General features: G+C 41.6%; 3 protein-coding genes across 3 annotated transcripts; 1 reads left to right on the top strand and 2 right to left on the bottom strand.

The window, feature by feature from the left end:
* Positions 1-6,592: 6,592 nt before the first annotated feature.
* On the bottom strand, positions 6,593-64,707 carry SYCP2 (synaptonemal complex protein 2). Its single transcript, XM_065415027.1, has 45 exons — positions 64,684-64,707; positions 62,589-62,729; positions 60,267-60,395; positions 59,111-59,215; positions 57,477-57,501; positions 54,898-54,983; positions 53,871-53,959; positions 52,635-52,669; positions 51,784-51,926; positions 51,653-51,705; positions 49,605-49,650; positions 49,272-49,367; positions 48,318-48,378; positions 47,069-47,217; positions 44,162-44,236; positions 42,778-42,933; positions 41,026-41,125; positions 39,545-39,720; positions 38,337-38,432; positions 38,144-38,222; positions 37,968-38,025; positions 37,560-37,696; positions 37,017-37,441; positions 36,238-36,362; positions 34,575-34,611; positions 29,088-29,161; positions 28,927-28,984; positions 28,047-28,102; positions 27,360-27,408; positions 26,829-27,003; positions 25,476-25,543; positions 23,881-24,063; positions 20,524-20,725; positions 19,343-19,596; positions 16,653-16,838; positions 15,906-15,996; positions 14,793-14,945; positions 13,237-13,317; positions 12,227-12,354; positions 10,207-10,301; positions 10,025-10,124; positions 8,935-8,993; positions 8,462-8,540; positions 7,032-7,088; positions 6,593-6,664 (listed from the first exon to the last, which is right to left on the bottom strand). Exons 1-45 carry the CDS (start codon positions 64,705-64,707, stop codon positions 6,593-6,595), a joined length of 4,866 nt encoding a protein of 1,621 aa, XP_065271099.1.
* A 13,532-nt stretch (positions 64,708-78,239) lies between these two features.
* On the bottom strand, positions 78,240-79,926 carry PPP1R3D (protein phosphatase 1 regulatory subunit 3D). Its single transcript, XM_065414893.1, has one exon. The coding sequence runs from the start codon at positions 79,694-79,696 to the stop codon at positions 78,776-78,778; it is 921 nt and encodes a 306-aa protein (XP_065270965.1). The 5' UTR covers positions 79,697-79,926; the 3' UTR covers positions 78,240-78,775.
* Positions 79,927-92,647: 12,721 nt separating this feature from the next.
* On the top strand, positions 92,648-96,463 carry FAM217B (family with sequence similarity 217 member B). Its single transcript, XM_065415030.1, has 4 exons — positions 92,648-92,742; positions 94,002-94,113; positions 94,219-94,304; positions 95,257-96,463. The coding sequence occupies exons 1-4, from the start codon at positions 92,648-92,650 to the stop codon at positions 96,461-96,463; spliced, it is 1,500 nt and encodes a 499-aa protein (XP_065271102.1).
* Positions 96,464-121,896: the final 25,433 nt, after the last annotated feature.

The following is a 121,896-nucleotide window of genomic DNA, read 5'->3' as shown; positions in this document are numbered from 1 at the left end:
GTTTTGCAGCATATCTTGGAAAAGGAGATGTTGTGCATGTACAGGCTTTACCATTCCAGGGCCTCTGACATAATGGACATGACGCACTGTCATTCAGTATTATGTTGACAAGACATTTTGAACTAATCACAATTAGTTTGTAAAACACTTACGTTCATGTTATACAAAATGATTTAATGTATTATAATTTCTCTTTTTTATATAATGTCTAACGAAAACACAGCTGCAACATTTTTGATTCCTGTTAATTTTGTTCTTTAATTAAATGACTACTTATTGCAGGAAATGAGCGCACTTCTTTTAAATTGCTTTTTTCCCTGGGTGGGATTGAAGGGGAGGGGATTTGTAATTATTATGGGCCAGATTTCCTGCACCACAAAAGTCAGCACACAGTCTGGGAGACCATTGATCAGTGGAATTTAGACAATGGGCTTCCCACCTTGTGGAGAAAAGATATTGGACCAGATGCTTACAACTGGAGTAATTCTACAACAGCTGAGGACCTGGCCCTTTGTAAGAAATGTAGTCCGTCACTGCAGTAAAAAATTACTAAGCTTTGGCAAATTTAAACATGACATAGGTAAACTGTTAAATACACTTAATTGACTATCAAACTATTGATAGTTGTATTCTTTTTCTAGTAAAATGTACGTGAGATTTGATAACTTCCTGATGAGGAAAAAAGATACTTCTACTAATAATTACTAAAAACAAACCTAACAGAAATGATTATGAAAAACTATAAGCAAGATAGGCCACAACGCTTAACAAAATCCAAAAACAATTAGAAGATTTGCCTAAGTAAGGAATACAGGATTTGGCTAAAAATCATAAATATGTAAGTGATAATGTTAACAGTAGGTAATATTGATGAAAATGTGAGTGATACTTGCATAAGATATTCTGTTTCTTTATATCAGAGGGGTAGCCGTGTTTGTTTTTCTGTTTCTTTAGTGACTGTAATAGAAGTGGCACATACGCATACAAGGCAAAATTTTGTCCATAGATGTTTCATGTTCTACCCTTTGTAAAAGTTTTAAAAAAGAGTAAAAAATTTTGGGTAGGACATGTCAACCTCAAGCCAGCAGAAAGGACCCCAATGAAGACATGAAAACAAATAAGCAAACAGATAAAAGGTAAAGGGAATTATGGATATAGACTCCTGATAAATGACTGCAGGATGGTGTGCAGAATTAATGCATCTAATGGATGGACTAATTGCTTTTGGTTCTCCAGTGATCAGCACTGGAGTGAAATGTCTCATTTAAATACAACGATCTATTGTACTCCCTCCACAGTAATAGGAGTTATGAATGTACAGGACATACTGATAATATACTTAGTTGCAGCCATTGCTAGAAGCCATTTGTGGATCTTTGCAGGGCATGTGTTCAAGGCAGGACTAAACACCTGCTGAACAGTTCAGCTTAATGTCTAGCTAGATTTAATTTTGTATAACCTCATAAATATTGGTCACATAGATCTAAGTCTAAGTCCCTGAGTAAACATCATGATTTAATCCAATGATTTGTCTCTTTAATTACCCGATTTTAGAACTTGGTAGCCTCATCATGGAAATCTATATCATCATGCTAACTGGTATTTTAACATTTTTATTAGAATAATCCAACCACAAGTTCTGATATTTGACGGTCATAATATAATGAATGAAAATTCAGGAGTAATACAGTGAAAGAGTGAAAACATTAACTAAAGAAACACCTCTCAGTAAGAAATACTTTTTCTAATTTGAGAGGGAAAATAGATGAGCCTTGCAGTATAAACAAGCATCATGGATTGTACACTTTTATTATTATTATTTGTATTATCATAATGCCTCATAGCCCTAGTCAGGGACCATGACTTCATCGTGTTAGGTGCTGTACAAACAGCACAAAAAGACAATCCCTACCCCTAAGCGCTTGCAATCTAGGTACCAGGTTTGGAGTTGAGCAAAACATTTTAGTTCAGCAGTGATTCACCTTCCCACTAAGCCCTCATTAATAAATACTATCTTGATAAGAAAATGGTTCTGAAAAATATAATATTATAAGCACAAAGGAATATTAACGATATATTAGTCAGGGCAGCTTTTTTAAAAAAATGCAACTACATGTGTATTATTTTTACAACATACAGATGCAAAGTAAAAAAAAGCTTTTGTATTTTATACAATCTTCAAAACCTTGCAAATTCATCAAAGAAAATATTCATTAGTTTCACGTATTCTTGAATAAGTCAATTATGCTGGTAAGAAATCTTTGACTCAGATCAGGAGGTCCACCTAGTGGAAATGACAAGCAATCACATATTAGATCTGAGAGAATTTACCAGTTGATTTATGACTTAATCATAACTTCTATAACCAATGGAGATATCAATCAAAATTTGTTAAGCTACACTGACACCCATGAACTAAGTTTCAAGATCAATCAGATAACGTCTTCTGCATTTTTTTCTTCTTTATTCTACTTAAAGAACTACTGGAAGGATGACATCACAAGAGCTAAGTGAAAGCTGAGTATCTAAAAGGGAAAGGAATTTTTAATTGGACTGTTTAAAGCTCTTTTTTATTAATTCCTAGTTAACTTTAATAACTAACTAATATTCTGGATAAAATAATCCTTTGTGAAATACTTGATATGCTCACCCCTTGACTTAATTCTTTAGCTCACAGTAAACTTCCCTGAGACATCCCCGAATTCCTCTAGCTAAAAGGGAGGACCATACTTGTCATTCCTGATATATTTATGTCAAAACAAAAGCAATTCCCTCCCTCAACTTTTTGGTCTTTTTATATACATACTAAAGACGCAAATACCAGCACAAGCCCATTTTTTAATAAATACTCGATTGGTCACCTTTTAAGGACTACTTTGGTCCCCCACAAGGATATATCAGACAAAACAATCTTCCTAAAAGCATTAAACCTGTGCATGTGGTGGGAAAGGCAGAATGATTAGGGACAAGTAAGGGGACAACAGAATTTTTCACTTCGAGGTCACTGGTGAAAATCGAGGCCTGGGTCTTCCATGACTAACAGTTATCGTCTGATCATTGTTTGGTGGCCCATGTGATGAAGAGACTGGGTGGCTTCAGTCCAGTTCCTTTTAGAGAGGTATCCATGTTAACGCCTCTACCACAGTCTAGAACCCTTTCTGACAGATTCAACAAAATAGCCCAGTACTGAATAGGCATGAGAACCAACCTGCCTTGGCCCTGCAGGTAAGAATTGAAATATATTGTGTTTGTTGGGGAGAGGAACAGAGTGTATGGGAAAACTTACATTGCCAGTGTCCATGATATACATGTTCTGTGGACAAATAAAACATTAAAAACAACAACCCCAAATTCTTGAATAGGTATTTCTAGGCATGGCTGATTGGGGGGCCAAACCACACTCTGAATATCAAGAAAACCAAGATGTATTTTAACACAGTGTAGTTTACTGTGCTCTTCACAACAATCATGTGATTTAACAATTTTGAGAGAGAGACACGGAGTCAGAAATACACACACAGTGAAATTGTATAAGTAAGACTTCACTCAACAAAGTAAAAAATAGATGAGTCAAATCCTTCATTCCATGTTGAAGTCAGAGATTTGCATGAATAAAGACTGCAGGATTTGAGAAAATCTACACAGACAGATGGAACACTTTACACAAATTTTGATGATGAACAATAAAACTATATTTTAAAAGTTAAATTATTTGATGAATAATTGCACAATGTTGCATGTAATCTAATAAAAACCAATGAACAGTCCGAATTGTTTCTGTTGGTCTGTAAAATCCCTACTCTAATCACATGCCTAGCATTTGGCACAGCATTTGGATCCTGGTGAGAGAATGCCCTGAGTCAAACCGCCACTATCCATTGTTAGCAGAGTGTAACACCACCACCAAGTATATTCAAAGCTCAAAGATTAAATATTACAAGTGAATAGCCATATCTTGTGAAGTGCTGAGCACTCAACTCTCATGAACTTCTGTGGGAGACAACAGCTCAGCACCTTAAAGCAGTCCTTCTCAAACTTGGGCCGCCGCTTGTTCAGGGAAAGCCCCTGGCGGGCCGGGCAGGTTTGTTTACCTGCCACGTCCGCAGGTCCGGCTGATTGCGGCTCCCACTGGCTGCGGTTCGCCGCTCCAGGCCAATGGGGGCTGCAGGAAGGGCGGCCAGCACGTCCCTTGGCCCACACCACTGCCTGGAGCGGCAATCGGCCGAACCTGCGGACGCAGCAGGTAAACAAACCGGCCTGGCCCGCCAGGGGCTTTCCCTGAACAAGCGGCGGCGGCCCAAGTTTGAGAACCACTGCCTTAAAGGATCAGACCTATAATCAATTTATTCATATATCTACTCAAAATAGAGAAGCAAACATAACACCAAGTAAATAATACAAAATTAGTTGCAGCAAGTGGAAGGCACAGCACCTTAATGAAACTGGTATTTATTAATGTGACCACCAATGCAAAATTAACTGAAACTGAGTGAGTTAACAAATATAAAGAATGGAATCAGTACCAATTTTGGAACAGAAAACAGCTTCACATAAGTGTAACCAAGCACCATAAATCAATAAACACAGTACATGCAGTGAAAGTTCAACAAAACCAGAGTAGAACAATAATACAGAGGTGCAGATTACAGGAAAGGTAATAGTTATTAGGGAATTGTCTGATTAGGATGATCTCAATAATTGTGAATTGGAATAAACAGACCAAATTCTTTGCTAGGGTAACTAAAATTTAGTCAATGGAGTTATGCTAGCAGAAGAAAAGGTTACTCACAGTGTGCAGTAACAGTAGTTCTTCAAAATGTGTCGTCTTATAGGTGCTCCACTGCAGGTGCACATGCGCTTTTGGTAAGATTTTAAGTAGTAGGGCTTGTTCAGTACACACATGAACCCTACACAACTCCATGTGCCACACCAAGGCTATATAGAGCTGCATGGGCAAACCACCCTCAGTTGCTTCTCTACTGCAAAGTTCCATAGCAGAAACTCCAAAGCAGAGGGGAAGGAGGGCGGGTAGTGGAGCATCGCTAGGGACACACATCTTGAAGAACTACAGTTACTGCACAGGGTGAGTAACCTCTCCCGGGTACTCCACTTCAGGTGACTACTGAGCAATACCCTCTAGTGCAGGAGTCCCCAACACGGTGCCCGCGGGTGCCATGGCGCCCACCGGGGCGTCTAAGTGCGCCCGCGTACTGGCCGGTGGACGAGCATCCGCCGAAATGCCGCCAACAAGCAGTGTCATCCAGAGGCGTCGCTGCCAAAATGCCGCTGATTTTCAGCGGCATTTTGGCGGCGACGCCTCTGGATGACACTGCTTGTCGGCGGCATTTCGGCGGCGATGCCTATTGACATTGCCGCTTGTCGGCGGCATTTCGGCAGATGCTCGTCCGCCGCCACGGTCCTCCGTGGCTCGTCGTCTGGCATCCACCAGACGAAAAAGGTTGGGGACCACTGCTCTAGTGGAATGGGACTAGACTTCTGAATAGTGTCCAAAAGGGAAGATAGTATAGTAGAGCCAATCACGGCATCTAAAGCCAAGTCTGAATTACTGCACAATGTTTAGAAAAAGTGCATATGGAGATACAAGTTGCAGCTCTACAGAGCTCAGTTATGAGGACATTCTTAAGAAAGGCTGCTGAAGCAGAAAGAGACTTAGTACTTTAGGAAGAGGTTGGAGATCATTAGAATGATAGCAAAAGATATCCATCCAGAGAGTTTTTGATTGGAAACTGGAGATTCCTTGGACCTGTCAGCAATAGACACAAACAACACGGGAGATTTTCTAAATGGCTTAGTCCTGTCCAGGTAAAAAGCTAATGTCCGCTTGACACTGAGTGTGTGCAATACTGTCTCATCTTTAGTCAGGTGTGGTTTAGGGGGGAAAAAAGGAAGATGTATAGTCTGGTTAATGTGATGTATTTCTGTACAAAGGGCAGGCCATCCTGGACGATCTGTTTTAGAGAGCTTTACCAACCACAGATTTACAGAGACTTTGAGTTCAAAATGGCCTAAAATATGCACCAGTTTGCTTAGGCCTTGTGATAATGCCACAAATTTGTAAATGTGAAAAAACACACAAAAGTATATTTTTTCTGAAATGTTTAATACACATTTTCAATATGGTTAAAACATATATATATTTTTACAAAACATTTTTAGTCAATGATAAATTCCAGCTGAAAGCTAATACCATAAGTAAATAGAATACAACTTTCAAAAATGCCATTTGATCTCCTTTTCATGTGCTAAAGAATGTATGGTCAAATTCTGTGTCTGGGTATGTATAACACAGCTCCTATTAATTGCTATAGAAGTCCTATGTACACATGCAAATCAAAAACATGACACTTACTTCAGTTTTAATTGCAAATTACTCCTTTTTTCCTATGTCAATAAATAAACCTTTTAAAATGACCCCTTGTTAATAAATATTCCTAATTTATTACGTGAAAATCTTTTTAAAATAGCACTTCTTTAAAAAGCTTTCAGTAAATATGCAATTGTCAAAACTTCCCATTAGTAAAAAGTAATCTTAATATAAACAAACATTTTCAAAATATATGAATTTACGATATTAGAATTTTCTGCCTTCTGACAGAAACAGTGTCTGCAATCCTCTGCGAACATTAAACAGCTCCTCTTCATGCTATGGTAGAACAGTATCACATTTATTATACACTTTAAAACAAACTTTTTAAAAGTATCACAGAATTCAGACAGATATTGCAACATTAGAATGTTCTTTTTTCCTTCTTGTGCTAATATTAACTCTATTAAAACCCAAATGAGGCACTACATAACTAAAAGAGTATATACATATATCACTTTTAATGTATTAAAAATTAAGCATTGTTTTAATGATACTATTTATTAGTATTTCAATTTTTGCTTCAAATTACAGTGTACTAGAAATTGCATCTTGAAAGGAACTTTTTAAAAAGTGAATGTGCAGATAATTATGTTCTTTTAGGAAAGCATACAAAAACAAATTGAGACAAAATAACATTATTTACCATTTCTTTAAGAAGCTTCTCTTGAAGCCCTTTCATGTCTTCTTTCATTAGATGCATCTATAAAAATTGACAACATATGTCATGTGTACACACGTTTTCTTTTCACAATTGACAATACATTTTAATGAAGACAATTATGCCCTCAAATTAAATGTAAAATCAGATTGTACTAATGCTCAGTCTTCCCATTGGTCAAAATAAGGCTGTCCAGAAAACTGGTGGGAAATATTAATCTTTTTAGGGCAGAAGCAACTAAGTACTATGGCATCTACTTCAAATTCTGACATTAGCATCAGTTTGGGTGCCACAAGTATGCAAACGACATGAAATTTTACATCTTCTCTATTGCACTCAGACAACTTTTCCCCTCAGATTGGCTGAGACAGGGGTTTAGGGATTGATCCTGCAAGGAGCAGGCATTTATGTAACAAAGCACTTAAGCAACTACTTAATTTTAAATACATATGTAGTTCCACTTCCTTCAATGGGATTACATACATGAGTAAAGATAAGCACATGCTTAAGTGTTTTCAAGATCAGGGCCCTAGATATGATTGAATCTCAAACAATTCTATCTACATATAGCAAAGATGTTGAATAAAGGGAAACATCTAGAGATCCCCCCTTGATTGAGGGAGCATAGCAGCCCTTTGTCAAAGGAGTTAACAACTTAAAGGTAATTCTGGATCGTCCAGATCTTTCATTATTTCGGAGACCTTGTGTGACCTTTGTAGCCACAAGTGACATTTTTTCATCTGTTTGTGAGTACCCATTTCTCTCCGATATGGACATTGTCATTTATAATTTTCAGATTATTGTAATGGTCTCTATATAGATTTCAAGATTAGCCCCACTCAGGAGATACACCTAGTGTACAATACAGTGTCCTGTTCACTGAGCAGTGTTGGTTACAAGGAACATATTACAACAGTACTCCAAAAGACTGCAATTACTTACTGCTCACTCTCTCCCTGTGAAATTCAAGATATTAATTATATTCCCCAAAGAACTACAAGTTTGGGTGTCTTAAAGGTAGCATTTAAGCTAGAGGTCCTTGATGTTTTTTATTTGTGAGGCAGGAAAAAACTTGAGGAAGAGAGAAAAACTGAGAGGACAGTTGCCAAACTGCTTGGTTCTTTCCTGCATAACTGAAACACTGGTAAGTAAAGAGGCAGAATATAATATAAACTATACTGCCTGGCCATGAAATTTGTGCCATGATTATCAAGTTAGGTGTTCATCTCTTCTAAAAGGGTAAAGTTAGGCGCTTAATGTTGCACAAGTTATGGTCAAATTAATGAAAAAAGTTATTAAAAAGTATCTAGAGGACATTAGTATAATGCTGGAGGTAAAGACTTGGCCTATAAAGAAGTCATCAGGTGACATAACGTAAGAAATAAAAAGAAAACTAAAGAGAACAAATGTCATACCTCAGAAGTAAAAATATTTTCCTCATAGTTAACACTGTGGGAGATGTGCTTTTCAAATGAAGTTTTAAGAATCTGAATCCTAACAACAACAAAAATGCAAATTAAAGATCCTTGACATATATGAAAATCCCACAAAGATCTTGAATAGGGCAATTCAACTTTTAGTCTAACATACTATTTAAAAACATTGATGACCATTATTATCCCTATTAGGGTAATACTGCACTAGACTCTGGCAGAAAATTATGTGAATAACAATATTATTTATTAATGTTTTCATATACAGTGCTTTTCATCCATAGATTTCAATATGTTTTACATATAAATGAGCAAGGATTATTATCCTCATTTTACAGATGAGGAAACGAAGGTGTAAAGCGTTAAGTTACTTGGCTCAAAGTCATATATTGAGTAAACTGCAGAGCCATGAATAGAATCCAGGTCTCATAATAACATTAACAAACCCCACTAACCTCCGCTGTTCATTTTTCTTGCATGCACTAAATGTAAGTGCATGTTTTTTCCAAAAGTTCTAAAAAGAAATATAATAATTAACTGAACCAGTAAGAAATTAATCCACAGAATGTAGGACTTTAAAAAAAAAAAAAAAGATTTCTTCCTGTTCCCAAATAACCTATAATGAGATTGAGAACAGAATGATTAGGCATTCTACAACAGCCCATATCCTCAGGTGTTTTAAAAAATTCAAGGCTCAGTGAGGCAGGATCAAACCGTAAAGCACTCACTTTTAACTCAACCATCAATTTCAGCCCATATTTCCCAAAATCTGTTGTGAATGGCTGTTTCCCCTACTGACAAATAGAAGGCCTGAGACACTTTGATCAGACATTCCAAAGAGGGTTCAATGTGGTTAAAATGAGACTAAATTTGTTCTAATGTGTGATTTAAGTTTGATTTTAAACTCTTTCCGGAGTAAAAACCTATTGTACTACTTCACTCTGTCTTCATCTTAATATTAATATTCTTAATGCTAATTTTACATTAGAGCTAGCAGCAGACTCACCAAGTCCAAGGTGAGCCATTTTGATACTAAATAAGTTTACATCTGAGTTAACTAAGGCCTATGGAGGCTAGGTGACTTATTTAGAATACACAGTCATTCAATTTCAAAGGCTGGATTTGTTTGCCTGAAACATCCTAACCACTTAGTAGTGTTGATCATGCTGGGAAAGGGTTAGCCTTACACAGTGAGGCAGGTGGCTTCTTTATGGAGGTGGGAGTGGTTCTCTCTAGAGAGTCAATCTGGAATGGGGACTGAGCAACTAAGTGCATAGCAGTAGCCAAGCTTAAAAAGGACTGAATAAACTATTTGTAATTTGACTGTTAATTTCTCTGAAAATAAAAATAAAGCCAAATGCCAGGAAGATGGTAAATTTTTTACTTTACACAAAATGTGTAGCTTTTTTTTAATAGCAAGTTATAAAACACATCTTCTCAGAGCCAGTAGTAATGGTCCACAGATAAATGCCAAATTAAAAAAGAGAGAAAAATCCAATATTTTTAGAAAACAGATTTTTTCCATTAAATAATTTAAATACAAACCAATAATTCTTTCTCCATATTTTTCAAAGATTGGGAATCTTTTTCAAAACTCTCAAGCTCCTCTACGATGGTGAAATGAAATTTGTCCAGCTGCTTGATCCTACCAAAACAGAAATAAACTAAAAATAAAAAAGCATTTATGTCATTCAAATAAGTTTTTGAATGAGTATTGTGCTACAGACCTGCATTCATGCAACTGACAACTCATTGTTGTCAAATGCTGCTGAGCGGTTTTCAAGGATTGCTTGGTAAAGTGGTCCATTCTTCTTGAGCGGCTCTAGAAACATATGCATTAGGATTACTTTCAGTTTAATTGACTAACTGAGAAGAGAAGGATAAAATACTGTATTATAAAACATAACCATAGTAATTACTTATATAAGATCATAGGTTACAGTGGACAAAAGTCAACATTAACCTTCATATCAGGGACATTCCTTTTGCTTTTCCTTGAAAATGCACCAAAATTTAGTTGAATTATAAAAGTCTCTGAAAAATCACTGTTTGCATATACTTATTAGAGGTTAGTTAGAGGCTGATAGCAAAATTCTACAAGCGTTCTGTCTTTACTGAGCATGCTCCACATCCAGAGAGGGATAGCTCAGTGGTTTGAGCATTGGCCTGCTAAACCCAGGGTTGTGAGTTCAATCCTTGAGGGGGCCACTTGGGGAATCTGGGGCAAAATCAGTACTTGGTCCTGCTAGTGAAGGCAGGGGGCTGGACTCGATGACCTTTCAAGGTCCCTTCCAGTTCTAGGAGATGGGATATCTCCATTAATTATTATTATTATTATTATTATAGCTCACTGAGCATGCTGTAGCCTAGACTGAGCAGGTCTTTTCTTCTGTTTGTTCATGTCAGGGGCTGCTGCATACCAGACTTGAGAGTAGGGAGACACTCTCTCTCTCCATGCTCCCCTGCAGTGCCCAAGTGAGTAGAAAAGGAGGAAGTAGCAGGACTTGAATGAAGAGAAGGCGCTACAGGGCAGGAGAAGGTTGGAATTGGAGAAGGAGGAACAAGGACAGGCTGGGAGGGGACAAGAGCAGAGAGGGACAGACACCTGGGACACAAGCTGGAGGAAGACATACTAGGGGACACAGGGACAAAAGGGTCTAACCACTGGAACATACCCCCCTCTAGAACCCGGAATGGAAGTCAGGATTCAGTCTGAACATTCCTCTGTTGTCAGCAAACATTGTGAAATTCACTGGCAAAGTGTCTCTCATTTCCCTCTAGTAAGTATCAACTACTCCATAACTCACAGAGGTTTTGCTGTGGATTTAAAGGTTCCAACTCTGTTGATGGACCCATATCTAGGGTAAATACAGTTCCGCATAATGGAATTTGTTTTTTCATTTTGTGTTTTTAAAAAGCTAGGAAATTACATTGGAAAAAAAAAACCTATGTAACTTGAACATTGTTTTATCAATGTCAAGTCATGCCAGAATTGAGATTTCCTGACGAACCTTAATTTGTCTGTCCTATGCATATATATTATGATATAGTCTTTATTACATGATCACATACAATTTTTTCCACAGGACCCATGCTTCATTCAATGCACAGGATGAACAGAACTCAGGCAGTGAAACAAGGTTTTTGAAATATATGAGGTTGTTGTCTATATGGACAACTGTCCATTAATCTCACTTCAGCATATTGGGGATAACAACATTACCTCAGCCAGGTGTATTGTGAAGATAAATGCATGAATGTTTCTGAAGCACTCAGATGCAACAGTGATGAGTGCCAAAAAAAAAAAAAAAACAGATCCAGAAGAAATTAATAATTCTGTATGCTGGGCAGGGTTTGAATGGTATGTAGTAAATGTAACATGGGGCCACCACCGAAGGATAAAAAGAAATATTGAAGAGTTGCCTCAATCCTTGAGCAGTGTCCATCCTGTGCACTGAATGAGGAAGAGGTCCTGAAGAATGATCATGTAATTAAAAGAATGTATCATAATGCATATGCAAAAAGGGTGCCATATAAAGGTTGCGCAGACAACCTTTATTCTGGAATTTACTAACTTCTCAGTCTTTGACATAACAACCTTAACATTCTTTTCATATTTATTCTTGTATGCAATAATATATAAGGTAGCTCTGTTAATGATGTTTCCAGTTAAGAGTATCATATATGAGAATGAATGAATGAATGAATGAAGTATATTTTTTCTATACACACACATATATGCCTTACCTGAATTTTCCTAGTAAATTCCTTATGGAGCTTCTGACCTATCCCTATACTTGAACAACCAGGGTCCCAGACCTCTCCATCCAAAACAGACAACTCATTTACAGACACAGTAGATATGCTCTCGGACACTGAAAATTTGTAAAAGATCATATGTAAAGTTAGCAAAGTAGGAACATATTAATGTATCATCTGTACAGTATAAGTTATTGCAGTTCTGATGGCTGGGTTTATAAATCCTAAGACTAGGGCTCATATCAACTTCAATTGCATCCAGTTTAATTTCAGAAACTAAACTCCTCACCTTCTATATATTTTATTAACCACTTTCATTTGTATATGTTTGATCTTTTTCTTTCTAATTTTTTTAAACGTTACATGTTTTGCATGAGACATTATTTACCAGAGATTTGAAATCTATAATTATTAAATATACTATTTAGAAATTTGGTGAAAAGCCCATTATCCACCCAGTCACTAAAACATCTCAAGATTTATCAAGTACACATGTATTACATACATACTCTCTCTCCCCCACCTCTTCAGTTTACAGGGGCAACACCACTCTAAATACATAAATAACATTATATCAAAACTTTAAAAAGTTGAGCATGAAAAAAGCAGGCCCATATTAGACCTTTTGAAAATCTGCCCAAAAACATTGCACACACAAATTTGGCATGTCATTGCATACTTAATGTTTGAAAATTAGGATCCAAATGGGTAGATCTCTCAGAAGGTAAAATGTTATGTCGAAAGGAGATAGCCTGCATAAGGACTTCAGGATATGACCCAACCATACCTTGAATTTGCATACCACCCTTCCTACTAAAGGATTTCAAAATGCTTTAAAAATTTAAACATATACCACTACAAACATAAAACAGACACTGTTATTTCCAGCAAAGAGATTGCAACGAATTCTTGAATGAAATGCAGCTACTATTATATCCCACACAACAATTTAACATATAGCAATTTAGTAAAGGAAGTGATGACAGAAGATTTCTTACCAGTTATTTCGTTTGTTGCAGCCCACTTCTTCCCATTTCTAGAAAAGGAATGAGTCCTTGCACACTGCATTATGGATTTCTCTAGCAGAAAGCAAGGACACAACAAATTCTATGAGCCAGCGGAGGTTTAAAAGTGCCCTCCCCAAGTCTAAGTCTTCTTTGCCTCCACTCTCATTGCAAGCATTGAATCCATGCTTCAGCTAATTCCCCTAATTTTGCATCTTCTTCTTCAGGTCTGATGAAAGATGGTAAGGAGGAAGAAAGAAGAAGAGACAAGAAAAAGCAAGAAAGGAGAACAAGCAGAAAAAGAGGGACAAAGGAGCTAGAGTGTCATCCAGCTCTAGTTCCCAGAATTCAGGACCTTCAGTTGTGTGTCTCTACAGTCCTTTGGGATGGGAGTGAGACCCCTTAGGAATGTGGTCTTCTACCAGAGTATCTTATGTCCATGGGCTTGACTCCTAGGTATTCTCAATGTTAACTCCTCCTCTTCTAGGAGCCCTAGGGGAAGCTCATGGTCAGCCCTCCTGTCCCAGGCCACCAGTTTCACTGTTGTACTACTGAGCATGATGGAGCCTTTTATCTTCTACTACTTGTTTTTCCTTCCAGTTAGTGCTCCTCTCCCTATCCCCAGCAAGTCTCATGCCAAAGAACTGGTTGAGGGAAGTACATAGAGTAGGGGGCACTCGTTTATCTGATATACCTGCAGTGACTCCGAATTATTTGCCTCTTTACTTCCTAATAGGTAGAGACATAACACAGTCTATGGAGAATGTGTTCCTGTTTCAGTAAGAGGAAGAAGTGATCTCAGACAACACCTTATCCAACTGGTAAACTACAACTCTACCCCGATATAACGCGACCCGATATAACACAAATTCAGATTTAACGCGGTAAAGCAGTGCTCGGGGGGGGGGCAGGGCTGCGCACTCTGGTGGATCAAAGCAAGTTCGATATAACGCAGTTTCACCTATAACGCGGTAAGATTTTTTGGCTCCCGAGGACAGTGTTATATCGGGGTAGAGGTGTATTACAAATTTAGGTAGGCAAAATATAAACATTCAGATTCCAATTTGGAGAGAATACTGGGATGCATCTCTTGTGAAACATGCAATTAGCTCTTTATTGACCATAAGTGATCAAACTTCTGTTTGTTTATTCATCTGAATGATAAAAAGTCGACTGCTGTGTTTCTTGAACATTTATGTTATTAGTTAAGGAAAGAAAATTTTCCACAGCATTCTGTATCAATGTCTCAGAGAAGAGCAGGTAATGCTCTTTTCTTAAATGTCTGCAATAAAAATGGAGCTTATTAAGATGTCCTAAAGTAGGGTGACCAGATAGCAAGTGTGAAAAATCAGGACTGGGGGTGTGTGTGGGGGGTAATAGGCGCCTATTTAAGAAAAAGCCCCAAATATCAGGACTGTCCGTATAAAATTGGGACATCTGGTCACCCTATCCTAAGGGTTTTAATTAGAATTGTAATATTATTGTTCATGGTTAATACTTTAAGCAGTTTTCTGGTTTACATTTATTGTATGACTATAGCTCCGGCTAACCTTTATACACAGTATCATCATCTGCTTTAAATAATTTTCTAGGGAGAAGCTTTGTTTTTCTCTCTTCTTCTTCCTTCCCCATTTCCACTTCATCAGAATCACTTTCTGCATCACTGTGGTACATTCGTTTGAGATTCACTTGAACTGTAGGCCCTTTAAAGTATGACAAACATATTTAATTTCAGAGCTATAGAGAAATCAATGAATGTTGCATTTGCAAGAGGACTTGTGCACAGCCCTGGATGTTTGGTGCATGTCAATATAAGGGGCTGTTGCCACAATCACCTTCAGTGTCTTTAGGCCATATACCATGCAAGGACTCCAATGAAGCAGAAAAGGATGGATGATACAGTTAGTGTGGGTCTGCTGACATAATATACTTGGAGAACATCTGTTAAAATAAGTATGCTTCCTTTCTCCACTGGGAATTGCTTCTGCAGATTCCTTACTCCTGACAGACTGATGGGTAGAAAAACCCTCTGGAGAAAGGTTGAGTACTTAATTAAATCAAGATGAAGGGACTATTCTCACAAAAAGCATTAAATCCGGCTCCTAAATTAAGTGTGGCAATGGGGTTCCAAGGGATACAATAGCCTCCATGGCAGAATTGTGGATCCATAGATATAACCACACACCTCTACCCAACCACATTCTCCAAATGGGCCAATTTAGTATCTTACCTGTAAATTTGTCTTCTCACATACCCAGTCCAGCAATCCTGGGAGTGCTAAAAAGTTCCACTTACCATTATTTTCATGAAGGCAGACCTCTAGAGGCTTTTTTGAGTTAAATTCTCAGTTTATATAGGCAGGGGGTGCCTAAACAGACTCCCAATTGATGCTTCTAAAGCTTAAGTGAAAAACATTCACATCTAACAGTAGCTTCCTATCAATAACAACAAAGATTAACACTAACTTTAGGAACAGAATAAACTGAGTATATATGAAAAGACAAATACACTGGTAAAAAATACTAAATAAAGTTTATAGGAGTTCCATTTCCACATGTAGGGCTTGAAGAATCAGGCCATATTTTTGTATCTAAGACAAGTTTTTCATTAACTATTTACAGATATCCAAAGAAAGTGCTTTTTCATAAGAGACACTTACATACCAGATTCATGTATGGTGCCACAGGGATCTTCACACCATGACTGTTCTCTGCTTCCACTGGAAGTGCATAATTGAGATGGAGGTACAGATTCCTAAAAAAAATAAAATGATATATTAACAACCTCCAGGACAGTGAACCCATTTAGATAGTCTTCATCATAAATGAACATTTACGTGTTTATTAAAAACTAGAAATATAAATATCAAAATACTAAGGTACAGTTACAACAAACAAATCAGTCTGCACATGCCAGTTTTGTCAAAGTACTTTGGTTCGGTGGCAAAAATTTTAATAATTATTAATTCTCCAGGACTTATATTAATAGCCTAAGTCTAAAAGTACAAGAAACTACCTAATTTTATTTTTTAAGTTTCTGCATGCAGAAGTGACAAGTCATTTTCTTCTTGAAATTTTTTTCCATTTAAAAAATATTCAGGGCAAAAGCAAAGATATGTTTTGTGTTGTTAAAATACAAATGATCAGTGCTATTGCTGGGATGAGAGATTATTTCCTTACCGTCATAACACAGGCAAAGTCTGAATTAAGATAGTTTCTAAACAATGACATCCCAGACAACACTGTTTTTATACTAAACTGAAATATGCAGGCAAGATTACAAGAAAACGTTTGAAAATGTTAAAAATGTAAAGCAATATACATACATTTTTCCCTAATGCCACCAATTGTAAAATAAACAAACATACAAAGCTGCAGCTTTTCAAATGGGATAGACGGTCTCTATCATACCTCTCCTTTATTTTGCATATTTTTAGTAAGATCTTTCAGTTCTGCGTTAATGGAGAGTTTGTCTGAAAGGTAATTTGTAACATTCACTGCCTCACTAATATCACATATTTCCACCTCAGGTTCAGTAACCTGTATGTCTTTTCCACTTGTGACAGCTTTGTCCATAGTTACTGGAGTCAGACTAGGCTACACAAAAGAAAATAATAAAACGTTATTGAAAATGGATATTCAAATGTATAATTTTATAGCCCTTGTGTACTCTGTAGCTGAGTACTGTGCATCGGTATGGACCAGAAGTAGCCATACTTGACTTGCTGATGTCCAACTAAACCCTGCAATGTGGTGCATCACTGGAACCCTCAAGTCGACCCCAACACCTTGGCTGCCAGTGCTGTTGCACATTGCTCCCCCACACATTTGCTGTGATGCCACAACCCTTTGGGAATTCCAGAGGATCATGGAAAATGAACATCTTCCTTCCACCAGGACCGTAACAATGTCCCTCACCGCTGCTTGAAGTCATGTAAGCCCTTTTGGACCCACACATTTAACCTTCAACAATGCAACTTCAACCCTGATGAAGCATGGAAAGCCGAATGGAGTTCACAAGAAGTCACAAACACCACATGAAAGACTCGATGCAGAAGATCCCTGGCTTCGATCTCCCATGAAGCTCATGGACAACCCTAAACCATATCCACACAAACCATGGCAGATGCGGATACTTGTTGCACAAATGGAAATTTAAAGACTCTCCAGTGTGTGACTGGTCACCCAGAACAGGCATCACAGCAATACACTCTGCTACTCCAGATGCAATTATCTGGCTTAACCATCTAAATGTAAAATTATAGTTGTTGCTCTACATTTACATCAGCCATATGGAGAAGATGATTTTATCAGTTTATAGGAAATCTAAACAGAAGTTTAAAAAATCTCAGCACATACCAGGATGCATAATTAAAATAAAAATGACTGTAAACATGTTCATAATCCTATGAAAGTGTAAGATAAAGATGAGCTAGTTGTCTTTACTTTTCTAATTAAGGGACAGATCATAACCTAAATGTCTACAAATGAAGAGGACAGAGATCCAAGAAGTCAGAGACTCAGACTTGAGATGGGGACATAGAAGAAGAAAGTGCCTACTCTATGATATTCCCATCTCCCCACCTTAACACTCCTCTGAGAGTGTACTCCAGGAACTGAAATCTTTCACAAGAGAGCACACTTTCCACAGAGTTCACCCCTTCAATCATGCAGGAATCCTCTGATTGAGTTAATGCCATAGTCTATTAATTTAAATGTGTTCTCCCTTCATGATCTGAAATCCCTAAAGCAGGACTTGGAGAAAGTGGCTAGAGTGGGGTACCCATGGGAACATGGAACTCTCAGCTTTGCTGCCATGAGGATGGGAGGACAGCCAAGGAGTGGGAGGCAGTTTGAAGGCATTTTAAGATTGTCCTGGCCTCCACTGATCAAACATCCACATGGAATGTAATGTATTTATGGATTAAGTGGGCCCAACCTACTGCCAAGTAAACAGGACTTCCAAAAGCTCCATGAGTGAAAACAGAGTTGTCATGCTCCCACATGAGTGTAACACACACTCGTGAGAATCTAGACTGAGCAATTTGGAATGTGTCTGTGGGTTAGGGAAAACCTCAAATTCATGTCCCCAGCTGGAGATAAAGAAAAGTATACATACAGGAGGATATTTTCATTGGCACCTCTTTACTGAAATGGACATGTACAACTGAATGATAACTCTGATTAATACAAATGTATATAAATACATTGTGGAAGATATTCAGTTTTATTTCTCTTGGGGAAATCAGTGTTTGTTTCTACTGACCAATGAATAAACAGATGTGAGGGAGAAGAAAGCATGGTCTGGTGGGTAAGGCACTGGCCTGGGTCTCAGGAGTTCTGAGTGCAGGTCCCAACTCTGCCACAGACTTCCTGCACGACCTTGAGCAACTCACTTAATTTCTCACTGCCTCAGTTCCTCATCTGTAAAATGGGAATAATTTCTTTTCTCCCATCCTTTGTCTTGTCTATTTAGATGGCAAGTTCTTTGAAGCAGGGACTACTTCTTACTATGTATACATAAAGCAGCTAAAAGAAGGGGGCCAGCCCCAATCTTGGTTGGGACCTCTTAGCAATACTATTTGTATTATTGTAAATTTCCTCCCATGATTATTACACTAGTATTCCTGATTAGAACAGCCTATTTCACTACTTGATTTTCTTGATTATGCATCTGTCCTAATCATGACACCAAGTAAAAAAGAGACAATACAACAAATCTTAAAGTTAAATACTTGAACTGCATAAATATAAAATAATATGAATTATATTTATCATATCTGTGCTTTAATGTTCCATCTTTTAAATCTCTTTTTGGATACTTCTGTTTTGAAAAAGAGCATGGAATTTTGCACTTACAAAAGCACCTGGTTGAATACAATGTAACCACCTTCTACAGGCCTGCTTTCTTGTTAGAATGGCATACTAATTCTATTCCTATTAAACAGAAGTAATTCTCATTCACTATAAATAGACTAAATCAGTTCCCCTGAAAACATCCAAATGAAGAAACTGTTCTGATTAATTAATGAATACTGTATACTTTACTTAAGATAATGCAGACATTGAAATAATTGTAAAGAGTAACTTTAAATTCTTACCAAAGAAAGTGGACTTAAAACTGGTGATAAACTTTCATTTCCAAATACCAACTTTTTGACATTTTCAGGGGATTGTTTTAGATGTATACTTTGCTTATTCTTTTTTGTTGTATAAAGCTTGTTAGCTGAAATTCCTTTCACAATGCTTAAGGACTCCCTCTTTTCTGGTGTTGAGTCCTGAAGATATGATGATGATGATCTTTTCAAGGAAACATGTTCCTGGGTAAATGCTTCCTCTGGTACTTTTTCAGCACCTTTTAAGTATAAACACTTAATTGAGGATATTACGCCTTAACACCTTTTTCTTTTATACCTCATATCACAAGTCTTCTCTGTGTACAGAATTCCCACTGATGTCATTGAGAGTTCCATGGAAGGATGGCCAGAAAGTCATATTGCTGGCTTTCAAGGGATTGTCTTGAATGTCTTTGAGAACCTGCAACTCCAGTTACCTTGAACAGGAGTTGTGGGTGCTCAACGGTCCAGATTTGACCTAAGAACTATAATACTTTTTAGAAAATACAGTCCATAGTGTTAGAAAAAAAGAATTGCAAACTGAATGGACTGGGATTTCCCCAGGAAAATCCTATCCTTTAATAAGGCATACCTTCATATTAAAAACTGCCTTTGAAACTGAATAAGCAGTCAAGTAAAATACATACTGGAACTTCGAGTGTTGACCATATAAAGAAAAAACATGTATTTGCCCATGACCATATAATATTTGGTTTTTGTAATAAAATGCTATACCTTTCATATGTCACAGATGGATATTTAGAAATATATTTTCATATCACAATTGAGTTACTTTCATGCAAGTGTTTTGTCCTTAAAGTCTACACAACAAGAAATAAATTGCTTTTACTTAGCATTGCTCATTATACTATATTTTAATAGAAAGTAAATTACCAACTGTTCTTTTCACTGATACATTGTATTTCTATTACACTCTGGTATGAAATATCAACCATAATATCTATAACAATGATGACAGTACACCTATGTATTTTCTGCATTTTAACATATAATGTTGTACATTAAATGGACGTAAAGAGAATATAGTACATATATTTTTAAAGCAATTATTTGAAATGAATTGATATTACAGAGAGACATTAATTAATTCATATCCAAAACTGGAGCTGACAACTTTAAAAATTAAAATACAAAATAATACACACATCTCATCGTCTCAACGGATGCTGGGCTTTCAGGTGAGGCTACTGGTGACATTTCTAATTTTCTTTGTTTTATAGGATCTTTTGATTTAGTAAATATTTGCTGTTGATTTCTTGATATTCCCTTTTTTGGCTCTGTAGAAACATTGTTCTGTAGTTCCTTGTGTTGACTCACAGCTTTGTTTTGGCCATTTTTGTGCTCTTGCTAGAGGTACACAAATCTACATAAGCATTACATTTAAACACACTAGAGATTACACATGTGTATATATAGATAAGTATACAGTACAATATATATACTTGTCCAGTCAGACACATGGTCCAATCTGGAGAGGTGCCGAGTTCCTCCTTTAGTTCTAAGGTATTTAGGTGCCTAAAGATGTAGATAAGCGCGTTTGAAAATCCCACTAGGTGCCTAGGTGTCTTCAACTCCCATGGACTTCACTGGGATTTGAGCATATTTGTCATGTTGCAGAAATTGTTTAATCCAGTATATAAATTTTACTTGATATAATATTAAAATTATATTTTAAAAAAAAAGAGCGAAACATCTCTTTCAGTTTGTCAGTACTTTATTAAAACACACCATTGCTTAATTGATCCCAAACTGATTTAGGCATTCAACAAATGTATTAATGTATGCTTCTTTTTAGGGCTGTCAAGAGATTAAAAAAATTAACTGTGATTAATCGCACTGTTAAACAATCATAGAATACGATTTATTTAAATATTTTTGAATGTCTTCTACATTTTCAAATATATTGATTTCAATTATAACACAGAATACAAAGTGTACAGTGATCACATTATATTTATTTTTTATTACAAATATTTGCTCTGTAAAAAAACAAAAGAAATAGTATTTTTCAATTCATCTAATACAAGTACTGTAGTGCAATCCCTTTATCATGAAAGTTGAACTTACAAATGTAGAATTATGTACAAAAAATCTGCATTCTAAAATAAAACAATGTAAAATGTTAGAGCCTGCAAGTCCACTCAGTCCTACTTCTTGTTTAGCCAATCGCTCAGACAAACAAGCTTGTTTACATTTGCAGGAGATAATGCTGCCCGCTTCTTGTTTACAATGTCGCCTGAAAGTGAGAACAGGCATTCGCATGACACTGTTGTAGCCGGTGTCACAAGATATTTACATGCCAGATGCGCTAAAGACTCATATGTCCCTTCATGCTTCAACCACCATTCCAGAGGCCATGCGTCAATGCCGATGACAGGTTCTGCTTAATAACAATCCAAAGCAGCAGATGCCAACAGCAGAAGATTGATTTTCTTTTTTGGTGATTCTGTAGTTTCCGCATCGAAATGTTGTTCTTTTAAGACTTCTGAAAGCATGCTCCACACCTCGCCCCTGTCAGATTTCGGAAGGCACTTCAGATTCTTAAACCTTGGGTCGAGTGCTGTAGCTATCTTTAGAAATCTCACATTGGTACCTTCTTTGAATTTTGTCAAATCTGCAGTGAAAGTGTTCTTAAAATGAACAATGTGTGCTGGGTCACCATCCGAGACTGCTATAACATGAAATATATGGCAGAATGCGGGTAAAACAGAGCAGGGGACATACAATTCTCGCTCAAGGAGTTCAGTCACAAATTTAATTAACACGTTATTTTTTTGTAACGAGCGTCATCAGCATGGAAGCATGTCCTCTGGAATGGTGGCTGTAGCATGAAAGAGCATACCAATGTTTAGCATATCTGGCATGTAAATACCTTGTAATGCCGGCAACAAAAGTGCCATGCAAATGCCTGTTCTCACTTTCTGGTGACATTGTAAATAAGAAGTGGGCAGCATTATCTCCTGTAAATGTAAACAAACTTGTTTGTCTCAGAGATTGGCTGAACAAGAAGTAGGACTGAGTGGACGGACTTGTAGGTGCTGAAGTTTTACATTGTTTTGTTTTTGAGTGCAGTTATGTAACAACAACAAAAATCTACATTTGTAATTTGCACTTTCAGACAAAGATTGCACTACAGTTCTTGTATGAGGGGAATTGAAAAATACTATTTCTTTTGTTTATCATTTTTACAGAGCAAATATTTGTAATAAAAAATAATATACACTTTGATTTCAATTACAACACAGAATATATATGAAAATGTAGAAAAACATCAAAAATATTTAATAAATTTCAATTGGTATTCTATTGTTCAACAGTGCAATTAAAACTGCGATTAATCGCGACTAATTTTTTTTTAGTTACTCGCCTGAGTTAACTGCGATTAATCGACAGCCCTACTTCAAATTTCAAAAAAGTGTATGTCATCTAAAAGAGCCTACTTAGGGACTTTAGGCTCCTATGCAGCTTAGGTGCTTTTAAAAGAAAATAAAAAACCCCACTAAAACATATGTTTTTGGAGTACAGAAGGTTCTGTATGTATAAATCTATGTACTACTTTAGAGTAGGGAAAAAAGAAATAGGGAGTAATTTCCAGAGGGTCTGAGCACCAACAATTTCAGTTGAAGTCAATGGAAAGTACAGGGGCTTCAGAAAATCAAGCTCAAGCATGGGCGGTGGGTGAACCCCTGCTTTGGAGAAGCTAGGCCCCCCCCCCCCGCACGCCAAAGCCCACCCCATAAAAGGAGAAGTCCTGACTGTGAGGCGCCCCTGTGACCGGAGGAGCCCCGTCCCACCCGTCCCAACCACATCGGGCTGAGCCGCAGCTGCGGCCCTCCCCACCCCGCCCGAGTGCAAGGCTGAGCCACCGGCCCCCCCACGCCTGATGGGCCCCCGGCCAGAGTCAGGCCAGCCCCAGTGCTGGGCCAAGCCGCCGGCCTCCCCCAGCGCCAGGCCAGCCCAAGCTGTCGGCCCCCCCAGCCCTGATGTCCCCGTCCCCCCGCCAAAGTCAGGCCGTCCCCAGTGCCGGGCCAAGCTGCCGTCCCCCCTGGCCTCTAAGTGCCTGCCAGGCTGAGCCGCTGTCCACCCCGCCGGTCGGGCCAGGCCGAGCTGCCGTCCCCCTTGCGCCAGCTCCTTAGCCCCCTGCCAAGCTGCTGGCCCCAGCACCCAGCCGAGCCTCCTTAGTCTGCTGGCTCTCCACGTCCCTCCTCACTGCCCCGGCCAGAGGGGGAGGGACGCAGTGAGCAGCAAGGACCTGGGGTGGTGGTGGTGATGGTGTGTGGAGTGGTGGAGGCGGTGGGGGTCTTAGGGAAGGGCTGAGGCCACTGCGGCCCAGGTGTCTGGCGGCAGGTCGGCAGCAGTGCCTATTATACCTGCTGCCCATGAGCTCAAGGTTCTCCAACTTGGGCACTCAAAATTTGAGGCACTTAAAATCAGTGGCCACTTTTGAAAATTAGGGCCCTAGTTTCATAAAGATGCTACAGAAGATCAATAATACTGTTTACCTGTACTCTGAATTTTTCTTTCCTACGTAAGCACTGTGAAGATTCCTGTTCACTCTCTGACTCTGAATTTGAGTAATCCTTATAACTTTTTTTGGCTAATGCTGCTCTTCGAGGCCATTTTGGTCTGGTTGTCTGTTTTATTCTCTCATCAGCTTTTGTATTTTGTTTTTTACTAACGGGTACCTTTGGAAGAAATAATGTTGATGTAAGCTGAAGAATCTAATGACAAGAACTATGGAAAAGAACGAATTGCACAGCACCATGTTGTATGTACCAGGAACTAGCTACAGTATTTTGAAAAAAGGAAGCACATATTAGCCTTAGAATTTTATGTTTATTGTACAGAACATAGGGGCAATAATACCTCTGATGTAGCTCCACTGACTTCAGGAGGGATGAATTTAGCAAGTAATCTTTAATGGTAGTTTAGCACTGGCCAAGACAAAACCTGAAAGGTTAACAAGCTAAAGAATAATTACTCATTGAAAAGGTTCCCTCTTCCCCATTCTCCTGAATAGAGAAGGATCAGAATATACTTATTGAACTGGACAACCTAGAAGTTCCATGGACTTCTAAATGGAACAGATGAAAATGTAAGTTGTGATAATTGAAGGGTAATGATCTAGTGCTAAGTGTTATACGCAAGTAAAAAGAAGAGCCAAGAGAAACAGAAGACTTCAGGATGGGGGTAGAGTGAATGTTTCTCCATCCTCCTTCTTAGTTATGACATGGAATATAGTTTCTATAGGCCTGATACTCCTGTCCTGATCTATATCAAAAGGACTGAAGCTTATGACTGAGATAAAATAGCCATAAAATACAAAATCTCCATTTAATTTTGTATTATTAAATGCATACACTGAGCTATCACATTATTTTCTATTTGTCACACTTTATATTAAGTGTGTGCTTATAAATAGTTTATAAAGCCTTAATAATTAATAGAGGTTTTAATAACCGGTTTAATCAATTGTTATAAAGTCTAGCAGGTCAATAGATTGCTTTGAACTATGGCTTACAAACATCTATAATGTTGTCCACTAATATGGTTATAACCATCTATACTCATGTCTGTAACATATTTATAACATCTTGTAATAATTTATTAATGATTTATAAACTATTTATAAATGTAACTTCAAGTATGACTTTTTCATTTTATAGCTTTTATACTTAGTTAGGTTTATCATTTTTCTAAATAATCTTACAAACAATTCAGAGGTATTATAATGCAGTGAATAATTCAGAGGCAAAAAGCTATTTTAACTAATCCAATCACTGAAAAAGTGAATAAATTAAATACATAATCAGTAACTAGTTATTACCAAAAAATTATACAACATCTTAGAAAACAAAATGCAAGCATCAAAATGCTATAATCATTCCAACTCTCAGCTAGTAGTATTAGGGAATAGGAATTGTAACTGGCTCTGTTGTATTATTAAAGCAGTCAGAACCATTTTAATTGGCTGTGAATTTGAAAGGATTTTGTTGAAAGTTAAGAGTGCATTAATACAAATATTTTAAAAAAATCCTATGGTCAATTAAAATAGATTAAAAATATCTATTAAAATTAAGTTGCAATTTTACTTTACCTTTTTATTTTTTGTTTTTTTCCCTTCAGATATATCCATCAGACATGCAGTGTCACAGAACGTATCTGCTGTTAAAATCAATAGCATTTAGAAAACTAGCCTAATATCCAAAAAATGTTGACCATCTACAATTTTAATTGTCAGAACAAGGTATCATGTATATACCCACAGATCTTTATCAATGCATTAAACTGCCTTCAGATTACTATTTGGACAGTAGTACAGTTTTGCTAAAAAGAATTCTTTTTGTCCTAAATAAACACTTTTTTACAAAATTCACCTTCACAAATACTGAGGATAAGTACATTTCAAAGTCCATAGCTTATGGAAGGTAGCAGAACAAAAACATACTGTAAACTGTGTGATAGATATGGCAATTTCCTGCCATATCTTCAGGAGATATTTAATTAAGTTTAAATATGTGTGAAGTCTATTGTATTTCATGCATTATTGTGGGCTAGGACTATATGTAACCTCTCAAGTTGGGAGAGATGACAGATGTGAGACTCGGAGGTTCAAAGGATTATCTTAAACAAGGTGCCAGACAAGAATGGACTTCTGGAACAAAAAATGTTAAGTGGTTTTTCCGGAGGAATTTAAGGGGAGGTGAATGCAAACTATCCACCTCCAGTTATGCAAAAAAAAAAAAAAAAAAAAAAAGCCTTTTGAAGCTACACCCTGAGGAGTGAGCCATCATCTGCTGATCACGTTACTTGAGGCCAAGGTCAAAAGCCAAAGCTGTAGAAAGGAATGACGGAACTATTCATTATTGTTCTGGTTCTGAATCAGAGACAAATTATGTACTTATAATCACAGGAAAACACAGTTGTGGATTTTAAGGACTGGCACCTACCAGAGCCCAAGGCTGGAGTTGGGTAATCTCTAGTAAGTTTTTTAGCATGCGTGTATTTCTTTTATTGTTTTTAAATATGTTTTCTCTGTAATGCTTTCACCTGAAGAATGAATGTGCTTGCTTATAAAGAGCTGTGTGGTAACTTATAACTACAGGCAAAATACTGGGCAGAGACTACAGAGAGAAAGCATAGTGCAGACGCTGGCCTTTCAGGTAGGCTGGACTCCTGGAATATCACAGTGTAGGCTGGGAACTGTGCAGTCGTTAAAGATCCCTTGGTCAGGAAGGAGAAACTGTCGGTCTCTGCCCAAGAGAGGTGGCGGCTGAGGAGCTGGGAACCTAGACTGGTTGCCCTCACGGGACCACAGGTGCAGTTACCATAAACTGAGACATACTGCACACAACATATATTATGCATAGCAAATATAATTAAATAATTTAAAAACTATTTACAGGTAAGTGAAACGCAGTCCCTAAACGTTCAACAATTAGTTTCTTACTTGCTTCTATACTTTTAGATTTCTTCAGATTTTTAGTTCTGCTGTAGTCTATTAGTTGGGGTTTAGGTTTTCTGTTAGACTCTCGTAGCCAACTGATATCTGTCTTGCTGTCATCACCTCTGTATTCTGTGTCAGTGTCACTAAAGAGATGCTTCTTATTTTTATTAGTTCTATTCTATAAAACAAACAAAAATGGTTAAAGGTCATTTATTTCTGTTTAGATTTATAATACAATTTTTACCTAAAAGTATGTGGTATTTCTAGAGATAAGAAGCATTTGAGCTACAAAAGTCAAATCTAAAGGCCTATCTTTACAAGAGTTTTCACAGTATTAAATTCAATAACTTCGGGCTGCTTTAAATTATGTCAAGGGGCAGTTCCACCTCCATTCAAGTAAAGGACCATGTGAGTGGAAAGATGGCTTACAGATTTTATAATTCTTTGTATCATTTTAAGGAAAAAGAATGGTTATTTTCCATACTGAAAATCTGGTCTTTTTAATATCAGTTTCCCTGAGTTTAAGAAACTTACTTTATTATCTACTTTTTTCTGGATGGTACTTTTGCTTTCATCAGGATTCCTTAAACAAAGATATTTACATTAATAAATACATCCATAGCTGAAGACATCAGCTGGGGTTATTGTCATCTTTCTGCTATTGGTATGTATGTGTGTGGGAGGGGAATTATGAGGCACATGCACTTGATCTCTTTTTGGCAAGTTTGGAGACCACAGTTCACTTTCAAATCTAACATGGCAGCCTCTTAGTTTCAGGCAAACAGGGACACACAACAACAACTAGACATACTGCAACCATTAGGTTGCGTCCCCAGAGTGCTCCATGAGGAAGCTCTCTTCATTAGTAAATATCACACATTAAACTAATCTGATGAAAATGAAAGGATTAGGGAGAAATTTGCCAAAGGAAAACAGTTAAAAAAAAACAACCAAAAACAAAATGCAGCTGAGGAAGCCATTGGAGCTGCCTTTACTTGCCGAAGAAAGGAAAATAAATGATGAAGTTATGCCAGCCCACTTTACAGGGAAAGTGAGACAAGAGTGTTTTTTTCCGGTTTATATCTATTAGAAGGACTTGCACCTGCTATCTTGATTGGCATAGGGGGACGTTGGAGAATGCAAACAAAACTATTCATTAATACCATCCTTAAGGAACAAATATTTTTTTTAGATTATTATAATACAATGTAACATTCTTACTTTTTTTCTGTCAGATTTGTACTAGCTTTCAGGTTAGTAACATGTAATTCTTGGACCTAAAACGTAAGTACAAATAAATGAGAAATAATTGCAAATGTATCTTCCATGATATATATAAAATACATTAGTTATTCATGCAAAGAGTAACACTAAGCCTTTTTTACTCCAAATACAAAATTTCTTGTTTGCAATAATTTACAATGGTCAATTTACACATTAAAGAATATTTCACATCTTCTCTTTGAATATTTTAATGCAAACTTCCCAGATTTCACATAAATAATGTTACTATTTTTATATGCATATTTTAAACTTTTTCTGAAGAGTTATAAATTGGCCCATATTCTCCAATTTGTACTTAGAGAAGTATGCAACTACATCATAGTTTCTGGTAAAGACAGAGCTGGTAGCAGAGTGGAAAAGCTAGAGGATGGATCTGCCAGATTTCATGGCACCGAGAGCTAGTTTCCATGAATTTCCACTCTTCTCCCTTTCAAAAGGCTTAGAGCATGTCTAAACCCATAAAATATATACAGAGGAGGAGGTGGTGCTCCCCCTTATAACTTTCAGCCCATTGTTTAAAAAGCATTCACCCGTGATGTGGGAGACCTAGGTTCAATTTCCTACATTTGCTTAATGTGAAGCAAAGACTTGAACCCATGTCTTCCACTTTCTATGTGAGTGCCCTAACCACTGTGCTATTAGGTATTCTGGGGTGAGTCTCTCTCAGGACTGGTCTACATTGCCCTACAATTGGGACTACAAGGATGTGAACAGCAGTGCACGCCACAGTGCTGCACTGTAACTCCCGTGTGTGAATGCTGCGGGCATGAACTAAAAGGTTCCTAGTTTGCATTAATGTAGACTACTGGAATCTTACTCCAAGCTTTATCGTAGGTTCATCAAATCCACTTAAGTTAAAATTGTAAACATCATCCCTGTCAAAACAGATACAAATAAAGCTTTAGTTAGTGAATCAAGGAATATTCTTAATATAATTGGATATTAAAACATTTTCAAACAAAATTACTAGATACTTACACAATATGTCCTGTAGTCATATTAAGCACAGCTCTAGTTTTTACATTTCTACAGCTTCTATTCTGAACTTTTTCCTATACATACAAGAAGAGTTACACAGGTCTAATATTCAAAACATGTTCATCTATAGTCATCAATACATCAGCAAGTTCTTTAACAGAAGCATGGGTGATAAATTAGTTGCTTTTGACTCTAAATCTCGCTTAACTTACAATATTCAAATATGGTATTAGGCGTCAAGGCTGCTGGAGGTGAAATATTTTGAGATGTAAAATCATCATCTGTGGCCCTTAAAAATCTCATGGTACTTATTCCAAAAATAACAGTGTTGGTTTCTGTACCAAGCACAAATTCCATTTGAGTAATGTGTTTTCCTAATTATTCTCATATATTTTGATCTGGATAAAGTATTCTTAAATGTATCTTTTAAATTGCTGTATAGTGTTGCTATGCATATCATGGAAGAATGAACTTCAGTCATAAATTAAATGATCCCCTTATATGCTATATGGTAAGGGCTTGTCTACATGAACATTTAGTTCACATCGAGAAGGGTGTGAATCTACCCCGCACTAGCCTGCTGCATACTAACTGTCCATGAAGACCCTACTGATGCACGCTAATCATTCCTTAGTGAGCTTTGATCACCCCCTTTTCAAAACAAGGTAGATCAAAGCACACTAAGGGAAAAAATGGTTGCTCACCTTCTCGTAACTGTTGTTCTTTGACATGTGTTGTTCATGTCCATTCCAATCAGGTGTGTGCCCACGCATGTGCCCGGGAGCCGGAAGATTTTCCCATAGCCACATCTGTTGGATTGGTCTGGTCTGGAGTCACGCCTTCATGGTGCTCAATATAGAGCCCTGTCGACCCGCCACCCCCTCAGTTCCTTCTTGTCGGCTACTCCAACCGAGGGGAAGGAGGATGGGTATTGGAAGAACAACAGTTATGAGAAGGTGAGTAACCGTTTTTCTTCTTCAAGTGCTTGTTCAAGTCAATTCCAATCAGGTGAATCACAAGCCCAAGTTTAGGTGGTGAGGTCGGAGTCTTCCACTGATTGAAGCACTGCTTGTCCGAAGGCCGCATCGTCTCTGGCCTGCTGGGTAATCACGTAGTGTGTGGCGAAAGTATGTATGGAGGACCACGTCGCCGCCCTGCAGATTTCCTGAGTGGGAACCTGAGTGAGGAACGCTGTTGATGAAGCCTGCGCCCTGGTGGAGTGCATAGTGATTGGAGGTGCAGGAACACCTGCCAGGTTGTAGCACTCATGAATACAGGATGCTATCCATGATGAGATGCGTTGTGACGACACAGGCTGACCTTTCATTCTGTCCGCCACTGACACGAATAACTGGACCGATTTTCTCAACGGTTTCGTTCTCTCGATGTAAAAAGCTAGTGCCCTGTGGACCTCCAGAGAGTAGAGCCTCTGGCTCCCTGCCACTGGAATGAGGCTTAGGGTAGAATGTTGGGAGAAAGATGTCCTGGTTGATGTGAAATGCGACATAACCTTCGGGAGGAAAGCCGGGTGGGGCCTGAGCTGAAGCTTGTCCTTATAGAACACGGTGTAGGGAGGCTCTGATGTTAGGGCCCTGAGCTCAGACACTCTCTTGGCCAAAGTTATTGTTACCAGGAACGCTACCTTGTACAAGAGGTAGAGCAGGAAGCATGTTGCTGATGGTTGAAAGGGAGGTCCCATGAGCCTAGAAAGGACCAGGTTGAGGTCCCAGGCAGGGACACACTGACGGACGTTAGGGTATAGCCTGTCGAGCCCTTTTAAGAACCAGCTGACCATAAGGTTAGCAGGTGTTATAAGAATACCTGCTGATGATGGCCTGCTGGTTCAAAATATAGACCTGAAGACCCCCTGTAGAGTAGACCTTTCTCCTGACAAGGTCGAGTTGCTTAGCCTCCCTGTTTTTAAGGGAGGGCTCCTAGAAACCCTGCCACTCACGCTGATTAGCAGCGTCCACAACAAGAGAGTCGGGAGGTGGGAGGAGGAAAAAGGTTTGTACCCCTTGGAGGGCACAAAAAAATGTCTCTCGTTGCGCTTGGCAGTGGGTGGCAAGGAAGCTGGGGTCTGCCACAAGGTCTTGGTGATATCCACAATAGTCTTAATAAGTGGTAGGGCAATACGAGAAGGACCTGAGGGGGCAAGGATATCCACCATGGGATCAGCCTCCTCGACCACCTCCTCAGCCTTAATGCCCAAATCTTAAGCAGCCCTTCGCAGCAACTGATGTAGCACCCTTTTGTCCTCAAGTGCTGGGGCTATGGCTATGCCTGCCAATGCCTCGTCTGCAGACGAGGAGAAGGAAGCCCCTATAAGCAGCGGATGCTCCCTGCCATCAGCTCCCAAAGGGTCCTGCGACTCTTGGGGGGTCTCGGGAGAACGTTGGTGCTGATGGAGCACCCGTTGGTGTCAGGGCTGTCAATGCCGAACTCGGTGTTGGAACGGGCACTGGAGACACTGATGGTACCGCCGGTGGAGCCAGTGCTGAACCAGCTGCTTGAGCCGACAAAGGTGGCCGGGCCGTTGTCTGTGCCGCTGTCGGTGCCGAGGTCATCATCAGTGCCGAAAATGCTGTCGGCACCGAGGTCGAAAGAGTCACCAGTGCCGGCGATAGTGCTGCAGCCAATGGCATTAGCGTCTGGATAGGCGCCGAGGCGAGCTGCGCAGTTGGCGTCAGGACGAATGTGGCTGAGGCCACCGAAGACGCTGCGGAGCAGTGCCCTTGGATCCCTCCCTGGCTTTGGTGAAAGGCCCATGGGGTCCAGAATGGCCACTGTGGTGGATTCTGCCACTGCAGTGGCCACACCTGGGGCTCTGGTCTATCTCACCTTGACCTCGATCGTCAGCTCCTACTCCTCCGAAAGCGGTAGGAGTCAGAGTCTGACTCCGAGGTCTCCGAGATTGAAGACCATGGAGGAGCTGAGCTTTGGTGCCTTGAGCATCAAGAGCTTGGGGAGCGACTAGGCTCTCTGTCCGAATGGACTGGGGCCGAAGGTCGTGGAGAGGGGGAATAACTGGACATCATTGCTGGCTTCCTTCTTGACTGCACTTGGGGGCAGGGTAGGATTGCCAGCGCCGGACGTTCCTCCCTCCTAGGGGGCAAGAACGGCGCCGTAAGGTGCAGCAGATCCTGAGCAGCTTCGAAAACTTCCGGCATTGAAGGAAGTGGCATCTGCTGGCCCATAGGGACCGGTGAACGTGGGGGCCCCGGTCTCAACTGCCTCGACAGGGATCTTGAGCTGTGGCCCGCCTGGGATTTCCCTTCCTTAGATTTAGCTGGAGGTGACCAACTTTTCGGCTTCTTTTTCTTCTGAGGTGTCAGCGAGTGAGACCAGTGCCTGCTCTCCGCTGGACCTCGGGAGGTGCCGTGTTGGTGCCGAGCATCCCGAGACGAGTCCTTTTTCTGCACCAAACTTGATGACGGCGCTGGGGCACTCATCGTCGACAAGGAAGAGTTAGGAGCCGAGCCCCCTGAGCCCGGATCCGAATGGGGGCTTAGAGCTGCCTCCATGAGGATCACTTTAAGTCGCTGTTCCCTTTCTTTAAGAATTCTAGGACGGAACTCACGGCAGATCTTACAGCGATCCTTTTGGTGATCCTCTCCTAGGCACCATAAACACGAGGAGTGTGGATCGCTCTTTAGCATGTGCTTCGTGCTGACCAGTTTTTTAAACCCCGGGAACCGTGGCATACCACGGTTCTGGGGAGTCGGAAGGGGGGTAGAGACCCCCAACAACTCTAATCAATAACTACTAAGATAAACTATATACAAACAACTGGAGTTGAACGCGCTTGCTAAAGCAAGGGCTACTGGAAGTTCCAGTCTACCATCACTGGCGGTAAGAAGGCACTGAGGGGGTGGAGGGTCAGCAGGGCTCTAAATTGAAGGTGCAACTCCAGGGGGTGCCCGGACCGACCTGAAGGATGGGGCTATGGGAAAAATCTTCTGGCTACCGTGCACGTGTATGCGCGCACACACCTGACTGGAATCGACATGAACAAGCACTTGAAGAACTTTTAGTGCACATCTGCAGGGACACAGACAATTAGTGTGCAGCAGACTACCGTGGGATAGATTCACACCTCAGTTTGCCACGAAATTAGTTTGTAAAATTTGTCATGAATTTTGAGAATTCTAGCTGATAGGTGTTATATAAGCATCAGTCACTATTATTATAGGTCAGGTGTGGGCAAACTTTTTGCCCCGAGGGCCACATCGGGATTGTGAAACGGTATGGGAGGGCAGAGTAGGGAAGGCTGTGCCCCCACAAACAGCCTGCCCCCCACCCCGATTGCCCCTCTCAGAACCCCTGACCCATCAACCCCCCCCTGCTCCTTGTCACCTGACCACCCCCTCCAGGGATCCCCGCCCCTAACTGCCCCCCGGAACCCTACTCGCTATCCAACCCCCTCTGCTCCCGGTCTCCTGACCACCCCCTCCTGGGACCCCCTGCCCCAACTGCCCCCCTGGGACCCTCCTCATTCACCTCCCCCTCCCAGCCCCTGTGGTCCTGCGAACATGAGCGGAGGACTCAGGAGGAGCAGGGGCAGCCACGCAGCTGGAGAGAAGCAGCTGTTTCCCCTTCAAAGCGCCGCTTCTCTCCGGCCGGCTGCGCAGCCACTCGGTGCTCCTCCCGAGTCCTCTGCCCGCGTTCCCACCACCCGCACCACCCGCCTGCTCCCCTGCCCCCGCAGTGCAGCCCCTCCCCCCTGCAGGGGGTGCGCCGGTGCTGAGCTGCCTGAGTGCCCGGCCCTGGGTCCCCCTATTGATGGGGGGCCCGTGCTAGGGCACCCTGTGTTCATTGGCAAATCTGCCCCTGAGCCGCGCCGCCCGGCCGGAGCCAGCCACGCTGCCGGCACAGCGAGCTGAGGCTGAGGGGGAGGGGAGACAGCAAGGAAGGGGCCGGGGCCAGCCAGGAGCTATGGGGCTGGCCAGGATGGCCCCGCAGGCCGGATGTGGCCCGTGGGCCGTAGTTTGCCCACCTCTGTTATAGGTGGTACTATTAAGGAATCATATTAAGCGTTATTGAATAGCTATAAAAACACACCAACACATGAACTGACACTTCTGTGAAGAAATAAGGTGGGTAGGTGCTGCAATGTACCAGTTTTGGATGTGATGTTAAAATTATGGTCCCATATGCCTGTCACTCTTGGATATACAGATGGAGATGCAAATTAAATAGTCCATTATCATTTTAAAAAATGACTGGGAATAAACCCTGTGACTTGGCAAACAGTGCTTTTTAAAGAAGAGAGATTTCATATTCAGGAATGCTAGTGAACTATTGCGGAGCATCTACCAATTGCCATATTTTTATATCATTTTATACCTCATTGCTTTCTAAAGTACATTGGGATATTTCAAGTATGAAAAGTGCTATGATGAACAAGATTTTGTCGTAGAGTCTAGTAGATTATATCAACTTTCAGATGAAATTTCTATGTAAAAAAAAAAAAAACAGTAAACATACCTTATTGACTTTGAAACCAGAGTTATTTAAACATGACCTAAAAAAAATTTATCAAATACCATCAAATGCATACCAAAAACGTACTTTACTAATATAAATGCATACCAAAAACGTACTTCACTAATATAAATGAAAACCATAACGAGATAAGAAAATATTTGCTTGTATAGTGTATCAGAGTTCTTCAATAACAGATTCTAAGATAACATGTGACTTTATATAGTAAAAATATGTCTTAAAATTCTAGTAACTTAGAACGTAGTCTACAAATAAACTGCACAATTATAAGCCAAATCCAGGCAACTTCAATTTTTTTCCCAATAGGCCCAAATTCTCATTACTGCACAAAGCTCAAAAGGTAAAATTATGAAAAGAGCCTAAGTGACTTAAGCCTAAGTCTCATTTTCAAAAGTGAATTAGACCATAAGGGTTAAAGTCCCATTGACTTTCAACGCTTTGGATGAAATTTTTAAACTAAGTGGTTTAGGAGCCTAAGAGTGAAATTTTCATGGAGCCTAAGTGTGAGATTTTTAAAGGTATTTCAGTGCCTAGATATACATAGGGTCCTAGAGGGATTTTCAGACACAGCTAGGTGCCAGACTCCCATTGATTTCAGTGTATTAGGCTCTTAAAAATTTTACCCCAAGTCACTGCTCTTTGTGTAGGTTTGCTGAACTAGAAACAAAGGGCCCAGTTCTCTGCAAGTGTAAACTGATACAGTAGTGGGGAGCTACACCCATTTACACTGGTGAAAAATGTGTCCCAGAATTCTTCATCCCCAGGCAGCAACATCTGCACCCCTAACATACTGGGATAGCTAGTGCTGAAAATCTGCGTAGTCACAGAACCAGTGACTATACATTCCAACCCCCAAAATTCCTTCCACTTTTGTTGGAGCCTCTAGCATTCTCCATTTCTGCATAGCAGAAGAGAACCAATTCCAGGGAGAGCAGGGCAGGAACTGCCTGCAAACAAATAGTACTTAGAATGAACTAAGTTACAAACCCATAACTGCCAAATATCATGAGTTATGATACAAGCATAACCTCAAGTTATTTTGTTTTACTGTTTTCATTTTTCGAAATAATTTTCATAACCAATTTTACAACATATATTGATGCATTTGTTCACAATTAGATAAATATAAAAATTATTTAAATTGTGATTTATGACCTGATTCTCAAAGGTGCTGAGCAACAATTGCTCCCACTAAGTCAATCGAAGATGCAGGGATTAAGCATCTCTAAAGATCACACCTTTATGTGATTAAGTTTACCTACAACCAAATTATTGTAGTCTTTAAAGGAACTCTGAGCATCAGAGTTCCTCTGCTAGTGCTCTAAAAATAGAAGTACAGGCAGCACTTTAAAGTTGTAGCTTAGGCTGGAGCTCAGACTCGGTCTATACAGCTATTTTTAGAGCCCTAAAGCGAGCCCAAGTCTATCAACCTGGGCTGGGAGACTCGCTTCAAAATCCTTACTCAAACTGGGAGTAGCAGCCTAGCTGAGCTTGTCCTCCACCTTCTCACACAGATTTATGATCTGGATAAACCCAACTAGGCTGCATAGGGGCTTTATGTGCTCTTTCTTCTTTGCAAGTGCACAAGGAAGTAAGTCACAATCAAGCTGTTCAAAGTATTATAAGAAAACAATTTATACCATACCTGTTATTAGCTAAAAATTCTCTTGCTTTTCTTGCATGTTCAATATCATCCTTTTGTTTATATCTGTCACTGATTTTACTTATTATTGATTCTATTGGTTCAGCCATTTCTTTAGATTTTGCTTTCTGTAACAACAGACTTTGTAAATAACCTGTTAATTTTGACAGTAAACTTTTTACAATAAAAGGGCAGAGCTGAAGTTTGGGTACAAAGACTCCATGTAGTTGGCACTCGACACCCATGGATCCCTCAGGATTCATCAGGCTTGAGGGCAGCTTTTCCACAGGAAGAAAATCACACCCCTCTACTTGAACAATGTAAGGAAGCCTTCACAGAAATTTCCCCACAAAATGACCACAGCTTTCGCTGCAAGTGGCAACAATCTGGACATTTTTATTAGTAAACCAGCTACATTTAATGGACAAAGTTTAAAATCCTGTCTCTGACCCAATATTTAAATAGGGTTGGGCTTGCACTGGGATGTTTCATCAGGGATCTTGATTTAAATTGTAACAGTCACAAGTGCCACCAGAACAAAGGACTGGTTCATATTTTTAAACAAAAGGAACCCCCTGAAATAAAAATAGATTAATATTTTAAATTTTCAGCACAAAACATATACAAATGAGTTACATTTGAAAATATGGTAGAACCCTTATTCATCTGCATTAGTGTAAACCAAACGATGAACAAATTTAGAAACAAGTAGAATTAAAAATATGCTATTGAGGCTATATTAAAATATTGAAAATATGGTAGAGAGAACACTGAAACTATACCATTCCCTTTATTGCCAAGTCGGAGGAACCAAGATGAGAGTCTATCACCGTCTCAGATGTTTTATGATTTGTAGTCCCTTTTCTAAAAGAAACATCAACTTCTTCCTTAGAATTTCTGGCCAACACTAATTTCGTTGAATATCCCAGAGATTTTTTAGTCATTTTAGTTGGATAAACTGAATTAAAAGATGTTTCGGGTGTGGTGGGAACTTCTTTTGCCTCTGTACTTAGTATTTTCTGTTCTAAATGGTTAGAACTGTTTAGCGTTTGTCCTCTGTGTCTTATGCAGTTTTCTTCTGGTTTTTCGGTTTCATTTTGTTGCTTCTTTGATATTTTTCTACTCTGAGCTTGTTGTTTTGGAGAAGTACTTTCAAAGATTGAATAGAAAGCTTTTTGTTTGGCAGCTCTTTCACTGAGACCAGGAACTAATGCAAACAAAAAATAAAATCTTTTAAAGATAAAAACTTGTAAAAAAAAGTTTGAATATAAAAAACTTAATTTGCCATTCATAAATACTTATTACTAACAGGGCATAAGCTTAACCTTGTTGGAATGTATGTCCTGATGATGTACTTCTCTTCTGCTTGTCACACTTTGTTATAAGCTTCTCAGGTACAGAGCATGCCTGTTTTTTCCAGATTTTATTTTCATCAGCAGAACTTTCCAAAAGACCAGGCAATCTACAAAAATAATCCTATTTTATTTACACTAAATTGCAGAAATTTGGTCATTATTGCTAAATGTAACAGGTTTACAAATAAAAACACTGCTGATTAATTAATGTTAATATCATAAAAATGTAGAGCTGGAAGAGATCTCTGGAGATCATTATCAAAATCTCAGAAACACTCTGGCAATACTTGCACATATAGCTTTCAAAAGTTGTTTTTTTTTGTTTTGTTTTTTTTAAGATAAAACAAATAGTTATTTAGGATTTTTTTTAATACTTACAAAGGTTTGTCATTTCTGCCTACTGGCTGAGAATCAGGAACAATATCTAATAGTTCATCTAAATGAAACATATATTAAATTTGATATTAAAAATTAATTTTCTCAGTTTCTTTTGTAAAAATATGAAAACAGAATGATTTAAAAATAGTATTGTCAAAATTTGCAGAAATACTTACGTAGTGTTTGTTTTTGGCTGGTCTCACTGTCTGCCTCATTTTGTATCATTTCCAAAACTTTTTCAGCTGACATATGCTGCTGAAAAATTACAAAGAATATATTGGCGTGGAGATATACATTGTTACATACAAAAATACATTTTATTTAGAATAGAAGTTTTTTTTAATGTTAGAAAATAATGACTCCCAAAACCTTTTCAGAGAGTTTTGCCTCATTTCTGATTCTTATTTTGCTGGTATTCTGCTGAGTCTCACAAAATACATTGTCTAGTACAGAGCCATCTCTACCCTAAAAAGCAGAAGTCAGTAATGTTAAGTAAGGAAGTAATTTTACTATTAAAGAATAAGTTTTGGAAAACTATTTTTCTGACTCTTACAAAATGTTTTTCAGACAGTGTGGTTCTACCCTGAAAAATTGTTTTGGAATCCCAAAATATCATTTTTACATATTCATTGTGTCTCAGGAATTTCTATATGACATTTGCTCAAATTGAAGTAAAAAGATATTTTTTCACCTCCAAGCCCCACAAACTCAACATGGTTCTGACAGTCAAACTGAGATATTTTCATCTCACACCAGTAAGAGAGATTCTTTAGGGCAAATTATACCCGCAGCTACACCAGTGCAAAACCAGTGTCTTCAGGTTAAATACTCAGTTACATCTGTGCAACCCCATTAATCTTTAGTTTGAGGGTCTGATCCAAAGCACAATGAAGTAAACAGGAGTGCCTCCATTGACTTCAATGGGCTTTGGGTCAGGCCATCAGTTTGCAGAAATGTCAATGATACCATATGTGGTGATCACTTCAAAGAAAGTCTGTTTTGCAATTTAAAAATTAATGCATGTAAATGTTTTCTGTATTAAATGTCAGTAATGTAAAACTATCCTATTAGTCCAAAAAGCTCATTAACCCTTGAACACTATAGCATATGGGGACTATTACGCTGAGTGAACTGGAGACTCCAATGGATAAAAAAATTGACAGATCGTGTATGAGGATGGGACAGGAAAAAGCAAGTTTGCCAGAGGGTGAGAGTAGGTATGGTCAGCCTTAAGGGATAAAATGCAGATCTTAGAATAATTTTACAGATGCAAGGTGGGTGAGGTATTACCTCACGCATCTTGTTTCTCTAATATCCTGGGACCAATACAGATAAAACTGCAAACATAATTGTATAGGTATCCTTGTTTGCCAGTAGGAGTACTGCTCAGTTTTAGCCAGCTGAAAGCTTGAATCTGAAACAAGGCAGGATTTAGAGGAAAAAAAGGATTTAGCGGAAAAAAATAATGGAGATCTACAAGACCACTTTTGTATCAGCAAAAAACCTGATGAGACTAATAAGTATTATGAAGAAAAGAAAAGATGAAAATGGATTATTCTTTTCTAAAAAAACCTTACTTTTTCTGCAGCAACATTACGCCTTTTAAGAGAGTCAGCTATAGAAGATATATGTGGTCCAGTATGCTCTAGATCTAAATTATTTATTCCACTCTCAGTTATTCTGGTAATGTTATTTTTTTCAGAAGAGCTCATCATTTGCAAAGGCAGTTTAAAGCGGGCCTTTCGGGGAGTTGCTGAAAACAAACCAGAGACTTGTTAATTTTACTTTTGTCCATTAAAATTATTGCAATCCCAGTGGCATCGCAACATTTAAAGGCTGTTTCTCATCACTATATTCATTTAATAAAGTTTTAAACAATTTTAGCCTAATTCTGATATCACACAAGTGAAAATCAAAAATACTGCCAGTGAAATTAAGGAAGCTACACTACTGGATAAGAAGATAGGGATTTTGTGTATTGAAAGAGGCATGAGTCCTGTGAAAAAGAGTATGTGATCATGAAATTAAAGTCTGTATCATAATGCTTATGCACAGATGAGTCAACCATAGGCATTTAATTCTGGCATTTCCTAACTTTTGAAAGCTTGGCTTTGCAACTTCATTATTCTTTTAACTTAGCTTTGTATGTTATACATAGTATGAGGATACTGTGCATTTGAGGGGATTCTGTGAGAAAGCTAAGTCAATGAATGTTCCTCAATCACCAGTTCCTCTCCTGTCACATTTGAGCTCTTACTGACCTTTCTCCTACGCAGCTTCTGTGTAAAGGGAAAGGAGCAAGTGATGGGAGACTGCTAGTGGGTTTGCCAGTGGGAAGATGGTAGATCCTGGAGGTGAGCCAGGAGTGACAAGGGAAAGGTTCTCCCCCACTTCCTCCTCAATCAGTGATTCTCTTCCGAAGAGAATATAAGCAGTTCTAGACCTGGTTTCTTCTGCCCAGAACTGCAGTGCTCCCGCACCTCATCAGTCAGCAAGATAGTCAGATTGTTCTTGAAGAGACACACAAAATGCTAGGGAAAAGGTGCTGCTGAATGACTCTCACAAAGCTGGTGATGTGCCTTGTCAAGAAGACAAGAGTAAAGTTTGGTTGATGGGTGTACAAATGTGATTCACTGTGATTGCTGTAGACATTGTACACATTGTGATTCCTGAGAATGCTGCCCAATATCTTTATGAAATACCACTTATTTATATTTGAGTTTCCTGAAAATTATACTTAATATGCCAATGAAGGTGGAAGAGTTCCTTACAATTTTCACTTCAGAATCTCTTCAGGTCTTTGAGTAGTATGGCATAGAAACTTAAGGATTAAGCATTTGCTGGGGAGATCCCATGAATAACATTTTAGCCTTGTTTCCATCTCCACAAACATATCATAGTTCATGCCTGATTGTGGTAACATAATGCAAGTTTTTCTATAGGAAGTGTTAACTACCACTACATAATGCCTCGGGTAAATAAATTACTTTAAATTACAAGTAAAGTACAAAAATTATTTTAAACATATTTTTAACATTAAAAATAAATATCAACTTACACGAATTGACAAATACCAATGGGCTCCTCAGAGGCAGTCTACCAGTACCTGGGACAATCACTGATGCTTCAGACACTTTCCTTTTAGTAGGTGTAGTAATCTTGAAATGCATAAAAAAAAAACCCAATTCATTTTAATACCACAGCTTAGGACACCGTGGGATTTTTTATATTTCTTGAAGTCAGTCAATATTTTAACTATCAGTACCTCAATTTTTGCACCCTGTGCTGATGGCAATGTTTAAAGTTTTACTTCTCAAATACTAGAGAATAATGTGACATAAAATAATGAGTTTTAATTAGCATGTAATTTGTAACTGAGATCAGGAGTTGGGATTTTATGAAGTAATTCAGCAAGGGACAAATCCTTTTCTCAATACATAGCACAAGTAACTGGATGATTACAAGGAGTTCCACTGGTGTCAGAATCCATCAAGTAGGCTATGATGCAGCAGTAGAGCCACTCAGTTGCTATATTTGTAACTTTAAGGCTGCAGAACCACTGTGTGGAATAATGACTAGTGGACCGATGTACTCACAGATTCACTGATTCTGTTCCTCCCATGGCCTAGCTTACAGTATCCCCTATGCACAGGAAGATCCACACAGAGTTGTGCTTTGCATACACAAGGGATGCAGATCCTCTTTACAGGCTTCTCACATGCTCACCTAGAGCTGGACTCTGTGTGTGGGTGTATGCATACACAAGTGTATGTGTGAGAGAGAGAGAAACCTGACTCTAGTGAGAAATGTTAATATTGAAGGTTATTAACAGGCCAGCAAGGGGTTAAAATATACTTAAACTTCCATCTACCACGGGATACGCAAATATGTTAAAAAAATTAAGAAAAAATTCTAAAGATTCTTCTCAGAGTTGCAAGGGACCTATTTAAAAATAACATTTTCTATTGTATTAATTTTTAAATCAAAAAGCTAAAAATTCAGAAAGATGGTTCACCTTCAATTATATAGCTTAGTGATAATTAGTATTAAGTTAAGTACCAATGTTGGCATGAGAACAAATGAACATAAACTGGCATCAACAAGTTGAGGCTTGAAATTAGATGAAGGTTTCTAACTATCAGAGGAGTGAAGTTCTGGAACAGCCTTCAAAGGGGAGCAGTGAGGGCAAAAAACCTAACTGGTTTCGAGACTCAGCTTGATAAATTTATGGAGGGGATGGAATGATGAGGATGCCTACAGTGGCACATAGCCATTTTGCAACTGCTAGCAGCAAATATCCCTAATGGCTGGAGATTGGACACTAGATGGGGAGGGCTCCGAGTTACTACACTGAATTCCTTCCCAGGTGTCCAGCTGGTGGGTCTTGCCAATATGCTCAGGGTCTAACTGATCACCATATTTAGGGTCGGGAAGGAATTTTCCTCCAGGTCAGATTGACAAAAACCCTGGGGTTTTATTTTGCCTTCCTCTATAGCATGGGCATGAGTCACTTGCTGGTTTAAAATAGAGTAAATGGTGGATTCTCTTTAACTTGAATCCTTTAAATCATGATTTGAGGTTTTCAGTAACTCACCCAGGGGTTATGAGTCTATTACAGGAGTGGATGGGTGAGGTTCTGTGACCTTCAAGGTGCAGGAGATCAGACTAGATTATCATTACAGTTGCTTCTAACCTTGACGTCTATGAACTGCAGTGTAACTACAATATATTAGTCATGGCTCTATAACTAAGAATTTAATTTAATTTTTATTTATGCTAAAACTCTTTCTGTTTTGATAAACATACTTACCTTAGATTGAATATTTTTGCAGTTCTCTTGGTTAGTTTTTTTATTCCGATTCCTTTGTTGTACAGGAAGTTGTTGTTTTACAGCCTTACTGGATTTCCCTTCCATTCCTGATTTTTCTTTCAAGCAAGGTGACAATTGACTTTCTGGTACAAGAACCTACTCAGTATTTTGGGAAAAATGACATCACATGTAATGTTTAATATTATTTTAAAATAAATAAAAAAGCACACAATTCCACAAAACCTTACTTAAATAGTAGCCCTGTTAACATCAGTTAAACTTTTCACATGCAGTATGACTAGACAAGTGGAAGAGTTTGCAAGAACAGGCCCTAATTAATACTGCGGGGTTAATCACTGTTTACAATCTTTTGTATGTGACTCTGGTCCACCACTGCAGCTTCTCTCACGACTGTATTCCTACATGCAAGGTGAGTAGGGGTTTATGTGGAATGTGGCACAAAAAAGTGAAGGGAAAAATACAGAATGAATTGAGACACTAAAAACTCTACTCCGATTGGTTTGCTTTCAAAGTTCCTGACTCAGAATGTTTTAATGACTTCCTCTACAGTTCCCCCCATCCTTACTACATCTGTATATTTTGGTCTTGTCTATACTACATTTTCCTCCTAAAATTTTCCAGTGTTGCTAACGTTGCAAACAATGCACTAGTGTATGTCAGTGGTACTCACCATATTTGCATAGGCCAGCTATAAAAGTGTTAGACAACCTAGTTGTTAAAATGCCAGCAGCTTCTTGGAGCCCCGTCTATAGCGTAACTCACACCATTGCTGCCACTGGTGGGAAATTTAAGGAGTGTGGAAGACTAGTGGCTCCAATTCTGGAAAACACTTAAACGTGTGCTTATGTCCATTCCTATTCAGGAAAACATCTAAGTGCTATCCTGAATATGGATAGTTTACTGAATCGTACTCATTGTTATCATAGCCACTCAGTGTGTTTTCTTTGCATAGCTTTTGTCTAAACAGCTTTATGATTTGCATGTTGCTGCAGCATTTTGAAAAAATAAATACAAGATTTCTATTTAAGAAAACAAAATAAAAAAAGTTTGTTATGTTAGTTGTTTATCTATTTTCCAACCATTTTTATCTGCCTTAAAAGCCCCTCTGTTCTTACGGTGATTTATAACAACCAAACTGGCTAATAATCAAGAGAATTGCTGGCTATTGGAGAACATCAACATAAGAGAAATACCATGTTAAATGTCTTTAGGTTGGATCATGATCACTATAACCAACAGAGAAATCCATCTAACAAAATGCACTATTTATGGCAGCTTCTCTCAACTGTGTAAGGCCCCTGAAAAGACACATGATTTGGGTCATGATTAAAATAAATTTCCCAACCAGAACTGTGTAACATACCTGTGATCCACTTTCATCAAAAATTATATGAACTGATGTTTTGGCAACTGATGTGGCTTGCTTCTTGGTAAATCCCTACAAAACACAAATAATTAATGTAAAATATACACTTGCTCTACCTTCTAATCTTTCTCATCTTTTTACATGAATCACAAATAAAACATTAAGTTCATAGGGTTATATAATCCTCAACTGAGGTTACTCCCACATACAGGAAAAGACTTCAACTTTGCACCAGATGAGTTTATTATGAATTCTTCCATCAGATGGAGCTTAGGGAAGAGCAGTTTGCTAATCCACACAAGTAATAGGGAGTTAAGTTCTTCAAACCAGCAAATCTTAGGATATCCAGAGGCACATGACCATCTATGTGGAGTCCCACAATGGCTTTGAGTCACAGAAACTTCTGGCTTCTTGGCAGCAAATTCTCCTGGTGTGGTTGTGCTGTCAGTGATTCCTCTGGAAGCCACTGGTACTAGAATTCCCCTTATGGGAGTTTCTGCATGATAGAGGCGGGTGAGGTTCATTAATGTCCTGCTAAAGAATGCACTATTATGTTCACAGAAAGCCCGCTTCTTTATGGGAGAGGTGATGTAGACAACATCTGTTGTACCATTCTTTCTCTTCCCCAACTCAAGGATCCCAAATCCTACAGAGGGACTTTTGCAAGGTTGAGAGAAAGCCACCAAAGCAGCACTGTTTCCTACTGAGTCTCCCCCCACCAGGATTTGACTGCTTTCATTCCCTCCATCTGCAGAGAAGGATGGGACAATATGGTCCAGGATTTGTATCGCAAGCATGTTGGTCCACATTCACTTGTAAGAAATGTGGTACACTGAAATACATGACAATGAAAAGAATGAGAATGAAGTTCAGAAGGAATCTCTGGAATCTTTAGAAAGGCCTTTTCTTATCCAAGAAAGAATAAAACAAAAATGGACAAAAAAATTTCACCACAGGGATTCCAAATTGTTGTTTGTATTTAAATAATCTGTATAGCCTATGAAGCCGATTAGGCAAGGTTAACATGTAACTGGGATCATAGGTGCCAACAGGGAAAAAATGGTAGGTGGCAGCCCCCCTATCAACTCCCCCCAGCGCCTCCCACGCGCCGGCGGGCCTCGTGGATCAGCACCTCCCCTTCCTTCCAGCACCTCCCGCCTGTTGCAATCAGCTGTTTAGCGGTGTGCAGGGAGGCTGGGAGGGAGGGGGGAGGAGCGGGGATGGGGCGTGCTCAGGGGAGGGGGCGTAACTGGTTGGGAAGAGGCGTGGTGGGGGTGGAGCGAGAGCAGGAAGTGGTGGAGCAGGGCCTTGGAGGAAGGGGTGGAGTGGGGACGGGGCCTGGGGCAGAGCCAGGGGTCGAGCACCCCCTGGCAGTTTGAAAAGTCGGCGCCCGTGATTGGGATGCTGTAAACATTAACAGCTTTGCTACTGCCTCATAAATGAGGTATTTCTGGAAATATTCCTTTCCACTGTTGCCCTGTGTGCATGAATTTAAAAAATCAATATTGAAAAATAAAGCTCCAGCTCTCACTGGCGCAAAAAGTGGTCGATTATGGTTTTTTAATCCTGATCAATGGAGATAACGAGCATTTTGTTCATTAATAAGAAGCTCAGTTCCTCATTCATTTTTTTTAGCCAGAAGTTTTGGCAGTTGGGGAGACTTTTAGAAGAGACCTACTTTAAAAATTTGCTTCCAGATGGAGTGCTTGTGTATTTGGTTTTAGTCTACAGCAAACTCTTATGGCCAAGCTGTAAATGCCTAGAAGTGGGGAAAGGACTGGCTGGCTAAGAGAAAATATCATAACATAGGATATCAGATCTAGTGCAGTAGTGACTAAAAGTAGCTAGCATCTCTTTGTTGTTTTATAGCCTACGTGAAATAAATTGAAGATCGTAGTGTAATTCCTAGTAGACAGGTGTCCACATAATAAAAAGATAATCATCATGATTTAGTAAAGATGGCATAGACTGAATGGCATGGAGAGTGAGCTAGACTTGCACCTCCAGATCAGACTGAGCTGAGGCATATTGTATACAGAGGTTTGTATTGCTTCTGTGTGACAGAGTGCTAGGTATGAAACCCAGAGTCAGCACTCCGTTCACAGCAGCTCCAATCAGGCAAAGCAGATTGGAGCTGACAAGGCAGACCTGTGCCTAATTTGTGGATGGGGCAGGGCAGAAAGCCTAATTAAGCCATTAGCCAGAGCCCACAAATAGACACAGAAAGGAAGTGAAAAGGGGAGAAAGCAAGTAGTGAAGGGAAGAGAGAGATTGCTCTCCCCCTGCTTGTAAAGGCACTAGGTATGGTGGGATTCAATTATAAATAAACTGCACAGGGTGTTGAACCAGCACAAGGGTCTCTATGTGATTTGTAGACAAGAGTCAGAAGGAGGCCCTGTTACATTCTGAATTAAACTAATTATTTGGTTTAACATTAATTCAGGCCCAGATTAATAGAATGGAAAAAGGTCCCTGTTGAAAAAGACACTACCTAGTTGCTAGTTTGCATGCACAATTACTAGGGTTGTGCTCATAACAGTGGTAAATACACAGTTAAGTGTCCATGTGAATGCATTCGCTGCCTTTGCATGCATCCAATAATTGCACATACATTTTTTCAGACACACAATACTATAAATCTTCATCTCAACCTCTAGCATCTCCAATTAAACTCCCATTATAGCCCATTAAATTCAATTGCAGTATATTTTAAAAGATGTTAACCCTTAACAGAAAAGCTTACAATGGAAATGCTGGAGCATCTATTGTGAAAATGTTAGCAAGCATCTCAATACAGAATAAGTATCAATAAAGAAACCATTTTAAAATAACAGATCCACAGTGGAATCTTTTTTTTCCAGCTGGACAGAAAATGCTGAAAGAGGAAGAAAATTTCAGTCTTACCTTACATTTATTTGCACCATAAACCTTTCTGGCCACTTCCATGATTTCCAAGACAGGATCAAAATATAGGAACATTTGCTCCCCTTCTTGATTACCCACAGTTACTGGATTTTTTAGAATTATTGTCAGTAACTTCTTTGACTCTTTTTCTGCATAAAGATGAAGCATTCATTAGGCTTCAAACACTTCTTGTTTAGCATTGAAAGAACATGAAACTCAGTTGAAATGTAGAGTTCTCAATTTGCCTACCTGCTGCTCTCTAATCAAAGCTAAACCGGATTATATTTAAATGAAACAATTCAACGTTCAACTGTATGAAAAATAGTTATTTTTCTAACAAAGTACTTTAACCTTCAAAAATGTATTTAAAAAGATATTTACTCTGTTTTCAGACTAATTAATAAGTACTGTAGAAAATACAGTTTAATTCTTTACATTTTTTATAATGTTCTGGAAAAAGGGCCAGATTATTCACTGCCTTGAAGTTCGTGTAGTTGGTAACACCTGTGTAAAATGACAAATGGGTGTAAAATACTGACAATGTTATACATGAGTAGAGAATTTCAATCTGATAACAAGTATCAGGGGGTAGCCGTGTTAGTCTGTATCTACAAAAACAACAAGGAGTCTGGTGGCACCTTAAAGACTAACAGATAACATTTTGCACCCGTTTTGTAAAGGTTTAAGTGACTACAAGGCACTCAAGAAATCAAGCCCAATTAATATTTATATTCACTTTCACAATAATTATAATAGCAGAACAAGTTAATTTTATTCTCCCAATAAAATCCTTGCAATACCATTATATTTTCCAAAATTTTGCAATAATTTCATAAATCAGGATTCAAAGAGTTTTATAATTTATAATGCATCACTCTTTCATGCTGTGGGCTTTTCCTTAATATATGTTTATAAGTAATTTTATAACATTTATAATTATAATTAATTATGCAAAGAAATCATAATTAGCCACTTGTGGACAGTCACCCAAAATATGTATGCAGCTGTGGTAACTGCACAAGCAAATTAAGCATGAATTTTGCAGAGCAACTGCGCAACTAACGACAAATCAGTATCCATATAAATGCATGGGTTTGAAGTTCTTGAAAGCAATGAGAATTTTGCTCATTTAAGAACTGAGTAAGGACTTTAGGATTTGATCCAGAGTAATTCAGAATACAAAATTAATTTATAGTTAGGCAGACAGAATAATTCAGGAGTAAAAGAATACATTCATGTGTGTCAATACCTTCAAGACTATACATTTCTACCTCTTCTTCAGGTATGCTGACTGTTTCCCATTGATGATCCTCAAACAAAAAACAAGATGTTTTGAAAATAAAAACTCATATTAAATGATAAATTAAATGTAAATGTGCATGATTACAATTATTCTTTAACTAACATCCTGGAACATCAAGACATTTGTGACAGTTTTTTTATTGAGATTTCAAATCCATCAATTCAGAACAAACTGGAATGGATGGAAAGAATGTATTCTGAACGAAGGAGTTGAAATGCAGAAACTAAAATTCTATAAAAAGAAAGATATTTCTCACATCTGAACGCTCAGACTCACCAGTACAAGAACTTATATCTGGCAACAGTGTGAGTGACATTTCCAAAGATGAAACCAGAACATTTGATGCAGACTCATTCAGCAATGAACAGCTGCAAATTAGATTCAGAAGGGAAATTCTTAGTTTTAACAGCCTTTAATTTTTACTATTCTGAAGTTGTACACATCTGATGTGTACAAAAATCTAAGGGATTTTGCAAGTGAAAGAATCCCAACTGAAGTTGAACTGATGTGTTATGGCTGAACGATCAGTAATGCCACTGCCTATCTGAATGAGGACCCACAAGAACAGATTTTCAAACAACTTAGGCATAGAACTGCACAGGAAATTGTGTGTATAAACATATTACAAAATGTGGGCCACAATTTCCAAGTATGTAAAAACCTTGTTGAATAATGCCGTAAATTGGTACTTGCCACTCATTTTCTGTTAATATTTATGTTTTAAGAATAAGCGAGATACCATCTATGTATTTCCACTTAGCACTTATTTTAAAATGAACTGTACTGGTTTGCAATTCACTCTCCAATTTCACAATAGTGCTGAGAACATCTCTTTTCAGGCTGATTGTTTTGTTTGGGAAAAAAAAATATTTTCCATATGGTCAGGGAAAGTTAGCTTACTTCATCATCTGCTGCAACATAGAAGGATATACTTCGGCTACCAACATTAAAATCAATCCAAAATTCTTCAAGATTTTCATCAAAAGGTATCTGTAGCTAAAATATATTTTAAAAATTAACTTAGGAGGAACAGGAGGTTCTCAGAATAATGTATTATAACACAAAAGTAGGTAATTTAAACAAACCTTAAATACATACAAGATGTCTGTATAGCACTTTAAAATAATCTTTGTTTTACTCTCTATGTATTCCCAATTGTTCTCTACTTACAGAACTATACATCAGTTGTATTAAGGGAAAATCTATACAATTCACAATGAAGTTGTAACTTACCTCATATTTATCAAGGATTGCTGACAAACAAGGATATGTAAAAACTCTATAAGAAAAATATCTAGTAAATCTTTTTGCAAAATTATTTAAATTACTTTATACCTAGACTAGAACAACATAAAAATAATGGATTAGTTCCCCTCCCCTCTTCCAAAAAATTCTACTTCCGAGAAAAAGAGTTGAAAACAATCAATGGGACAGTCCAGGAAGGTTGACTATTCAAAACTTGCACTCTAAAAAAATTAAAAATTACATTTATACATGTCACAGTCCCTGGATAGGCTGCTGCTGCTGAGAACCTCTCTTTCCCTGTCCCCCAAGTGCATCTCTTTTAAGTGATAGGCTAGTGCCTCCACTTCTCTTTGGGATGGGGCACCATGGCCCAACCACTCTCTGACAGTCTTTGGGTTACATCCTGCCTCTGTTTGCTAACCATGTTACTTAGCTGGCCCAATGGGCTTGGCATCTCGAAGGGTTTTCCTCTGGCAGCCTCTGGATAACAACACTATGTAGTGACACAGAAGCAGCTTCTCCAAAACAAAGTATGATTTATTTTGCCAAAAGGTACACAATGCTTAGAGAAGTGGATTAAAGTAACAAAGAGACCTATACACATATTGTCTTGTCCATGCTTGGCATTCCCCTTAAGCCCCTAGGTAGACATGACTTAGCTTCGGTGTCTCCTATTCTCATGAAGATCAAATTGTAGCCTGCTTTCTGTTTGGGGAGGGAGGGAGGTGGACTAGATGACCTCTTGAGGTCCCTTCCAGCTCTACATTTTTAAGATTCTATGACCCTGGCTCACAATCAGCCTCTGCCAGCCTGCAGCACAAACTTTCTGTTTCAACTTCATGGCATGCTGACCACGCCCCCGACCCTTGCAGTGGCACCTTTTCAACTGGTCAGGTCTTTTGATCTTCCAGGATCTTGGCCTTGACAAAACAGCCCAGTTGCCAGAGTCGGATCTGAAGATTCCCTCTTCACAGCTATAAATCTGGCTATTGCATTTGAGGAGCAGCTCCTCACTGAGGCCATTGTTTTATCTTTCATGCCTGGTTTCCTTAACAACTCCTTTCATCTAACTATGCATTCATGCAGGATAATATGACAAAGATACACTGAGCGGCATATGGTAGTTATAAAAATATAACTATTTTCCAGTTTTCCGCAATGCATCCTCACAATTTAAGCAAAAACAGAATTTGGCTGCAATAATTTTAAAATAAGAACTGAATAAACCCTTGACATGAGTGCTTATCACACAATCATTTAACTACCCTGCCAACTCATAAGACTAAAATGACATGTGGAGTACCCTCAACATTATATTATATATTTCTTCACTTCTGCTAGGTCTGACCTCTCCAGTAGGTATCATGCTGGACTAGTGCATTATCTCAGTCTAAAGATACCCTAAAAAAGGAATCACGGGATAAATACTCATAGCCAGATTCTCAGCTGATGTAAATTGGTGTAGGTCTATTGGAATCAGTGATAATCTGACCCATAGTACCTAAGAGAGCCACCTTCTTCCAGGACTAGAGAGTCTAAGGATCTTGCAGTAGAGACATGAAGAATGTGATTGCAGACAATGCATATATGACCTTGTTTCCATTCATCTTGCACCAAAGATAGAGAACTGAACACTTCTGTTTCTTATTTCTTAGTTATTTTTAAAAACTGTAATACTCTTTGTATGTATTTCTCGAAATAGTTATTCCCACAACCCTAACTTGAAGTTATCTTTTTATAAACACGCATTTGGGAATTTTATAAACCCAGCATCTAGTTATAAAAGATAACAGCAATGAGCATACATCAAACCCTTCAGCATTTCTCATTATATTTGCTATTTATTGATTCTAAAATGTTATAGTTGTGCATGGCACCTTGGCTGTTTTTGCAACAGAGCAGCATCATGTTCTTCTGCTAATATTATTGTAGCTCAGAATTCATTTAAAAAAAGGGGATTTTTTGTGACATTTTCTTTCTGAATAGCCATTCAATTCCAACCCGAAAACATCTTTCCTTTAGCAATACTCATTTACCTTCTTTTGTCTCCAAGCATTCCGTTCACCTGGTTAAGAAATTTTCTGCAGTCCTATTAAGAAGCAGAGCACCTTTAAGTAATGTAACATTTTCTCTCTCTGAAAATAATTAGTGTTTTTATATGACTTACTGTTTCAAACTCAGAGTCCTTAATTCCTTTAAATGCATTGGTCACAAACTCCATAGAAAACCACTGACGTGCCAGTTCTCCTCTTTGTTTTTCTGATGTCATTCTGCATAAAGCTTCAGTAATGGCTACTTGCAAGTCATAGTCTATAACATACATTTTACAGCAACAGTACAATTAAATAGAATGCCAAGCTTAAAAGTTTATATGTAGGAAACAGATACTAATATTGTTGAATACAAGGTCTTATATAAAAAAAACAAAGCTATTTCAACTTAAAAAGAAACTAAAAGTACATTTTAGATGTTCTTACATTGATATTAAATAAAATGCCACCATATAATGCAGTGATGTCCTACAAAAACGGCTATAAAGCTGCTAAAGAAACTACTATTCAAAAATAAGTATTACAGGCTAGATCCCCAGGTGCACCAGAACAGCACTCAACACACATGGAAGGTGAAAGGGTGATAGGTGGCTGTATACCAGCTTACTGTCTGCCAGAAGTCTGCTCTAACCTGTGTTGGCAGATAATGGTCCTCAAAGGTCCGCACTATTTCAATTCATTTTGGAACTTCTATGGTGGAGAAGGCCAGGAGGGACTGATAGACCTGGCTATGCATTATTTATATTATAAATAATACCTAAAATACTCCAAATGCTTTAAAATTTCTAAATGTATATTAATACTGCATGTGCCATTTTTAACTGCCGTTCTGAAAAATACATTTTTCAGATGACTGAATACTACTAGTCTTGTCTTTTTTTTATTGCCAGTCTTTTTAATGGGTATATAACATCAAAATAATTAAACAGTTTAATAATGAACCTCTTAAGTGAAGTTCTGTGCTTACCTCCAGCATCTAAAATTCTCTTTCCCATATCATTCCTGTGAAATAAATAATGTAGATGATTCAATTTGACCCAAATAAAATGGCAATGTAAAAGTACATAAGAAAAGCTTATACTGGCATCAGAGAGAATAACTTTCAAAATATGGAGTGAAATCCTGGTCCCACTGAACTCATTGATAGTTTTGCTATTGACTTCAATGGGGCCAATATAGCATCCATAAAACAGCAGTGTTTTTGGCTCCAGACAAATTAGTAATTTAAAATGTAGGAATTTACAGGCCAAATGTTTAGTAAGCATCCTTAATTGCATGTGAAAGACCTTTAGATGCATTTGTTTTGTTCTGAGTCTTTGGGGGTGGTAGTGAAGAATCGTAGAAATGAATTCTCCATGCCTCCTGCTTCCCGCTCCACATATGGTGTTACTCCCTGTTCTGGATTGCGTAGAAGATTTAGATTTGCAATCCAAACTTCTTCCTCTGCCACTCCACTGTGGCTCTGCAAAAAAACTTTAGAGCCACAGTAAATCCCCAACACCATGTCCACCAGAGGAAACCGGGAAAAGTCCCACATGCTTGAGATGTTTTTAAAAACCAGAAACCAGAAGAAAACCTGTTGTTGAGGGAAGAAATGAAGGGCCACTCATTTCAAATCCACCTAGGGCAAGTGTGTTGGGGGGTGCCAGCTGATCCTATATAGCAGTATCATCCCTCCCCATGGAGAGGGTCTACTCATATGAAAAAGGTGCTGGTAGCCTCCTTCTATCTTCCACATTCCACTCCTCTGAAATCACAATATTTTTTTCACAGACTCCATGGATCTTTCTTCATGGATGACAGTTCCATGTTTCTGACCTGTAAGCCTGGAGATTTCTCTTTTGGCTATGCAGACCTTTCAAGACATTTCCCTGGATGAACAATCTACCTCCAACCAGTGCATTCGTAAAGACTCCTCAGAAGCGATTCCCAAGAACCAATTATTTTAGGACAATCAGGTGAGGTGGACTCAGCTATGACTGAGAGAAGGGCAGATCTGAGCATCCAAGGAAGAATTACCTGAATGGACTAAAGTGCAGTCTCCATGTGCTATGTAGTGACGAACGCAATCATGGACTGAATAGAGCCTACATTTGTACAGTTATAAATGGATCCAATAAAATAGTCAGGTGTAAAAAGTTTTCTTCACAACTATGTAAACAATATATTCATGTAAAAAGTATATTAAAGATTAATTAATTACATGACAAGGAACATTTCCTTCGTGGAAATAATTTTTTTTCTGGCTTCTCGAGGCATGGTATCAAGCATTGAATTAAGTTTTCTTACAGCCTAAAGAGGGGAAAAAAGAATATGTTTACAAAGAAACACACTATTAAACTTTTTAAAAAAGTTTTAAAATTATTCTCTCATTACATTGTGGGCCTACAGTGATGTAGGTTCACAACATATTAAGTAGAAAAGAACATGTTTAAATAACGAAGATTGTGACACAAAGCAAAATAAAAGAGTGACAGGTGCCAATCTTAGTTACACTAGTGTAAATCCAAAGTAACACAATTGGACTTCAATTAATTACATTAACATGGACACTAATATAAGCACTTAAAAGGCCAACATCCTGATTTGTTGATGTAAATGAGGGTGCCTGCAATTCATTGCTGGAGCAAAAATTACCTGCAATTTTTATGGATGCAACAAATGTGGGCAATTTGTATCCATAAAAAAGGCTGGGCTTTTTGAAAATTTAGCCCTTAATGGAGAGTGTCTTTCTATAAAAGATAATGATTTTATAATAGTTTCATACCCAAGGAATGAAATCCTGGCCCTACTGAAGTCAATGGGAAAACTCCCATTGATTTCAACGGGGGCACGATTTCACCCAAGATATTTTATTGACATGAAAGCATACTATGTAAAATACTGTATACTACAGATACAATTTATTAACCATTTTACATTAACAGACTTTAAAGAGAGATATTTCTGGCAATTGCAATATAGCCTATTTTATATGCTTGTATATGATGCTTATCACTATAGTATTTGTATGACAAATAGCATATACTTTGTACTTTGTTGCCTAAAATGGAATTTCTAGTCTAGGCAAGTAAACTTTTGTACATTCTTAGAGAGATGGCAGGATCATTAAAGTTTCTACAACTATTTTGTTCTTCCCCTTTTCACATCTGTCTAGCTAAATTACTAAGGAAATTCACAACCTTCTGTTAAATGCCTACTAATAAAAATGTTGGTTAAATTTTTTTTACCTCTTGCTGAATATAAATATTGATTCTTACATCAGCAACAAGGGTACATATTCTCAGTATAAAGCTTTCTAATGTTTGTATTTTACCTAATCAATTAAGAAAAAAAGAGTTAAAAAGCAGTTTATCCATGATCTGAGAGGTTTTGCACACATTAGTTTTTCAACAGTATTCACAAGTCTAGCATTATTATATATCCAATAAAAATGTTTTTATTTACAAATGAAACAATCCATATTAATAATTCCTTTCCAAAGTCACACAAAATTGCTGATATTTAATGTACGGACATTATAAATTCCATATATTGCAGTTAAAATGCAAAAAGAACGGCTGCTTACCTTATACATGAGGTTCTTTGATGTCATCTGTGTGGATTCAACTCTAGATATGCATGTGCCCCACAAACATGAGCTCAGAACCTTTTAAATAGTAGTGGGCCAGGCCTGCACTGTGCATTTCCTCGACCCGTGGGCATAAATGGCAGTGTGACCACAAGCCAGAATATTTTAAATGCTGAATACAGTCCAGGGTCTTTGGAATAAGGGCCTTCACCATGTCAAGATTGTGTTTAGATGTCCAGATTAAATATCTTTTCCATTTACAGGAATACGTTTTCCTTGTGGAAAGCGTCCTACTTTGCAGTAGGATCTTTTGTACTGGAAGTGGCATAGGAGACTAAATAGACGTGGAGAATATAACTAGCATTGTCTCAGCCAACATGGAGATTAGTATCATTACATCCTGCCTGATCTTATACGTCACTCGGGGAATCAAGGGGATTGGAAAGGTATACATAAGACCTTGATCTCATGGTATGAGGAAGGTTCTTTTGTTCAAGGGCTCATGCTTGCCCTAGAACAAAAGGCTGGACATTCCACATTGTCATTGATATCAAACCGGATTATTGAATTGCCTCACTGGTGAAATATTGGCTTGATGATGGAGCTCTTCAGATATCCTTTGCAGTTGGTCATGGATTGTCTATTTAGAAAATCTCCTAGATTGTTGTTGACTCCTGGGAGATGAAGAGTTCCTGGGTTAATCCCATGTTGTTGACATCATATCCATAATCTGATAACCTGTTGATACAGAGGTGATGAGCAGCACCTCCTTGCTTGCTTACAGAGTACTCTACAGATGTGTTGTCTGTGAGAATCTGCATTGTGGAATTCCACAGGACAGGATAGAATGCCATGCAAGCTACTCTGATCACTCTTCACTTCAGAACATGTACATGAAGAGTCATATCCTTTTGAGAACAAGTTCCTTGTATTTAGAGGTGGCAAGATGCACGTCCCAACCTGTCTCCAATGCATCCATGATCAGTGTCTTTGTAGGAGAAAGACCCCTCTCTAAAATTTCTGGGGGTCAGAGAGGGGTCTTCAGTTTAGAGGTGACAGACTGCGTGATGAAACAACAATCTGCATGCACATTTGATGTCTCATAGGGCAATACTCCAACCTTAGCCAGGCTTGTAATAGATGATGGTAAAGCCTGGCAAGCAGCATCAAGTACAGGCTGACAGGTGACCTAAAGTCTGAGATAGTTCCGTACTATCATTGCTGGATTCAATTTGATACTGGGGTGATTATCGACTAAAGAGACAAATCTGTCTTCAGAAACATATGACTTTGCCATTTTTGGAGTTGCATAACAGCTCCTATGAATTCTATTGTCTGTGAGGGAATGAGAGATGATTTCTTATAGTTAGCTATGAGGCCCAGCTGAGTGAATGACTGAAGGACATCGTTCAAGGCTGCAGCACCTCCTAATGGGATCTGCCTTTGATCAGACAGGAGAAACTTAGAAAATCTGGGGGTGGAGGGTTGGGGTTGTTCTGTTTTTTTATCTGAATCAGAAAAACAAAGCAATAAAGGAGAAGTATTTAGGGAAATTTAACTGTAAGTAGATAACTACTGGTAGAAGAGAAATCTTCTAAAGGGTAGCAGGCACACGCCACTAGTTCCCTCTCGCTGCCATGGACGGTAAGAGGAAACAAAAACAGTTGCAGTCACTCTGCCCTCCATGATCTTGGGTGGGGAGGCACGAGGACATGCATGGCACTGGTGTGGCCCAATGGACACTTATTTGAAAGATGCTGACTTCGCCCACATAGTGAGAGATCCTCATGGACACATACTTGAAAAAGAATGTGCTTATTAGTTGCTACAGCAATTTAACAAATGTCACACTTGTTTGGCAAAACACAATTCTGTATGCACATGGTCCAGTCATGACCACATAGGAGAACTGCTTCAACATACTGTGGGAACACTTTCTGCTACCTTCACACTGGTATCTGCAAGTGAGGAGCTTTAATTTCTCAAGGACTTAAAAGCTCATTTGTTTGAGCTCTTGTGTTTCTAGGTGGCTCCACAAATGCTTGCTTGTTTGGGGGTTTCCATACTAGATCAAATATCCAAGACCTTCCAGAATACACATGGTTCCAAAGGTCATAGATTTTGACTAGATCAGATCCTTTGCCAGTAATATAAAGAAGCTATTTCAGTAGTGATCAATCAAAAAGTGGATATGATTAGCAAAATAACAGTAACTTAAATACTGATTTTTGTACATACCTTCACTGTTGGTATCATGTACAAGCTATAATAAAATGAGAATATGAATACATTTTAAACACTTTACATATTAACATGCAGAATAATTTACTGTGTGTCCATGTACCTAAAAATATTTGGTCAATGTTCAGATTTTACAGTTCTCTCCCACAACTAAAACATGTATACTATTTCAATACATCTGTCATAAGAACGACCATACTGGGTCAAAGATCCGTCTAGCCAGTATCCTGTCTTCTGACAGTGGCCAATTCCAGGTGCTTCATAGGGAATGAACAGAACAGGTAATCATGAAGTGATCCATCCCCTGTCGCCCATTCCCAGCTTCTGGCACACATTCCTGCCCATCCTGGCTAATAGCCAGAGGTGGACCTATCCTCCATAAATTTATCTACCGGTAGTTCTTTTTTGAACCCTGTTATAGTCTTGGCCTCCACAATATCCTCTGGCAGAGTTCCACAGGTTGACTGTGCATTGTGTGAATACTTTCTTTTGTTTGTTTTATATCTGCTGCCCATTAATTTCATTTGGTGACCCCTAGTTCTTGTGTTATGAGGAATAAATAACACTTCCTTATTTATTTTCTCCACACCAGTCATGATTTTATAGACCTCTATCATATCCCCCCTTAGTTGTCTCTTTTCCAAGCTGAAAAGTCCCAGTCTTATTAATCTCTCATATGGAAGCTGTCCCATACCCCTAATCATTTTTGTTGCCCTTTTCTGAACCTTTCCTACTGCTGATTTCTACCTACCCATCAAAGTGATCACTTCTGTAACTGCGTACCCTACCGCATGATTTCTGAACCTTTTCCAATTCCAATATAGAATATACGTGTCAATAATTAAACCCCTAATGGTGCAAACATTTATGCACACACTTAATTTTATGAACAGGAGTAGTGCCAATGACGGCATAAAGTTATATGGAGTGATGTTGTAGCTGTGTCAGTCCTTAGAGACAAGATGCGTAAGGTAATATCTTTTACTGAACCAACTTCTGTTGCCAAGAGACAAGCTTTTAAACTACAAAGAGCTTTTCTTTAGGTCTGGGAAAAGGTACTCAGTGTCACAGCTTGAATGTGCACTAATTACTTATGCTAAATGATCTGTTTGATCTTGTATTTAGCTGTGACATTCCGAGTACCTTTCCCTGACCCGAGGAAGAGCTCTGTATAGCTCAAAAGCTTGTCTCTCTCACCAACAGAAGTTGGTCCAATAAAAGATATTACCTCACCTACCTTGTCTCTCTGCATAAATTTAAGCATGTATGTAAACTGATTTGCATGATCAGGGCTTCGGAGGCTTAATAGACATGCACTGCTACTACCTTTTGGATAAAATAATAGGATAAATTGAGAAATTTTGTGCACTAAGCATTTGCATGGTCAGGTCTTTTATTAGTAGGCAGTATTTCCTATACATATGGAGTATTTAAGTCTGAATGCAAGTATAGTATTTTTTAACAAAATGAGCTGGTAATCTATTTTTGTCAAAAACCACATCAGTGCAACATTAGCTGAAAAAGAAAATTAAGTAGGAAAAGAATGTTTGAAAATAACTTTTGCTGTTAAATCACTGTTTTTACAAATACATGCTTAATATTTTATAAAATGGTTTATGAAATATTTTTACCATCAAAACATCGAAGAAATCTTCAACTAGACTTGTAAGTGCTTCATTTTTTTCATTTCTTCTAAATATCAGAATTTCTTTTGCCTTTTCAAACCAACTAACCATGTAAAGGGTAAAAACATTACTTTTATTATTAAACATGAAGCAAAAAAGCAACTTTTTGTATTATACATTTCCAGATTATTCTTTTCTATTATTTTTTAAAGTGTCCAGATTTCTTTGAGTAGATTACAACTGCAGCCTCCAATTTTGCACATATACTTAAGAAAATGCAGCTGATTTCTACCGATCAAAGTGATCACTTCTGTAACTACATATCCTACTGCATGATTTGTACTCACAATAACTATGTGCCCAGTTTTGTTACTGCTATTGTTTACACAAAAAAGTGGGAGAGGGTACAAGGCTGGCTGAAAATCTGCCTATAAATGTGAATAGAGTCATGCCATTATCACCCATCTTGTCATTTTTCTCTTTTTTCTGAAAGCAACTGAGAAACAAGCTAGCAGCAAACATTTTCTAAGTCTACCACCATTAATTCTATTCAGTGAAACAGATACTGAATGTAAGTTGGAAGTGGTCTATATAAGATCAGTATGAATATACAGGTTTGAGTCATGGATTGGTGCACACATTGTACAGGCTGATTTGGTAGTAATTAATTGAAATTGTATGTTAACCCCTTGAAGGTGCTAGATCTAAGGCTCCTATTGCTAGCTCTAATGCAAAATTTATTAACACATTGCACCAGGAAATTCCAGCTTTTGGCACTAACGCAGTATTTTATGAAAACCTAAAACAGAACTTCTTTTCTCTTCTCTCTCCTTTTTCAAAAATACAAAGGGTTCCTAATTTACCCAGGAACAAAGCTTACATGAAATATCTATCATCATTGTTATTACAATAATTACTAGAATATCTAAATTCATTACACCTTACATTATTTATGAAGACTTCACTGTGCTGTATCAACATCTCTTTACAAGATATAATTTATTGTATAATATTTAGAACTGATTAATCAGTTATTTTGTCTTCAATTATTTCTGAATTAACAAAATTTCTAACAATCTTGAAAAAAATGTTTGCTTATTAAACTACCCATAGCATTATATATGCTTTATAGTGCAATACATATGATTTTAGTTATACTTATCTTTTCAACAAGACCATATTTGATCATTGCTTGAAAACCATCTCCACCTGGTATGATGATATTTTTACCATATTTCTGAAGAGAATTTAGCAAAGTTGAAACATTCTTGACTTCTTGTTTGTCAAGTTCCTAAAATTGAAATACCAGTAGAAGCTTCAGTGTATAGTATAAAGCTATCTGTACTTCATTTAGCAAAATAAATGTTTTTGTGTTCTCATAAATTATTACATATGCTTGGATAATATTTCTCTTTCAAGCAGCTGGAGAGAAAGAGAAAAAAAATTGCTGTTAAATGTTGGACCAGTGCCCCAATGATTCAGTTGTAATCTATACCCTTTCATTACTACTCTTTACCACTGGAGGTCACTAGAGATATCTAATTTTAGTGTCAGAGAAAGTAAAACCAAATAAAATCTAAGGCTTTCATTCAAAACTACATATTTTCAAGCAGTATGTTGAGGTTTATTCTTGAAAAATTAGAGGTAACTAATTTTAATTTATGCATATATGAAAAAGTTTTTCTTCCTGGTGAGAGAATCACCTTACCTCAGGAACAAATGAACAATCTCAAGATGAACAAGTAAGCAAGTAAACCTTTCAAAAATAAAAATGCATTTGTTTAAAAAAGAAAAAAAAAACGGTCACAATAATTGTTAAAACACCTCAAGACAGTCTTCTAAATACCCTGTAACTCAATTAGAAAAAGTAAGATTATAATCACATTTCATTATGTTTACATTTGTATAATTAACATATATTAAAATGAAATGTGTTTTTTCAAAATTAGTATTTCTAACACAGGACTACTGAATAACTGTACATGGGGAGTATTGATATTAAAGTGATACATACAAGTAAGCACTGCAATGCCATTGTAAACTCCTCTGAATGTAACCTGATTTCTAGTCTTGAATGTAACACTAAAAGATATGACTGCTATGGAATTTATTTGGTGCTTTAGAATGGTCAAGTAAGAAGTAGGTCACCATTACAGAGGAAAAGTAATATAATGTAGTGTGATCGATTCAAATATCCAAAAGTATACTGTGGACATAAAGGAAGATCTTTTTAAAGAAAAAACGCTAGTAGCATGCACCAGACATTTTTTGCTAGGTTGCTGGCTATATACAAGCATAGCATTGCAGCTAAAAACTCTGCTATATTCTTGTAGCAATACAGATCGTATAGACAATATAATTGTGAAATTTCTTCTCAATGGCTCAGACAAACATAAAACGTTTGTATAAATTACCTGAAAGGTTAATTAGTAGCCTTAGAACCAGCAGACCTCTACTGTTGTAATTAATCAGAGTTAAATTGTGGCATTAAGCAAGCACATGTTGGGGACAATGTGGAATCATACTGCCCTTGAGGGAGGTCAGGGAAATGCAATACCTCCTGGAGCTCAGAGGAGGGCAGACACTGCATCATCCTTAAAGAAGGTGAACCATGTCTTCCTTTCTGCACCACACTCTGCCCCAACCTCCTCTCATATATCTCTGTAGACTAGTGGCTGGAGCCAACAGAAGCACTAGCCCAGTAAGAGTGCAAGAGTTCTCATTGTGCCTGGCCTCTATATAGGGATTATGATGGAGGAGAAACTCTCAACAACCTCTCTTTGCACATGCACACTGAGTTTTGGATGCAAAAGAAATGCAGGACTCAGCCTTAAGTGGGCAGAGATCACTTAAGTATAAGGGGTCAAATGTTTAAAAGAACTCACCAAACAACAGCTCCCATTTAGGCACCTAAATAACTGGACAGATTATTCAAAAATACTTCGCACCAAGCAGCTCCCATTGAATAAATTGAATAAGTATATTCTCAGTGGGAGCTTCTGGGTGTTGAGCTCTTCTGGAAGATGGGTCCTATCTATGAAAGCAGAGGACTTTTGAAAATCTGACCCATGGTTCTTTGTTGAAAGGAAGTGAAAAGGGAACAGAATGATCTCTGTGGGAACTTTGGTTGCGCAAGGAGCACAGGAAGGTGCCCTTAGATAAGTTGAGATGGTGGAAGAGTATTAAGAAAATTAGTACAGATAGAAAAGTGACACTTACCAGCCAAATGTGAAAAATGACAAAGCACCTAAGGTCAGTGTATTGAAATAACAGAAATTTGAACAGTAGATATTTAATAACGAATATTTCATTCTCTGAAGGAAATACTAATTTAAGAACACTATCAAACACTGAGTTTTGATTCTTTATTATTTTTCAGCTCTCCAGTGAATTGCTGATGTAATCCAGACCATCCCACAATGTTTTTTGCAATATTCCACAAGCAATAATAGCCTGAAACTTTTTGAAATAAAAAGCAAATTACCCGGCATATAAGTTTGTCAAATTTGTTGAAAAACTGTTTGCTGCACTTATGAGAAATGTTATCACATCCTTCTGTTTGCAGAAATTGTTCTAATAACTGGAAGTTATTTTTTCTTGTGGCATCATCTATGCATTTTTCCAACTGCTAAAGAAAACAAAAAAAATAACTACATTACTATATGTTGAGATTTTATATTACTTTAACAAGGTTTGATACAAATTTTTTTTAACACACTCCTCTTCAGGATCTTAGCTAATAGTGTGGTGCTTTTCCATATTAATATGATAATATTGAAAGTATGTGGAAAAGTGCATTATAAAACACTATCACTTTGCAAGATCAGATGTCTAAGTGACGAGAAAAAGACAACAGTTGATAGACACTGGTCATTGTTACTTCTTATTAGCCTGACATCAACTAAAATCAAGCAAAAACTATTATTATTATTTTTTAAATAAGCAATGGCCTGCTCCTTGTCCAATTGAAGTCAATAGCAAACTTCCACTGATTTCAATTGCAGCAAGACTGGGACCCACACTGTCCTACTTCCTTACAGTTATTCTTTGAAAATATAATCTAAAATTATAAGTGTTAAACACAATTAGCCTTAACTGTTAGTAACAGTCATGCAGTACAACGTTAGCACTTCAGCTTCTTGGACAGTGCTAAAAAGCTACCTCTCAGAATTATGCCATAGAACTAATGATGCAGTATCTTTAATATCAAATATAGGGCCCAATCCTGCTAACACCAGAACACATGAGCAATTTTACACTTGTGAGTAATCTCATTGAGTGCTACCATACCATTGTTTAAAAGAAAAGCTGAACATGTAAAGAAAAAAGCATTTTTCCTAGTATTCCAAAACTACATAGAATTCACTTCACTACTCATGAAAAGTTATTCATGTACTTAAGTGTCTGCAGGATCAGGTCTGTAGAATCAGTTGACTGTATAAATAAGACATTCTATCATTAATATTATTTACTTCATACCATCAAAATTCTATTTACTGTACAGCTATATATGACACGCCAAAACACATGATGGTTCTGAATTTAAAATAGTGATTTCACAAAAGAATTGTTTCAAGCTGAAAATAAAATTCCCCAAAAGTTTGCAAAATTAATACAACTTTTAAAAACATTGTATACAATGTTATTGTAACTGTGTTGATCCCAGGACATTAGAGAGACAAGGAGGGTGAGGTAATATCTTTTATTGAACCAACTTCTATTAGTGAGAGAGACAAGGTGGGTGCTTTTGAGCTACACAAAGCTCTTCCTCAGGAAACCTTGTCTCTCACCCACCTCATCTTTTTTTTAAACATTGACATTACAGCACCTTATTCATTTCAAAGTGTATACCTGTCCCTTAAAAAAAAAAAGGTTTGGAATAAATATATCTTATTTCTGTGGTATTTTCTTAATTTTCTAATTTACCTAATAATTAGAGCCCTGCAAATCCCTGGATATTTGCTTTACAGCCGCAGATATCCACATCCGCAGACCATTTTTGCAGATTGTGGATGGATGCAGATCCAAATTTTATATCTAAAGCCCTGCAAATCTGCAGATATCTGCTTTATATTGGTCGATCATTTTTCGTGGACCAGATGTGCATACAAATTTTGTATCCATGCAGGGCTATACTAATAATACAGGTTGGTATTCTTTGTCCCGTTCCTAGGGTCACTCAGAGATTGCGTTGTCTGTCTAGCATTTCATAGCTTTTTTATTAGGAAGATGAAAAGCTATCATTTGAAAAGGAACAAGAACGATATATAGTGATGCAAGCTTTCTTCAACATCTCAGATGTCTATGAATACCTGATTTTCTTACATTCTTCAATTTTCCAAACTGTTTTTTCTAATTTGTCACATTGTAAAATCCTTGGGGAAAGGAACTAGAGTTCTTGACCTAGTATTCCTATATTTTTCTACGTCAATAAGCACACAATGGTGCTCAATTGTTAAATAATATACTTAAATCTTTACTTATAACTAGGGACTAGAAAAGGTAGTAAATTAATTAATTTAAACCAACAACTAACTAATACACAGTAAACACAGTTTTCCTACCTTACAAATACATACCTGCACCTCACGTTTAGCTGGCATTTTGGCAACTTCACATAATCAGCTGTACAACAAAGGAACAAAATGTCATAGAAAAAATACAAATGACTAAAATGGATTTTCCAGTAGAGTTTACAATTGATTTGACAAGCATGGTTTAATTTTTAGTCAGTAAGAAAGTACATTAGAATTTCTAAAAATTTGAGTGGGGCACTACAAGAAGTATTATGTTTTGTTCAGAGACCAACCATGCACCCTAGATTATTTTTAGTATTCAAGCAATTCTTTGCTTTATCTTAATGAATTTTCAATTAGTTTCAACAGTTCCACTTTACTTTTAGAAATCTTACACTCAATAAGAGGTCTTTATTAGCATGCGATAATTCTGTGCTTGTGAAAAAGAGCCAATCTATTTGACAATGGGTATGGGTCGGTGAAGCCCAACAAAAAACCAAAGATCCACCCCCTTAGGTGGCAGAGGGGTCACTAGTCCAGATATCAGCAGCTATGAGGAGACAAAACATTAAAAAAAGGGGCAGGTTTGTAGGTGAGAGGATCAAAACAAGTGATCCAGAGGAGACACCAAGCAGAGAATTCCACAACAATGTGCTAGACTCCAAGGAATATTTTGGCAATTTAAGCCCTTCCTCTCTTTTTGTTCACCGAAACAGCAGACAGCACGAACACAATGTTCTCTGTACTGCCCTGCTAATATGCCTCAAACATGCCCTCTCCAAGGTGTCAAACGCCTTCTGCAGATGGGTTCTGCAACCACTGCTCTATGGTTTTGAAGCAATGGCACACCATTGCATTGAAATGATCCTGCTCAGTCAATCCTTCAACTCCCTGCTGAGATTGTCAAAAATGGTGGCAATTGGAGGGCCACAACACATTTATTTTGCATAGGAAGGACCTTCTGTGTTACCACCATAGTGAGCCTGAGGATCGAGATGTGCTAGAGGAAGGGTGGGAGAGTTCAAGCTCTCAGGGATTCATGACAGATATTTGATCCCTGCTGAGGCCTATGGACTCTAAAAGGCATCCCCCCCCCCGCATTGCTCTCCATGCGTACCTACTGAAAGGGCCCCCTGCCTCTAGTCACTGCGGGGCTACGTCTATTCCCTGGGACCACCTCCAGACCCAGTCAGCGAGGAGAGGGGCTTTGCCCGCCACCCCATTCACTGAGGCGAGAAATCCGATTCCTAGCCCCGTGGCCCACTCCTTAAGCGACCTTTCCCCGCAGACGCCTACAGTGACTGAAAATGTGCCCCTCCCCGTCACCTGGCCCATCCCCCGCGTCGGGGAGGCTCTAAAGGGACGGACGGTGGACGCAGCACTCACTCTACGTGTCCTCTTATGGACTCACACAAATGCATCACCAACACCTCGCCGCCACCAGAGCAAAAAGGGCGCCAGATCCTCTCAGCCAATCACCTTCTCGTACTAAGGGGAAGGGCTCCTAGCCAATCGCCGCCCGCGAGCGCAGCGCGCCGTCTTGGCAGCCAATCACCTTCTGAGCGCTGTGTTTGCGTTGTCGCGCTGCTCCATGTCCTCCGGTGTGCCGCGACTCCGCCTTTTAGCCAATCAGCTGCCGTCGAGGAGGCGGGTGTTCCTCGTTGACCGTTGGGGTGGAAACCCCCTCACACTACCCCGTGTTCCCATAACCGCAGCCTGTCCCTGCACAGGGTTCCCCCGAGATTCCAGTGCTGCCCCCCTTTGCACTGTTCATGCTCTCTGTATGTGTGTATATATATCTCCTCAATATATGTTTCACTCTATATGCATCCGAAGAAGTGGGCTGTAGCCCACAAAAGCTTATGCTCTAATAAATTTGTTAGTCTCTAAGGTGCCACAAGTACTCCTGTTCTTTTTGCCCCCCTTTGGTTCCTTCTGCCCTCGTAGAAGCCTGTCCATGAACCCCAGACTCTGCATGTCCTAAGCCCCCAACTGCCAGAAGCTGGGAGCAGTCTCTTGGTCCTTCCCTCTGAAGTATCTGGCACCCCCCTCTCTCAGAGACAGGATGCTGGGCTAGACGAGTGATTGGTCTGACCCAGTATGGCCATTCTTATGTTCTTAACCCTCCCCTCCTCACAAACCTCCCCCCCCCCATTACATCCCTCTTTGTGCCTCCTCCTCCCCTCACTCCTTTTGTGCCCCCATGACACCCCTTCTCATGTGATGCCCCACCATGAACCCCCTGTACCCCCTAAGATGCCATTCCCCCCTCCACGACACCCTTTCCTCATGTGACCCCCACTATGACTCCCCTTCCGTCACTTCCACATCACTGGTTTCTCCTCATCTCTGAATCTAAAGGGATTAATATTTGTTTTGCAGATGCTACTCCCCAAACTGCCAATCTATGCACCGATCTTGTTGCCCATCCCAAGACACTAGCAGGCACCTGTATGTAGAATACCAGCCTTCCCTCCCAGCATTTTGACACTGTCTGCCATTGCAGTGCACTCTTTACCTTACTGAAATATGTTTCTGCCTGATGTGAGTGAAAAGTCAGATTAAGGTGGTGTTCTGTGTAGCATGGATTAAGTGTGAGAATAAGTAGCATTTGTAGGCTATTTCAGCAGTACTCAAACTGGCTTGTAAGAAGCTGGCTGGTCTCATGGTGCTGACTCATTTCCCTTGTTTTCAGGTGTTAATTATCAATAAAGACTGCTAAAATATATTAAATATTTCCCTAGTGTTTTCTATATAAACAGCTGCTGTAATTGCTTCAGCAATGTTATGTGATTGTGAATGGGAAGAGAGGTGATCTGCATGATTGCAAAGGAGAGGGAAAGTGCTCCATGGGATGATTTTATTAATGTTGCAGGTCAGAAAGCAGTAAGACATACAAGAAATTTAAAAATAAAGCGATGACACACTTTTAGCCTTGTAGATTATATAAAAATTTGAAGGATGATGATAAGATCAAAAAAATTGTGAAAAAAGTTTGACTATTTGACAGTATAACAGAAAAGCCTTTGCAAAACAGATCCTTATGCAAGTCCCCAAAATAAAATTGAGTTCTGAGTATAATACTGTGGAAAAAAGGATTTGTAGATTTTGTTCTTCCTACTCTAGTACTTCATGATCTTAAATATTCTAACGAGGAGTCCGCTCTACTGATGTGGGAAAACCTTATGAAGAGTCAAAAGTGTTTATGCCAAAAAGCTCCAGTATCAGGTGTCATAAATGAGATCATAGGCAGAAGAGCTAATCAGGGAAGAAGCTGGTTCTAACATTAGACTTGTGTTGACAAGTTTAGCCTTGCCCTTTTTTGTCTTTGTTATTAACAAGTGAAGCTGGAAAGTATGTATAGTAAGATAAGAGACCTGAGACACTGATTATGCTCTAAAATAAGTATAGATATAACTGACTCTTTATAACTTATTACTAAAAGCTACCAATTTTATTTCTCTTGTAAAGAAAAAAAGACAAAAACAACAGGGGTTGGTAATATAAACGTAAAAGAATAACAGAAATATGTTTAAAACTATAAAACTACCACTGAAATAAAGCAGAAGGCTAGATTTTCACTTTATTGAAACATGAAGTCAGCGACTTAGAAAAACAGCTAATCTTAATGTTCTTGATACCTTTATAGCTCATTCACTGGAGCTACAAAACAATGAGGCAACATAAATAGCAGGGATCACTTTTCCAGTAGAAATAGAGCACTAATGGCTGCACAGGGATTACAATCAATTAGCATTTACAGTGACCTTTCAGAGCCAAAGTACAGAAGTAGATAGCTTCTCTTTGCTTAGACAGATATTGTCATTTTATCAGCAAAGCTGTGCTATTATTTTATCACTCCTTAACCGTATGATGAGCTAAGCAACAAAATTAATTAAACTTGTGACTGATTTTACCATTGCTTATTATTTCTGCAAAGTACTAGAATACATGTGAAAAGTGCTATATGAAATCTATGGACACATCTGTTGTCTGGAATCACTTCATGGACTTTAATGGCATTACTTTCGATTTACACTAGTGTAACAGTGCAGAAATTGGCATATGTATAAAAACTATGGGTGATATATGTCTGTGCAATCACCACATCCACTCCCATCTCATCCAATAGATTTGCAGTATACACATACTTTAAAGGAGACAAGAAGAGGGAAAGGGGTAAAGTCCATTCTGGTTTAATGTGAGCACTAAATAATGAGCTGTTCATAGGGCAGGAGCATAGGAAAAGGGGAAGAGGAGAGTCATACAGACAACATTATGACACTACGTATTTCTAAAAGCACCCTAATTTACATCCCCCCCACCTTCAATGCAAATTTTTATATTACAATTGCAAAGTGAAACTGACATTCTTAAGCAAACTAGAGTAATGTAAATACTATCATTTATTTAGTCTGTCATTTGCAATGTTTTCTTCTCCAAATACATTTGACAATGCAATGTCAGTTATTAATACTGATTAAAATGTATATTGATGATATACATCACAATTAATTACAGGTTGTTCTTTTGCATTACAAGAAGCCCTGCAGTTGATGCCTCAAATATTTAATTGTATCTACATACACGACATATCTGAAATAAGTGTTTGCTCAGTGTTGAGGGAAAGGCATTTCAGATAGAGGATAAATCTAAATTTGCATTTTGTAATTATTACAGTTTTAAAGTAATCACTGTGCATACTAAGAGTATCTTAACATACTCTAGGTGGATAGATATTGAAGAACCATGTGACAGAAAACAATGTGCTATGAGAAATATTGCAATAGTATAGATTGGGAAAAGTACAGAGGGAAGATTAGAAGGAAAGAGGAGACACAGGTGGGGGCAAAACTGCAAGGAGTTAGAACATGATCCAGTAAAAGCTAGGGAGACAATAAAGTTGGATGCTCATGGTTGGGGGGAAAGCGGCACGGAATATATTTTCAATATTACCAGGGTAAAGTTTTTAAGGGTCTCAGGCAAATTTGAACCCTCACCTGACCTTAAAAGATAAAAAAGCTAGTACACTAACCCTCCCAAAATATTTTTTTAAAATATAGTATAACTTCATAAAACTTATGCAATTTACATGGGCCAAATTCTGTTCTCATTAACGTCTGTTGCAAAACTCTCACTGGCTTCAGTGGGACAGGGATTTGGCTCACTACATCTTGTTTCTATTATTTTGCTGTTCTGCATTATCACAATGGGGGGTAGTTCTGTTTATTAGTGTAGAAACAAGATTCCTCCATCTGTATAAATTCTTATTCACAAACACTACATCAAATAATATTTAAGGCCTGGAATATAAACTAACATATCATGGAAATTGTTAACGGCAGAATATCCTCTGATAGCTAGGCACAAAGAGTACACCAAGAGATAAATATTACACAAAAAATAATTGACATGCCTCCCCTGTTGTGTATAGGTTTACGAGAATATTATTGTGCAATTCTCCCATAATATAGTGCAATTCTTCCTTAACTGAAATTAACGTAATTAGTATGTGTAATACAAACACAACTTGAGTAGATGTCTCGTAAGGTAAAGCAGTTTAAGAAACAATAGTGCCACATTGAAATAAAAAAAGATGTAGGCATATCCCAGATATTCCCTAGCATCTATTTATCTTTTTTCTCATTGGCACCAATTGCCAACATAAACAGGCTGTACAAGTGATGAAGAAGAGTGAGATCTTGTCTACTTCCATAGACATTAAGGGCACGTCTTCACTACCCGCCGGATCGGTGGGTAGCAATCGGTCTATCGGGGATCGACTTATCGCGTCTAGTGAAGACGCGATAAAATCGATCCCTGATGGCTCTGCCGTCGACTCCAGAAATCCACCGCGGCAAGAGGGGGTAGCGGAGTCGACGGCGGCGCGGCAGCGGTCGACTTGCCGCCGTCCTCACAGCCAGGTAAGTCGACCTAAAATACGCCACTTCAGCTACGCTATTCACATAGCTGAAGTTGCGTATCTTAGGTCGACCCCCCACTGTAGTGTAGACCTAGCCTAAGACTAGTCCTACAGCTGCTCTGTGTATGGAACTCTCAGTTGTTTTTTTGTGAGAAAGGGCTGACCTGTCTCAGGCACCCACCTCCAAGAGGGGTTCCTGGCTGTGAATCCCACGTGGAAATAGGTGCCTCCCTCCAGCTCACTTAGGACCCTAACTCCCTTTGAGAGGTGGGGCTTAGACACCAACCCTCTCCTACTGGCTAGCTTACGCAGCTCCTCACTCAGCTTGCCGGCTTCTCTGAATCTCCTGGTTAGGAGCCTAACTCCCCTCATGCATTGAAAAGAGATCCTGGAAATCTAACTCAGAGCTGAAGATTCAGCAGGATGCCTAAAATGAGACATTGCTATGTTGAGCCTAAGTCCCCTTTGTGGATCTTGCCCGCTGTGTCTGAAATTTCCATCTTTATTTGAATTGGTTGTATCTTATTTATTTTCTAAGTAACCTGAGTCTCTCACTCTTTTAATAACAACATAGTGCTAACTGCATATTGAGATTTCCAAACACTGTGTATTTGCATACAACAAAAAGTATCATTGACCAACAACAACATAAAACAGTGAAAAAGGAATGCTTTATAATCACAATTTTATAGTAAAATTATAAATTTCAAATTATTTATTTTAAACGGATAGAGCATTTTACATAATATGTGCTATACACAAAACATTATTACATATACCAAAGCAAAAGTATTTTTGTTTTAGTGCAGTGGTAAATTTGTGATCAATTTTATTCTGTACAGTATTATGAGACATTTTACTGATAATGACAATGCTTTTATTCTCTTCTCATTGACACATATTCCACATTTAGTTTAAAAAATGAATTTGAAACATCCTTGCAAGATGTAAACTAACAGACATTCAGTTACTATGTGAACATTTTAAATACACAGTAATTTGATTTTTTTTTTTTTTTTTTTTAAGTGCATTATGTGGCAATCTGTCTGTGAAGAATTCACTCTTACAAAATTTGTACTACGAGATGGGAACACCGAATTTGAAGATACCACATGTAGACAAGTTTAGTTGCCCCGTGAATTTACAAAAATGGTCACAAGTTTGCCTTCACAATGCAACAAGAGGTGCTATGTACCCATCACATACAGATCTTGGACTGGATAGCTCAAAACCAGCTGATGATCAGAATATGTGTAAGGAAAAATTATATAAGTAGGAGTATGTCATATATCATATGCAGTGATAGAAACTATTAGTAGTGTGTGAATATTTATCCACTTAGAAGCACCTCAAAGAAAAGCCACTTCATATATCAAATTAAAGCAAGACTGCTCTCAGTTCTACTTCATCCTGGGCCAACTCAACCCACATAGTCAGCAGTGTTATACAGATAATTTAATAAGAGTTACTTTTAGCTTTTATTTATCCAGCAGTGCAAGCTATGTAAACTAATAGGCAAAATTGGACTTGCATATTAGTGGGCAAATACTGAGGTTTTGCATGTGTAAATTCCTTCAATGCTGTGGAAGGGAGGAGACATAAAACTAACGTATGTTGAAAGCCCATACAACTTCCGTTCTACCCTCTCCTCCAGACATTGCAATATATATATATGACATAACCTTTAAACTGAGAGCCTCAATTTTGCATAATCTGGCAGCATTATTACTGTGCACTGCCTGCACTCACACTAAGGTTTTTTTAAACATTTGCTAACACTTAGCAGAATTTCTACCAGTGGAAGCCAGCAGTGTATTTCTACCATAAACCAATGGTAAACTTTGGGGTTTAGTAGCATCCATGATAAACTGGTGTTTAGTTCAATACTCAAAAAAGAAAGATTTCTAGTGATTTACCTAGAGGCAATTCAGTGCTTCTTACAAATGGAAGAAAAGCAGTTATGATCAGAAAAAATGACTACGTAAAAGTGGCACTTCCTTGCTCAACGTAAGTGCTTCTTGCGTGTATTCCATTTCATCTGCTTACTTTTCTGACAAAAAAATAAAGGCCCAGTTGAATAGTTCTTACCCACACTGGAAAACACTTACATGAGTAGTCCCAATTACTTGAATGAGACTACTCAAGTGAGAAAGTGTTTTGCATCGTAAGGGATACGCAGTTGGGCTGAAAGGGAGCAGATGTAATCTGGAGCCACTGAGAGACAATGTTTTAGGATTAGATTGTGCTCAGCCTTATGTGGATACCCCCAGAGCCTTCCACTCTTCCTGGCATCCCTGCACAAGGGCTATACACAATCCATCCTTATACTTGCAGAACACAAGAGCTGCCACAGATTGTGTTAATACCCCACTATTCTGACCTGTACCTGGAGGACAGGGATAGTGGGTGGGAAGCATGCCGTACCCTTTCAAAGTGCATACATTCGCAATCCCAGGAGCACTGTGCTTGCCTCTCAGATCCTGGCAGTGTGCCTTAAAGACACAATTTATATCTAACCTTGGAACCTCATTTTTGCAGATCATTTTCCCAAGTATTACTGCATTTCATTTTCTTCTAATACTGTACAGGACCTTTAAGGCTATAATAAAGACTAATATAGAAATTATGATTAAGGCTATGATTCTGTCATGGAGCTCACAGATTCTGTGACTTTCTAGGACCTCCATGGACTTCTTCTGGGGCAGAGATGGAGCAGCTGTCAGCTCTGGGGCTGCTGGAGCAGCAGTCACCGCAACAGTTGCCTATTGGCCAGCCCTGAGGTCACCGGAACAGCCGATCGGTGGACAGCCCCTGGACGCTGGAACAACGGCTGGGGTTGGGTCATCCCCCCTTGGACCAGAGCAGCAGCAGTCAGCCCCTGCCGAAGGAGCAGTGGCAGGGCTAGAGCAGCTGCAAGCCCCGGCAGCGCTCTATTTCCCCCTCTTCCCTCCACAGGGTATTTTGAGTAGAAGTCAGGGACAGGTTGTGGGCTTCCATGAATTTTTGTTTACTAAAAATACAAATGACAGAATCTTAACCTTAATTATGTTTTTTTACAATGGGAAGCTTGGTAGTTTAACTCAGCATCCTTGTAATTGGAAATAATTTACATACACAATTTGTAGAAAACATTGCAAGTAGCTTGAAGTCTTTTATAATAAAGATCTACACTCAGGGCTGGCCTGACTTTCAGAAGTGATGAGTAATTACAACTCCAGCTGAATTCAGTGGGAGGACAGATGCTTGGCACCTCTGATAGTCAGACAGACTCTCATTGTATAAAGTGCATATTGTACTGAATAATACAGTACATTAGCAGAAACATTGTCATATTACTCAAGTCTTAGATTTTTGTTTGTTTTTCTTTGTTTAAAAGAACAAAAGGCACATAAGCAGAGACTTCAGTAGTAGCATTTGCCAAAGCAAACTATCTGAGAAGCAAATTCAAATTATAGTATGAAATGCAATACAGGCAGCAAATTTTGGTGAATGATTGTTCTCAAAGAAATCCCTCTCTCTTCCCTACCAAAACAATTTGTAAGCATTCAATATGGAAATTTTAACTACCCTGTAAGCTCTCCTAAACACCACAATGTTAAATTCCATGAGGCTAACACTGATTTGAGAAGTGTGAATTTTGTTTTGAAATTCAGATTGATTTTACAGCTATGTACATAGGATTGTAGGTTGCAACACTCAAACATTTTGCAATTCAAAATATAAAGAACAATACAGTCAAATACATAGGTCCAATTTAATTTGCAATTGGTGGGTTCTATACTGCAAAGTGATAAACACAGTCAACTCCCATTAGCTTAAACTGGAGTTGAGTTTTCTCAGCACTTTGCAAAAGGTGCTCAACAACTTACAGGAGTGGTCTCCATGACTTTAGGCTTTGATTTTCTAAGGAACCTGGGCACCTGATTCCCTTACACTCCTTTGAAAATCCTAGTTTTAGTTGTTGAATGGTTTATTATGAGGACTGCCCCCCTGCTAATTCTAAATTATTTGACCAGTTTTAGCCTATCATGATGATTATGTTACCACTGTATATCAAGGTATAAGACATGTTATATGAAAATAAAGAATCCAGAAATGTACACCTGTTTATATAACAATATAGTTTCTGGGTTTGTGTCAAAAACAAAAGCTATGTTAGCCAAGCTTGAATTGTTTGTTATTACATTACATCTACAATGGAAATACTGACTTATGTACAGCTAGCTGTATATTATTAATAATAGATGGCTACTTTTACAAAATTCCTTAAACTTTTCTAGTTTTTTTTCCAGCTGCTATGCAAAAGCCTTTCCCCTTTCAGTTTTACATTTTATCCTGACAGTCTAGGCTTTCAATAGTGCCTACTAGCAGCTGTATAGGCTTTTAACTTTCAGTTCTTGTAAAAAATAGATTTGAGACTAAGCTTAGATATAATTTATTTTCCCCTGAGGGTTTCTCATGTTCCATCTCTAGCTTTATTTATTTTTTAACCAGCTGGACACATACCAGGCCCAACTATGTTTCAGTTCTTGACTCTGCAAAGGTTAACTGGCATATTTGGAGGCTCTGTCTTGTCAAATCTGAAATTTGGCCAGAAGACTGAGACAAATCTCCACTTTTACCAGCCACCAGGTAATCTCTAATGTCTACAAAGAGCAGCCAGGTCTTCAGTTTTGAAGGCTGTATTCAAAAGCCCTACATACATTAAACTAGGCAGTACTTAATAAAACTGCCTCATATAGAAGGTTGAATCAACCCTCTACTTCCAACTCTGTAGTTCCAGGTGGTCCAGAGCTTTCAACCCTTTAGCTTAAGCTTGTAGGCCATTCCTTCTAGCATGACAGCACACTGCATTACTAGAATATACCACTGAACCAGCCCTGGCAATTTTTTAAAAATAGAAAATGAAAGATAAAAGCTGGTGCAGTTCAAAAGACACTGAGCAGTGTGGATGTCTGATTGATTTTAAAAGTTTTGCATACTTTGCCATTGCAGAGCTAGGAAAATCAAAATGAGCAAAAGAGTTTAGGTTAGTTTTAAGTATCAGGGGGTAGCCGTGTTAGTCTGTATCTACAAAAACAACAAGGAGTTTTTGAAAGCCCTTGGCCTGTTAACACCCTGTCAAATAAAGAACAGCAACTGTGTGCAAACTTTTATCATTTTCAGCTGTTAGCTGTCAGCTGAGAAATTGTTGATTTAAAAAAAAAAAAAATTACATATATTAGGACAGCAGATTCCGAGGGATTCTCAATTACCGCAAGTCCCTTTCTACACAGATGTAGCAATGCAAAGGGGCCTTAAAGAGAGCAGAAAATCCCTCCTTCCTATAGGGCCTACTCGGTCAATGAAGAGTTGTCATAACAGCTCTACTCTGGCCCTCCTCCCAGACCTAGTAGGGGTAGTGCTGGGTGAGTAGCCAAAGTGCACTACGGCTGTTCTCTGCTTTTCAGGACCCATAGGAGCAGGGCCCCAGCAATACCGAAAATACAGGTAGTTCAAAGGTGGCCTAAAGGCACGTTTGCCACCTTATCTCATTTCTGCTATGGAGTAACTGAGAATCAGACACCTTAAGGCTATGCTACCGTATTATAAACTGGGGGAAACATTTCATTAAAGAAATATGCTTTAACATGTTTCCCCAATTGATCAGAATATAATTTCATGGAAGAAAAATTGTCTATTAGGTCTGACCTGTGCAGTAATACTAGATATATGATGGTTTCAAGCTTGTCAGCCAATTCAATATATTAACTTTAATAATCAATCAAGTCATTGAAATGATATACATTCTGTATGTGTTCTTATTATAGATTATAATGCAGTTATTATAGAGAGCACCTTCTATACAAGGATATCAAAACCATTATAAAAAGTGGGTATTATTCCCACTTTACATAAGAGAAACAGATCATGGAGAGGTTGAATGACTTGCCCAAAGTCATACAGAAAACTGTAGAAGAGTGGGGAACAGAACCCGGATTTTCAGATTGCCACTCTCTGGTCTTTCCATCAGTCAAATCTGCCTCCTAATGGTATTAATTGGGATAGTTCTCCCTATAGGATTTTTATATTTTAAGACGCATTGAATATTTGGCAACCAGCAGAGGAGAGTGGGAAATGTCCCTTGTCAATTTCAGCTGGTGGTTGACAGCTGAAACTTGAAAATGAGGAATTCTGAGAGTTACCTAGAGACTTTAGGTACCAGACAGTACATTTAAAAGAGCAGTTTTTAAGCTCTTTAGGTCAATACAGCAAGTTTTAGAGGCCATTGTCCACTTTGTTAAAATCAATGTTAGGACAGGATGTTAAAAGTGCTTAATTAAAAAAAAACAAAGCTGATTAAGGTTAGAATGACATTTCCAGTCCAATTATTTTATGTATGCACTTTTTAAAAAGTAATTGTTTCTTATTTCTTAAATGAACTTTTTAAAAAAAAAGCATTAACATTTTAAGTTGCACAGTAGTTGGATACCAATCACTTCTTAGGCGTTTAATGACATAAGGCTGCACTGGATAACACAGGTGTGTGTATATTTGTACTAGTATACACCTGGCTGTGTGTGTTGCTTATGGCCTTAATTTTCAGAAGTGATTAGTGATTTTGGTGCTTGAATTTTTCATATCCAACTTGAGACACCTTAAAGGGGCCCTGATTTTCAGAAAGTGCTGAGCACCTGCCTTCTGAAAATCAGTCCCCTTTAAGGTGCCTTTAGCTGAGCACTCCAAATTCAGGCACCCAAGATCACGAGTCACTTTTTAATATTTAGGCTGTATTAACAAGCTAACTGAGAAGTTTTTCACACATTTTCATAACTGTAGATGTCATCTATTTTCCAGACTGAACCCTGCATATATCACAAAAATTTTATAGGATCAAATCCTCGCCAACAAACAGGCAAAGCAACAGGCTAAGTACTGAGAAGGCCATTCTCTCCAAGTGGTTGCTGTGTTCCCACTCCCATAGAGGGGAGACTTCTGCCCGTGGATCCAAGCAGACATGGATTTACCAGCCATGCCACTGTCCCTCCCTGAAGACCCCACTTTTTACTAAAGAGGAGGGAGCCTCCTTCTTGTTCCACTGGTCAAAAAAGATCAGAACTAGCTAATTTTAGGATTCAAAATACTATGGTAACAGTTAGGGTATTGGAACGGAGGGCTAGGAATCACAACTCCTGAGCTCTGTTCCATGGTCCTGTAACTCATTCACTGTGTGGCCCTGGCACTCAACCTCTTGTGTCTGTTTCCATTTGTAAATAGGCACGATTACCTGTCTCACACACAGGGGCAGTGAGGCTTTTTTCATTAACATTTGTATTGGGCTTTGAGATCCTCTGGTGGAAGATGCAATTAAAAGTGCAAAACTGCTCTGGTTTTGTTTACTGAAAACAGTTATGCAAGAAAAGAACAAGTTTATATTTTAAAACTTTATCCAGAGAACTGCTTGAACCTCACCTTGAAAATATCAGGCCTTCCCCAAGGAGGCCAGCCTTATGGCTTAAGAAACACATCTTAGCAAGAATCACTCTGACTGTATCAATGGCAAGCACTGGAGATTAAAAATAATAAGAGAAAGAAAAAGAATCAGGTTAAAACCTTATTTATGGGGACCCCGTCAGGTAGTTTCAGATCAATAGTTAGATTTTGTTAAATAACAATAAAACCAAATATCAATAGAAATATTTTTATGTGTTTAAATAGGAATACAAATAATTTGGATATAAACATTGCCCTGCAGTGTTTGCACCCCAGTGTTTGCAGCACTGGAATTATGCCCAAGAACCAGTGTAATACTACAAACAAATCTATAACAAAAAAGTAAAGCGAACCTATTTTCCAGTTAGTTAAGTGCAAAAAATTAAACAGTATAAAATGGTGACAAATAAGTTGTAATTTTAAACTTTTTTGTTTATGTAAAGTATTATTAGTAACACATAATTTTCCCTTTGATACATTTAGCCTGACAGTGTCCCTTTGAGCCAGTTCTGCCCTGATTTCTGTCTATGAAATCTCTTTGAACCCCATGAAGTCTCCTGGGATGTAAATCCATGCAGATTTTGGCCCTTTATCCTTTCTCAAGCTCTTACAAAAAAGTTTTGTACAGATCACTTGTTACTCTCATTTTGAAACATCTTTGCCTCTTGAAGGATTTCTGTGGTGTCAGAGAAGCAGAGAGGAACACCAAGGAAGAAAAGGCCACTGCAGCCATTCCATAACCATATATCTTCTTCTTGCTCAGATGAAGTGGATCCAGCTCTCCTCACATTCCCTAGGCATCTTGAGAAGGTGACTCCTGCAGGTGAAGCTGTAGTTCTTACCTTGGTTGTTATCCCAGTACTCCTGCCCACTGACACAATATCTCACTGCAAACTGGACTACAGAGCACAGCTGGAGGAGGAAAGGAGGCATGGGGAGAAAGAAAGTGAAGACATCAGCTTGGCCCTTCCCATCCTCCTGAGGATTGCTGCTGTGCCAATGAGCACACACTTCATGCACGCTCTTCCACTGGTTGAAGGTGTAGCGCACAGACACCTGCTTCTCGAAGGCCACATTGAGAACTTGGATAGTGCCACTGAGCCCCAGGTCTGAGCTGGTCACACATTCTAGACACACCAGCTGCTGATGAAGGCGGGTGGAGAAGTCCACACAGTCCACAGGCTGCTGGAAGTCAGGCACTAAGCACTGCATGGTGATCTCCATATCCAGCTCGCTGCAGCAAAGGTCTGAGTTGATGGAAAGCCTGGAGAGGACATGCAAGGGGATGGATGGGTCCTCTCCAACCTGAAAGACTTTCACTTCAGCCAGCTCCAAGCCCAATGCATCAGCAAATCTCACCCGGTTTATACGGCTTCTCTTGCACATAGGAACACGGCATTGTGCTGCTGTATTCTTCAACCTCTCAGGGGAAGGGGGCAAAGACCTGGCTCGTCGGCGTATGATAGGCTGCAGGTGTGGGTCACAGCTGATAGTAGTGCTGCTCTGAAGATGACTTGGTTGTGGCTCCCTCTTGGGTGGGGTGCTCAGACTGGAGCTGCCACGCAATGGCTGGTGCTCCGGCCGCCACCGTCCTGGACCCAATGCTTCTTCAGCCCTTAGCATGTTCTGATACAGACCGGAGAGGTAACTGGGGCTCCTCCGAGGGACATGTACCTCCATTGTTTCCTGAAGGCAAGGTGACAAAGTTGATGCCGCAGCTACTGAAAACTGTCTCTTTTGTGACAGGGACGGGGCTCCGAGATGACAGCAGTCACGGGGCAGTGACTGAGTATTTGAGATGATTGCACTGGATGTTGTAACTAGCGTTGGCTGAAGTGGTACAGGCTGTTGCAATGGATGACAGGAATCTGGAAGCTATTGCACTAGCCTGAAGAGAATTTGAAGCTAATGCACTGGATGGAAGGATATACGTCGTCTCACTGAGTAGAGAATTCAAGGCTAAAAGGCTATTACGCTGAATGGTGGAGCACGAGCACTCAAAGACGTTGCACAGGCTTAGGTGGGATCAAGGCTGTCACACTGGATGCTGGTGGACTTGAGGCTATCATGAAAGCTGGAGACAGTTGTGTTGGACGCTGGCGGATTCAAGGCTGTTTCACCCGTTGAAGGCGGACTGCAAGCTGCTGTGGTGGGCACTATGGGGTTGGAGGTTGTTGCACAGACTCAAGAGGGATTGAAGGCTGTTATGGATCCAAGACGCTTGCCCTGTCTGGAGCAGGATTCGAGGCGGTCCCACTTGATGCTGAATGATTCAAGACTCCTGCACAGGCTGGAGGTCACTGGGCTGCAAGGGGGCAGAACAGAGGCTGTTGCACAGGCTGGAGGAGGTTGGAGGCTGTCAGGATGCCTGGTGGAGGAATCGATGCTGTGTCACTGGCGGGAGAAGGAGGAATCCAGGTCGGGGGGGGGGGGAGGGAAGAGGCAGCACTGCAGCCCACCTCTAACCCCGCCCCTCCCACTACTCTCCTACGGCGCCTGTCTGCTCTGGGGTGGTAGCCAAGACTCAGCCCCACCGCAGGCCGAGCGCTGGAAGCCGCCCAGCAGCCAGGTCCCAGGGCGCTCAGGGCTCCAGCTGCCCTGCGCATCAGCTGACAGATTGGTTTGCAACTGGGGCACGCAGGCCACACCCCCTCCGACGCTCTGGTGCAACGCCCCCGTCTCCCCCAGTATGGTAGCGCCTCCTGCCATGCGCCTTCCCTCAGTGACAAATCGTACAGCCCAGCCACCCGCCCCTAGGCACATGCGCATTAGCGGAAATGAAGCCGCTGCCGCTGAGGCGGCCCTGCTCGGTTTGCCCTTAGGTGTTGGCGGGATCTGCTTGCAAGAGCAGAAAGAAGCTGTGTGGGGAGGGGGATGCGGGACAAGGGGGGAGAGAAGGAGGCAAAAAGGCGGGAGAATAGTTGTAAGCAGTGCATTAATGTGTTTTTGTTTGCACTGTGGCGGTACCGGTAGGGTTACCATATTTCCACAATCAAAAAAGAGGACACTGGGGGGGGGGGGGGGGAGGAGCCCTGCTCTAGCCCCGCCCCATCCACTCCCTCCCACTTCCCACCCCCTGACTGCCCCCCTCAGACCCACAACCCCCCCCTGCTCCTTGTCCTCTGACTGGCCCCTCCTGGGACCCCTGCCACTAACTGCACCCTAGGACCCCACCCCCTATCTAAGCCTCCCTGCTTCTTGTTCCCTGACTGCCCTCTCCTGAGAACCCCCCACCCTAATTGCCCCCCTAGGACCCTACCTGTCCCCTGACTGCCCCGACCCTTATCCACACCCCCACCCCATATTCACACCCCCGCCCCCAGACAGACCCCCGGGACTCCCGACCCATCCAACCCCCTCTGCTCCCTGCCTGCCTCGACCCCTCTCCACACCCACACCCCATATCCACACCCCCACCCCCAGACAGACCCCAGGGACTCCCACGCCCTATCCAACCGCTCCCCACCCCCTGACAGGACCGCCAGAACTCCCAACCCATCCAACCCCCGCTGCTCCCTGCCTGCCTCGACCCCTCTCCACACTCCCTCCCCCAGACAGACTCCCGGGACTCCCATGCCCTATCCAACCGCTTCCTGCCCCCTGACAGGACCCCCAGAACTCCCGACCCATCCAACCCCCTCTGCTCCCTGCCTGCCTCAACCCCTCTCCACACCCCCGCCCCATATCCACACCCCCTCCCCCAGACAGACCCCAGGGACTCCCACGCCCTATCCAACCGCTCCCCACCCCCTGACAGGACCGCCAGAACTCCCAACCCATCCAACCCCCGCTGCTCCCTGCCTGCCTCGACCCCTCTCCACACCCCCTCCCCCAGACAGACTCCCAGGACTCCCACACCCTATCCAACCGCTCCCCGCCCCCTGACAGGACCCCCAGAACTCCCGACCCATCCAACCCCCTCTGCTCCCTGCCTGCCTCAACCCCTCTCCACACCCCCGCCCCATATCCACACCCCCTCCCCCAGACAGACCCCAGGGACTCCCACGCCCTATCCAACCGCTCCCCACCCCCTGACAGGACCGCCAGAACTCCCAACCCATCCAACCCCCGCTGCTCCCTGCCTGCCTCGACCCCTCTCCACACCCCCTCCCCCAGACAGACTCCCAGGACTCCCACACCCTATCCAACCGCTCCCCGCCCCCTGACAGGACCCCCAGAACTCCCGACCCATCCAACCCCCTCTGCTCCCTGCCTGCCTCGATCGCTCTCCACACCCTGCCCTGACAGCGCCCCCCCAGAACCCCTGACCCATCCAATCCCCCCTACTCTCTGTCCCTTGACTGCCCCCTCCAGAAACCCCCTGCCCCTTCTCCAGCCCCCTGGCCCCCTTACCCTGCCCCTCAGAACAGCATGTCAGGCTCCGCGTGGAGCCCAACACGTGGCTGCGCTCCCCAGCGCAACACACAACCCGGTCCCTGCCCCTGCACAGTGCTGCCGGAGCAGGGCGCTGGGAAGCAGGGGGGGAGGAGGAGGAGCTGCCGAGGCCCAATGCAAAGGGCCAGGCCGGCCAGCTATCTGAGAATGCAGGGAGGGAGGGGAGGGGAGGAGCTCTAGGGCAGCTGATCTGAAGCTGCGGGGGAAGGGCTCTGGCTGCCAGAGCCCCATGCGAGCGGCTGAATTTCCTGCAGCCCTGCCACGCTCTGCATGGGGGGAATCCCGGACATTTGTAGCTATTTACAAATTCCCCCCGACGCTATTTTTAACCCAAAAAGCCAGACATGTCCGGGAAAATCTAGACGAATGGTAACCCTACGTACTGGGTTTATAATGGTGCCACAGGAGCCGGGGCCACATTTGGGAAGGGCCCCCCTGGGCTTCCCCTCCCCGCTCCCACCTCTTCGTCCCCTTCCCCGGCTGCCCCTGGGCTCTCATCCCGGGGTCTGTCCCGTCCCCAGCGCGGCTCTGGCTCTAGGGGGGTTTCTGCTGCCCGGCTCCTGGGGGCCCCGCCCACTGCCCTGGTCTCGTCCCCTACCGCGGGCGGCTTGGCCGGGCTGATTGTGCTTCTCCCAGCAGGCTGCAGCCATCCCTCACTGGTGCTGTGTAATGACACAAACAGCTCCTGCTCCCAATTCCCTACTTTGGGTGCACTGAGCATGCTCACCCGAACTGAGCATGCCCAGTAACCTTCGCTGTTGTCACTGCCCTCTCTCTGCCTTTACTTCTATTTACGATTTGCTGCCTGCTCTTTGGAGGGGTTTAAAAGGATTAAGGGGGACAGATCGCAGCGGGGGGGGGGGGGGGCTGTCAGGGTCTGAGCAGGGGGCAGAAATTTACTGGCCTGGGGGCATCAAGCTACTGTAGGTAGCAGCAGAAGAGGGGCTGAAGGGGAAAAATCGGGTGGGGGGGGAGAGATGCTGCCAGACCCTGTGCGGGGACAAAACCCCCGTTTAGGGAGGGGGAGAGGGGGGAACAGTGACCCCGTGGGATGAGCCACCTGCTGTGCTCGCTAATCTAGGGCTGGGGGGGGGGGGGGCAGAGGCTGTTTTCGTTTTGCTCACAGGACCTGCATGTCAGCCCCGGAGCAGAGGGCGGGTTCCTGGGGCTGGGGTCTTAAAGGCACAGGCAGCCCAATTCCTAGACTGTCAAAGCTAGACACCGCAGCTCCTCTCTATCATATAGAAGTGTTGCAGGGCCAGGGCCAGGGCCGCCCTGGGGGGGGGGGGGGGGAGAGGGGCAAGTGGGGCAATTTGCCCCAGGCCCCCACAAGTATGTCGGAAGCTCCCCCAGCCTCCGTCTTCCCCCATCCCCTGCCCTGGCGCGCTGCAGCGCTGTGGCTCCAGCACTGTCCGGGGCCGCTCCTGGATGCGGTGCACTGAGGCTCTGGGAGAGGGGGTAAGCGGCATGGTAAGGGGTCGGGACTGGGCACCCCCTGACCCCATTCCCCACAGCCCTGACCCCCAGCTCCGAGCCCAGCCCCTCTGAGCCAGACACCTCCTGACTCCATCCCCCCCACCGCCCAGACCCCCAGCTCCGAGCCCAGCCCCTCTGATCCAGACCCCCCCCAACCCCATACCCCCCACAGCCCAGACCTCCAGCTCCGAGCCCAGCCCCTCTGAGCCGAGCACCCCCCCCGGCCCCATCCCCCCCACAGCCCAGACCCCCAGCTCCGAGCCCAGCCCCTCTGAGCTGGACCCCCCGACCCCATCCCCCCCACAGCCCTGACCCCCAGCTCTGAGCCCAGCCCCTCTGAGCCGAGCACCCCCCCCCCGGCCCCATCCCCCCACAGCCCAGACCCCCAGCTCTGAGCCCAGCCCCTCTGAGCTGGACCCCCCAACCCCATCCCCCCCACAGCCCTGACCCCCAGCTCTGAGCCCAGCCCCTCTGAGCCGAGCACCCCCCGACCCCATGCCCCCACAGCCCTGACCCCCAGCCCCAAGCCCAGCCCCTGTGAGCCAGACACCCCCCAACCCAGAGCCCAGCTCCCCACCCAGCCCTGGGCAACAGCAGCACCACCCCCAGGCAGCGACAGCCCATTGGCACCAACCATCACCATCACCGAGTGACAGCCCATTATGTAATTGCAAATGTATACATACCATTAAAGCATTTAATGTTTTTAAATAATGTATTTTGTGTATTTTCAAATTATTACAAATTAATTTTTGAATGTATTTCACTGGTTATTTTTTACATTTCCAAATACACGTTTGTACAAGAGTTGGGCGGGGCTTGACCCGCTCCGGGGTGGCCGGGAGCCACACCGACTCACTACCCTTGAGGCTGGGGCACTTGGTCCAGCAGCACGATCTTCCCTGGCAGCCCTTGCAGTCCTGAAAGGTACAGTAGGCCCGGCCCTGGCTCAGAGCGGGCACCAACGTTATCTGGGCTCAGGCCCTAGGTCAGGGCTGAGCAACAGTAAACACAGTATATATAAGCCCAGGCCCTAGGTCAGGGCGGGGCAACAACCATTGAGGCAAAGCTCAGGCCCTCAGGCAGGGCTGAGCACCAGTAATAGGCCTAAGCCTCAACAGGCCTGGGGAGGGGGAGACTGCCACCCACAGGTTGGGTGGCAGGGGGGACGCAGGCCCTCCCACTCCACTGCGTCCCAGCCCGGGGCCCTAGCAGCGGCAGAAGACCCGCTGCTTAGTCAGTGGGGATCCTGGCCGCAACACACTGACATCGGCTCTGGCAGTGCTGCAGCCAGACTGGGGTCGGCTACCCCCGGGCTACTTCCACACTCCCCCTCAGGGCCTACCTGGGTGCTGGCGTCGGCCTCGGGGGGATCCTGGACCATGGGTTCGTCCGGCCAGGGATCGTTTGGCAGGCCCGGCGGCTCCTCTGGGTAGCGGGTGCAGGGCAGGCCCGGCGGCTCCTGGTGGCCACTCCGGGCCGCGGAGGTTTCCCAGCCCCGAGCTAGGCTGGAGACGGCTGGTCTCTCCGGCTGCTGGGGGCTGATTGGGTTCTGAGGGCCCGGCTTTATACTTCCGGGTCGCCGCCTGACCCTCTGAGGGGCGGGCTCAGAACTCCCTAGCTCCGCCCACTCCGGCCTCCGGATGGGCTCTTCCGCTTCCGGGGCGGCAGGGAGCCACACCGACTCACTACAACGTTACTAGAGTATTGCAACTTGTTTTATGGAAGGGGCCCCCGAAATTGCTTTGCCCCAGGCCCCCTGAATCCTCTGGGCGGCCCTGTGCAGGGCTACGTTACTGCTCCAGCCAGGAGACTGAATGCTGTGAAATATTGTACAGATACCCCCTCCCCCTTCCCTCCCTCAAACTCTGCATCTCACATTTTGAATATGTAAAAGTGTCTTCTATCAGTTTCTATGTCTATATGAAATCACTGCAGCTCCTTTCTCTTATATAACGTGCTGAGTTGCTAACTCCCTCCCAGAGCCCACATGTCTGCACCCCCTCCTGTACCCCAATCCCCTGCCCCAGGTCAGAGCCTGCACCCCTCACTCAAACTCCCCATAGCCTGCAACCCTCTTGCACCCCAACTCCATCCCAGAGCCTGCACCCCAAAAAGGGCCAGATTAACCTTTTGTGGGCCTGGTGGGAGGGGGTCAAATCTCTAACAGCTAGAAGGTTAAATGCACACTGGGACTCAGAGAGGTGTGTGGGGAGGGAGCTGAATGCTAAACTGTCACATCTGCAGACTTAGAAGTCTTTATACTATTCTATAGTTTGTCAGCCTTCTAAAATAAATTAGGGCTGTCAAGCAATTAATTAAAAAGATTAAGCATGCGATTAAAAAATAATCGAATACCATTTAAATATTTTTGGATGTTTTCTACATTTTCAAATATATTGATTTCAATTACAACACAATACAAAGTGTACAGTGCTCACTTTATATTTATTTTTGATTACAAATATTTGCACTGGAAAACAAAATCTTTTTCAATTCACCTAATACAAGTACTGTAGTGCAATCTCTTCATCATGAAAGTTGAACTTACAAGTGTAGAATTATGTACAAAAAAGACTGCATTCAAAAATAAAATAATGTAAAATTTTAGAGCCTGCAAGTCCACTCAGTCCTACTTCTTGTTCAGCCAATCGCTCAGACAAACAAGTTTGTTTACATTTGCAGGAGATAATGCTGCCCGCTTCTTGTTTACAATGTCACCTGAAAGTGAGAACAGGCATTCTCATGACACTGTTGTAGCCGGCGTCACAAGATATTTACGTGCCAGATGCGCTAAGGAATCATATGTCCCTTCATGTTTGAACCACCATTCCAGCGGACATGCGTCCATGCTGATGATGGGTTTTTCTCGATAACAATCCAAAGTACCATGGGCCGATGCATGTTCATTTTCATTATCTGAGTCAGATGCCACCAGCAGAAGGTTGATTTTCTTTTTTGGTGGCTCAGGTTCTGTAGTTTCCACATCAGAGTGTTGCTCTGAAAGCATGCTCCACACCTCATCTCTCTCAGATTTTGGAAGGCACTTCAGATTCTTAAATCTTGGGTTGAGTGCTGTAGCTATCTTTAGAAATCTCACATTGGTACCTTCTTTGCATTTTGTGAAATCTGCAGTGAAAGTGTTCTGAAAATGAACAATGTGCTGGGTCATCATCCGAGACTGCTACAACATGAAATATACTGCAGAATGTGGGTAAAACAGAGCAGGGGACATACAATTCCCTCCCAAGAGTTCAGTCACAATTTAATTAACGCAGTATTTTTAAAAAAAAATTTTTTTTTTTAATGGTGATTAATTTTTTTGAGTTAATTGCGTGAGTTACCTGCGATTAATCAACAGCCCTAAAATAAACTGATGCAGTGTTAGTAATGAGGTGTATAATGCTCCAGTCAAAAGTGTGTGTCTGTGTGTAGGAGAGACCTTAATCTAAATATTACGTAAAGATATGAAATGTTCAATAAAAAGAAAAATAAACCTTTCATATCTATCCCTCAACACACCATGATAGAAAGGGCTAAGTAATAATGTCAGTGCAGTTAAGCAAGGTTAATTCTTTTCTGGTAATGCTCATACCTGATAGGGTTTGTATTTGTGGGAAAACTACAATGGGTGATCCCCGAAACTTAATTTGTTACAATGCAAATGCTCAGGGCGAGAGTAGGAGTGAGGGGGGTGAGGGCTCTGGCTGGGGCTGGGAATGGGAGGTTTGGGGTGCTGGAGGGGCTCAGGGCTCGGGCAGAGGATTGAGGGTGTGGTGGGGGGGTGAAAGCTCTGACTGGGGGTGTGGGCTCTGGGGTGGGGCAGGGCTGGGGATGAGTTTGGGGTGCAGGCAGGCTGCTCTGGGACAGGGGCCAGAGAGGAGGACTCCCCCCAGCCCTTTCCCTGCTGGCAGCAGCAAGCTCTGGGGGAGAAGTCCTCCTTTCCTGCCCCCCCAGCAGCACACTCATCCCCACCACTGTCACTGCATGTGCTCCTAGGCAGTGGCGTAGCCAGCTTCTCAGTGCAGGGGGAGCAACCATAACAGGTGCCCCCCCCTTGGCTCCTCCTCTGGCCACGCCCCTCCTTGGCTCCTCCTCCGACCGCTCCGCGCCCCCCCGGCTCCTCCGGCCACGCTGCGGCCATGCTGCGCCTCCCCTTGGAGGGCCTCGGTGGGGGGGGCGGGGGAAGGGATGGCGGGTGGGCGCTGCTCGCTTCTCCCTTGGGCTAGGGGGAGCGGAGCAGTGGGGTGGGCAGCAGCTGGCGGGCAGATCCCCTCTCCCCAGCAGCTTCCTGGTTCCCTCACCCGGGCAGCCCAGCATTTTTTTCAAAAGCGGCGCCTGCCGGGGAGAGGGGATCTGCCCACCAGCTGCGGAGCGCTCGGCCGCCGAGCCCTGAGCCGTTGCAGGAGGTGGCCACGCTGAGCATGGGGTGCGATGGCCGAGGAGTCCGGCCTCTTCGCTCCTTCGGCCGCGCCCGCCGCCCCCCCCAATGGCTCCTCCGGAGTCCAGCCGTGCTGCCCCCCCCTTGCCTGCAGGAGCCCAGTGGTGGCCCGGTAGGCGCCGCTTTTGAAAAATGTACTTGGGGGAAGCGGCTGCTTCCCCTGAACCCCCCTAGCTACGCTACTGCTCTTAGGGTCCCTCTCAGGTCCAGGAATCACCCTCGCCTCCCCCATGGTGGGTACCGGAGGGTGCTGCGTGTGCCTCCTCCCCTGCTGTTGCCCCTGACTGTAGCCTCACTGTGGGTGAGGGATGGGGCTGCCTCCTTGCCCAGCATGGGGCAGGAGCGGTGACTGTGGGCGAGGGGGGAGGGGGGCAGTGCTGCTGGAGGGTCCCATTGGAAAATGAAAGGGTCTGAGGGGGAAGGGCAGGCTCAGAGTCAGTCTGCCCTGGCAGTTGAGATGGGATGCGCTAGGATCCTGCGGCAGCAGTTGCTGCAGGGGAGAGACAGGGACTCTCTGCTCTTTTTTTTTTTTTTCCCTCCACCATTTTCTGCGCCCCCTCCCCCTCCTGGCTTTGTGTGCCCGAGGCAAGTGCCTCACTCGCCTGGCCCTTGTTACGGCACTGATGGGTTCTTTCAAGTATGGCAGATGTACTCGTTAGACAAGCAAGACTAGTATGAATAATGATGCTGTAAATAAAATGTATTACAGTTTTTCATATTTTAAAATGTTCTAAACAGTTTTAAATCTTCCCCAGTTTCATACAAAAAAATTAATGCAAGCCCTGGTAGGGAAGGGTGAGCTAGCGTGAAGTTTCTCTTTTAGTGGGAGCAGCACGTGGCTGGTGTTTTGGCCAGCTTTGGCTTTTGTTAGCTGTTTTTACCCACTGTGTTTTATTTTGTATTTTTCTTTTATAATGTATTTTATGTGCACTTGTGTGTGTTCTTTTTGTCCTAAGGCTACCATTGCTGGTACCCCAGTGGGAGCCACCTCCATCTGCAACTTAAACTTTTAAATAAAACTTGTGCAGCTGTGCGCTGTGTCAAAGACAACTCCTGTGTCAATTGCCTGTCTTTTACAATTGTTCCTTATGGGGGCCCACAAATATGTTTGGTGCCGAGCCGACAAAAAGTTAATGCGGCCCTGCACTGTGGTATCACCTGGGAGCTGCAGTCCAGGACCATTGTGCAAGGCAGTCAATAAACAGAGCAAAAGGGCTGGCCTTGCCCTGCCTCTGAGAGTTTAGCATTTGTTCAATGACAGATTTTTCCAATAACAATTTCAAAGCTAGTAGAGGAACTTGGATGTTGCTTTGCAGCCATTTTTAAGTTAGGTACCTTCCCCTCACTGATTTAATAAATAATGACAGGATCTCCAGATCATCAATATGTTCTGCTGGTGTCCAAAGGCTCCAATTAAATTTGGGATGCTTTCTTTTTAGATGCTGCACAAATACAAAGTAATTCATAGTCCCTGCCCCAAAGAGCTAAGTGCTAATGTATTTAACACTTAAAAGCTGTGTATACATTTACTCTCACAAATGAAAACAATAAAAGATTGCAAACAAAAAACATAACTTATTATTTGTATTAAGAGGACAGGTGTGCAAGGATCTTCACGTGGTTTCTGCCCTGAAGCACTTACAGTTTAGAAGTTTAAAATGACAACAGGCGGGAGAGAACAAATTATAGCAGAAGGAGAGGAAACGGACAAGTTTAAATACACATGATCATGTAACTCAGTTCAGTTTTAAGTTTACATTTCTTATAGTTCACCTCTTACAGGCTTTGTGGCAAAAGTGAATTTTTGGGAGAGCTAAACCAAGTTTTTCAAAAGCGACTTGATTTTCCATGGCTCAGTTTTTGGGGACCAACTTAAGACTGATTATCAGAGGTGGGATTTCAGCACTTTCTTAAAATCAGGCCCCTTTAAGGTGTCTCAAGTTGGGCATTCAAAAAATGAAGCACCCCAAATCACTAGCCACTTGGGCAAATTTGCCCATGTTGACTTGAAAAATAGGTTGTAGGAGAGTGTTCCAGGCATATTTGTAGAGATGGTGGGTGCAGAGGTGTTTGTGTGTGCAGATTAAAGGATGTTAACGATGTCACTGGCAGAGCAGAAGGGGTAGAGGGAATGTGACAGACTAGTTAAGGACATTATTGACTGCCAACATAATTAGCATGAATTAACAAGGGGATGAACATCCACAGTTACCATTGCTACACCGGCCTGATGCCACTGGAAATTCTGTATTATACTAGGAGAATCCCTAGCTGGCCACTTAGATCAGCTTGAAGGCTGCTTTGTTGGCTGGAACGTCAAAAAGTAATTTTACTGGGAGCAAGGATCTGGTCCTAATTTTTTTGTAATGAGAGTAATTCAGTTTTTCTGGTGGGACAGCTATGGGAAAGAGACAGACACAGACAGAAATCAGGCTAGGAATATTACTTTTAACTGAGCAGTCCTTCCCAACAGAATGCTCATCATTATACCTTTATAGAGTACCATTTAAAAAATTATTCCCCTCTGGAATACAATTAGAATTGAGACATTCCAAGTAAAATGTAATATTTAGTAAAAGTAACAAAAAAAGTCATCACTTTTAAAGCAAAGAAGTGATGCAAAATTCTCTGAAGGGTGAGACTTGTCAAAATTTGCTCCCTGGGGGGACAGGGCCAAGAATAGATAGAGGATGCAAAATCTGAGATGTTTCGCTTTATCAGAAATCGCATCCCTTGGCAGGGCGGAAGACAAGTGGTTGAAGCAATTGCGGAAGGATGGCAGAGAAACATATCAGAAATCACATCCACCATGTGTCCTCTCTCCTGGTCCAAGGGATGAGATTTCTGATGGAGAAGAGCGAAATGTTTAAGAAACTGCATTTTGCTACATCAGAACCAAGGACAGGTGAGGGGATGGGATTTTGGAATTGGTTGTCTGTCACCTTCTGGAAATTACATCACCCCCCTCTCTTTATCCCTAGTCCAGAGAATGCAATTTCAAGGGGATAAGAGAGAGCAGCCCATAGACTGCTCTAGTCCAGGCATTTTCGATATACAATTCAGATTTAGAATTGCAATTTTGGAAGGAGGAGCAAAAATGAAATGGATGTAGTGTTAAAATTTGCCAGTGTCTACAAATATATACAACAGGGGTCGGCAACCTTTCAGAAGTGGTGTGCCGAGTCTTCATTTATTCACTCTAATTTAAGGTTTCGCGTGCCAGTAATACATTTTAACGTTTTTAGAAGGTCTCTTTTTATAAATCTATTCTATAATATATAACTAAACTATTGTTATATGTAAAGTAAATAAGGTTTTCAAAATGTTTAAGAAGCTCCACTTAAAATTAAATTAAAATGCAGAGCCCCCCGGACCGGTGGCCGGGACCCGGGCAGTGTGAGTGCCACTGAAAATCAGCTCGCGTGCCGCCTTTGGCATGCGTGCCATAGGTTGCCTACCCCTGATATACAAGGTCTATGCATTTATTTATTTTTTTTGACAAAAGGGCAGCTCAAAGGGAAAGCACAGGTGCCTGATCACCTGTTCTTTTTATTGTAAAAGCAGAGATACCCAGACCCATTGGCAAATGCGACTCAGCTCCACCCAATGCTTCTGTGCAAGAGGAAGTTAAATCACCATGGAGTGTAGGAAGGGTCGCTGCTCCAGTGCTGCTGTGCATTTAAATGCAGCCCTCTGCTTTTACAAGTGATCGTGCAGAGCCATGTCTGCCAACAGATTCCCAGGGGTCCTCATGCTTTGGGATGGTCCTGGCGCAGCCTCCCCTAATCCAGGGTATGCTAGTCAGGAGTGACTGGCAGGCTGTGCCTGATAACTATTGCAACAGCAGCAGCCGAGCTTCCCGTAGAAAAGTATGCGTATCTCCCTGCTGTCCTTGACCCACAATGCTTTGCAATTCTAATGGCCAACCTATTCCTCAGGGAGGAAGGGGGCGGGGGCACTGTGCTGCTCTCCATTCAATAGCCCTGGTAATGACAGCTCCACAAAGATCAGCAATCCGAAGATGAATAATGCAGCTGCTCCTTCAGCAAGCTTCAGGGGAGGGAAATCTTGTTTTCCAGTACAGCTGGCTGGCTGAGTATGTTTATCCTACGGTTATAAAAGATTAAATCACGTGTTTTATGAGGGGAGTGCATGGTGTTTGTTTACTGCATCCATAGGATGTGGTGGTATTTGTATCCACTGCACTCTGCCTTATACGCAGAAAAGGTTGGAGTCCTTTGTTTAAGATTGTGAAAAATGATGTAAAAAAAAAGAAATAAAAAGGTGTAACTTGCAAGTACTCTTTAAAAGGAATAATAATGGGACCAGGCATTCAAGATTATCCCTTACTACTGCAACGAGGGACACTGAAAAAGGACAGCCCAATCCATGAAACCCACAAAGGAATGGTAATGTAAGGAAATTATTTTCTCTCTCTTTGCTAGGGAAATATGTAATTATTGCAGATTAGTATCTAACTGATTGTTTGTGATTCAGTGGGCTAGCCAGGTTGTCATTTATTTCCTTTTCATTTATCTATTTGTTTATTCACAACGAAACAGATGATCAAATAGTTTATGTGCAGGTCATAAAGTTAGAGGTGATTGTTTCCATGCTGGAGGGACTGGGACTTGCTTTCATTATTTTATAACCCATTAAAGTGGCAAAACATCATTTTCCCAAACAAAACGCATGGTACTGACTCCAACTAAAAATGAGTACTATGTATTGACAGAAGTGAATTTTACTACAATCCATCTGAAAGCAGACGTGGAGGTAAAATATGATAACTGTTTTGAAGTGACATTTTCAAGCATTCTTTTTTTAAAATAAGGTGCTCATGTGCAATGCAAATACAACTTTTCTTATTCTTAGAGAATGCATTATTTTAAATGTTAAAATATTTTGGGTTTTTTTCCTAATGTGCCCCCACAGAGAGTCTGATTTATTTAAGGGAATACTCTCTGGTATATAATATCAAATTGTCCAGGTCAGTAATGCATATCATTCACTTTGAATGTGTGGGGGATTTTTTGCTCCTGATTTAAGCACCAACCTGTAATCACGCAAAACTGTGAATTTTGCTTTGTGCCACTGTTGTTAAATAGCTTCAATTAATATTGTAACAGACTGCACATTCTGAGCCAAATTCTGCTTACATCCTCATGAGTAATCCCTTGAGCATCACTGGCACTATGCACATAAAAAAGGCAAGCAGGATTTGGCTTGCTATATTCTTAATACTGCATATTATTATCATTACTTTAGTTGTATTGTGGAACCACCTAGTCCGAGTCATGAACCAGGTCCTCATTGTACTATGCACTGTGCAAAACAATAGCAATATGGTTAATTACTGATGTTTGTAAATTGCTTTGAGATCCTTGGATAGAAGGTGCTATAAAAGTTTGAAGTATTACTGTTGAATTATCTATCTGTGAGTTAAGCACTTATGTGGCATGTAAATTAAAAGGGACCACCAAATATGCATGAAAAAGTTTTAGTGAAGCATAAATGAGAAATCCCTTAAATCTAAGGAACACTTAAGTATAATTATGACCGTCTCTTTCTCGCCCCCTTTTTAAAATGAATCTGCATTAAAAATCTGTACTGAAGCTGTGATTGTAATTAAATAACAATATACTTGACAATACCCTGTTTATTTATTGCTAGTTCCAGTGGTGGAAAGGGACATCCAAGTACCAAACTACTAGAGAAACCACTTTCCCCTGTGAGACCTTCTCCCAGCAGATTAAGCAAAAGTATTTTAAATACCACCAAAAAGGTAAATCAATTCAAATCCTTTGCATATATAAAAATGTGCTTACATTTTATGTCAGATTTTTCTTTATTACAGTTTTAGGTACACATATTTACATCTGTTTTCTAGACTTTCCATTGCACCCAGGATGATAGTCAACCAAGTTTTCTTTACAAGGAAAGAAACAGGCTAGATGAGGCTCATCAGCAAAACAGGTAAAGTTTTTTATATTGTCTGTCTGATGTCCATGGATTTTTCGAAGCTGCACATAAGTCTTCAGGTGAAATACTGGCTTTGAAGTCAATAGAAGTTTTGCCTTTGACTTAACTGGGGCCATGATATCACCCTTCATGTTCAGTTATTAGGAACACAAATTTAAGTTACCAGTATTGGAATCTTGTTATCCTACCTCAAAGAGCTTTATAGTCAAAATCAGATTTGAATGAAATGGGAGACAGTGAGGAAAAAAAAAAAAAAAAAGTCAGTTGTATGTGTTTATAAAGACAACAGTTCCCAACAGGAACCACACGCTTACCACCATTATTTCCTGTTCTAAGCAAAATTAAAAACTGATCTCTCCCGTTCACCTCATTGTACCCATGGGCAAATGGTGGCTAATGTCTGTATTTACTGGTTTAGGAGCTAAGAGCAGAAGTTTTCCGGTTTTTAACCATTTAACCACACAGAGGGCTAGCTCCTCAGCTGGTATAAATTGGCAACGCTTAGTTGAAGTCAAGGGAACTACATCAGTTTACATGAGTTGGTGATAGGGCCCGGAAAGCCTAGCTATTTTATTTGCTATTTTATTTCTGTCTCAGATCTCAACTGACCCTTCTTGCAAGAGCCTGCCTTTTCCTGCAGATCCAAATTTGCTTCCATATACTCTACACTTTACATATAAACACATTGTAAGTGATGTGCATCAAAATGGTCAAACCATTAAATGGGACATTAGGCAAGGTTATTTCTGCAAGTTAAATATTAATGTCATCTCATTCATAGATTCTCAAGTCATACCAATTCTCTTATCTTTTATTTTCAGTCTTTGACTCATCTTGTGGACACAACTGGGGCTCCAGAGGTTGTGGAGTTAGCAAGCCCTGGGGTAGTTGGAGTTCCAAAAGGGGTTAAATGATCTAACTGTAAATGCTCTTTCTTTTCATGTAGAATGATGAGTGTTTGCACATCACTGTACAAAGTACGAGGGGCAAAGAAGGACCTCACAGAAAGAAAGCAAAGTGAATCTGGACTACACAGAATCCCTTCCAATTTGAAGGGGAATTCACAAGGTGGCTCCAGTAGGGCAGAAGATGCACTGATGCAAAGATTTTATTCTAATCAAAAAGGAGAATCTCAAAGAAGTCTTGGAGAGCATGTGACTGAAGCTGTCCGTTGCACTTCTAAATATCCAGGGACCTCTGTGAATGAGATGTTTCTTGACTTTCAATCAGTGAGAATTATTCAAGAGGATGCTGCTGAGGACAGTGCCAGTGACCTTTCTGACTCAGAAAGAATTCCCATTCCCCCTTCCCCCTGCACACTGCCAGAACTCAACCTCAGAGCTGAAGAAATTGACCCAGCATGTTTTGAACACCTCTTTGATGCAGGGTATAAAGAATCAATGTATTATTATCCTGACTTCCTCCCACCTCCTTTCAACTCCTGGGACCTGCAGCAGCTGGCAATGTTTGTTAACACAGAGTGTAAATCGGAATCTCGACCACAACCAGCAGGATTTATTGAGAAATATATCGATCGGCTTTTGCAGCTGGAGTGGCTGCAGGTGCAAACTATACAGAACGAGAAAGGAAAGACAGCCAAAGCTAGGCCTCAGACGGCTCCTAGTATCATTCGGACCCAAAAAAGCCCTGGCAAAGGCAAATCATTGCCTAGCCCTTTGCCTAACAAGCAGTTAACTCCCAAAGAAAGTGTGATAAAGCTCCCCACCAGCCTTTCAGGTCACAGAAGAGATGTACACTGTGAAGAAAATAGCCAGTTAAATGCATATCCAAGTCATTCAAAAGTTGCTGAGGTTATGGGTGGCACGTCATCCCCACAGAAACATGCCTGTGAAATGAGGAATGAGGTGAAAAAGAGGTCAGCCACCAAGCAGCAACTTCTCAATATGCAGCCCTGTGCAAGCAGCTCTAAGATTCAGGATGTTGGTATTCAGGATATTGGCAACATTAGACCACTCAAACAATGTCCCAAGTTCCATAGTTCAGCTGCCCCCACCCAGGGGCAAAAAACACAGGCATGTTCAAATCTGAAGAAGAATGGAAATGCTAATAATTATGTTCCTTCCAAGAAACCAACAGGGGACAGGAAGTTAAAAACAAATGGTGTGAAGCAAACATCATGTACATTTAAATAATGAAGAAGAATTAATTAGTAATTTGGCAATGCAATGCTGACTGCTGGAGAGTGGAGGGGCCATGGTTTTTCCATCAGGAAATCCTGTAGAAAATTGTTCTTGCTGCAAATTTCTGCACATTTAAGTACATTGGACCTTAAACTAGCAGGGCCAACAGGGAATATTTTTCTCTGAAGACAAATGTCTTCCACTGGTCTTTACTCAAAGGGTAGACACTTGCTTATGTAAGAAGATTCTAGCTAATAAAGTGAGGAAAACATAAAATGTCTGATTTCTTCTCACACTGACACCCATGTAACTTCATTGACTTCAGTGGAGTTATTCCTGATTTACACTGGTGTATGTGAGAGGAGAATCAAATCCATACACGCTCCATTGAGCAGACATATAGGGTGAGACAGATTTGCTTTTCTTTCTGATGGAGAAGAGTTTAGTTGATTTTATAAGAGAATGGAACTGGCCAGGCTCATCTATGCAAAGTTAAAGTCTCTGATTCTTGAGGGAAGAGCACAAAATTGGACTGTTTGGGGAGCAGAGAATGTTTTGAAGTAATCTTCTGAGTCAGAAGAGATTCTACTAGTTAAAATCATACCGCTGCTAAAGGACTGACATCTGCTCATCTGGTGATAGGCCAAGGATATGGCCTGAATATTTTTATACAGCTACCTTTGTTGTAGTCTTAGACCATTTTCCTTAAAGTCCACCTTGTAGGTCTTGCTGCTTTATGTTATTTAGAAGGTGACCCTCTTACCACTATTACCACTCAAGCAAGAGATCTTGGAGTCATCCTGCTTAGTTCTCTGAAAACATCTGCTCAGTGTGTAATGGCAGCCAAAAAAGCTAATAGAATGTTAGGAACTGTTTGGAGAAGGACAGATAAGACAGAAAAGATCATATAATGCCACTATATAAATCCATGGTACTCCCACACCTGGAATACTGCATGCAGTTCTGGTCACCTGTAACAGCGTGCACTCACCTCTCGTGAGCACCCCCTTGGCCGAGTGCACACGCTTTGATTGTCCCTCCTCTGGGATAGAGCAGCACCCCAGGGCTCCCTCCCTGGAGACAATGTCTTTGCCCCCTTGGGGCTTCCTGGCTACAGCTCTCCATCTGGGTCACTATAGTTCATTTCCCCCTCTGGGGCGCCTCACTGTCCAGGCCAATTCCCCCCAGTGGCTAATGGGGGATGAGGTGGGGGAGACCCAGGCCCACCCACTAATCCGGGTCCCAGCCCAGGGACCCTGTAGATTGCAGCCATCTGCTGTATCCCTTTAACTATGTTGCACAGTTTCTCTAATTCTCTGGGCCACTTCCCCACGGCCCTGCGCTGTCTTCACCCTTACCTCAGGACCTTGTCCTAACAGAGTCCCAGCAACCAGCTCATAGCTCCTTCTCGCTCTCCGCAGCTTCTGGCAGCACTGCCCTGTCTGGGGTCTGTAGCTCTGTCAGCCAGCCACATACCATCCACACTCCTACAGCTCCAGGAAGGAACTGATCTTCCACTGGCCCTGCAGCTTTTCTTATATGAGGCTGCTGGGCCCTGATTGGCTGTATCCCACACAGCCACTCTAAGCACTTTGGAGGACCCTCTCCACTGCCCTTTTTGGGGGGCAGGGTGTGGCAGGGCCACGAGGCCTTCAGCAGGGGACCTCAGAGGGTTTGGTATACTCCGTCACATCATCCCATCTAAAAAAAATGTTAGAATTGGAAAAAGTACAGAGAAGGGCAACAAAAATGATTAAGGGCATGGAACAACTTCCATATCAGAAGAGACTAAAAAGACTGGGACTGTTCAGCTTAGAAAAGAGATGACTAAGGGGGGGATATGAATCATGATAAACTTCTATAAAATCATGAATGGTGTGGAGAAAGTGCATAAAGAAGTGTTATTTGCCCTTTCATAAACAAGAACCAGGGGTCACCCAATGAAATTAATAGGTAGCAGATTTAAAACAAACATAAGGAAGTACTTCTTCCCACAGTGCATAGTCAACCTGTGGATCTCGTTGCCAAGGGATGTTGTGAAGGCCAGAAGTATAAGTGGGTTAAAAAAAGAATTAGATAAATAATGGAGGATAGGCCCATCAATGGCTACAAGCTAAGATGGTCAGGGACACAACACTGTGCCCTGGGTGCCCCTAAGCCTCTGCCTGTCAGGAGCTGGGACTGGATGACAGGGGATGGATCACTTGATAATTGCCCTGTTCTGTTCATTCCCTTTGAAGCCTCTGATACTGGCCACTGTCAGGAGACAGGATACTGGGCTAGATGGGACTACAGGTCTGACCCTATATGGCCATTTTATGTTCACTCTCTTGTGATTGGGCCCTTTATCTTGAAAGCTCCTGTTCATTCGCAGCTCCTAGTGATGGCAATGGAGGTTGAAGTTACTGAATAGCTTTCAGGATTGGGCCCACAATGGTTTAGAGAAAAGATGCATCTCTTCCCTTTTTTTCAGTAAAGATAAGTTTGTTGTGAGACAACAGCCTTGTTTTGTCTACATAAAACCACACTGTTACAAGTGACAGTAATTGGATTCAAACAACCCTTGAAAATATTTCCCCCCGAAATGTTGGAAGCAAAATTAAGCCCAGTGGAGTCATGTTACCATTTCCCAGGAGCAGGAATGAGTTAAAGCGCAGCTACTCCAAACTTCTCACTTCAATCAGCTCCTCTTTCATAGTTTAAAAAGAGGGTGTGACTGTCATGCTGGTGAAAGGTGAACTGACAGCCCTAAGGAATGAAGTTATTTGTCTACACGTCATGGGCAGTGAGAGTGGCAGCCTTCCCCTTTCAGTCCTCCTCCCCAGGTCTGTCTCCGGTGTGGTAGTTCAGTGTTTCAGACCATTCTTCCCTCTCATTGCTGGGGTTGCCCTTTGTGGCGGTGGCTTTCGTGACACAGACACCTGTCCCTGGGAACTGGAGTCTGTCTTTTTCATATCTTTCTTTAGTGTGATTTCTCCTACCTGGTCAGCAGGGAGAGATGACAGTTGTCAGGAGCAAGGTAGCCCAAGAATTATGGTAATTACACATTTATTTCAATTTCTAGACCAAAGACACAGAAGTAACCATTGCCCTATACCTTTGAAGTTACTGTGTCTTGTGGCATTGCTTTCCCTAACTCTGAAGAATTTCTTTGGCTAAAACAAACTGATCAGTGGACAGAAAAGATGGTAGGTTTGGTGTAGCATTTTTCTAGTCAGTCGGGGACAGCTATAGATTGATTTTATGGTTACTCCTTCCTTGTCCAGAATGTCCCACATAAAATGCCTGAGGAAACCGTCAGGCTCATACATATGGCATCTATAACGATCTCTTAAGCCTTTTGTGTTGCCTGAACCTTTCCCCCTCTCCCAATAATTTATATTCAAGGCCCTTTTTCCAGCCTACTCAGAAAATTTCTGAGGAACCTGACAACTGTCTTATTGTTGTGTTGTGATTTCCTCTCCCTCTTCCTCTCCAACAAACTTTCTAGACGAAATTTCTGTACTTTCTGATCAGTCCCACCTCTCCTATGAGGTTTGAAGAATAAGGAAAAATGATGGATCCCATTAAATTGTGATTTTCAAGCGTGCTGAGCTCTGCAGCTCCCATTGAAAATCAGGCCACTGGGGAGAGGGTTTACATGGTGTGTTCTACATGCTTTCTGCTGAAGCACCAATACATTTTTAGTCCCTTTTCAGTCACTTATATGCATCTCCACCTACTGTCCATAGCACTGTCCTGCAGTCCACTCTACTTCACCTTGTTTGGGTTCCAATTTCAGGAGTGGGTGAAATTACTCCATATAGTGAAAGCTGCTGTAATGTGGTGCAGTAAGTAACTCTACAGCCAGGATTGGGCACTGTTTCAGGACCATGTTTGGGTTGACGTGTTTGTTTTGGGAGAGTGGAATTCTGTGGGAGACAGGAAAGTAGAGAGATTAGCGTAACAGCTACCAAAGAATTGAAGGATGAGATATCAGCTGGTGTAATTCCAAGCCAATGGAATGACACACATTTATGGCAACTGAGGATATGGCCCCGCCTTTTCAAAACAAAGAAGAAAATATTTATATAGCAGATGCTAATCTTCTGCTCCAGGGACCAGCATCAGAGCTGTTACTTGACATATGACTAAGTCATGACTCTTTGTAGTTCTTGCCTATTATGGTTTACATTAAGAAGCTGTAAATACAAGAGAACAAATTAAGCAATTTAAATTATGTTGCTATTGATTGAACTTGCTATCTAAAATGCTGAATTGTTTCTTTTTCATCATGTGCTGCCTGACTTCAGCTCCATAAACTTTTATAGCATGTATTTATATGTACTTTGGAAATATGAATGCTCGTAAAAGTAGTAATAAAATGGTATATTTTAATGTACATTCAAAATGAAGTCATATGCTCAGGATTGAGTGATTTTCAATGTTGTCTTCTAGTCAACTCTAGGCTAAACATGTGTATCTCTGATAGAATGAGGGAAGAACATCATTTTAATATATTGTATTTTTCCATTTTTAATAATCAAACATCAAATTTATCATGATTTGGAATATTTTACTAAGGTGATTTATTGCAAGTTTAGATAACCCAAGATTCTAGCTGTTTATTGCCTACTGAAATGAATACTCTGAGGTTCCATTGTAAATGTAGGGAGAGATTCTGCTTCTAGGTAAACTGGTATAAACCTACAATAACTCCATTATCTTAAATGGAGTTACTCTGAGTTCAAACTAAACAGAATTTGGGCCCCAAATATTTTTAAGCTCAAACATTTCCTTAATTACATTACTAATAATATCTCAAATTATTTACATGTAAAAATGTAAAACCAATTTACTTTTTTCAATTTGTAGGTGTGTTTGTTTTTTCTGCATTTCCCTCATCTTGCACAATGAAATTAGCTTTTGCTTGTGGTCAGTTTCCCATCAATTTAACATTCAGGTACTGATGTTCCAGTCTAGTAGTCCCTGCTTTTTATTGTACTAGTGAATTCAAAGCCTAACACCTTTGTATAATTATGATGGCCCTGTTGAGCCACTGCTACCCATCTCCCATCACTTGGGCACGCTAACCAGCAATGGAGGTCACTTGGGCACGCTAACCAGCAATGGAGGTCCAAATCCCAATCTTTCAAAATTTAGCATACTCTGGGATTTGAAGTCCTCTAGAATGTAACGGGCATTGCAGGTTAGAGGGCACACAGCTAAATGGGAGTGGGCAGTGGCAGTGCTCACTACAGAGTCTGGAGATTATCATTAAAATTGACAGGGAAGATTGATGCTGGTCGAGGGGCTAGGGAGAAGAGGAAATTGCTAACTGGCGCAGTGGAACTATTTGGTATATGGGTACAGTTGCCCAAAATGTTGGGAACCACTGCCCATGATCACAGCTAACAACAATCACTTGTAACTCTGTATCCTGCATCAGCCTTCACTCCCCTAATTACTCTCCACCACATAGGAATAACACTGTCTGGGCTTGATCCAAAGCACATTGAAGTCAATGGAAAAAATTCCATTGGCTTGAATGGGCTTTGGATCAAGCCTTATATCATTAAGATTGCTTAGATATGGCCTCAGTCCTAGAAGATGTTGAATACCTGCTACAAGGTGCTGAGTGTCGTCCATTCTTGTTGACTTCGGCGGGAGCTGAAGGTGCATAACACCTCACCATATTGACCTTAAGAGCAGAAAAGTCACACCAGAGCATGTCAACAACCTGAGAAAAGGCCAGAACATCTCATGAGGATCTATACGCAAAGAAAATCCTCTATGCATGGATCTCCTCCTTCTCATGTGGAATGGAGGATGTCAGATGCCTTATCAGCGACACACACCCCTCTGCAGGGAATTGACTTGGAAGTCATTACAGCCTGGAGCTAAACTTCTGAATAAAGAATGCTCCCACCGTAGAACCCCCACCCACGAGCAGGGGGTCACAAGAGAGGAGCACGGTACTGATAGAAGAGCAGTGGAGAATAACATGGAGGAGGTGTAGCACCAGCATGGAGTCAGAGAGCATCTGTGTGAATGTCCCTCTATCTCCATCATATTCAATATGGGACTCAAGGGATACATGCAGAGGGCTTGGGATAATCCCATCCTCCCTAGCGGAATGATCTCATTGATGTTTTCTTCCCTCTGACCCCATACTGTGGGAATTTCTTTTTTTATAAGATAGAGGAGCGACTTGGCTCATAAATAGTACTGCATATAGGATCTGAGTGTAACTTTAATTCATCCTTGCGAGCTGGACCTGTCATATAAGAAAAATGGCCACAAAACAAGTACAGTAGCCCGTATATATATCTGTCAATAACCTGGCTATTTTTGCCCACTTAACTTCATATTTCCTAAATTTTACCTTAAAAATCAATACCCCTGCATGCTCCATTTGTATGTGATGATCATTGCTGTTTCTGAGGCAATTTACATCTTGACACTGTTATTTCAAGGATCTAGTACTAGCTACAGAACTTTTTCATGGTGTTTTTGCTGAGAGGGGTTTGTAATATTCAGTGTACAGTGCCTTTTTCTGTGTCTGTACAATAGTTAAAATTTCAACCATGAAAAAATGCCATAGATGTCGTTTAATGGGCTGATTTTCAAAGGCGCTGCACATGCAGCTCCCATAGACATCAGGGAGATGTGTGGGTGTTCAGGCTCTCTGAAAATCAGGCCATAAATGTGCTGTATCTGAAACAATAGTAATATATAACTTTCTGAGAACTTTGTAGCCTAGCTTCCTGTGTTTATCAGATGTTTGTTTTTGCTAGTAATATCAATAGGAAAACGATCTTGCTAATTCAGTATATACTATTTATTTACATAAAGGTGTGATACTGTATCTTTGTCATTTTTATGTGTTTTTTCATCAGCCACAAGGTGGCGACTATAAATTAATCTTTTATTGACCTTCTGCCTGAAGAGACTCCAAATCGGTGGGAAGAATTTAGTTTCAGTATTATGAAAATGTGTTGATTGAACTTGAAAAATAAACTACCCAATCCAATGGACTTCACACGCTCTGTGATAGCCTCACGGATACTTAGGCCCTGATCTTGCAAGCAAGTTAAGTATATGGGTAAGTGTTTGCAAGGCATTAAAAGCTGTTTTTTGGTGCCGCTGCTAGGTGTGGACAAACTTGTTTTGGTTAATTTCAAACCCATTTGAGCATTGTGGGTTCAAAACTTCTGCCCAGAGTTTATATTATTTGGGAAAAAGAGAGCTAAATTATAACAACAACAACAACAACAAAATCCACTGGGCCTGATTATTCTCTTATGCCAGTTTATAGTGTGGAGTTGTTAGTGACATATGCCAGCAAATTGAAAGTAGAATCAGGCCAGCAAGTATATAATTCCTTGGTATATGCTTTGCATATTCCATTTACACCAGTTTGTGAATCGCTCTGGGACTTGGGTGGGAAATAGGCCTACAGGTACCTAGTGGCAGGCTGCACTGCACCTCTCCACAGGCAGAAACATAGGTACCTAGGAACTTCTACTGCAAAAATGTAGGCACCAAGTGAGTTTAGATGCTTATAGGATTCAGCAGGAGTTTTGTGAATTGAAGTAGTCCTGAAACTGGAATGTAGCCACCTAACTCTTTTTGTGCATCCAGGCCATAGTGCCACAGGCCTGGATGCCAAAGTCAATGGGGTAGCATGGGTGTGAAATCAACAGGAAACCTGTCTATAACATCAGCCTCATGATTGGGTGTTTGGGATATAAATAACTGAATTGTAAAAGTGAAAAAATACCAGATTTGCATGAGGTTGAGAAAAAGTAGGCCTTAAATGGACGTGCTTCGTAATGACAAGATGGGGTGACAATCCTACAGCAAAAAAATTCATAGTACTTGGGCAAATTCTGACCTCACAGCCATACAAATTCATTGACATCAGTGGTTTAATACTGGGATACCAAAGGGCAAAAATCTGCTCTTTCTTCATGATCAAAGGGTTTTCTTGCACACAGTAATTTTACCCATGCTCGGCCAACTTCTGCAAGCAGGTGTGTGTATGGGGGAGGTCCCGAACAGCACCAGGCTCTGCATTGATCTACTCTGCTCTTTCAGGATGGGATTTTCAGAGGTCAAAGAGTTAGGCACCCAAACTCCCCTTTCTGCCTTTGAAAAATCCTCCCCCCTTCAGCTTCATATTGAACCTCACTTTGCTAATTCCATAACCCCTAGAATGAGAGATGCAGCCCCTCTTTCCAGCAAACAGCACTGCACTCACGTCTAAGACTGTGCCTTCATACTACTGTTTGCTGTGTATAGGTCAGTACATCTTAGTACGTGGTGCTGATTTTTAAAGTCTTGTTTGTTCACTTATATGTGTAACTCACTTAACAAAGGGACAAATCCAGATCCCTGCAGAAGGCCCCTACACTGGGATTCTGGTACATTTGTGCTGGGACAGGATTGTCATTGGAACACTATGGGCCAGTTCCTATTCCCAGTTAAATCAGTGGCAAAACTCCCATTGATTTTGATGAAAGCAAGATCAACCCCTATGCTGTTAAAGTGGCCCTTCAACAAATGATCCTGCTCTTTTGAATTCAATGGAAGTTTTTTCCATAGACATAAATGGCAACAGGATGAGGCCCATTGTTAGGACTTAATTCTGCAAGGTGCTGAGCAGTCCCCGGGAGGTGCAGGAGTTGAGTGTGCTCAGTACTTTCAGAGAAGCTCTCAGTACCTTGCAAGTTTGGGCCTTAATTTGGGGCTATGCGCTGCATTCCCATAAGCCTGACTCCTACTGACATTTTTATTCTTTGGCTGGGGTAAGGGCCAACTCTACCCATTCTTACTCACATAAAATTGAAGGAACTGTCTTATGTGAGTAAGGATTTGTAGAATCAGTCTCTAGGTTTGCAAAAGAAATGGTTTTTGTCAGGAGAAGTCAGGGCCGGTCCAACCCATTAGGCGACCTAGGGATGCTACAATTTGGGGGGCGGCGACTGCGGAGGCATTTCGGGGCGGGACCTTCCGCCGCCTAGGGCAGCAGAAAAGCTGGCGGCACTCCTGGGAGAAATTAATAATAAGTTTCAGTAAGATGCATACATGGGGAAGAGAGGTTCACGTACTAATGGCCATCCATGTAACTGGACACTGACCAGCTTGCTGCTGAATAGGCAAGCGGCATCTACTATATTTCAACCTTTGTATACCATTGGGGCTATATGATGTTTCTGCTTAATAGCAAAGCAGAAGAATTTCAATTTACTATTTGCCTGTCCTATAATTGTCTTGTCAAATACAGGAAACAAACTTTGTCATGAGATTTCAGTTGAGAACTAGATGCTGAATAAATGTAAATTGAACGCATTATCTTTCTCTCCAGTGATACAAGTACATTTTCTAAGTTTACTCATTTATGTTGCAATGTTTTTCATTTACTGCATACAGATGGGTTGCTTAAATGGGTTTATCATAATAAAGTATTTCACATGGGTATTACAAACTAAATACTAAGATCTCTCTCTCTGGCCTGGTCTACACTAGGAGGTTTTTTCGAATTTAGCAGCGTTAAATCGAATTAACTCTGCACCCATCCACACAACGAAGCTATTTAGTTCGACATAGAGGTCTCTTAAATTCAACTTCTGTACTCCTCCCCAACGAGGGGAGTAGCGCTAAATTCGACATGGCCATGTCGAATTAGGGTAGGTGTGGATGGAAATCGACGCTAATAGCTCCGGGAGCTATCCCACAGTGTACCACTCTGTTGACGCTCTGGACAGCAGTCCGAGCTCGGATGCTCTGACCAGCCACACAGGAAAAGCCCCGGGAAAATTTGAATTCCTTTTCCTGTCTGGGCAGTTTGAATCTCATTTCCTGTTTGGACATCGTGGCGAGCTCAGCAGCACTGGCAACGATGCAGAGCTCTCCAGCAGAGGTGGCCATGCAATCTCAGAATAGAAAGAGGGCCCCAGCATGGACTGATGGGGAAGTCTTGGATCTGATCGCTGTGTGGGGCGATGAGTCCGTGCTTTCGGAGCTGCGATCGAAAAGACGGAATGCAAAGATCTACGAGAAGATCTCAAAAGCCATGACGAGAGAGGATACAGCCGGGATGCAACGCAGTGCCGCGTGAAAATCAAGGAGCTGAGACAAGGGTACCAGAAGACCAAAGAGGCAAATGGACACTCCGGATCCCAGCCCCAGACATCCCGTTTCTACGAGGCACTGCATTCCATTCTAGGTGCGGCCGCCACCACTACCCCACCACTGACCGTGGATTCTGAGGATGGGATATTGTCGAGGGCCGCTTCCTCGGAGATGTTAGCGGACGGGGAAGATGAGGAAGGAGATGAGGAGGACGAGGCAGTCGACAGCGCTTACAACGCTGATTTCCCAGACAGCCAGGATCTCTTCATCACCCTCACAGAGATCCCCTACCAACCGTCCCCAGGCGTTAACCCGTACCCAGAATCAGGGGAAGGATCAGTCAGTAAGTGTTTTAAACATGTAAACATTTATTTTGAACAGAACAGGAATATTAACAGTGGGTTTTTCATGATTAGTTTGCCCTAGGCGCTTAACGTTTTAGTCCTTGGCAGTGCAACTACTGCCAAAAAATCGAACAATGTGCGGTTTATCATGATTGGTTTGCCCTAGGCGCTCTACTGTTTAGTCCTTGCCAGTGCAGCTACAGTAAAATACGGTCTATATGTCCGGGGATAGAGCTGAAATCCTCATGGGACATCTCCACGAAGCTCTCCTGGAGGTAATTGGAAAGCCTTTGCATGAGGTTCCTTGGGAGAGCGGCCTTATTGTGTCCTCCGTAGTAGGAAACGTTTCCGCGCCAGGCTATCAGCAAGTACTCCGGGATCATTGCCTTGCAGAGCATGGCGGCATACGGCCCTGGTTTTTGCAGGCTTTCACGAAGCATGCGTTCTTTCTCGGTCTCAGAAATCCTCATCAGAGTGATGTCGCTCATGGTGACCTGCTTTGAATTAGGGGAATGTTAGTATTGGGACTGCTTGCCAGTTCCTTTACAGAACTGTAACCGGCGGTTTACAGCCACGCGGTGGAGGCGGGAGAGGGGCAGCATACAGGGATCTTTCCCGGGGACAGCCGCGAGGGGGTGGGACAGGGGCAGAGTTCATGCTTGCCGGATTGCTGGCAGCAGGAACTGGCCAACGCTAGGAGCATTGCTTTGAACGTGAAAGAAGGGCAGTGCTATAATTTAAGTTTTAAGCAGCCACAAGTCTACGGCTTACCATGTCAGCCTGCTACCCAAATTCTGCTGTCCTGCCCCGCTTGTCTGATCTGCACTGCAAGACCCCAGGCACTGAATGCGAAGGCCGAAAATTCGACCTTGTCCTGAGTGCGCATGTGATAGGTGCTGTGCATGGTCTTGTTCACAGAGAAAGACTATGTTCTTTGTTCACAAAAAAAATTATCTTTCTGAGGAATTCACTCCCTTTTTCCCATCCCACAGCTGCGACTGTCTCCCGACCTACCCCGGCATCACCCTCCCAGAGGCTGGCGCAGATTAGGCGCAGAAAGAAAAGGACACGGGAGGACATGTTCTCGGAACTTATGGGCTGCTCCCGAGCTGAGGCGGCCCAGCAGACCCAGTGGAGGGAGAACATGTCGCAATACCAGCGAGCACACAGCGAACGGGAGGAGAGGTGGCGGCAGGAAGACCAGCAGGCGACTCAAACGCTGCTTGGACTAATGAGGGAGCAAACAGACACGCTCCGGCGCCTTGTGGATGTTCTGCAGGACCGGAGGCAGGAGGACAGAGCCCCGCTGCAGTCTATCTCTAACCGCCCTCCCCCGCCACAAAGTCCCATACCCCCCTCACCCAAAGTCCCAAGAAGGAGGGGCAGCAGGGGCCGTGAAAACTGTCACTCCACGCTTGCAGACTGCTCAAGTAGCAGAAGGCTGTCATTCCCCAAAATTTGATAAGTCCTTTCCTTCCCGCCTCACCCAAGCCCCCGTCCCAGTTTTATCCCCTAACTGTGTTGTTGCTAATAAAAAATACGTTTCTGTGAATTACTGTTTCCATCCTGTTCTTTTAGAGGAGAGTGTGTTTGAAGGGGAGGAAGGGGGTTGGTAATTGGACAGGACAGTCACCTTTACCAGGGTACAGACACAGGGGCAGGTTCAGCAGCAGGTCACACACACATTGCAGTCACTAGGCACCCTGGTCATTCTGGGAGGTGGTTTTCATGTTCTGTGTGAGGGGGCTATGTGACTTTGTGGCGGGGGAGGGCGGTTAGAGATCTTATGCTGCGGTCCTTATCCTGGATCACAGAGCCACGCACCAGGGGATCTATAACCGTCCTCCCCCTGCCAGAAAGTCACATAGCCCCCACACACAGAGTCCCGAACAGGAGGGGTGGCAGGCTCCGTTGACACAACCAGTCCACCGGTGCGGACCGCTCTAGGAGCAGGAGCCTGTCATTCCTCGAGTTTAGAAGCGTCCTTTGCATCACTACACTACACCCGCTCCCCACCACAGTCTGCGTCCCAGTTTCAACACTTTACCCAGTTTCAACACTTTACCGCGAAAACCGTAATAAAGAAAATGGTGTTCATTAACAAATTTCCAGTTATTTTATTTTTAAACGTGTGTTGGAAGGGGGGGAACGGGGGGAACGGGGTATGTAACAAACTTAATAGTCACAGGTTACCCTGCTCACTGAGGAACCTAGCTTTCAAAGCCTCCCGGATGCACAGCGCGTCCCGCTGGGCTCTTCTAATCGCACGGCTGTCTGGCTGGGCGTAATCAGCAGCCAGGCTATTTGCCTCAACCTCCCACCCCGCCATAAAGGTCTCCCCCTTGCTCTCACAGAGATTGTGGAGCACACAGCAAGCTGCAATAACAATAGGGATATTGGTTTCGCTGAGATCAGAGCGAGTCAGTAAGCTTCTCCATCTCCCCTTGAGACGTCCAAAAGCACACTCCACCACCATTCTGCACTTGCTCAGCCGGTAGTTGAAGAGTTCTTTTTCAGTGTCCAGGGCGCCTGTATAGGGCTTCATGAGCCAGGGCATTAGCGGGTAGGCTGGGTCCCCGAGGATCACTATAGGCATCTCCACATCCCCAACAGTTATTTTGTGGTCCGGGAAGTAAATACCTTCCTGCAGCCGTCTAAACAGACCAGAGTTCCTGAAAACACAAGCGTCATGAACCTTGCCCGGCCATCCGACGTTGATGTTTGTAAAACGTCCCCTATGGTCCACCAGTGCTTGCAGCACCATTGAAAAGTAGCCCTTTCGGTTAATGTACTGGCTGGCCTGGTGGTCCGGTCCCAGGATAGGGATGTGAGTTCCATCTATAGCCCCACCGCAGTTTGGGAATCCCATCGCAGTGAAGCCCATCTATGATGACCTGAACGTTTCCAAGGGTCACCACCTTTGACAGCAGTAGCTCAACGATTGCGTTGGCTACTTGCATCACAACAACCCCCACGGTAGATTTGCCCACGCCAAAGTGGTTTGCCACTGACCGGTAGCTGTCTGGCGTTGCAAGCTTCCAGAGGGCTATGGCTACTCGCTTCTGGACAGTCAGGGCTGCTCGCATCCGGGTGTCCTTGTGCTTCAGGGCAGGGGACAGCAACTCACAAAGTTCCAGGAAAGTTCCCTTCTGCATGCGAAAGTTTCGCAGCCACTGTGATTCATCCCAGACCTGCAGCACTATGCGGTCCCACCAGTCCGTGCTTGTTTCCCGGGCCCAGAATCGCTGTTCCACAGCATCAACATGACCCATTGCCACCATGATGTTCACGGCACGGGGTCCCGTGCTTTGTGACAGGTCTGTGCCACTCTCAGACTTCATGTCCTCACCGCGCTGCCGTAGCCTCCTCGCCCGATTTCTCAGCATCTGCCTCTGGAAAAGGTGGATGATAAGGTGTGAAGTGTTGACAACGGCCATAACTGCAGCGATGGTCGCAGCGGGCTCCATGCTCGCAGTGCTGTGGCGTCCGCGCTGTCACTCACCAGAAAAGTGCGCGAACTGATTGCCCGCCGGCGCTTTCACGGAGGGAGGGCGGGAGTGACGGTTGGATGATGACAGTTACCCAAAACCACCCTCGACACATTTTTTTCCCCAGAAGGCATTGGGGGCTCGACCCAGAATTCCAATGGGCAGCGGGGACTGCAGGAACTGTGGGATAGCTGCCCACAGTGCACTGCTTCCAATGTCTACGCTTGCCCCGTTAGTGTGGACTCACAAAGTCGAATTACTGTCCTTAGTGTGGACACACACGTTCGACTTTCTAATATCGATTCCACATATTCGATTTAAGTAAAATCGAACTACTATCATAGTGTAGACATACCCTCTCTCTCTCCATGCCCACAGCAATTGTGTGGTTACAGAAAATACTGTTGATTTTGTCACAGAAGAAAGAAAAGCAAACATTAACCAGAACTGTGCTCTTGCAAGCCAGGACAAGCATTTGTGAGCTAGATTAATGGTTGTCTTAATGGAGTTTGAAGATTTTTAGAAGACCTGAAAATCCAGCTACTGGATGAAATACGTGTTTGGGGGCAATTGGGCCCTTCAGAAGGGAACATTTGCTGGCTGAAGGGCAGGACTGTAATACTTTTTAATTGGTGTAACTCTTTCACATTTTGTTTCCTGGACAGGTGTACCCCACCCACTCTTTTGGTCCCAACACTGATCTCATGTTCCAGCTAAACCCAGACACCAATTAATCTAACTGATGGCCACCCCAGGGCTTTTAGTTGCAATGATTCCTGGTAGCTGAGCCTCCATCTATCTTTCCCCCCGACTGAGACTTGATGTATATCCCCATCCCAGGGATGGCCTCATTTCGAGTTTAACAGAAAGTCAAACTGATGAAGACTCATTGTTATTTTCTAATAAGTAAGCTACTGACTTCTGCTGAGGTAACTATTAATATTTATTCATACAAGGAGTAAATAAAAATGTCAAGCATACCAAGATGAAGCTGAAGTCAATATTTACCTCAAGGAAAATGAATCCTTCTCTTTTGCTGAAACAAGAAGTCTCTTGAGGTTTTGTTAGAAATGTCAGAAAAATTAGAAGTCTAGCGATTGTTGAGATTAGAAGAAGCTTGCCAACACACTCCCTGTATTACCAGTTGTAAAAATGTAACAGGTTTTCCACGGAAATTACCAGTGGTAAAAATGTAACAGGTTTTCCATGGAAATTAGCAACCTAAAGGGGACAGGAAGATCCAGAAATTCTATGATTTACCTGAAAAATCATTTTTACAGGGCACATTTCAGTCAAGATGCTTTTAACCATATATGTGACCTACTTTATCTTAAATGTCAGTATTATTTTCATCAAGGAAGTAAACCACAGAAAAATAATGACTCACTTTTCTAGGAAGGAAATCTTTTTACGAGTTTGTACAGTGCTTAACATAATGGAGCGCTAAACCTTATTATGGCTAGTAAGCATTGTCACAATACAAATAATAGTTGTTTTCAATAAATCACATATCAAGATGTTTTCTTGCCTGTGGCCTGGTCTACACTAGGGTGGGGGTGTCGATGTAAGATATGCAACTTCAGCTACGGGAATACCGTATCTTATTCTGACTTACCTCCCATCCTCACGGCGCGGGATCGACAGCCGTGGCTCCCCCGTCGACTCCGCTACCGCCGCTCGCTCCGGTGGAGTTCCGGAGTCGACGGGGAGCGTATTCGGGGATCGATATATCGCGAGACACGATATATCGATCCCTGATAAATCGATCGCTACCCGCCGATACGGCGGGTAGTCTGGACGTACCCTTACTCAGCCATCAAATTTGAGTTTCTTTGGCAAAAATCATAATGCGCTGGAATAAATGGCAGGACAAATCATTATGTTTGTTAAAAATTCAAATATTATTGCTTGCATCTGAACTATTCAGTGCCTGTTTTATTTAGTTACTATTCAGATTTTCTCTTGTATTTTACATGATTGTGACAGAGTGCAGGGAGTGAGTAGGTGAGCCTGCAGTCTGATCACTTAGATGCTAATTAGTGCCCCAGGAGACGCTGATTGGGCGTAATAATCTGATCAGGCTGGTGAGCTGGATGGGGGAAAAACTTAATTGGCCCCATCAGCGCCAGGCTGATAAAAGAGGCATAGGAAGTTCAAGGGAAACGACCTTAAAACCCAGTGACATCACGTCATGTTTGTCTAGCTTTTACAAACAATAACTGACATTATTTGGAAATCAAATTTCCAAAGAACTCTGAGGCGGAAGATACCTGTTTTCTTCTGTCACTGATGCTTAACTACAATGTGCAATAAAGTGAGCAACACTTGGCACTAGAGCTACCTGAACTAGTAGTCATGATTTGTTTTTTTATCCATTTTCATTTAACAGTATCTCAATCATTGCTAATCGAATTCCTGTTTGATAAGAAATCTGCCAAGTCAGACACGTCTGCTCATAGCCCAGAACATCTCTAACTACCACGGAACTGAGGTGAACTAGGTACTGAAGAACTACCTGCTCCTTATGAGCCATTGTGTGAACTTCTTGGGGACAGTCCAATCGCTATGTAACTGCTGAAGGCCCAAGTCTGTGTCCCCCGATTAGCACAGTGCAGAATCCTCCATGCACAAGTCTCCCGTTGTTCTGTGCAGAATGGACACTCAAACACCTCGATGGCACCATTTCCCACACCCCTCTGCATCTCAGTGGAATCCAGGGTCTGCAATAGAGGGGAAGGGGTGGCGAGTGGACAAGCAGGAGATGGCAGCAGTAGAGGAGCCTCTCCAGCACCATGGAGATTCCTTGGGAAAGACAATACAGCCCTTTTCTACAGCCTCCCTCATGTCTTGGGGTCAGTCATAGCCAGGGGGAGTCTCTGTTAATACAGCTCTAACGAAGCCATACTGCCAGGGAGCTTTTTTAGTTAAAAAACTATTTTTTGCCCATGGAAATATGGCCTGGAGGAGCTGCCAATAGCCAGCACCGGAAGGCTGACCACTATCCTTTTATGCTGAAATGCACAAGTGCTTATTTCAAATCACAGACACAGATTTTTGAAATCTTCTCTCAGCTGCGCTGTTCAGATGGCTTCTGTACTTTCCCCCCCCCCTTTGATAATAGTCCTTTGACTTACACAGTACCTTCCACCTGAAGGCCTGAAAGTAGGGTAGAAAGGGTTTTTTTTTTTAGCTGAGCATTAAGTAACTGTATCCCCCAAATTACTAAATTTATAATCTATAGAAACAAGAAATGGTTAAGCCAAATCTTAATAACTGTCTGTCTTCACCCAAATCAAGAATGCAACTCCCACTATTTTAGTCACATGGGATTCTTGCCATGCCTTAAGGGACACCACAAGAAAAACAAGCAAAATAAACACAATTATTAACTAGGAGTGACAAGGTGGGTGATGTAATATATTTTATTGGACCAACTTCTGTTGGTTGAAGAGACAAGCTTTTGAGCAACACAGAGCTCTTCTTCAGATCACAGAGCTCTGTATAGCTCAAAAGTTTGTCTCTTCCACCAACAGAAGTTGGTCCAATACATTACCTCACCTGCCTTGTCTCTCTAATTCCCTGGCGCCACCACAACAACACTGCAAATAATGACTAACTATGACAGTTTTATTATTAAGGAAAGGAAAAAAAATACTAACAATGGTTACTTCAACATGTCTCTTGGGAGAGTTTCTAATAGACATTACACCGCTGAGAGTGGGCCCACCTCTGGTGAGGCTGCTTTTCTATAGTTAAGACCAAAGAGTATTATTTCCAAAATTAGTAGTGAGTCCTGTATTAGTGGATCACAGATACAAGAGCAGTTTATAGATGGGCAAAGGGATTTTGTTTAAGGGCAGGTGAGTCCTTTTTGATTTATCATGAATATCCTAAACAGTTTATAAATGGGGAAAGGTGAATGATTTTAATTAAGTCTTATGGACCTAGAGAAAGTATTTAAATTCAGTTACTTAAAAGAAGCCATTCCAGGAACTGTCCTGAGATAGGCAGATTAATTAACATTAAGAATCTTAATATTCAAATATTCAAATATCTTAATATTCAAAATTTAAATTTTTAAAAAAATTTTAAATTTAAAATTAAACCCACTTTTCTCTCTGTTTACTGAGTTAGCTTATGTCTTCCTTGTTAGGAATACAGTCTAAATCTTTTTGGTGTTAAAGAGAAGCTATTACTGTCTTAAGTTACAATAGCATTTCAATGTCCCATTAAAATCATTACAAGAAAAATTTAAACCTAGTTCCTTGGCCGTGCTTTTGCAAACTTCTTCTCACCCCTCATGTTGTGGTCTTGGTGACAATATTATGCTGCAGAAGTATTGCTCTACAGGAGGCTGCTTCTTTCTGATGCAGTAAGTGGCTTCTTTGTCTTCTTGCTGTTGTTTGCTTAATTGAAGGAGATGAGATGAGCAGGCTGAGATGAGTGTGTTGAGACATTTGTGATGTTGAAGTTGTTATGCATCCGAAGAAGTGGGTTGTAGCCCACGAAAGCTTATGCTCTAATAAATTTGTTAGTCTCTAAGGTGCCACAAGTACTCCTGTTATTTTTTGAAGTTGAGATGGGAGCAGTGTGCTGCTTTCTTAATTCAGAGAGATTTATATTCTTATTTCATAATTTCACTGGAGGTGCAAGACTCCTCTTTTGGGGCATGGCTGGATTTCACCCTTTCATTGGTTGATGGATGGTACAGATAGCATCTTTAGCTCATGAATATGCATTTTGTTAATGTAAATGCAACAAGAGTTGTAACTGTCTGTTTAGTAGAGGGAAATCTCAGAACATTTTCTTAAGTTTAGAGTTTTAATTCTTTCTTATATTCAGTCCATTTTCTGAAATACTCTTTAGTTTCATTAGGCTTTCATGAGAGTTGAGGTTTTGTTCATGTAAGTCCAAAACCCCTTGTATCATCTATAAAAGCAATTTATTAGCTTTCAAAATAGTCTCTTCAAACTTGAATAATTGTTAAATAAAGTCTTTTACACTTACGCAATCAAATAAATTATTGTCCCTTCTCTTAATCTTTGGAGAGGGGGCTCCTGTCTTTCTGAGTTTGATAGGGAAGTTGCTTAAGCACTGCCAGATACCTAATTAAATTCCCCAATTAACAACAATATTTTATATGCAAATGTCTTCTGATATATTAGTAGCCAGTGATAGGACCAAGTGACCTTGCTATATCTCTGCATAAAACATCTATCTATATTTATTTAAATACAAAACTTTAGCAAATAAACATCTCAGAGAAGCTTAAGCTGTTTCTAAGCATTTAAGGAATAAATGAAGATTTTCTACCTTTCCCAACTATACCTGTTTTCCTTAAAGGTACGTAAAGATTTCAGAGTGTTTATAGAAGGAATCAATTTTTAATTAGAATATTCCTAGAATTCTTTGTATGAGTTTAAAATGGAAGCTTTCCCTCTATGAAGAGAGAAAGAGAAGAGAAGAGGCTCCAGCCTTGGTGTTTCTGGCATTGGCCAACCAGGTGCTACACACCACTTCTCTATCAAATCTGAGAAAAAGAACATCTTCGTGTTTCTTGACAAGGAGGTGGCGTCTGGCTCTTTGACAGATACTCCTCATGGCTGTTGCCCTGTTATCTAAATAGTTCCCAAAAGTGGGATCTACAATAACTTCACCCACAGTTTGCAAAAACAAAGCTGCTTGTGCCTGTCACTTATTGGGAGATTTCTTCTTTTTATTTTTAATTAGCCCGAACACTTTAATAAAACAATCAACTGAAAACATAAGTATATAAATTATTTTCCAAGCACCATGTATATACAAGTTCTTACAAATACTGCTATTTCTTCAAATTTAGTCAAGGTGCGGCAAAATTTGTAACAACCTAACGTGATATGAATAAATTATAACTTTAATAATAACCATTTTTGTGTCAATATTGACGTTTATCTCTCACAGTGGGTATTGCCCCTATTTTACAGATGAGGAAACAGACAAAGGCCCAGATCCTCAAAGGTATTTAGGCACCTAACTCCCATTAGGACTTTGTCTGAATCAGTGGCTCTCAACCTTTCCAGACTACTGTACCCCTTTCAGGAGTCTGATTTGCCTTTTGTACCCCCAAGTTTCACCTCACTTAAAAACTACTTGCTTACAAAATCAGATATAAAAAATACAAAAGTGTCACAACACCCGGTCACTGAAAAATTGCTTACTTTCTCATTTTTACCATATAATTATAAAATAAATCAATTGGATTATAAATATTGTACTTACATTTCAGTGTATAGTATATAGAGTAATATAAACAAGTCATTGTCTGTATGAAGTTTTAGTTTATACTGACTTCGCTAGTGTTTTTTATGGAGCCTGTTGTAAAACTAGGCAAATGTCTAGATGAGTTGATGTACCCCCTGGAAGACCTCTGCATACCCCCAGAGGTACGTGTACCCCTGGTTGAGAACCTCTGGTCTAAATGACTTATCCAAAGTCACAGAGGGCTCAATTGTGTTTGTAAGGGCCGACAACTGGGCCACAATCCTTCCCTGAGCTCACCTGTACACAAGGGGTTCACAGATTATGCTGTGATGCAGACTTCTTCCTTCAGGGCCAAGGGACCATGTTCTCATAACCTCCCCAGCCCTTTGAAGAAATGTCTGCCCGCAGGCATGCACTGAGGAGGCAATCTGAGGTCCCTTGACTGCAATTATCCCTGGACTTCACATAGGCACGCAATGGCTGCAGAAACTCAGTGTAAGGAGCTGATGACGCGTGCTTTGCCTCATCTTATATTCTGTATTTACTAAAGCAGCTGCGTGAAATCATCTTACTTTCCTAGGAGACTTTTTGCATGTAAACCCAGATTTTTTCTATGATTTTGGCCAGTTAAATTGGGGGTGGTATTTTCACCCTTTCTCTTGGTGAAGGCACCAGAATCCAAGCTCAGGAACAGACACTGGGTATCCATGTGTGAATAGTCAGGCTACTCAGTAAATGTAATATATGATTCATTTATCACTACACTTGCTCCTGCATTGAGCTATGGGGAATGGGGGCATTCCTACCTACAGCAGGTCTCCTTTTTTGTGGCTTGGGTTCTTAGAGCAGAGGTAGTGTTTCATTTCCTTTGGTTCTGGGACTGATTGATAAATGACCTACAGTATGATGCATTAACACATTGTGGTCTTTACTGTCCTGGTATATACCTCACTGATACAATGAGCTCAGAGTTACCAGCTAGAATTGTAGCATCAGCAGAAATGGTGCTCATTTAAACCACCAGTGGAGAAAGGCTAGAGCCAGCGTGGGACTGACATGGGTCAAGCTGCTCACGATGTGATTTGCTATACTTCAATTTAGCTCGATATTAGAAGTGAAATAGCATATTAAAGAAAATCATCTAGTCCTTGTCAACATCAGGAATGTTTGCATCACAGGGTGGCAGCTATGCTGATGTAGCTGTAATAGAGTAGCACATCCTCGTATACCTGCCCTCCATTGGAGTGAAGTGGGGCTTGACTCGTTTTGAGGAGAGCAGCTTGGTGACAACCCTGTTTTACACTGGTGCAATGAGTCTACACGAGTGTGTCAGAGAATAACAGAGTTTTTACTCTTTTGGTTGGGTACAGCAAAGTTAGATACTTTATTTTTTTAAGCAATTGTGTAGAAGGAGAGAGTGCACTAGGACACAGGGGTTTTCTCCTCCTAGGCAGGTTTTTTAACAGGTAAACAATTACAGCAAGCATTTATACTTTTTGTTACAGACAATAATAAGCAACAGCTGCATTTTGTTTATACATAGGTTATTTTGATATATATTTTTTTATTTATTCAGACTTTAGTCTATTATGTTGGCTACATATTATTTATATAAGGTTGCAACAACTTTTTATACAGTTTTTTTTAATTTGCTTTATATAATTTTTGCTTCTACAAATTTTGCGTTATTAGGGTTACAGTTAGCCTGAGTTTTTCTCCGACAAGGGGTTTGCCCCAGTGGAGCTACATTTGTTTAGCTACAATGGTACAAAAACTCCCTGATGCAGACAAGACCTTAGACCAGGGATCGGCAACCTTTGGCCCGTGGCCCGTCAGGGAATTCCGCTGGCGGGCTGGGTCAGTTTGTTTACCTGCAGCGTCCGCAGGTTCGGCTGATCGCAGCTCCCACTGGCCGCGATTCGCCGTTCCAGGCCAATGGGGTCTGTGGGAAGTGGTGGCCAGCACATCCCTTGGCCCGCGCCGCTTCCCACAGTCCCCATTGGCCTGGAATGGTGAACCGCGCCAGTGGGAGCTGCGATCAGGGCCACCGAGAGCGGGTTTGGGCCTCAGTGAAATTTTTTTTTCGGGCTTCCCAGCAAGGGCGGACCGGCTAAACAGGGCCAACGAGGGGGCGGGGGAAGCCGGGCCCTTCCGGACTGCTGGGCCCTGGAAAGGCAACGGGGGGGAGGGAGCCGGACCCCCGGGCCCCGGTAATTTGTACCGGCTTCCCCCCCCCTTGTCGGTCCTGGCTGCGATCAGCCGAACCTGTGGACGCTGCAGGTAAACAAACAGTCCCAGCCTGCCAGCGGATTTCCCTGACGGGTCGCGTGCCGAAAGGTTGCCGAACCCTGCCTTAGACACTGTGGACCAGAGCCTGGCAGGTGTTGAGTTCTCCCCGAGGCACTGAATGCCCTTGACTAAGGCTTGAAACTAGCTGGTACCAGCCCAGGCAACACGCTCCACCGTTCTGTAGATACTGTGGTGTTCTCCAGAATCTCAGGTTTCATTCTTCTTAAAAGAAATCTCCAACTGTCGTGGTTGTGAAGAAAACCACAAAAATGTGACCTTGACTAACTGATGCTGAGATGAACAAGTTGAGCTTGCAGAGAGCCTGGAACAACTGGGAGGGGTAAACTGCTCCATTCACCTAGTGAGCTGTAACTCCGATGCTCAGTGATCATGATTTCCGTCAACACTGTGAACTATTTTACTGCTACAGTAAGAAAGGAGATAGAAGATCAGAGACCTAGACAATGCAGTGAGACAGATGCTGGAACAATTTGTACAGTGGGGATGCTGAGAGCCATTGAACCAAAGTGTATAAACCCTGTATATAATGGAAACCACTTCAAGCCAGGGGTTGCGGTAGCACCCCCAGTTCCAGCACCTATGCACCTATGCACCTAGGGTGTGGGTCTCATTTTCGTGCTACAAGTGGTAGCGCTTAAGAGACACCACTATTTATTCCCTCCAATCAAGAAGCCAGACAGAGCCCCTGGTTACACTCAAGCCAGGGCCGGCTCTAGGATTTTTGCCGCCCAAGGCAAAAACAATTTTGGCCGCCCCGTTTTTTAATTACTCTCACCCCCGGCCCCGCCTCAACTCTGCCCCTTCCCCAAATCCCCAGCCCTGCCTCCTCCCCCCAGGCTCTCAAGCCTGTTTCGCGCGCCGCGGCCGCTCGGGATCTCCCCCTCCCTCCCAGGTTTGAGAGCCTGTGAGGGAGGGGGAGACTCCGAGTGGCCGCGGCGCGGGCGCCGCTTCTCCCCCTCCCTCCCAGGCTTGAGAGCCTGGGAGGGAGGGCGAGTAGCGGGGCGCGAGCGGCAGCAGAGGTGAGCTAGGGCGGCCGGGGCACATTTTTAGGGGCGGCATTCTGGCGCCGGCCATGCCGCCCCTAAAAATGTGCCGCCCCAAGCACCAGCTTGTTTTGCTGGTGCCTAGAGCCGGCCCTGACTCAAGCACAACCAAGGTGGAGCCCAGCAGAGCAGATTGCTGCAGGATTCTGTTTTGAACATCTGCACAATCTCCCCTGGGCAGAGCCTCATGTTGTCCACATGCATGGACACAGTTTGCTTTAGGGGCAGAGCTGACTCCCACCACCTCTCCCTTCCTCAGTCTGAGCCCTCCCGCCCCCCGGCAATCCCACGCGTTGGTTACAGCCAGTGGAAGTGAGGGGGCCGCAGGATCACGCCGTGTGGGGGCTCGGACAACGCCCCCGAGGAATGGCACGAGCCCTGCAGCTCCCCCCCTCCTCACCCCTTTCCCCGGGGGCCCTGTGTAGCGCGCCCACCCCCCTCTTCCCAGCCACGCGCGCTTCGGGGCTGGCACCTGCCCCGGCCCCAAACTCTGCCTCCGAAGCGGAGCGTGCAGAGCAGACCCGGACCCGCACTTCGCAACCGGGGGAGCCGGGAGCGGGGGCTGCCTGCACCTCTAGCGACTCTCCCGCATCGCTCCGCGGGCCCCTGCATCTCCGGGGCGCGGCCGCGGTATCCCAGCGCCGGTCCCTGCAGGGGAGGGAGCGGGCGGCACGTGGCCGCCCAGGCCGTTCCTCCAGCCCGCTTTATAAGCGGGGAGGCTGCGGTGCAGCGGCTCAGACCCGCTCGCGCTCCGGTCACCGCCTCCTCTGCTGGCCATGGGGTGCCTGGCTGCGCTGCTTCTCCTGGCGGTAGGTGCAGGGTGTCCGTGGGGGACAGGGCGCCCCGCGGTGGCTGGGCAGGGGGAGTTCGGGCCCCGTGCGGTGGAAGAGGCTGGAGCGGTGCAGAGGCAGCGGATGCAGGAGCCGGGGAAGCTCCAGAGAAAAGATACACAGAGTCTGCCTAGGCTTCCCCCGCACCTGTGCACGAGTAATTCAGTGCCACCAGCGACACCCCACCGCATTCAACTGCCCCACTCTGGTAACGCCGGGTATAGGGGGGAAGCCTTTGGAAATAAAAATCTTTGCCCTTGAAATAGTTTGCCTGTTAACCTACGTTCTTCATAGATGCGCTGATCTCAAGGAGGTAGGCTTGGCCGAATTTGATTTTTTTTTTTATAATTTCATTTTTAATCACTTTGATTTTTAATCAATTTACATTTCCATGGTTGTTGGAAGTTATGGAGGGGCCGGACACTAATTATTTAATGACAGTAGATGAGATTTTAAAAGTTAAGGCTTTATAACCATTAAAACACAAGTTGTCAACAGCATAATATACAAAGTAAATATCCTTAAATCAAATTCTAATACATTTTGAAGCAGAATTTTTCTTACATTGTCTAGCTGTAAATTTAAATGATCATGGATGGAAATTTGTCAGTTTGTGTATGTTCGGTGAAATCAACGTTTACCAACAAAAATCTAATCCTTCCAAGCCTACAAATCAATTAATCAATGATTTAGATAATGGCATAGAGAGTACACTTATAAAGTTTGTGGATGATACCAAGGTGGGAGAGGTTGCAAGTGCTTTCGAGGATAGGATTAAAATTCAAAATGATCTGGACAAACTAGAGAAATGGTCTGAAGTAAATACAATGAAGTTCAATAAGGACAAATGTAAAGTACTCCAGTTAGGAAGGAACAATCAGTTGCACACCTACAAAATGGGAAATGACTGCTTAGGAAGGAGTACTGCGGAAAGGGATTTGGGGGTCATAGTGGATCACAAGCTAAATATGAGTCAATAGTGTAACGCTTTTGCAAAAAAAGCAAACATAATTCTGGGATGTATTAGCAGGAGTATTGTAAGCAAGATATGAGAAGTAATTCTTCCGCTCTACT

This window comes from Emys orbicularis, chromosome 12 (assembly GCF_028017835.1).
Source record: "Emys orbicularis isolate rEmyOrb1 chromosome 12, rEmyOrb1.hap1, whole genome shotgun sequence".
NCBI lineage: Eukaryota > Metazoa > Chordata > Testudines > Emydidae > Emys > Emys orbicularis.
The sequence above is the reverse complement of the archived record's forward strand: the minus strand, read 5'-3'. Positions and strand labels throughout refer to the sequence as shown.

Bases quoted from the DNA above. Each gene is read 5' to 3' on its own strand.
- SYCP2 (XM_065415027.1), bottom strand. From the start codon at position 64,707: ATGCCAGCTAAACGTGAGGTGCAG. The intron at 52,670-53,870 runs GTAATTAATTAA...TTTATTTCACAG, and splicing joins AAGGAAATGTTCCTTGTCAT to GAATGATATGGGAAAGAGAA. The intron at 44,237-47,068 runs GTAAGACTGAAA...TGTGTTTTGTAG, and splicing joins ATGGTGCAAATAAATGTAAG to GGATTTACCAAGAAGCAAGC.
- PPP1R3D (XM_065414893.1), bottom strand. From the start codon at position 79,696: ATGGAGGTACATGTCCCTCGGAGGAGCCCCAGTTACCTCTCCGGTCTG.
- FAM217B (XM_065415030.1), top strand. From the start codon at position 92,648: ATGGGACCAGGCATTCAAGATTATCCCTTACTACTGCAACGAGGGACA. The intron at 92,743-94,001 runs GTAAGGAAATTA...ATTTATTGCTAG, and splicing joins ACCCACAAAGGAATGGTAAT to TTCCAGTGGTGGAAAGGGAC. The intron at 94,114-94,218 runs GTAAATCAATTC...TCTGTTTTCTAG, and splicing joins TTTTAAATACCACCAAAAAG to ACTTTCCATTGCACCCAGGA.